At 46.2% G+C, this 144,179-nt stretch overlaps 3 protein-coding genes and 1 long non-coding RNA gene across 8 annotated transcripts; 3 read left to right on the forward strand and 1 right to left on the reverse strand.

Moving 5' to 3' along the window:
- The first annotated feature begins 47,460 nt into the window (after positions 1 to 47,460).
- On the forward strand, positions 47,461 to 76,513 carry coq10b (coenzyme Q10B). Of its 2 annotated transcripts, none has more exons than XM_070875917.1 (5): positions 47,461 to 47,662; positions 56,807 to 56,953; positions 57,042 to 57,234; positions 63,238 to 63,339; positions 75,188 to 76,513. In XM_070875917.1, the coding sequence occupies exons 1-5, from the start codon at positions 47,565 to 47,567 to the stop codon at positions 75,353 to 75,355; spliced, it is 708 nt and encodes a 235-aa protein (XP_070732018.1). In that variant the 5' UTR covers positions 47,461 to 47,564; the 3' UTR covers positions 75,356 to 76,513. The 2 variants fall into 2 exon arrangements, with proteins under 2 accessions (XP_070732018.1, XP_070732019.1); XM_070875918.1 differs by having other exon boundaries at positions 47,467 to 47,657.
- Positions 76,514 to 77,051: 538 nt separating this feature from the next.
- hspd1 (heat shock 60 protein 1) lies at positions 77,052 to 99,589 on the reverse strand. Of its 4 annotated transcripts, none has more exons than XM_070875916.1 (12): positions 99,463 to 99,589; positions 98,647 to 98,823; positions 93,925 to 94,177; positions 89,529 to 89,611; positions 85,322 to 85,417; positions 85,072 to 85,165; positions 83,391 to 83,559; positions 82,943 to 83,042; positions 80,594 to 80,839; positions 80,221 to 80,395; positions 79,400 to 79,578; positions 77,052 to 77,714 (listed from the first exon to the last, which is right to left on the reverse strand). In XM_070875916.1, the coding sequence occupies exons 2-12, from the start codon at positions 98,818 to 98,820 to the stop codon at positions 77,559 to 77,561; spliced, it is 1,725 nt and encodes a 574-aa protein (XP_070732017.1). In that variant the 5' UTR covers positions 98,821 to 98,823; positions 99,463 to 99,589; the 3' UTR covers positions 77,052 to 77,558. The 4 variants fall into 4 exon arrangements, with proteins under 4 accessions (XP_070732017.1, XP_070732014.1, XP_070732015.1 ...); XM_070875913.1 differs by lacking the exon at positions 99,463 to 99,589 and adding an exon at positions 99,291 to 99,378; XM_070875914.1 differs by lacking the exon at positions 99,463 to 99,589 and adding an exon at positions 99,237 to 99,346.
- LOC139259948 (uncharacterized) lies at positions 89,402 to 95,028 on the forward strand. The gene is made up of 2 exons (XR_011592691.1): positions 89,402 to 89,668; positions 94,769 to 95,028. It is a non-coding gene; the product is annotated as an uncharacterized lncRNA (long non-coding RNA).
- A 158-nt stretch (positions 99,590 to 99,747) lies between the features above and the next one.
- On the forward strand, positions 99,748 to 102,880 carry hspe1 (heat shock 10 protein 1). The gene is made up of 4 exons (XM_070875919.1): positions 99,748 to 99,989; positions 101,733 to 101,897; positions 102,534 to 102,623; positions 102,707 to 102,880. The coding sequence occupies exons 1-4, from the start codon at positions 99,987 to 99,989 to the stop codon at positions 102,755 to 102,757; spliced, it is 309 nt and encodes a 102-aa protein (XP_070732020.1). The 5' UTR covers positions 99,748 to 99,986; the 3' UTR covers positions 102,758 to 102,880.
- Positions 102,881 to 144,179: the final 41,299 nt, after the last annotated feature.

Raw genomic sequence — 144,179 nt, forward strand, 5'->3', positions numbered from 1 at the left:
GACGCCATATGACGACGCATCACATGCTAGTACCAAACGCTTACATGAATCATACAACATAAGCAATTTGTTTGAGCGTAACAATTTTCTCGCTTTTACAAAGGCATATTCTTGGCTTTTGCCCAAACCCATTCTCCCCCTTTTCGTAGTAAGCCATGTAGTGGTTCTAGCAGTGTGCTGAGACCCGGTAAGAAGTTACCAAAATAGTTCAAGAGTCCCAGAAACGACCGCAGCTCCGTCACGTTCTGTGGCCTCGGTGCGTTCTCGATTGCCTCCATCTTTGCGTTGGTGGGCCTGATGCCGTCCGCCGCAATCCTCCTTCCCAAGAACTCCACTTCAGGCACCAGAAAAACGCACTTCCAATATTTTAACCTGACCCCCACGCAGTTGAGTCGACGAAGAACCTCCTCCAGGTTCTGCAGGTGCTCGACTGTGTTCCGACCTGTGACCAAGATGTCTTCCTGGAAGACCACGGTGTGCAAGACCGACTTCAATAAACTTTCCATGTTTCTCTGGAATATCGCTGCCGCTGATCGGATTCCAAACAGGCATCTGTTATAAACAAAAAGACCTTTGTGCGTGTTGATGCAGGGTGAGGGCCTTCGATGATTCTTCCAGTTCCTGCGTCATGTAGGCTGAAGTCAGATCCAGCTTCGTGAACGTCTTTCCTCCTGCCAGCGTTGCAAAGAGGTCGTCGGCCTTTGGTAGTGGGTATTGGTCCTGCAGGGAGAAACGATTGATAGTTACTTTGTAATCGCCACAGATTCTGACGGTGCCGTCTCCCTTGAGGACTGGGACAATAGGACTGGCCCACTCGCTGAACTCGATCGGTGAAATGATGCCCTCTCTTTGCAGCCGGTCTAGCTCGATATCTACCCTTTCTCTCATCATGTACAGTACTGCTCTCGCCTTGTGATGGATGGGTCGCGCCCCTGGAATTAGGTGGATCTGCACTTTTGCTCCTTGGAATTTCCCGATGCCTGGTTCGAACAGCGAAGGAAACTTGTTTAAGACCTAGGCACACGAAGTGTCATCAGCGGGCTGTCATGTATTTCACCATCTTGCAATGACAATAGTTATTTAATGTAACTCATGCACACTGTACCTGTACCCTTGAAATGCACACCCTTACCATAGGGGTGAGCTTGCAGGAGACACTCCTCACCTGGGTTTCCAGGTATAAAAGGGGAGGTCCCACCCAAGGTCAGCACTCCTTGGTCCTGGGAATAAAGTGAAGGTCACAGAGTGACCGTGTCTGATATATACATGCCTCGTGTGAGTTTGCAACAAGGTGCAGAGACACTACATTTGGCGACGAGAAACGGGAATCACCGAACCATGAGGATGGCCACCGGTGGCACAGAGGAATGCTCCTGTGTGGGTGAGGACTGGGACGACTTTGTGGAAAGACTCCAGAAGAGACAGCGGCTGACAAGCGGAGGGCGCATCTACTGACCAGCTGCGGTCCACATACGTATGCGCTGATGAAAGACCTGCTTGCACCTCAAAAGCCAGCGGACAAGTCCTTCGAAGAGCTCAGCTAGCTGATCAGTGAGCATCTCAAGCCGGCAAGTAGCGTACACATGGCCCAGCACTGGTTCTACTCTCACCGGCGTCGGGAGGGTCAAAACGTCTCGGACTTCGTGGCGGAACTGCAGCGTTTGGCCAGTCCCTGTAAGTTCTCCAATGCCTGCAGGGGGGAGATGTTAAGGGACTTTTTCATCGAGGGCATTAATCATGCCGGCATTTTCAGGAAGCTCATAAAGACCAAGGACCTGACTTTAGAAGGGGTGGCGTTGATAGCTCAGACCTTTATGGCAGGGGAAGAGGAGACCAAGCTAATTTACGCACGTAGTCCTGGTTTTAACATTGCAATGAACCAGGGAGTTAATGTTGTAAAAGTGATACAGAACCCCGCAGGCAGGCAAGGGCAATTCGACACCGCCCAGGCAGGCAGGCAAGGACAATTCGACACTGCCCAGGCAGCAACAAGCTCCAGGGTGGGCCCGCAACAGGGACAATGGAAAGGGGATCGCCAATTCACGCCATCACGAGGAACAATGCATCCTGTGATGGGACCATTAACACCCCCCATCAGAGTGCTTAGAAACAGCCAAATGGGCCATCAGAGAGGAATGCCTGGGAATAGACCTTTTGTTAACAGCAATCTCAGCTCATGCTGGAGGTGTGGGGGTAGACACACTGCCAAAAGCTGCAGGTTCTAGTTTTATACCTGTAGGATTTGTAATGTCAGTGGACACTTGGCCAGGATATGCAAAAAGGCAGTAGCGAGGCTAGTCTGCGAGACAGAGGAACCAGACGAGGGGCCTGCAATGCAGGATGAGGCCTGGGGAACAACCATGGATGCTGAAGTTCAGAGAGTTTATGTGGCTGACGTCCACAGCTCATGCACTAAAACGCCACCCATGATGATGAAAGTCTTACTGAATGGCATCCCGGTGCACATGGAGCTGGATATGGGAGCTAGCCAGTCACTCATGAGCGCCCAACAATTTGAGAGACTATGGCCACACACAGCTAGCAGGCCCAAACTGGAACGCATTGAGACGCAGCTACGTATGTACACCAAAGAAATCATCCCTGTGCTGGGCAGTGCAAACTTGGTGGTAACGCATAATGGATTACAGAACCGGCTGCCACTCTGGATTGTTCTGGGAAATGGCCCCGTGCTTTTGGGGAGGAGTTGGCTAGCTGAGATGAATTGGAAATGGGGGTATGTGCACGCCATTTCATCCGTGGAGCGAAGTTCATGCTCGCAGGTATTGCAAAAATTCGAGTCACTCTTTCAACCCGGTGTCGGAACGTTCAAGAGTACTAAAGTAGTGATACGCATCACTCCGGACGCCAGACCAGTGCACCACAAAGCCAGAGCGGTGCCATACGTGATGCGTGAGAAAATTGAAAGTGAACTGGACAGGCTGCTCAGAGAGGGCATAACTTTGGCCGATGAATTCAGCGACTGGGCAAGTCCCATTGTTCCCGTCCTCAAAGCAGATGGCTCGGTTAGGATTTGTGGTGACTACAAAGCCACCATCAACCGAGTGTCGCTGCAAGACCAATACCCGCTTCCGAGAGCGGAGGACCTCTTTGCCACGCTGGCAGGTGGAAAGCTGTTCACGAAGCTGGACCTCACTTCGGCCTACATGACTCAGGAACTGGCGGAAGATTCCAAGCTTCTGACCACCGTCATGACGCACAAGGATTATTTGTCTACAACAGGTGCCCGTTTGACATTCGTTCTGCAGCAGCTATCTTTTAGTGAAACATAGAAAGCTTGCTCAAGTCCATCCCTGGAACGGTCGTATTCCAAGATGACATCCTTATAACGGTTCGAGACACCGAAGAACACCTCCGCAACCTGGAGGAGGTGCTACGCCGATTGGATCGGGTAGGCTTGCGGCTGAAAAAGGGCAAGTGCGTGTTTTTGGCCCCAGAAGTCGAGTTCCTGGGCAGGAGGGTTGCCGCAGACGGGATCAGCCGACTGAATCAAAAACTGAGGCAATTCGCCGGGCGCCCAGGCCCGGCAACAAGTCGGAGTTGCGATCATTCCTGGGACTTTTGAACTATTTTGGGAACTTTCTGCCGAACTTAAGCACATTGTTGGAGCCGTTACAAATGCTCCTCCATAAAGGGTGTGTATGGTTTTGAGGGAATTGTCAAGAACGGGCTTTCAATAAGGCGAGGAATCTTCTGTGTTCCAACAAACTGTTGACTTTGTATGACCCGTGTAAAAAACGGGTTTTAACGTGCGATGTGTCATCCTACGGGGTTGGGTGTGTGTTGCAGCAGGGTAACGATGACGGCCGACTCCAACCGGTGGCTTACGCCTCCAGGTCGTTCTCCCAGGCAGAGCATGGATACGGCATGGTTGAGAAGGAGGCACTCGCGTGTGTGTACGGTGTGAAAAAGATGCACCAGTACCTTTTCGGTCGACAGTTCAAGCTAGAGACGGACCACAAGCCGTTAACATCCCTGTTGTCCGACAGCAAGGCTGTCAACGCTAACCCGTCAGCTCGCATACAGCGATGGGCCCTCACGCTGGTTGCATATGACTACACCATACGGCACCGGCCAGGCACCAAAAATTGCGCTGACGCACTCAGCAGGCTCCCACTGGCCACCACCGAGGGAGCGTCGGAGCAGAGCGCCGAGATGGTCATGGCCGTTGAGGCTTTTGACACTGCGGGCTCCCTCATCACAGCTCGACAGATCAAACTCTGGACCAACAGGGACCCCCTCCTATCCATGATGAAGAAATGTGTCCTGACTGGGAATTGGACGCCCGCACACAGGGCGTGCCCCGAGGAAGTCAGGCCGTTTCAGAGACGGATGGATGAATTCTCCATCCAAGCCGACTGCCCGTTATGAGGCAGGCGGGTAGTCATGCCCCAGAAAGGAAGGGAAGCATTCATCAGGGAATTCCACAGCGAACACCCTAGCATCGTGTTAATGAAGGCCATTGCTCCGGTCGCATGTATGGTGGCCGGGGATTGACTCAGACCTGGAACACTGGGTTCGCAGGTGCACGACGTGTGCCCAGCTGGGCAATGCCCCCAGGGAGGCTCCACTCAGCCCGTGGCCCTGGCCCACCAGGCCATGGTCACGCATTCACGTAGACTATGTGGGCCCATTCATGGGAAAATGTTCCTGATCATTGTCGATACATACTCGAAGTGGATCGAGTGCATCATATTGAACTCGTGCACAACATCCATCATTGTGGAGAGTCTGCGTATGGTTTTCGCGACCCACGGCTTGCCAGACATCCTGGTCAGCGACAATGGCCCGTGTTTTACCAGCCATGAATTCCAGGAGTTTATGTCGAGCAATGGGATCAAGCATGTCCAGACAGCGCCGTTCAAGCCGGCTTCCAATGGCCAGGCGGAACGGGCGGTCCAAGTCATAAAGCAGGGCATGCTATGCATCCAAGGACCCTCCCTTCAGTACCGCCTATCGCGCCTCCTGCTGGCCTACAGGTCCCGCCCACACTCGCTCACGGGAGTCCCGCCAGCGGAACTCCTCATGAAACGCACGCTCAAGGCGCAGCTGTCCCTCATTCACCCAGCCCTGGCAGACATTGTTGAGGGCAAGCGCCAGTCCCAAACCGAGCTCCATGACCGAAACTCAAGGGGGAGGTGTATAGAAATAGATGACCCGGTATTTGTTCTTAACCATGCTTTGGGACCCAAGTGGCTTGAGGGCACCGTAATTGGCAAAGAAGGAAATAGAGTCATGGTGGTCCGACTAAACAATGGGCAGATATGCCGCAAACACTTGGACCAAGTAAAGACAAGGATCAGCAGAGACACGGAGGAACCGGAAGAAAAGCATGATGAGATAGCACCCACACCACTGCCAGCTTGCGAGCAACAAAGACAGCCCTCAGCATGCACAGTCCCGGCGACCAGCCAGGACAGGCTGGAATCACCTCAAGTGACAGAAGCGCGTGCTGAGGCTCAGCCACCAGAGCCACAACTGCGGCGCTCCACGAGAGAGCGCCGACCACCCAATAGACTTAACCTCTGAAACTAAAAGACTTAAGGGGGGAGGTGATGTCATGTATTTCACCATCTTGCAATGACAATAGTTATGTAACTGTAACTCATGCACACTGTACCTGTACCCTTGAAATGCACACCCTGACCAAAGGGGGTGAGCTTGCGGGAGACACTCCTCGCCTGGGTTTCCAGGTATAAAAGGGGAGGTCCCACCCAGGGTCAACACTCCTTGGTCCTGGGAATAAAATGAAGGTCACAGAGTGACCGTGTCTGATATATATATGCCTCATGTGAGTTTGTAACAAGGTGCAGAGGCACGACACGGGCGATAGCGCTCGGACATCGTCCCTGTTGCAGCGTATCTTTCCCAGCCAGCTCCTGCCGAGCAGAGTGGGACCATCGCCCGGTACCACCCAGAGGGGTAGCTTGTGCACCGCTCCTTCAGAGGAGATCTTTATGGTAGCACTGCTGTTACAGGAATCAGTTCTTTTGTGTAAGTTCTTAGTTTCGTGTGAACTGGAGTTAAGACTGGCCTTGAGGCCTTGTTGCACCACAACTTTTCGAAAGTCTTTTTGCCCATGATGGACTGGCTCGCGCCCGTGTCCAGCTCCATTGACACTGGGAGTCCATTTAGTTTAGCATTCAGCATTATCGGGGGACAATTCGTGGTGAATGTGTGCACCCCATGTACCTCTGCCTCCTCGATCCGAGACTCTGGTTCGTCAAGATCTTCCGTGGATCTGTCCTCCTCTGCAACATGGTGGTTTGCAGGTTAAACAGGCTTTGCAGCTCACCTGCACACCCGTTGGAGGTGTCCCATTGTTCCACAGCCCTTCCAAACGTACTTTTTGAATCGGCATGAATGGAAACGATGATCACCCCCGCAGCGCCAACAAGGTGTTAATGGCCTTGCATTCATCACCCTTGATGGTGGACTCTGAGTCATCTGCAGACGTGTAGCTGCAGGTATGTGTGACCTGCCCTGTACGTTACAATTTGAAAACAACATCACTTTGTTCACAGTACTTGTAGCAGCACTTGTGTGCTGAGAGATTTGCTTCGTATTGTCACTGGTGGCAATGAACACCTGGGCTATCGCTATGGCCTTACTCAAGGTTGGGTCTCTGCAGACAAAAGTTTGCGAAGTATGGTTTCGTGGCCAATGCCAAGTATGAAAAAGTCTCTGAGCATGTGCTTCAGATGTCCTTCAAATTCGCAATGTCCTGCAAGTCTTAGCTCGGTGTCATAACTTGCCACTTCCTGGCCTTCAGACCTTTTGGAGGTGTAGAACCGGTACCTCGCCATCAGAACGTTTTCCTTCGGGTTCAAATGCTCTCGAACCAGTGTGCACAAATCGTCGTACGATTTCTCTGTGGGTTTCACTGGCGTGAGCAGATTCTTCATGAGGCCACACGTTGGTGCCCCACAGACGATGAGGAGGATTGCCCTTCATTTGGCAGTGCTCTCTTCCCACATCTAGCTCGTTGGCCACGAAGCATTGGTCAAGTCGCTCCACAAAAGTTTCCCAATCATCTCCCTCCGAAAATTTCTCCAGGATGCCCACTGTTCTCTGCATCTTTGGGTTCGCTATCTGTATCTCGTCGCCAGATGTTGTGTATGGAGAAAGAGTCAAACTGAACACTGTAAGCTCAAAGTAAAGTGTGACCTTAGTCTTTTATTGCAGGTCTCTCGAGTGCCTCTCCAACCTGTGAAGCCTCCCTAAATACCTGTGCTCCCAAGGGATTATGGGATCCCTTGAGACTCCAGGGGAAGAGCCCTCTGGTGGCTGTACAGAATAAATACAAGTCTACATATATAACACAGTGAGTCATATTTCTTTTACACATTCACTGGAGGTGGCCCTTGGTGCTGCAGCCTTTTCATACATAGTCTTTAAAACGACACTGGTGAGCCCTGTGATTCCTTCTGTAATGCCAGCATGGTGCTATTTGATTAGCCCCCCTCTGTGGACTATGAGTTGAGGGACTCGGGGGCCTGTTCTCTCTCCCGAGAGAAGATTCACATTCTACAGTCCAGCCTCTAAAAGGCACCACTTTGTGCACAGTACTTGCCAAGTTTGAGTCATGAGGATGAGTCATCCGCCTAGAGCCGCAGGTCGAGGTCATGAATGCCTGGCTCATGGAGATGGCCTTCTGCAGTGTGACTGTGGTATCTGCAGATTGTAGCTTATGAAGAAGGACCCCATGGCCGATTCCGATGACAAAGATATCCAGCAGCGTTTCGGTGAGGTGGTCGCTGAAATCACATGATGCCGCCAGCCTCCTGATGCCGCCAGCCTCCTGAGGTCTGCAGCATGTTTCGCGATCTCCTGGCCTTCAGGCCGTCGGTGGGTATAAAATCGGTGTCTGGCTGCAAAGATGCTCTCTTTGGGCTTGAGTTGTTCTTGGATCAGCGTTACAAGCTTCTCAAACGTATTGGTCGTTGTCTTCGCTGGTGCGAGCAAGTCCCTGACGAGACCATAGACGGTGGGCCCACAACTGGTTAGCAAGATAGCTCTGAGCTTATCAGCCAGTGTGGCCGGATTGTCACCTGCCAGGTCGTTTGCTGTTAAGAAATGGTCGAATCACCATCGGCGAACTGCTGCAACGTACCGAGGTTAGCCATTTTCGCGTGAAGGTCTGTAATCTCATCGGCAATTGTTTTTTCAGATGCTCTAATAATGATTCCACGAGACAGTGTGATGTGCTTGAACTGTAGCGACATTAGTCTATTTAATGTAACTCCAGAGTGAGGATCACACATGGTGGCCTGCCTTTTATACTCGGCCTGGCACACCTGTACAGGTAACTTATAAGTCTCCCACTGCCATGCCGTCTGGTGGCATACCTTGTAATAGTAACATAGAAAAATAGAAACATAAAAAATAGGTGCAGGAGTAGGCCATTCGGCCCTTCGAGCCTGCACCACCATTCAATAAGATCATGGCTGATCATTCACCTCACTACCACGTTCCTGCTTTTTCTCCATATCCCTTGATCTCTTTAGCCGTCAGGGCCACATCTCACTCCCTCTTGAATATATCGAATGAACTGGCATCAACAACTCTCTGCGGTAGGGAATTCCACAGGTTAACAACTCTCTGAGTGAAGAAGTTTCTACTCATCTCAGTCCTAAATGGCTTCCCCCTTATCCTTAGGCTATGTCCCCTGGTTCTGGACATCCCCAAAATCGGGAACATTTTTCCTGCATCTAACCTGTCCAGTCCCATCAGAATTTTATATGTTTCTATGAGATCCACTCTCATCCTTCTAAACTCCAGTGAATACAGGCCCAGTTGATCCAGTCTCTCCTCATATGTCAGTCCAGCCATCCCGGGAATCAGTCTGGTGAACCTTGGCTGCACTCTCTCAATAGCAAGAAAGTCCTTCCTCAGATTAGAAGACCAAAACTGAACACAATATTCCAGGTGAGGCCTCACCAAGGCCCTGTACAACTGCAGCAAGATCTCCCTGCTCCTATACTCAAATCCTATCGCTATGAAGGCCAACATACCATTTGCCTTCTTCACCGCCTGGTGTACCTACATGCCAACTTTCAATGACTGATGTACCATGTCACCCAGGTCTCGTTGCACCTCCCCTTTTCCTAATCTGCCACCATTCAGATAATATTCTGCCTTCGTGTTTTTGCCACTAAAGTGGATAACCTCACATTTATCCACATTATAATGCATCTGCCATGCGCTTGCCCACTCACCTAACCTGTCCAAGTCATCCTGCAGCCTCTTCGTGTCCTCCTCCCAGCTTAGTGTCATCTGCAAACTTGGAGATATTACACTCAATTCCTTCATCTAAATCATTGATGTATATTGTAAATAGCTGGGATCCCAGCACTGAGCCCTGTGGCAGCCCACTAGTCACTGCCTGCCATTCTAGAAACATAGAAACATTGAAAATAGGTGCAGGAGTAGGCCATTCGGCCCTTCGAGCCTGCACCACCATTCAATAAGATCATGGCTGATCATTCCCTCAGTATCCCTTTCCTGCTTTCTCTCCATGCCCCTAGATCCCTTTAGCCGTAAGGGCCATATCTCACTCCCTCTTGAATATATCCAGTGAACTGGCATCAACAACTCTCTGCGGCAGGTAATTCCACAGGTTAACAACTCTCTGAGTGAAGAAGTTTCTCCTCATCTCAGTCCTAAATGGCCTACCCCTTATCCTAAGACTATGTCCCCGGTTCTGGACTTCCCCAACATCAGGAACATTCTTCCCGCATCTAACCTGTCCAGTCCCGTCAGAATCTTATACGTTTCTATGAGATCCCCTCTCATCCTTCTAAACTCCAGTGAATAAAGGCCCAGTTGATCCAGTCCCTCCTCATATGACAGTCCAGCCATCCCTAGAATCAGGCTGGTGAACCTTCGCTGCACTCCTTCAATAGCAAGAACATCCTTTCTCAGATTAGGAGACCAAAACTGAACATAATATTCCAGGTGAGGCCTCACTAAGGCACTGTACAACTGCAGTAAGACCTCCCTGCTCCTATACTCAAATCCCCTAGCTATGAAGGCCAACATACCATTTGCCTTCTTCACCACCTGCTGTACCTGCATGCCAACTTTCAGTGACTGATGAACCATGACACCCAGGTCTCATTGCACCTCCCCTTTTCCTAATCTGTCACCATTCAGATAATATTCTGCCTTCCTGTTTTTGCCCCCAAAATGGATAACCTCACATTTATCCACATTATACTGCATCTGCCATGCATTTGCCCACTCACCTAACATGTCCAAGACACCCTGCAGCCTCTTAGTGTCCTCCTCACAGCTCACACCAGCACCTTGTTTAGTGTCATCTGCAAACTTGGAGATGTTACACTCAATTCCTTCATCTAAATCATTGATGTATATTGTAAATAGCTGGGGTCCCAGCACTGAGCCCTGCTGCACTCCACTAGTCACTCCCTGCCATTCTGAAAATAACCCGTTTATCCCGACTCTCTGGTTCCTGTCTGCCAACCAGTTCTCTATCCATGTTACTACAATACCCCCAATACCATGCGCTTTGATTTTGCACACCACTCTCTTGTGCGGGACCTTGTCAATAGCCTCTTGAAAGTCCAAATACACCACATCCACTAGTTCTCCCTTGTCCACTCTGCTAGTTACATCCTCAAAAAATTTCAGAAGATTCGTCAAGCATGATTTCCCTTTCATAAATCCATGCTGACTTCGACCAATCCTGTCACTGCTTTCCAATTGTGCTGCTATTTCATCTTTAATAATTGATTCCAACATTTTTCCCACTACTGATGTCAGGCTAACCGGTCTATCATTACCCGTTTTCTCCCTCCCTACTGTTTGGTGGTCTGTAACAACTCCCACTAGCGTTTTCTGCCCTTTGGTATTCCGTAACTCCACCCATACTGATTCCACATCATCCAAGCTAATGTCCTTCCTTACTATTGTGTTAATTTCCTCTTTAATCAGCAACGCCAGCCCACCTCCTTTACCTTTCTGTCTATCCTTCCTGAATGTTGAATACCCCTGGATGTTGAGTTCCCAGCTTTGGTCACCCTAGAGCTATGTCTCCGTGATGCCAATTACATCATATCCGTTAACAGCTATCTGCGTAGTAGGATATACGACACCTTGCCCTCACCTTCTACCCCATCAATCTCCACATTCAACGGATAATCGTCGACAATTTTCCAACCTCCAGCACAATGCCACCACCAAGCAAATCACTCCACCTCCCCTCTCTTTCAGCATTCCCAAGGGACCATTCCCTCCGTGACACCCTGGTGCACTGTTCCATCAACTCTACCTCCAATACCTGCTCCCTTTCCCCCAGCACCTTCCCATGCAAGTGCAAGAGATGCAAACTTGCTCTTTCACTTCCTTCCCACCAGGGCCCCAAACAGGGACTTGTATTTCTTCCTACTTGGTACACTGTATTCAATGTTCATGATGTGGATTCCTTCACAGCGGGAACATAAGAACATAATAAGAGCAGGAGTAGGCCATTTGGCCCCTCGAGCCTGCTCCGCCATTTACTAACGTCATAGCTGATCTGATCATGGACTCAGCTCCACTTCGCTGCCCGCTCCCCATAACCCTTTATTCCATTATCGCTCAAAAATCAGTCTATATCCGCCTTAAATATATTCAATGACACAGCCTCCACAGCTGTCTGGGGCTGAGAATTCTACAGATTTACAACCATCAGAAATAAATTCCTCCTCATCTCAGTTTTAAATGGGCAGCCCCTTATTCTGAGACTATGCCCCCTAGTTTTAGTTTCCCCTATGAGTGGAAATATCCTCTCTGCATCTACCTTGTCAAAACCTCTCATTATCTTATATGTTTCGATAAGATCACCTCTCATCCTTTCGAACTCCAAGAAGTACAGGCCCAACCTACTCAACCTATCTTCATAAGTCAACCCCCTTGTTATGTCTCGAATAAAGCAATGTGACTGAGTACTGTAGACTTGTGTAAGTGTGACCTTAGTCTCTTTATTCTGACTCCAGAGTGCCAGCACTGCATGGCAGACCTGCTTATATGCAGTGCTCTAAAGGGATGCTGGGATCCCTTGGGACTCCAACAGATGCGCCCTCTGGTGGCGGTAGAATGCTGGTTACAAGGTGTTGCATACATAACATCACTCCCTGCCCCCCCAAAGTCAACAGTACACTTATTTACTGGGTGAGACGATCTGGGGCTTTCTGCTCCCTAGTCGATTGTTTCGATACAAACACAGGCGCAGTTAGTTGGGCCTTCGCTGGGCTGCTGCGCAGCTGGCCTTGCTGGGCTGCTGGGGATCATGAGTTCAGCTTCGTGGTAAACTGTGATGTCGGTTGCCACTTGTGTGTGTATCGGAGGGTCGAAGTTGGTGGTGTCCTCTTCAGGTTGCTCATGGCTGTCTGTGAATCACAGTTTGGTTTTGTCCAAATGCTTTCTGCAAGTTAGTCCATTTGCGAGGTTGACCTCAAACACTCTTCTTTGGCTACGACAGTGCCAGCAAGCCATTTGGGACCATGTCCATAGTTGAGTACATATACAGTGTCATTGACTTCAATATCGCGTGACAAACTTGCGGCGATCATAGTACACGTTCTGTTGATGCTGCCTGCCCTCGACATAATCATGGAGATCAGAGTGGACTTGAGAGAGTTTTGTTTTGAGTGCCCTTTTCATGAGCAGTTTGGCAGGGGGAACCCGTGAGCAAGTGGGGTCTTGTGCAGTAGCTGAGCAGGACTCGGGACAGGCAGGTCTGCAGGGAGCCTTCTGACACGCGTTTCAAGCTTTGCTTAATGGTTTGGACTGCCCGTTCTGCCTGACTATTAGATGCGGGCTTGAACGGGGCAGATGTGACGTGCTTGATCCTGTTGCGGGTCATGAATTCCTTGAATTCAGCGCTGGTGAAGCATGGCCATTGTCGTTGACAAGTACATCAGGCAAGCCGTGCGTGGCAAACATGGCTCGTAGGTTTTCGATGGTGGAAGTGGACGTGCTTACAGACATTATTATACACTCAATCCATTTTGAATCAGCATCCATAACAATGAAGAACATTTTGCCTAGAAACGGGCCAGCGAAGTCAACGTGGATTCTAGACCACGGTTTGGAGGACCATGACCACAAACTTAGCGGTGCCTCCCTGGGTGCATTGTTCAGTTGAGAGCAAGTGTTGCATTGGTGCACGCAAGACTCCAAATCTGAATCGATGCCGGGCCACCACACGTGCAATCTGGCTATAGCTTTCATCATTACTATGCCTGGGTGGGTACTATTTAGGTTGTGTATAAACGTTTCCCTGCCTTTCTTCGGCAAAACCATGCGATTACCCCACAAAAGACAGTCTGCCTATATGGACGTTTCGTCTTTGCGCCGCTGGAACGGCTTGATCTCTTCGTGCATCTCCACTGGGACACTGGACCAGCTCCCATGGAGGACACAGTTTTTTACCAGGGACAGTAAAGGATCCTGGCTGATCCAGGTCCTGATCTGGCGGGCCGTAACGGGTGACTTTTCATTTTCGAATGCATCCATCACCAAGAGCAAGTCTGCAGGCTGTGCCATTTCCACCTGGTGGTGGGCAATGGTAGCTGACTGAGAACATCAGCGCAGTTCTCTGTGCCTGGCCTGTGGCGAATTACATAGTTATATGCAGACAGCGTGAGTGCCCATCTTTGGATGCGAGCAGAGGCATTGGTATTGATACCTTTGCTCTCTGAGAATAGCGATGTGAGCGGCTTATGGTCAGTTTCTAACTCGAACTTAAGCCCAAACAGATACTGGTGCATTTTTTTCACCCCGTAAACACATGCCAGAACTTCTTTTTCAATCATGCTGTAAGCCCTTTCGGCCTTGGACAAACTCCTGGATGCATAAGCGACCGGTTGCAATGTTCCCGATTTGTTTGCTTGTTGTAACACACATCCGATCCCGTACGAAGATGCATCGCAAACTAGCACTAAACGTTTACATGGGTCATACAAAACAAGCAGTTTGTTGGAACATAACAGATTTCTGGCTTTCTCAAAAGCAGTCTCTTGTGATTTCCCCCATACCCAGTCATCTCCCTTGTGTAGCAACATGTGTAGAAGTTCTAGTAAGGTGCTTAACTCAGGTAGGAAATTACCAAAGTAATTGAGGAGTCCCAGGAACGACCGCAGCTCCGTCACGTTCTGTGGTCTCGGCGCGTTCTTGATGACCTCCGTCTTGGCGTCGGTGAGTGTGATGCCGTCTGCCGCGATTCTTCTCCCTCAGAACTCGATCTCTGGCGCCAGGAAAACACACTTTTAGCATTTCAACCTGAGCCCTGCACGATCTAGCCAACTTAAAACCTCTTCCAGGTTCTGCAAGTGTTCGATGGTGTCCCGACCTGTGATCAATATGTCGTCCGGGAAAACCACAGTGCCCGGAACCGACTTTAGCAGACTGTCCATGTTTCTTTGAAAAATAGCCGCAGCCGATCGAATCCCAAACAGGCATCTATTGTAGATGAACAAACCTTTGTGTGTGTTGATGCAGGTGAGGCCTTTCGAAGATTCCACCAGCTCCTGCGTCATGTAAGCCAAGGTCAGGTCCAACTTGGTGAACGTCTTCCCTCCTGCCAGCGTCGCAAATGCGTCATCTGCCTTGGGTCGCGGGTACTAGTCCTGCAGCGAAAAACGGTTAATCATTACTTTATAGTTCCCCACAAATTCTGACCGTGCCATCGCCCTTGAGAACCGGAACAATCGGACTGGCCCACTCGTTGAACTCAACCGGCGCGATGGTGCCCTCTCGTTGCAGCCTGTCGAGCTCGATCTCCACTTTCTCTTGCATCATGCATGGCACCGCACATGCCTTGTGGTGAATGGGTCATGTACTGGGAACCAAGTGGATCTGCACCTTCGCCCAGAGAAATTTCCAATGCCTGGCTCAAACAACGGCGGGAACTTCCTCAAAACCTGGGTACATGAGGCATCATCAACGGACGAAAGCGCTCGGATGTCGTCCCAGTTCCAGTGGATTTTTCCCAGCCAACTTCTGCCGAACAGTGTGGTGCCATCTCCTACCACAATCCATAGTGGTAATTTGTGCACCGCTCCATCGTAGGAGACTTTTACTGCTGCGCTATCAATTACAAGGATCAGCTCTTTAGTGTAAGTTCTCAGCTTGATATGAATAGGGCTCAGCTTGGGCCTTTGTGCCTTGTTGCACCCCAGCCTCTTGAAGGCCTTTTTGCTCATGATCGACTGACTCACACCCGTGTCCAATTCCATGGATACTGGAATTCCGTTCAGCTCAACTTTTAACATGAACGGTGGACATTTCGTGGTGAAGGTGTGTACCCCGTACACTTCTGCCTCCTCGGTTCGAGTCTCCAGTCCAGTTTGATCCGCCATGGATCGGCCTTCCTCCGCAACGTGGTGGTTTGCAGGGTTTGCAGCTCGTCTGCACTCGCTTTGCACGCATAGTGTTTGAAGCGGCATTGATGTGCTCGATGATCACCTCCGCAGCACCAACAAGGTGTCAATTGCCTCACAGTCACGCTTCATGGCGGACTCTGAGTCATCTGAGGTCATGCAGCTGCAGGCATGTACATTCTGCCATATGCATTCCTGCCTGAAAACGACGTTACTTTGTGTACAGTACTTGCCGAAGCATCTTTATGCTGCAAAATTTGTTTGGTGTTATCACTGGTGGACATAAATGCCTGGGTTATCGTTATGACTTTGCTCAGGTTCGGTGTTTCAACAGTCAATAGTTTGCGAAGGATAACCTCATGGCCAATGCCAAGCACAAAATAGTCTCTTAGCATTTGCTTCAGGAATCCACCGAATTCGCAATGTCCTGCAAGGCGCCTTAGTTCGGTGACGCAGCTCACCACTTCCTGGCCTTCAGACCGTTGACATGTGTAGAATCGATACCTTGCCATCAGAACATTCTCCTTCGGATTTAGGTGCTCCCGCACCTGCGTACACATTTCTTCATACAATTTGGTTGTTGGTTTCACCGGAGCAAGAAGATTCTTCATGAAGCCATAGGTTGTTGCCCCGCAGACGGTGAGAAGGATCGCCCTTCGTTTGGCAGCGTTCACATTCCCTTCCAGCTCGTTGGCCACGAAGTATTGTTCGAGTCGCTCCACGAAGGCTTCCCAATCGTCACCTTCTGAGAATTTCTCCAGGATACCAACAGTTCTCTGCATTTTCACGTACTGGTTCATTATCTCGTCGCCAGTTCCTGACTCCAGAGTGCCAGCACAGCATGTGAGGCCTGCTTACATACAGTGCTCCCAAGGAATGCTGGGATCCCTTGGACTCCAACAGATGTGCTCTCTGGTGGCAGTCGAATTCTGGTTGCAAGGTGTTACATACATAACACCCCTCATCTCTGGAATCAACCTAGTGAACCTTGTCTGAACTGCCTCCAATGCAAGTATATCCTTCCTTAAATATGGAGACCAAAACTGAACGCAGTCATAGGCAGTCCCTCGGGACCGAGGAAGACTTGCTTCCACTCTTAGCATGAGTTCTTAGGTGGCTGTACAGTCCAATACGAGAATCACAGTTTCTGTCACAGGTGGGACAGATAGTCATTGAGGGAAAGGGTGGGCAGGGAGCCTGGTTTGCCGCATGCTCCTTCCGCTGCCTGCGCTTGATTTCTACATGCTCTCGGCGACGATACTCGAGGAGCTCAGCGCCCTCCCGAATGCAGTTCCTCCACTTTGGGCGGTTTGTGGCCAAGGACTCCCAGGTGTCAGTGGGGATGTCGCACTTTATCAGGGAGGCTTTGAGGGTGTCCTTGTAATGTTTCCTCTGCCCGATTTTGGTTCGTTTGCCGTGGACGAGTTCCGAGTAGAGCGCTTGCTTTGGGAGTCTCATGTCTGGCATGCGAACTATGTGACCTGCCCAGCGGAGCTGATCAAGTGTGGTCAGTGCTCGGGATGTTGGCCTGGACGTGGACGCTAATGTTTGTACGTCTGTCCTCCCAGGGGATTTGCAGGATCTTGCAGAGACATCGCTGGTGGTATTTCTCCAACAACTTGAGGTGTCTACTGTACATGGTCCACGTCTCTGAGCCATACAGGAGGGCGGGTATTACTATGGCCCTGTAGACCATGAGCTTGGTGACAGTTTTGAGGAACTGATCTTCAAACACTCTTTTCCTCAGGCGGCCGAAGGCTGCACTGGCACGCTGGAGGCGGTGCTGGATCTCATCATCAATGCCTGCTCTTGTTGATAGGAGGCTCCCGAGATAGGGGAAGTGGTCCACGTTGTCCAAGGCCACTCCGTGGATCTTGATGTTTGGAGAGCAGTGCTGTGCGGCAAGGACCTTTGTCTTACTAATGTTTAGCGTAAGGCCCATGCTTTCATACGCCTCGGTAAATATGACGACTATGTCCTGGAGTTCACCCTCTGTGTGTGCACAGACGCAGGCGTCGTCCGCGTACTGTAGCTCGATGACAGAGATTGGACTGGTCTTGGACCTGGCCTGGAGACGGCGAAGGTTGAACAGCTTCCCACTGGTTCTATAGTTTAGCTCCACTCCAGCAGGAAGCTTATCAACTGTGAGGGGGAGCACGGCAGCTAGGAAGATTGAGAAGAGGGTTGGGGCGATGACACAGCCCTGCTTGACCCCAGTCCGGACATGAATTGGGTCTGTGATGGATCCGTTGGTAAGGATTACAGCGTGCATGTCGTCGTGGAGCAGGCGGAGTATGGTGACGTACTTTTGGGGGCAACCGAAACGGAGGAGGATGCTCCATAGACCCTCGTGGTTGACAGTGTCGAAGACCTTTGTAAGGTCGAACAAGGCCATGTATAACGGCTGGCGCTGTTCCCTGCATTTTTCCTGCAGCTGTCGCGCTGCAAAAATCATGTCCGTTGTGCCCCGGAAGGGACGAAATCCTCACTGCGACTCTGGGAGGAGCTCCTTGGCCACGGGGAGAAGACGATTGAGGAGGACTCTAGCGATGACTTTTCCAGTGGTTGATAGCAGGGAGATTCCTCTGTAGTTTCCGCAGTCGGACTTGTCCCCTTTTTTAAAGATGGTCACGATCACTGCATCTCTAAGATCTCCCGGTATGCTCTCCTCCCTCCAGATGAGAGAGATGAGGTTGTGTATTCGCGCCAGTAGTGCCTCTCCGCCATACTTCAGTGCCTCAGCAGGGATTCCATCCGCTCCCGTAGCCTTGTTGTTTTTTAGCTGTGTCGTGGCCTTTTCTACCTCGTGCAGTGTTGGGGTCTCACTGAGGTGGTGGCGGATAGCATGCTGCGGAATGGAGTCGAGAACACTCGAGTCAAAGGCAGAGTCTCGATTAAGGAGATCTTTGAAGTGTTCCTTCCAGTGGGCCCTGACTGCCTCGGTGTCCTTGATGAGTGTTTCCCTGTTCTTGGCCAGGAGTGGGGTGGGGACTTGGGAGTTTGGTCTGTATGTGGCCTTGACTGTGGTGAAGAATCCTCGCACATCATGGCTGTCGGCCAGCTGCTGTATCTCCTGTGCATTCTCCATCCACCACCTGTTCTTTAGGTCCCTGGTTTTTTTGTTGGACTTTAGCCTTTAGCCGTCTGTAAAGCTGCTTTGCTGCTCCCAAATTGGGTTGTTGTTTAAGGCTCAGAAATGCCCTCTGTTTGCAATCTATTCGTTCTTGAATCTCCTGATCATTCTCATCAAACCAGTCCTGGTGTTTCCTGGTTGAGTGATCGAGTGTCTCCTTGCAGACACTGGTTATGGAGGCCTGGAGGACAGACCAAGCGCTGTGGGCATTCTGCGTCTCGGGGTCATCAAAGCACGCCAGGTTAACGAATTGGCGCTGACTGTAAAGGGCTTTCTTAGCTGGGTCCTTAAGTGCCCCAGCATTGACTTTTTTGCGACGCTGCTTCTGCTGCCCCCTTCACTTTGGAGCTATGTTGATGTCAATGATGGATCTGATTAGGCGGTGGTCCCTCCAGCAGTCGTCAGCTCCTGTCATGGCACGGCTGATGCGCACATCCTTGCAATCCCTGGCTCGGACGATGACATAGTCGAGCAGGTGCCAGTGTTTGGAGCGAGGATGTTGCCACGATGCCTTGTATTTAGCTCTCTGGCGGAACAAGGTGCTGGTGATGACAAGTTCATGCTCTAGACATTTTGTCAGGAGGAGGGTACCGCTGGAGTTGGCTTTCCCTAACCCTCTCTGCCAATCACGCCTCCCCAGAGGTCTATGTCCCTGCCGACCCTGGCGTTGAAGTCGCCGAGGAGGATCAGTTTGTCGCCCGCGGAAAGGCAGGTTCGGGATTTTTCGAGGTTGGAGTAAAAACCCTCTTTGGCCTCATCTGTTGCATCGAGTGTTGGGGTGTAAGCACTGATGACTGTGGTGCACTGGTTCCGGGATAGGGTGAGTCGAAGCGTCATGAGGCGTTCGACTACCACACGGGCTTAGCTGAGCGAGGTCTTGGTCCAGTGGCAATAGGGTCCAGGACGACTGGAGACCAGACACTGCTATATGGGCCTAATTGCCTACGGCAAGGTGTTGGCCGCAGGCTCAGCGCTGGGTAGCGCCCTTGGTGGTAGGTGGTCCAAGGTTTGTTTGGGGGCAGGCATTGGGGGGGCCAGCGGTGCACTAGGGTTCAGAATGGGGGGGCAGGGGAGGGTTCACAGCCATTGTACTCACACAGTTGAACTGCGTTGGGGTAGCAGCTCCCTAGGGAGATCCCCTGCTAAGCAATCTCCCCCCTCCCACTGCCTAAACTTCCCCAAACCCCAGCCCTCATCCTAATAGACCCCAATAGGTGGTCTTAAAGACTTAAGTCCCCACCCTAACCTCAACCCCGTGATTCCCAAAAGTTCGGGCCTACCTCAGGCCTTCCGCCACACCGCACATCGACGTTTCCCGGCTGGACCTCCTGCGGCGGTTGGATGACTCGACGCGACTTGAGCCTCCTGGCTGGACCTCCCAGCTGGACCTTCTGCGGCGACTGGGCAGCTGGACCTGGCTATCGGGCCTCCACCTCCTCCCCGTGGACCTCTCCTGTGATGTATGTAGCACTCAAATCACTCACTCCACACGGTCTGGTGTTGTCGTAACTGCTGTGACCTTCGTCCTTTATTGTGTAACTCCAGAGTGCCTCTCAGGTGTGGTGGGCAGCCTTTTATACTCTGTCTTGCAGGTACTTTCAGGTCTCCCACCACAGTGCTCTCTGTGGCGCACCATTGTACTTATACATTTAATGTACCTGGACAATACATAACATCTCGCTCCCCCCCCAGTTCCAAAAGCCATTGCCGGAAACCTCGGCCTTGTTCGTCCTGGTTGGTTTGTGAGAGTGAGTCTATGACCATCCACTTCCCCCCCATGTATAGATTATGCTTGCAATCCGGTATTTGCAATCCTTACATGGGTGATGAAGTACACGAGTACAACGTCCAACAGAAAGCAGGTATACATAGACAGTACATTTGTATGGTACATGATATGTGGTACAGATGTTATGTCAAAAGGTTGCAGGTGCACTGAACAGTTATTTAATCCCAGCTCCACTGGATGAGGTACGATAGCAGAGTACTGCCCCTTTTCGCCCGAGGTAATGGGCTGCGCTGAGACAGGGTATCGCACTAGTGCGTTGCCTCTGTTCTCACTGGTCACCTTGGTGGCTCATCTGCAGCCGCTGAACCCTTGCATGAATCACGTAAAATCGAAAATCGCATTGGCCCCTTAGGCATGTTAGTCACTGAGCCCTTTTACTTGTACCTCGTGGTATTAACTCTTTATGTAAATCATTCATATCCATCATTTTAAACACAGTAACCATTCAGCATCAAAATATCACTTCTTATCCTAAATCACTTCATCATACAAATCACATTACACATTTAGACTCGCTCTTGCCTTACAAAAGTCTTTTTGTGGGGACCGCCAACGGTGTAAGGCTCCTGGGTGCATTTCCCTTTGAAGATGCCATCTTGTGGTTCCCACGAGGCTTCCCTTGGGCGCTGCCATTTTAGTTGTACTGCTTGCCTTTGTTCTTTGCAGAGCTCTGCTGCCACCATCTTGAGCTCGCTGGCCTGACGTTTTACACTCTGGAATAGAAGGAATAAAGAAGGAAGGAAAACGGGCAAAACAATCCGATCTTGAATCTGGCTCTTTGAATTCGATCCGTCATAATCCCTGTGAGAATGGCCTCCGTGATTGCTGCCGTATCCTCCGCTCTGGCACCTGCGCCCACCCGAGTAGCTGTCGCGTTCTCCCGAGTTGTACCTGCCGCCGCTGTAGCCTCCGCTCCTGCCGCTGTGCCAATAATTTCCGCCTCTCCTGTGGCCTCCGCTCCTGCCCCAGTAACTGCCGCCTCTCCTGCAGCCGCCATAGCCGCCACTGTCCCGGCCTCCACCGTAGCTGTGACCGCCGCCCGACTCTTCCTCCGCATGGGCCCTCCCCCGGACTTACCGGCCATCGATGGACCTCCCGTTCATCGCCCGCAGTGCGTCGCCGGCTCGCACCTCAGCGATCGGCCCGCACTTGAACGCCTGCTCTTTCAGGGTCTGCTCGTCTGTGGAGGCTGAGGCTGCAGGATTGCTTGAGGTCAGGAGTTCTGGGCTGCTGTCATCTGTGTGGGGATTTAGACTGCCGATTAACAGCTTCTTTCTCCTCCAGCTTGGTCGGCGTTGCTCTTTGGGAACCCGGGGAACAGCAGTCTGTGGAGGAATGAAGTCTTTCCAGCTCCCACGGACCTTCCCCATCCACCTACAGCCGAGAAGCGTCGGCCCATCGCCTGCAATAACCCACAAAGGTAAACCGTGCGTCTCGCACCTCCGCTCTGCCAAGAACAGGTATCAGTTCCTTGGTGTAGGTACGCAGCTTTGCCATGAGCGGGACCAGCTTGGGTCGTGCAGCTGGGTTGACCCACAGTTTTTCAAAAGTTTCCTGACTCATCAACGACAGACCCGATCCAGTGTCCACTTCCATACTCACTGGGACTCTGTTAATCTTGACCTCCGTAATCACCGGGGCCGAACCGTCGGTACACATATGCAGTCTAAACAACGCCTCATCTTCTTTTGCCTGCTCCTCGCTGGAAAATGGAGCCTCTATCATCTCCTCAGCCACACGGTGAGTCAGGTGTCTTTTGCACATACGCTGAAGGTGGCCTTTCGTGTGGCAGGTATTGCACATGTACTCCGCAAACCTGCACCGGTGAGCCCCATGGCTTCCTCCGCAGCACCAACATGGTGCTGCTCGATTAGCCCCCCCTCGGCGGACTCTGAGTTCCAGGACCCCGAGATCTGTGCTCTCTGCCCTGGGCAGAGCCACGTTCTGCAGTTTTGTCTGTGGTGGGCGCTATCCTGTGGATAGTACCTGCCGGGTTCGAGACTGTGTGGATTATCTGCTTGGTGCTGCAAGTCAAGGTCATAAACGCCCGGCCGATGGTGATGGCTTGCTTCAGGGTGACTGTAGGTTCAGTGGATAGCAGCCTGTGAAGGAGGCCCTCATGGCCAATCCCCATAACAAAAACATCTCGCAACGCCTCGTCAAGGTGTGTGCCAAAATCACACGGCGCCGCGAATCTCCTGAGATCCACAGCATATTTGGTGACATCCTGGCCCTCAGGTTTCAGTGGTGGTAGAATTTGTGCCTGGCCGTGAGGATGCTCTCCTTCAGTTTAAGTTGGTCACAAATGAGTGCGATCAGCTCCTCATATGACTTGTCCCTGGTGCCAGCAAATCCCTGATGAGACAGTAAACCTCATCGCCACAACTGGAAAACAATATCGCCTTACGCTTCTCTCTCAGTGCGTCCGTGTTCCCCGTCAGGTCGTTTGCTGTGAAGTAGTACTCGAGCCTTTCCGTAAAGGCCTCCCAATTATTTCCCACTGTAAAATCCTTCAACGAGCCCAGAATAGCCATGGTTGCGTGAAGTTCGTCCGTGTCCTTGTCGCCAATGTGATGCATGTAGCACACAAATCACTGACTCCACACGGTCTGGTGTTGTAGTAACTGCTGTGACCTTAGTCCTTTATTGTGTAACTTCAGAGTGCCTCCTATGTGTGGTGGGCAGCCTTTTATACTCTGTCTTGCAGGTACTTTCAGGTCTCCCACCACAGCCTTCTGTGGCACACCATTGTACTTATACATTTAATGTGCCTGGACAATACATAACATCTCCTTCCCCACTGATGGCCTGAACGCAGTACTCCAGGTGTGGCCTCACCAATACCCTGTACAGTTGTTACAGGACTTCTCTGCTTTTATACTCCACCCCCCCCTTGCAATAAAGGCCAACATTCCATTTGCCTTCCTGATGACTTGCTGTACCTGCATACTAACTTTTTGTGTTTCATGCACAAGGACCCCCAGGTCCCTCTGTACTGCAGCACTTTGCAATTTTTCTCCATTTAAATAGTAATTTGCTTTTCTATTTTTTCTGCCAAAGTGGATAAACTCACATTTCCCCACATCATCCTCCATCTGCCAAATTTTTTGCCCACTCACTTAGCCTATCTATATCCCTTTGCAGATTTTTGTGGCCTCTTTACAATTTGCTTTCCCACCCATCTTTGTATCATCAGCAAATTTGGATACATTACACTCGGTCCCTCATCCAAGTCATTAATATAGATTGTAAATAGTTGAGGCCCCAGCACCGATCGTTTTGGCACCCCACTAGTCACTGTTTGCCAACTGGAAAAAGACCCATTTATCCCGACTCTCTGTTTTTAGTTAGTTCGCCAATCCTCTATTCATGTTAATATATTGCCCCCGACCCCGTGAACTTTTATCTTGTGCAGTAATCTTTTATTGGGAGACCAAACTCAGACTGGATGATCGCTTTGCTGAAAAGAAAAGGACTTGCATTTATATGGTTCCTTTCATGACTTCAGGATGTCCCAAAGTGCTTTACAGCCAATGAACACCTCCGTTCAGTCCACAAGTGTGATCCTGAGCTTCAGGTCGCTTGCCACTTTAATTCTCCATCCCTCTCTGACTCTGACCTACCTGTTTTTGGCTTCCTATCCTGTTCCAATGATGTCTAATGCAAACTGGAGGACCAGCAGCTCATTTTTCTATGACACACTTTAAAGCCTTCTGGCCTTAATATTGAATTTAACTACTTTAGATCTTAACCACCGCTCCCATTTTCTTCGACAGCAAATGGAAGATAGCTGCACCAGAGCTACTGGGAGTGGAGGAGGTGTGGGTTGGTGCTTGGGGTGGAGATCCCCGATTAGTACACGGCTGATAGGGTGGTCCGCACCCCTGGGGTCTGCCCACCGCTCTTCTCCAAATACCCAAGCGATAGGAGTCTTCCTCTTTGCCACATTTTCCATGCTTCCCTTCCCCTGTGCTATTCTGCTGCAACCATTTGACTGTGTCTTTGACTCGAGTGTCCTCGACTCCATCCCGTAGCATGCTACCCGTCACCATCTCAGCAAAATCCCAGCCCTGCACGAGGTAGAAAAGGCCATCCGCCAGCTTAAGAACAAGGCAACGGGAGCGGACGGTATCCCCGCTGAGGCACTAAAGTATGGCAGAGAGACACTATTGGCATGAATGCATGACCTCATCTCTCTCATCTGGAAGGAGGAGAGCATGCCGGGAGATCTCAGAGATGCAGTAATCGTGACCATATTTAAAAAAGGGGACAAGTCCGACTCGGCAACGACAGAGGAATCTTCCTGTTATCAGCCACTGGGAAAGTCGTCGTTAGACTCCCCCTCAACCGTCTTCTCCCTGTGGCTGAGGAGCTCCTCCCGGAGACACAGTGCGGTTTTCGTCCTCTGCAGAGTACAACGGACATAATTTTTACAGCGCAACAGCTGCAAGAAAAATATAGGGAACAGCACCAACCCTTGTACATGGCCTTCTTTGACCTTACAAAGGCCTTTGACACTGTCAACCGCGGGGGACTATGGAGCGTCCTCCTCCGTTTCGGCTGCCCCCAAAAGTTCGTCACCATCCTCCACCTGCTCCACGATGACATGCAAGCGGTGATCCTGACCAACAGATCCATTACACACACAATTCACGTCCGGACCAGGGTCAAACAGGTCAAACATCATCGCGCCAACCCTCTTCTCAATCTTCCTCGCTGCGATGCTCCACCTCACACTCAACAAGCTCCCCGCTGGAGTGGAACTAAACTACAGATCCAGTGGGAACCTGTTCAACCTTCGTCGTCTCAAGGCCAGATCCAAGACCGTCCCAACCTCTGCCATCGAGCTACAGTACGCGGATGACGCCTGCGTCTGCGCACATTCAGAGACTGAACTCCAAGTCACAGTCAACATCTTCACTGAGGCGTACGAAAGCATGGGCCTTACACTAAACATCTGTAAGACAAAGGTCCTCTACCAGCCTGACCCCACCACACAGCACTACCCCACAGTCATCAAGATCTACGGCATGGCCCTGGACAACGTGGACCATTTCCCATACCTCAGGAGACCCTTATCAACAAGAGCAAACATCGACGACGAGATTCAACACCGCCTCCAGTGCGCCAGCACAGCCTTCGGCCACCTGAGGAAAAGAATGTTCGAAGATCAAGCCCACAAATCTGCTACCAAGCTCATGGTCTACAGGGCTGTAGTGATACCCGCCCTCCTGTATGGCTCAGAGACGTGGACCATATACAATAGACACCTCAAGTCGCTGGAGAAATACCACCAACGATGTCTCCGCAAGATCCTGCAAATCCCCTGGGAGGACAGACGCACCAACGTTAGGGTCCTCAACCAGGCCAACATCCCCAGCATCGAAGCACTGACCACACTCGATCAGCTCCGCTGGGCGGGCCACATTGTTCACATGCCTGGCGCAAGACTCCCAAAGCAAGCGCTCTATTTGGAACTCCTACACGGCAAGCGAGCCCAAGGTAGGCAGAGGATACATTTCAAGGACACCCTAAAAGCCTCCTTGATAAAATGCAACATCCCCACCGACACATAGGAGTCCCTAGCCAAAGACCGCCCTAAGCGGAGGACTTGCATCCGGGAGGGCGCTGAGCACCCCGAGTCTCATCACCGAGAGCATGCAGAAACCAAGCGCAGGTAGCAGAAGGAGCAAGCGGCAAACCAGTCCCACCCACCTTCAACGACTATCTGTCCCACCTGTGACAGAGACTGCAATTCCCATATTGCACTGTTCAGTCACCTAAGAACTCATTTTTAAAGTGGAAGCAAGCCTTCCTCGATTTCGAGGGACTACCTATGATGATGATTTACACCTCCTCTGCGTCATGTATGTAACCACAATGTAACACCACTGTATTACTGTATACACTCAACCTAGATGCACACCTTGACCACAAGGGGTGAACTTGTGGGAGACACTCCTTACCTGATCACACAGGTATAAAAAGGGAGGTCCCACACAGGATCATCGTCTTTGGAGTCCTGTAAATAAAGAGAGCAGGTCACAGAGTGACCTTGTCCCCAGAATGTGCCTTGTGTGGTTTCATGCTGTGGAGTAAGGACTTTACATTGGCGACGAGAAACGGGAATTCACGGCCCACGAGAATGGCCACCGGTAGCACAGAGGAACGGTTCTGTGTTGGGGAAGACTGGGACGATTTTGTCGAGAGGCTTCAGCAAAGTTTTGTTACGAAAGAATGGCTGGGGGATGCAGCGGCCGACAAGCGAAGGGCTCATCTTTTGACCAGCTACAGACCAAAGACTTACGCGCTCATGAAGGACTTACTAGCACCCGAAAAGCTGTCGGACAAAACCTTTGAAGAACTTACCAAATTGATTGGGGAGCACCTCAAACCGGCGAGTAGCATACATATGGCCCGACACAGATTCTACATCCACCGACGTCGTGAAGGACAGAGCATACCGGACTTCGTAGCGGACCTCCGGCGTTTGGCCAGTCTCTGTAAGTTCACAGATGCCTGCAGGGGGGAGATGCTAAGGGACTTCTTTATCGAGGGCATCGGTCATGCGGGAATTTTCCGCAAATTAATTGAGAACAAGGACTTGACCTTGGAAGCGGCGACGTTGATGGCTCAAACTTTCATGGCGGGGGAGGAAGAGACGAAAATAATATACGCGCGCAATTCTGCCTCTAACGCGGCGATGGATCAGGGAGTCAACATCATCAATGTGACTCAGAGCCCTGCAGGCAGGCAGGGGCAGTCCGACATTCCCCAGGCAGCAATAGACCCCAGAGTAGGACTGCAACAGAGACAATGACAGGCTGAATGGACATTCATGCCATCACAGTGGACAATGCGGCCCAGGATTGTGCCATTGATATCCACTAATAGGGTACTTAAGAGCAGTCAAAGGGATAGTCAGCGCGGAATGCCTGGCCGTAGTCCCTTTGTTCCCAACAATGGAAACTTTAACTCATGCTGGAGGTGTGGGGGAAAACACTCAGCTAGATCTTGCAGATTTCAACAGTTTGTCTGCTGGAACTGCAATCACAGTGGCCATTTAGCTCGAATGTGCAGGAAGCCTGTAACCAGACTAATATATGAGGTGGGTGGACCAGGAGAGGGTTCTTTGAGGCAGGATGACTTTTGGAGCAAATCGATGGACGCCGAGGTTCAGCGGGTCCATGTGGCGAATATTCACAGTTCATACACCAGAACGCCATCAATGATGATGAGGGTTTTATTAAACGGCATCCCTGTACGCATGGAACTGGACATTGGGGCCAGCGAGTCACTCATAGGAGTTCAGCAATTTGAGAAGCTATGGCCACTTAAAGCCAGTAGACCCAAATTAGCACGTATCGAGACACAATTACAGACTTACACCAAAGAAATCATTCCGGTGCTAGGCAGTGCAATGTTGGCTGTCACACACAATGGGATAGTGAATCGGCTGCCGCTCTGGATTGTCCCGGGCAATGGTCCCACACTGTTGGGGAGGAGCTGGTTAGCCGAGATGAACTGGAAATGGGGGGATGTTCACGCAATGTTATCTGTGGAGCGAAGTTCGTGCTCACAAGTCCTACAACAATTCGATTCACTATTCCAACCTGGCGTCGGGACTTTCAAAGGCACTAAAGTAGTGATACACATCACCCCGGACGCCAGGCCAGTGCACCATAAAGCCAGAACGGTGCGTATGTGATGCGGGAAAAGATCGAGAGCGAATTGGGCCGGCTGTTGAGAGAGGGCATCATCTCGCCTGTTGAATTCAGCGACTGGGCGAGCCCCATCGTTCCCATCCTAAAAGAGGATGGCTCTGTCAGGATCTGTGGCAACAACAAGGCCACCATCAATCGGGTGTCCCTACAAGATCAATACCCGCTCCCGAGAGTGGAGGACCTCTTCACCACACTGGCAGGCGGCAAGCTGTTCACCAAGTTGGACCTCATTTCAGCCTATATGACCCAGGAACTGGCCGACGAATCTAAACTACTGACCACCATCACCACGCACAAGGGACTGTTCGTTTATAACAGGTGCCTATTTGGCATTCGATCAGCGGCCGCAATTTTTCAACGCAACATGGAAAGCCTGCTTAAATCCATTCCTGGAACGATCGTATTCCAGGACGACATCCTCATCACGGGTCGAGACACCGAGGAACACCTCCACAACCTGGAGGAGGTGCTACGCCGACTGGACCGGGTAGACCTGCGACTCAAGAAGTCTAAATGTGTGTTTTTAGCTCCTGAGGTTGTGTTTCTGGGCAGGAGGGTTGCTGCAGATGGGATTCGGCCCACCGAATGCAAAACAGAGGCGATTCGACGAGCACCCAGGCCCTGCAACACATCGGAGTTGCGTTTATTCCTGGGACTGTTGAACTATTTCGGGAACTTTCTGCCGAATTTGAGCACATTGTTGGAGCCGCTACGCGTGCTCCTGCATAAGGGTTGCGATTGGTTTTGGGGGGACTGTCAGGAATGGGCTTTTGATCGGGCGCGAAACCTACTTTGTTCAAACAAGTTGTTGACCCTGTATGACCCTTGTAAAAAAATTGGTTCTGACATGTGATGCATCGTCCTATGGGGTTGGGTGCATGTTGCAGCAGGGCAATGCTGAGGGTCAACTACAACCTGTGGCTTATGCCTCCAGGTCTCAAGCAGAACAGGGATATGGGATGGTTGAGAAAGAAGCGCTTGCATGTGTCTATGGTGTAAAAAAAATGCATCAGTACCTCTTTGGTAGGAAGTTTGAATTAGAGACGGACCACAAGCCATTAACATCCCTGTTGTCTGACCAGCAAGGCCATCAATGCCAATGCATCAGCTCGCAGACAGCGATGGGCTCTCACGCTGGCTGCCTATGACTACTCCATCCGGCACCGGCCCGGCACTGAAAATTGCGCTGACGCGTTCAGCAGGCTTCCAGTGGCCACCACTGAGGGGGCAGCGGAGCAAAGCGCCGAGATGGTCATGGCTGTCGATACCTTTGACAGCGCAGGCTCCCCCATCGCAGCCTGCCAGATCAAAATCTAGACGAACAGAGATCCCCTCCTATTCCTGATTAAGAAATGTGTCCTGACTGGGGATTGGGCACCCGCACACAGAGCATGCCCTGAGGTCAGACTGTTCCACAGACGGATGGATGAGCTCTCCATCCAAGCCGACTGCCTACTATGGGGTAGCCGGGTAGTTATGCCCCAGAAGGGCAGGGAGGCATTCATCAGGGAACTCCACAGCGAGCACCCAGGCATCGTGCTGATGAAGGCCATTGCCCGGTCACACGTTTGGTGGCCTGGAATTGATTTGGACCTGGAACACTGTGTTCGCAGGTGCACGACGTGTGCCCAGCTGGGCAATGCCCCCAGGGCGACCCCGCTCAGCCCGTGGCCCTGGCCCACCAGGCCATGGTCACGCATTCATGTTGACTACACGGGCCCGTTCATGGGTAAGATGTTCCTTATTGTGGTAGATGCATTCTCGAAATGGATCGAGTGCATCATTCTGAATTCACGCACATCATCCACCACCGTGGAAAGCCGACGTGCGAACTTTGCAACGCATGGCTTGCCGGACATCCTGGTTAGTGATAACGGCCCATGCTTCACAAGCTACGAATTCCGAGAGTTTATGTCGGGCAATGGCATCAACCATGCCAGGACTGCACCGTTCAAGCCAGCCTCCAATGGCCAGGCGGAACGTGCGGTCCAAATCATTAAGCAAGGGTTGCTCAGGATTCAAGGACCCTCCCTACAATGCCGCCTGTCGCGCCTCCTGCTGGCCTACAGATCCCAACCGCACTCGCTCACGGGGGTACCGCCCCCGGAGCTACTAATGAAACGGACACTCAAAACTTGGTTGTCCCTCATTCACCCAATCCTGACTGGCATAGTTGAGGGCAAGTGCAAGTCATAAAACGAGTACCATGACCGTAATTCAAGGGGGAGGGTTATTGAAATAAATGATCCTGTATTCGTCCTCAATCACGCCATGGGGCCCAAATGGCTTGAGGGAACTGTAATTGACAAAGAGGGGAATTGGGTCATCGTGGTAAAACTCAACAATGGTCAGATACGCCGTAAGCATCTGGACCAAGTAAAAAAATGGTTCAGCACCAACACGGAGGAACCTGAAGAAGACCATGAGATGGAGCTCACAACACCGCCAGTGAATGAGCAACAAGAGCAATCAGAAGAATGCACAGTCCCTGCGGTCAGCCCGGACAGGCCGGAATCACCACAGGTGACAGACACTCACGTCAGTGTCCAACAACCAGAGCCCCAACTGCGGCGCTCCACGAGGGAGCGTAGACCACCTGAAAGACTAAACCTATGATCCCAATAAGACTTTGGAGGGGGGAAGGTTATGTCATGTATGTCCCACAATGTAACACCACTGTATTACTGTATACACTCAACCTAGATGCATACCTTGACCACAAGGGGTGAACTTGTGGGAGACACTCCTTACCCGATCACACAGGTATAAAAAGGGAGATCCCACACAGGGTCATCGTCTTTGGAGTCCTGTAAATAAAGAGAGCAGGTCACAGAGTGACCTTGTCCCCAGTATGTGCCTCATGTGGTTTCATGCTGTAGAGTAAGGACTTTACGTAGTCTTCCTCGATTTCGAGGGACTGCCTATGATAATGATTTACACCTCCTCTGGACACTATAATTCCATTTGTAATTTAACCACTGCTGTCCTCTACCTTATTTCAGACTTCCCCTTTGTTCTTTCCTCTCTCCATCATCTCGAGAGGTATATAAGACAGCAAATAAAAGGTAAATCTGAAATATTGCTTCAAATTAAATTACGGAGTAGGACAAGGGGACTGAGATAGGTTAAAACTAGTAAAAGGTAACTTTAGGACTGATATCAGCAAGTTTTTCACACAAAGAATGATCAACATTTGGAATCAGGGGCTGATTATCCCATGGAAGGATGCGTCCCTTGCCCAAGACCCTAGCCAAATATGGGGCCACCGCTAATGCTCACCATAAGGCAGAATAACTGCATACAATTGTTGGATCAAAATAATCGAGCATTTACAATTACTGTCAGAAGGGTATGAGGCAGAGTTTCTGTTTTATTGGATCAGGAGGAGAGAGTATTGTGCAGGGGATGCAGAGGGACCCCAAATGTTCTCCGTGCAGAGGGGTCCAAGAACCAAGAATTCTTCACCTGGCTCTGCTTGGAATGAACTTCCGGTAGAGTGCTGAAGGCGAAAACCATGGATGCATTTAAGAAACAATTGGAAGCTGCAATGGAGCGACTGCAGGTTGCTTCTGGGTGGATCTATTAACATTGGTCGAATGGTCTTCCTCATTTGTAATTATCTTGTGATTACATATCCTTGAAACTTCAGTCAGGAATTCTACTGAAACCTGGTTTTGGTGATGGCAGAAAATAATGACTCTCGTTGTGGAGAGGTTTTTGCCCCATTACAACAGTAACAAAAACTTCCATTTATATAGCGCCTTTAATGTAGTAACACGTCCCAAAGCACTTCAGCACTTCACAGGCGTGTTATCAAACAAAATTTGACGAGCTACATAAGGCGCTATTAGGACAGATTGGTCAAAGAATTACATTTTAAGGAGCGTCTTAATTCTTATGTCCACATTTATAATGGAAATTGCCAATACAGACTTGTAATTGTGTAAATATTCCTGGTAGTGGTAGCGCTGTAGCACTTCAGGTTTGCATTTCCCAGTTCCTCAGCCTGTACTGCAATCTCCTGTGTTCAAAAAAACCTCTACTTCACTGTTTTCTAAGTTGTCATCAGTTTTGTTATATGACAGGATATAGTCGATGTATTCACCGAGGCATATGAAAGCATGGGCCTTACGCTTAACACCCATAATACAAAGGTCCTCCACCAGCCTGTCCTCGCCGCACAGCACTGCCCCCCAGTCATCAAGACTCACGGCGTGGCCCTCGACAACGTGGACCATTTCCCATACCTCAGGAGCCTCTTGTCAACAAAAGCAGACATTGATGCGAAGATTCAACACCGCCTCCAGTGCGCCAGTGCAGCCTTCGGCCGCCTGAGGAAAAGAGTGTTCGAAGACCAGGCCCTCAAATCTACCACCAAGCTCACGATCGACAGGGCTGTAGTAATACCCACCCTCCTGTATGGATCAAAGGCATGGACAATGTACAGAAGACACCACAAGTCGCTGGAGATATATCACCAATGATGTCTCCGCAACATCCTGCAAATCCCCTGGGAAGACAGTGGCACCAACATTAGTGTCATCGTCCAGGCTAACATCCCCAGCATTGAAGCACTGACCACACTCGATCATATTCGCTGGGCAGGCCACATAGTTCGCATAGAAACATAGAAACGTAGAAAATAGGTGCAGGAGTAGGCCATTCGGCCCTTCAAGCCTGCACCACCATTCAATAAGATTATGGCTGATCATTCCCTCATAACCCTTTCCTGCTTTCTCTTGATCCCCTAAGCCGTAAGGGCCATATCTAACTCCATCTTGAATATATCCAATTAACTGGCATCAACAACTCTCTGCGGCAGGGAATTCCACAGGTTAACAACTCTCTGAGTGAAGAAGTTTCTCCTTATCTCAGTCCTAAATGGCCTACCCCTTATCCTATGACTGTGTCCCCTGGTTCTGGACTTCCCCAACATCGGGAACATTCTACCTGCATCTAATCTGTCCCGTCCCGTCAGAATCTTGTATGTTTCTATGAGATCCCCTCTCATCCTTCTAAACTCCAGTGAATAAAGGCCCAGTTGATCCAGTCTCTCCTCATATGTCAGTCCAGCCATCCCGGGAATCAGTCTGGTGAAACCTTGGCTGCACTCCCTCAATAGCACGAACATCCTTCCTCAGATTAAGAGACCAAAACTGAACACAGTATTCCAGGTGAGGCCTCACTAAGGCCCTGTACAACTGCAGTAAGACCTCCCTGCTCCTATACTCAAATCCCCTAGCTATGAAGGCCAACATACCATTTGCCTTCTTCACCGTCTGCTGTACCTGCATGCCAACTTTCAATGACTGATGAACCATGACATCCAGGTCTCGTTACACCTCCCCTTTTCCGAATCTGCCGCCATTCAGATAATATTCTGTCTTCGCGTTTTTGCCCCCAAAGTGGATAACCTCACATTTATCCACATTATACTGCATCTGCCATGCATTTGTCCGCTCACCTAACATGTCCAAGTCACCCCGCAGCCTCTTAGCGTCCCCCTTACAGCTCACACTGCCACCCAGTTTAGTGTCATCTGCAATCTTGGAGATATTACACTCAATTCCTTCATCTAAACCATTGATGTATATTGTAAAAAGCTGGGGTCCCAGCACTGAGCCCTGCGGCACTCCACTAGTCACTGCCTGCTATTCTGAAAAGGACCCATTTATCCCGACGCTCTGCTTCCTGTCTGCCAACCAGTTCTTGATCCACATTAGTATATTACCCCCAATATCAGGTGCTTTGATTTTGCACACCAATCTCTTGTGTGGGACCTTGTCAAAAGCCTTTTGAAAGTCCAAATATACCACATCCACTGGTACTCCCTTGTCCACTCTACCAGTTACATCCTCAAAAAATTCCAGAAGATTTGTCAAACATGATTTCCCCTTCCTAAATCCATGCTGACTTGGACTGATCTTGTCACTGCTTTCCAAATGCGCAGCTATTTCATCCTTAATAATTGATTCCAACATTTTCCCCACAACTGATGTCAGGCTAACCGGTCTATAATTACCCGCTTTCTCTCTCCCTCTCTTTTTAAAAAGTGATGTTACATTAGCTACCCTCCAATCGATAGAAACTGATCCAGAGTTGATAGACTGTTGGAAAATGATCACCAATGCATCCACTATTTCTAGGGCTACTTCCTTAAGTACTCTGGGATGCAGACTATCAGGCCCCGGGGATTTATCGGCCTTCAATCCCATCAATTTCCCTAACACAATTTCCTGCCTAATAAGGATATCCTTCAGTTCCTCCTTCTCACCAGACCCTCGGTCCCCTAGTATTTCCAGAAGGTTATTTGTGTCTTCCTTCGTGAAGACAGAACCAAAGTATTTGTTCAATTGATCTGCCATTTCTTTGTTCCCCATTATAATTTCACCTGAATCCAACTGCAAGGGACCTACGTTTGTCTTCACTAATCTTTTTCTCTTCACATATCTATAGAAGCTTTTGCAGTCAGTTTTTATGTTCACGGCAAGCTTCTTCTCGTACTCTATTTTCCTCCTCTTACTAAAACTCTTTGTCCTCCTCTGCTGAATTACAAATTTCTCCCAGTCCTCAGGTTTGCTGCTTTTTCTGGCCCTTTTATATGCCTCTTCCTTGGATTTAACACGATCCTTAATTTCCCTTCTTAGTCACGGTTGAGCCACCTTCCCAGTTTTATTTTTACTCCAGACAGGGATGTACAATTGCTGAAGTTCATCCATGTGATCTTTAAATGTTTGCCATTGCATCTCCACCGTCAACCCTTTAAGTATCATTTGCCAGTCTATCCTAGCCAATTCACACCTCAAACCATCGAAGTTACCTTTCCTTAAATTCAGGACCCTAGTTTTTGAATTAACTGTGTCACTCTCCATCTTAATAAAGAATTCTACCATGTAATGGTCACTCTTCCCCAAGGGGTCTCGCACAACAAGATTGCTAATTAGTCCTTTCTCATTACACATCAACCAATCTAGAATGGCCAGCTCCCTAGTTGGTTCCTCGGCATATTGGTCTAGAAAACCATCCCGAATACACTCCAGGAAATTCTATTCCACTGCATTGCTACCAGTTTGGTTAGCCCAATCAATATGTAGATTAAAGTCACCCATGATAACTGCTGTACCTTTATTGCATGCATCCCTAATTTCTTGTTTGATGCTGTCCCCAACCTTGCTACTACTGTTTGGTGGTCTGTACACAACTCCCACTAGCGTTTTCTGCCCCTTGGTATTCTGTAGCTCCACCCATACCGATTCCACATCATCCAAGCTAATGTCCTTTCTTACTATTGCATTTGTCATGTATCTTACATTATTATATATAACTGTATCCTAACATGTCATACATGACTGTAATAAGATATGACCTGTAACCACCAGCATACCTTACCACCAGGGGTGCACTTGCAAGAGACAGGTATATAAGGACAGGTCTCAGGCAAGTGCAGCATTCCAGAGCTGTGAAATAAAGGTGCAGGTCCAGAGTGACCTTGCCTTCACTACATGCCTTATGTGAATCTGTACTGAGGGGACAGGACTTTACGCATTAATTTCCTCTTTAACCAGCAATGCCACCCCGCCTCCTTTTCCTTTCTGTTTATCCTTCCCAAATGTTGAATACCCCTGGATGTTGAGTTCCCAGCCTTGATCACCCTGGAGCCATGTCTCCGTGATGCCAATTACATCATATCCGTTAACTGCTGTCTACGCAGTTAATTCGTCCACCTTATTCCGAATACTCCTTGCATTGAGGCACAGAGCCTTCAGGCTTGTCTTTCTAACACACTTTGCCCCTTTAGAATTTTGCTGTAATGTGGCCCTCTTTGCTTTTTGCCTTAGGTTTCTCTGCCCTCCACTTTTACTTTTCTTCTTTCTATCTTTTGCTTCTGCCGCCATTCTACTTCCCTCTGTCTCCCTGCATAGGTTCCCATCCCACTGCCATGTTAGTTTAACTCCTCCCCAACAGCACTAGCAAACACTCCCCCTCAGACATTGGTTCTGGTCCTGCCCAGGTGCAGACCGTCCGGTTTGTACTGGTCCCACCTCCCCCAGAACCGGTTCCAATGTCCCAGGAATTTGAATCCCCTCCCCTCTGCACCACTCCTCAAACCACATATTCATCTGAGCTATCCTGCGATTCCTACTCTGACTAGCACGTGACACTGGTAGCAATCCTGAGATTACTACTTTTGAGGTCCTACTTTTTAATTTAGCTCCTCGCTCCCTAAATTCGTCTTGTAGGACCTCATCCCGTTTTTTACCTATATCGTTGGTACCTATATGCACCACGACAACTGGCTGTTTACTCTCCCTTTTCAGAATGCCCTGCACCCGCTCTGAGACATCCTTGACCCTTGCACCAGGAAGGCAACATACCATCCTGGAGTCTCGGTTGCGGCCGTAGAAACGTCTATCTATTCCCCTTACAATTGAATCCCCTATCACTATAGCTCTCCCACTCTTTTTCCTGCCCTTCTGTGCAACAGAGCCACCCACGATGCCATGAACTTGGCTGCTGCTGCCCTCCCCTGATGAGTCATCCTCCCCAACAGTACCCAAAGCGGTGTATCTGTTTTGCAGGGGGATGACCGCAGGGGATCCCTGCACTACCTTCCTTGCACTGCCCTTCCTGTTGGTCACCCATTCCCTATCTGGCTGTGTACCCTTTTCCTGCGGTAAGACCAACTCACTAAACGTGCTATTCACGTCATTCTCAGCATCATGCATGCTCCAGAGTTCATCCAGCCGCAGCTCCAGTGCCGCAATGCAGTCCGTCAGGAGCTGCAGGCGGATGCACTTCCCGCACATGTAGTCGTCAGGGACACCGGAAGCACCCTGACTTCCCACATAGTACAGGAGGAGCGTAACATGTGTCCGAGCTCTCCTGCCATAACTTAACCTTTAGATTAACTTAATTTGGCAACAACAATGCTAAAGGTTACTTATTGATGAAGAAAAAAAGAAAAAAGAAAAACTACTTACCAAGCACCAGCCAATCACTTACCCCCTTGGCTGTGACATCACATTTCGATTTCTTTCTACTTCTTTTTTGCCTTCTCTCCCTGCAGCTGCACCAGCTGGGCCTCTCCGAACTCCCCAGATTGCTAGTCTTGCTGGCCTTTCATAGGCCTCTCCGAACTGCCGCCCGAACTTCCGCCTCTCCGAACTCCCCAGACTGCTGGTCTCGCTGGCCTTTTATAGGCCTCTCCAAACTCCCCGGACTGCTGGTCTCGCTGGCCTTTTATAGGCATCTCCGAATTGCTGCCCGAACTCCCGCCTCTCTGAACTCCAGACACAAGACTCTTAAAGCAAATGCTCAAGGCGGAGCTCCTTCACGGCACATGAGCCAAAAGTGGGCAGCAGAAACGTTACAAGGACACCCTTAAAGCCTCCCTGGTAAAGTGTGACATCACCTGGGAGTCCCTGGCCGAAGACCGCCCAAGGTGGAGAAAGTGCATCTGGGAGGGCGTCGAACTCTTCGAATCTCAACGCCAAGAGCGTGAAGAGGTCACGCGCGGGCAGCAGAAGGAGCGCGCGGCAAACCAGTCCCACCCAACCCTTCCCTCGGCGAATGTCTGTCCCACCTGTGACAGAGTTTGTGGCTCTCGTATTGGACTGTTCAGCCACCAAAGAACTCACTTCAGGAGTGGAAGCAAGTCTTCCTCGATTCCGAGGGACTGCCTGTGATGATGATGATGATGATGTACTATAAATATCAAATCAAAATATTATTTAAAAATTAGGATAGAATGCATGACTTTAAAATGAGGACTGAAATACAATTGCGCACCTGGTCCAATTATCCCCCACCCTTTAAACCTACTTCTCCTGAAGATGACATGTGCAGCATTCTGGGAGAAGGGGATGCAAGAACAGAGATCTGGGGGTGCACGTACACAAATCTTTGAAGGTAGCAGGACAAGTTGAAAAGGCTTTTAAAAGAAGCATATGGGGTCCTTTGTTTTATAAACAGAGGTATAGAGTATAAAAGCATGGAAGTTATGCTAAATATTTCTAAATCACTGGTTAGATCCCAATTGGAGTATTGCATCCAATTCTCGGCACTCCACTTTAGGAAGGATGTCAAGGCCTTACAGAGGGTGTAGAGGAGATTTACGAGAATGGTACCAGAAATCCTGGACTTCAGTTACATGGACAGACTAGAGAAGCTGGTTTTGTTCTCCTTAGAGCGCAGAAGGTTAAGGAGAGATTTAATGGAGATGTTCAAAGTCATGAAGCATTTTGATAGAGTAAATAAGGAGAAACTGTTTCCATTGTAGAAGGGTCCGTAACCACAGGGCACAGATTCAAAGTAACTGGCAAAAGAACCAGAGGAATATTGGAAGAAAATATTTTATGCAGCGAGTTGTTATGATTTGGAATGCATTGCTGGAAAGGATGGTGTAAGCAGATTAAATAATAACTTTCAAAATGGAATTGGATAAACACTTGATTTGGAGGGCTATGGTGAACGGGCAGGGAAGTGGGACTAATTGGATAGCTCTTTCAAAGAGCCGGCACAGGCACGATGGCCTCATTCATGCTGTCCTCTTTATTTGGAGGAGTCCAGCCCATTATTCTACATATTCCTTGTTCAACTGGCCTGAAGGGGTTCGAACCTCCGCCAGTAGACTCTTCTTTACTCTGCTGAATGAGAGGCATTTTCGCTCCTTAAAGGAAGTCCAAATGTAAATATTGGTCAGTTCTGTGATTTAAATTAAGATGAGTCCAACAATATCATGTAGTTATTGTCATGTATCCTATGTGGTTACTGTGTGCACTATTACAAGGTGTGCCACCAAAGGGCACAGCAGTGGGAGACTTGCAGGTTACCTGTACAGGTGTGCCTGGCCTAGTATCAAAGGCAGGCCACCATGTGTGATTCTCACTCTGGACTTAACAAAGGACTAAGGTCACTACAGTTCATAGTACAACACATTGCCGCATGGAGTCATTATCAGAGCATCTAAAGATACAACAATTGGCGACGAGATTACGGACCTTCACGCGAAAATGGCTACCCTTGGTATGTTGCAGCAGTTCCCCGATGGTGATGATTGGGACGCCTTTGTGGAGAGGCTCGACCATTTCTTCACAGCAAACGACCTGGCAGGCGACAACCTGGCCACACTGGCTGATAAGCGCAGAGCTATCCTGCTAACCAGTTGTGGGCCCACTGTCTATGGCCTCGTCAGGGACTTGCTGACACCAGCAAAGACAACGACCAAGATGTACGAGGAGCTCGTAACACTGATCCAAGAGCAACACAAGCCCAAGGAGAGCATCCTCACAGCCAGACACCGGTTCTACACTCAACGATGGCCCGAAGGCTAGGAAATCCCGAAATATGTTGCAGACCTCAGGAGGCTGGCGGCACCGTGTGATTTCGGCAACCACCTCACCGAAGCGCTGCGGGATATTTTTGTAATTGGAATCGGCCATGAGGGCCTTCTTCATAAGCTACTATCTGCAGATACCACAATCATACTGCAGAAGGTCATTTCTGTGAGCCAGGCATTCATGACCTCGACCTGCGGCTCTAGGCAGAGGACTCATCCTCAGGACACAAACCCGGCAAGTACTGTACACAGACTGGCGCCTTTTAGAGGCTGGACTGTAGAACGTGAACCTTCTCAGGGAAGAGAGAACAGGCCCCCGAGTCCCTTAACTCAGAGTCCGCCGAGGGGAGCTAATCGAGTAGTTCCATGCTGGTGTTGTGGAGGGAATCACAGGGCTCACCAGTGCTGTTTTAAAGACTATGTGTGTAAAGGCTGCAGCACAAAGGGCCACCTCCAGCGAATATGTAAGAGAAATGTGACTCACTGTGTTGATGTAGAGTCTGCAGATTATGAAACGATAGGCAGAGAGGCAGCTCAGCCTTATGATGAGGTATATAGCATGTTTACCTGCACCACCGAGTGTTCCCCGTTGAGGATGGAAGTGAAGATAGATGGCATTCCAGTCTTCATGGAAGTGGACACGGGGGCGAGCCAGTCAGTAATGAATGAAGAAACCTTTGAGAGACTCTGGGACAATCAAGCTGAACGACCCAAGTTAGTCTCGGTTCAGGCAAAGCTGCGCACCTACACCGATGAACTTATCCCAGTCGTTGGTAGTGCGGATGTAAAGGTACTCCATGATGGCGTGGTGCACAAGTTACCTCTGTGGATTGTTGCAGGTGATAGACCAATGCTACTCGGAAGAAGGTGGATGGAGAAGATCTATTGGCAGTGGGAAGACTTCACCCCTCCAGCGATCGATGTCCTCTGCGCTTGGAGGCAAAACAAGCCCTCACTTGAGGGTGGACCTGGCACCAGAGAGCAGACCAGCACAGCACCCGAGGCACAGACCGCTCAGCATGACTGTGTGGAGATGATCCGCTGAGATGACCCAAACGCACCCTCCAGGCTCCAGTGGCAGGACTCTGGAGGAAGAAAATCGGATCCAAAGGCGACTTCTTAGCTTCTGTGGCAGAACCCGGGGAGAAGAGGATCACCGCAGTCGATATCGTGGATGGAGGAAAGATGGCGCCCAAACCACAAGGTGAGGCGCTGAAGAAAAAGATGGCGACGGCCAGACCACGTGTTGATGGAGCAACACGTGGCACCAAACGGAGAAGAGGATTGGGGTAAAGAAAGCAAGGCTCTCTTAAAGGAGGCCTGCAACCCATCACACTTAAAGGGACAGTTCCACATTTTCAAACAATGTAAGAGCAACTGGGAGTTAGATGTAAAATGTGCAACTGATGATCAGAGTTGTGTACAGGCAATAAGAATAAAAAGTCGCGCGATCGCAATCGGAGTTACAGGGTAGTTACAATTGTTAAGTCCTATTTCGGGTGGTCAGCTGCATTCGACAACAATCGAGTCAGATACCTTCAATCTTTACATCTTTATTGAAGCAGCTTCGGACCTGTTACCAAACTGCCAGCACAGAGTCTACAGATTCCGAGGCAGGCAGACAAAAGGTCTGCCTATCCTTACAGACGCATCCTTTTTATTCTTACAAACTAGAGGAGGTATGGCCCGCTTCATCAATCACAGTGTGTTACTAGGGCTTCATGAATTAACAGCCTGTTTATCTTTAGAACACTTTGTGCTTTTACGAGCGGAATAGCCCAGCTTAATCACACGAAGCAAATGTGCACCTTATCAAGTCATGGCCATAAACCCTTGTTTATCAGTGATGGTCACATAAGCTACTTTATCCCCTACTTTCTCACGGGAAATCAATTCTGTCTTTTCTTATTTTCTTATTGATTCGTAGAACCATTTTATTAACCCTTTCATGATTCTTCCACCTACATTCACACAATGAGTAATGAAACGATGTGCGATGTAGGACTTCAACTCCATTCAGTCAATACAGCAGGCAGACACCCATCGGGAGCACACAGGTCCAGCGAGCTACCCAATGTAGTAGCCTGCGTCCCTTGGACCAGAGTTATGCACCAAGGAGTGTGGCCACAAGCATCCAATACATATGAGCCGCAGAGCAAGCGATCTCAGGAGGGCAACGGCACCGGTATAGATACCCTGCCCCTGATCGGCTCCACCTCTCAGGCACCCGATGGCACCAACCGCCACAAGCCTGAAAGAGCAAACTGTGCTAAGGTGCAGCCCCCAGACCCCATCGCCACCAAGGCCATACCCGGGAACGAAGGATCACCCACAACAGTTCTTCCAAAGGGGACCGGGACCAGCCAGGATCCCAAGTCAAACAACGTCCAGGCCAGCGAGTCAGCAGTTCCCTGTGCACTGCTAAACAACAGCTCCTCAGGGAGCAGCAGCGACCCAGGGCGCAAAGAAAGGACAGGGAGGTCACAGGCATCTGTGAACCTGCCCGACGCTAGGAGCTACAGCAACAGCCCCAAGAGCAGGCAACTTGAACCAACTGGGTTCCCACTGCCAGCACAGCACCGTGCCGCCACCAGACTGCCTGGACACCATCCAGCAGTTCTGCAACTAGCTTGTCCTTACGCACCGGTTACCGATCCCTTGTACGAATCAAGAATGTATCTCACCAATCGAATGTACTTGCTTCACAATTGAACCACAAATGTAATGCTGTTAATGCAAACTTTTTTTCCTGGACTTGAATGTATATGTATGTAATGAACCTCCGGCAATCTATATGTGGGGGTGGGTCGTGGGTACAGAATGGAGTGGTCATGGACACACAAACAGAAACCACCAGCACTCTACTGCCAACGAAACACCAACCACTCACACAAGATAGAAACGACCCGCCAAGGGTGAACCAGATAGAGCTAAGCCCAGAGCACAGTCAATGCAAAGGCGATTTGCACTAAAAGCTTGGGGGAGAGTAATGTCATGTATCCTACATGGTTACTGTGTGCACTATCACAAGGTGTGCCACCAGAGGGCACAGCAGTGGGAGACTTGCAGGTTACCTGTACAGGGATGTCTGGCCTAGTATAAAAGACAGGCCACCATGATTGATCCTCACTCTGGAGTTATCAATAAAGGACTAAGGTCACTACAATTCAAGTACAACACATTGCCTTGTGGAGTCATTATCAGAGCATCTAAAGATACAACAGTTATTGACTACATTACAGCAATGACTACACATTGCTACATCATCATCATCATCATTAACATCGGCAGTCCCTCAGAATTGAAGACTTGCTTCCACTCTTAGCATGAGTTCTTAGGTGGCTGCACAGTCCAATACGAGAACCACAATCTCTATCACAGGTGGGACAGACACTGGTTGAAGGGAAGGGTGGGCAGGGAGCCTGGTTTGCCGCATGCTCCTTCCGCTGCCTGAGCTTGATTTCTGCATGATCTCGGCGATGATACTCGAGGAGCTCAGCGCCCTCCCGGATGCACTTCCTCCACTTAGGGCGGTCTTTGGCCAGGGACTCCCAGGTGTCAGTGGGGATGTTGCACTTTATCAGGGAGGCTTTGAGGGTGTCCTTGTAACATTTCCGCTGCCCATCTTTGGCTCGTTTGCCGTGGACGACTTCCGAGTAGAGCGCTTGCTTTGAAAGTCTCGTGTCCGGCATGCGAACTATGTGGCCTGCCCAGCGGAGCTGATCAAGTGTGGTCAGTGCTTCAATGCTGGGGATGTTGGCCTGGATGAGGACGCTAATGTTAGTGCGTCTGTCCTCCCAAGGGATTTGTAGAATCTTGCGAAGACATCATTGGTGGTATTTCTCCAGCAACTTGATGTGTCTACTGTACATGGTCCACGTCTCTGAGCCATACAGCAGGGCGGGTATTACTGCGGCCCTGTAGACCATGAGCTTGGTGACAGTTTTGAGGGCATGGTCTTCAAACACTCTTTTCCGAAGGAGGCCGAAGGCTGCACTGGCGCACTGGAGGTAGTGTTGGATCTCGTCGTCAATGCCAGCTCTTGTTGATAGGAGGCTCCCGAGATAAGGGAAATGGTCCATGTTGTCCAGGGCCGCGCCGTGGATCTTGATGTCTGGGGCTAAGTGCTGAGCGGCGAGGACAAGCTGATGGAGTACCTTTGTCTTACTGATGTTTAGTGTAAGGCCCATGCTTTCATATGCCTCGGTAAATACGTCGACTATATCCTGGAGTTCACCGTCTGTGTGTGCACAGACGCAGGCGTCGTCCACGTACTGTAGCTCAACGACAGAGGTTGGAGTGGTCTTGGACCTGGCCTGGAGACGGTGAAGGTTGAACAGCTTCCCACTGGTTCTGTAGTTTAGTTCCACTCCGGCGGGGAGCTTGTCAACTGTGAGGTGGAGCATGGCAGCGAGAAAGATTAAGAAGGTTGGGGCGATGACGCAGCCCTGCTTGACCCTGGTCCGGACGTGGATTGGGTCTATGATGGATCCGTTGGTAAGGATCATCGCCTGCATGTCATCGTGGAGGATGGTGATGTACTTTTGGGGGTATCCAAAATGGAGGAGGACACTCCATAGACACCTCGCGGTTGACAGGGTCAAAGGTCTTTGTAAGGTCGAAGAAGGCCATATATAAGGACTTGTCCCCTTTTTTAAAGATGGTCACGATCACTGCATCTCTAAGATCTCCCGGCATGCTCTCCTCCTTCCAGATGAGAGAGATGAGGTCATGTATTCGCAGCAGCAGTGCCTCTCCGCCATACTTCAGTGCCTCAGCAGGGATTCCATCCGCTCCCGTAGGTGGAGGTTACACCTTATTCTGGAAAGGTAAACCAGAGGCAGAACGCCATCTCCACGGAGTCGGCTTCGCCATCAAAAACGAGCTGGTCGACCGCCTCAAAGACTCCCCCTGCGGGGCTAGCGAACACCTCATGACGCTTTGACTCACCCTATCCCGAACCAGTGCACCACTGTCATCATTGCATACGCACCAATACTCGATGCAGCAGTTGAGGCCAAAGAGGGTTTTTACTCCAACCTCGAAAAATCCCTTAGCTGTGTCCCCACGAGTGACAAACTGATCCTCCTCAGCGACTTCAACGCGAGGGTCGGCAAGGACACAGACCTCTGGGGAGGAGTCATTGGCAGAGAGGGGTAGGGAAAGCCAACTCCAGCGGTACCCTACCCCTGACAAAATGTCTAGAGCATGGACTTGTCATCACCAACACCTTGTTCTGCCAGAGGGACAAATACAAGGCATGGTGGCAACACCCTTGCTCCAAACACTGGCACCTGCTCCACTATGTCATCATCCGAGCCAGGGACAGCAAGGATTTGCGCATCAGCCGTGCTAGGACAGGAGCTGATGACTACTGGACAGTCCATCTCTTAATCCGATCCATCATTGACATCAACATAGCCCCAAAGTGAAGGGGGCAGCAGAAGCAGTGTCGCAACAAAGTCAATGCCGGGGCACTTAAGGACCCAGCTAAGAGAGCCTTTTACAGTCAGCGCCTCACGGCTAACCTGGCGTGCCTTGATGACCCCGAGATGCAGAATGCCCACAGCGCTTGGTCTGCCCTTCAGGCCTCCATAACCATTGTCTGCAAATAGACACTCGTTCACTCAACCAGGAAACACCAGGACTGGTTTGGTGAGAATGATCTAGAGATTCAAGAGCTAATAGATTGCAAGCACAGGGCATTTCTGAGCCTTAACCAACTCTGGAGCAGCAAAGCAGCATGACAGACGGCCAAAGGCTAGGGTCCAACAAAAATCCCAGGATGTAAAGAACAAGTGGTGGATGGAGAAAGCACAGGAGTTACAGCAGCTGGTCGACAGCCATGATGTGTGAGGATTCTTCATCACAGTCAAGGCCACCTACGGCCCAAACACCCAAGGCCCCACCCCGCTGCTGGACAAGAACGGAGAAACACTCATCAAGGACACCGAGGCAGTCAGGGCCCGCTGGAAGGAGCACTTCGAAGATCTCCCCAATCGAGACTCTGCCTTTGACTTGAGTGTTCTCGATTCCATTCCGCAACATGCTAACCGCCACCACCTCAGTGAGACCCCAACACTGCACGAGGTAGAAAAAGCCATAAGACAGCTAAAAAACAACATCCTAACAGTACAACAATGATTACACTTCAAAAATACTTCATCGGCTGTAAAGCGCTTTTGGATATCCTGAGGTCATGAAAGGTAACATAAGAACATTAAAAAAAGGAGCAGGAGTAGGCCATTTGGCCCCTCGAGCCTGCTCCACCATTTACTAAGATCATGGCTGATCTGATCTTGGCCTCATCTCCACTTCCCTGCGCGCTCCCCATAACCCTTGACTCCCTTAGATGTTAGATAAATGCAAGTCTTTCTTGTACACAATGATTTCTAAGTACCTTTTCTCGGTCTGCTTAATAATATTAGCAGTATATAAGGCCACTATTTATAAAACACAATGGGGCACTGATATTATAATGTTATATTAATTAATCTTGGCTGGTAATTAACATTGGATCAGACAACGTTTCTTTCTATGTGTTATGATTTTGATTATCCTGATAGCAAATGAGAGAATGATTTATGCATGAGATGTTCAGAATGTTATTTAATTAGGGGAAACAAATTGGAAATGTAGATGAAACTGTGGGTAGCTAAAATGAAACTAATCAGAAGTAGAATATTCGATTTTATTGAGTAAAGGCAAGTAAGCTTTGTGAATTGTAGAAGTGGAAGACTCCAGTTAATGGTACAAGTTATTCTTTCAAACCTTTTGACTTTTCAAATCCCTTTTAAATTTATAAGCCTAAAAGGATAGGAATTTGAGATTTCCTTTAACAACCATTAAACCTGCATTATGTTTTAAATATGTCAATATATAAGGACTGTCAAATCGATGTGGTTGGAACTGGCCTGAGAGTGGATCATATCTGTTTTTCAGGTCATCCCATAATATAAATTATGTCACGTACATCTGAGTGCTCTATGACAAACTATTGATTTGTCCAACATGTCAGGGACACCTACACAACTCACCTAAGCCTGATGGTGCTTTAGAAAGTCAATTACTAGTCTCTCCTTAGCTATTGTTGCATGTCTCCTGGTAGCCAGCCAAGAGTGTTGTGGCAGTGGTTAGGAGCAGACACAAGCTTTACTTCTTGAATGAAGGGTAGATGTCGACTGCTGAGGGCCAACACAGGGTGTAATATAAGGAAGAATAAGTAGGTGCATTCCCTCACTGATGCGCCTAGAAATCGGGTTTGCTTTGGACTCGCGTGAGAAAGACCATGGCACATTGTGTTGTGGTTTCAAAGTATGTACGGAATCCTATTTTTTTAAACTCTCACATGATGTGAAAGCATTCAATAATACTCTAATTGTGATGCCAGCGGTAAGAATAAATTGCAGGGAGTAATCTAAAACGATGGACTGTTTTACACCTTTAAACATCTGTAAAACACAGCTTCCTATTAGCATCCTTGAGCCTAACCACAAACCCAACAAAATATCTTGGGTTCCAATTATACTCTTCCTGTCGAGACTTGTTTCGCAAATCGTAGATTTGGGGCACGTACAATTCGCGTACTTCGACAGAACTGAACACACATCTGTTTTCCCAACTTGCCATTTTCACAATTTTATTGCTTTCGATAAAAGTGCTGCATTTTAATTGTTTAGAATGTTAGTTCATTTCCTGATTATTAAATATATTTTTCAGTTGTTTTTTCCTCTTGGGGAATTGTATAGGGGCATTTTACCGCCAAACTTTATATTATGTGTAAGGCAATAGTTTAATTCCGGCTGTCTGAACGCGTATTGAACATAAATGTTGGTCATATTTGGAGGGTATTTTTAAAAGCAGTTACCATATATGTCTAAGGCATGTTTGTCTCGAGGTGATCGGAACCCTGGCAGCGCCGCCGAATCCCGTGACAAACCTTTACACAACCTTCCAGTGGAAACATTGTGATGTCACTGGATTGACGTCCCGCGTAGCTCAGCAACCCAGCCCCATCCCCCACAGGACATGGCGGCCCAGCCAATCGGGCGGCAGGGCTGTGGCGGAGAAGGCAGGGCCAGAGGGCGGCTGGGTCAGGTGGCGGCGCTGCGAGTTCGAACGGCCGTTTGACGTCAGGGAGCGGGCGGGCAGACAGCCGGCCTTCACAAAGGGGGAAATGGCGAGGAGCGGCAGGCCTCTGAGGAAGGCGCTGTGCGATGTGTTCGAGTTTCCCGTCTACTTTGCCCGGGAGAGGCAGGTCAAGCACACCGTAAGGTAGCCTTTCTGGCAGCGTTTATCCGTTTTCCGGCGTTAGCACGCCACCCTCTCCCGGGCCGCCGACCTTGGGAAGTTTGAGGATCGCTTTCGGTTTTTGATTCTAAAGGTCGGATGGCTTTTTCAGTTCGGGGCCGTTGGCTGCGAGCGGATATTCGCTCCGGCCAGCCGGGTGCATGGGAAAGGAAGGGAGTCCCATGAAGCATAACAGGAGCTGCAGCTGAAAGACTGGGCCACAATTGTCATTTATTTGAGGGGGGTGGAGGTCAGAGCGCGACTTTTAAACTGCAGCAATTGGTCAGCTTCACGCAATTGGCAATCATCTGGTTACACCCTGGCGCATCAGCTCATTTATTGTTTCAAGATCCTATTAGAAAGATCTGTTTAAAATTATATATATATTCATCATTGCAGTGCTTAAATAGAACAACGATCGTTTTTGTAGCAGCGTCCACTACAAATGAAATTATTTAAAATGATTCAAATAATGGGGTGGAAACAGCAATCGACCACTATTTTCTTCGTAAAAGTGGGTGACTAAGTTCTGTTATGGGTAAAATAATTGTCTTTCGTTGTGTGGTGTAAGATTTTATAAATACACAATTTTGAAACCGATCTCAATAATACCAAGCGCTAACCAATATGTTTTATATCATAAATTGATAAGCGAGAATAGAAAGGTAATTAACAATCAAGGGCCCAAATTAAAACTACACTGCTGCCTTAGATGCTTTAAAAGCTTCTATGACATGTGTATCTTGTGGAAGTGTCTTTTTTCACCCTGGTCCGTTCTTCCTGAAATATCTGTTTAAAAAAATGTTCCTACCTCAAGTTCTTTTTTTGAAGTATTTCTGTCCCTTTTGTGAATTTGTGGTTTAAATGTATTTATATAACTGAGTGCTGCAATGGTGATGCCCAGACTTCCAAGCTGAAGAACGGAGCCTTGCAATTGTTTCTGGGGTGGGGCAGAACTACAACCTGATTCAATTATATGAATTGAGGGTGGAGGGTGGGGGTGGGGGATGACAAACTGATGCATTTATAAGAATTGAGGGTGGGGGGAGGAACTACAACCTGATGCAATTATATGAATTAAGCAATAAGTACTAGATAATATGTGGAACTGGCAATTATGTGGGGAAAAAAATTAAGAGTGCAGATAGAATCATTAAACTACTGTCCTCCGTTGCGATATTTAGATTGCGTTTAGTAAAGGTGCAGTATTATTTAAATTGTATTACAAGCATTGCTTTTTTTCTTCCATTTTGCTCAACTTTGATTTTAAGCAGCATGCTGATGGCATTATTGGTGCCCCTATCTTGAAAGAACTGAAATTACAACAAAAATATTCTATAACTGTTCTGATAAATGAAGACATTTCAGAGCACTTTACAGGGTGGTGGACACTGAACAGGATGGAGAAAGAGAAGAAATGGTCAAGGGATGAAATAGGAGAGGAGGGTTATCATCATAGGCAGTTCCTCGGAATCGAGGAAAACTTGCTTCCATTCTGAAAATGAGTCCTTAGGTCCAATATGAGAACCACAGTCCCTGTCACAGGTGGGACAGATAGTCGTTGAGGGAAAGGGTGGGTGGGACAGGTTTGCCGCATGCTCTTTGCGCTGCCTGCGCTTGATTTCTGCCTGCGCTTGATTTCTGCATGCTCAGGATGTAAGCACAGTTAGAAAAAAAAAGTATTTAAAGCTATTAAAATCAAAATATAAAATTATATTGGGGGGATGGGGATGTTGAAGGAGGAAGTTCTAGAGAGCAGATATGTAATGTTTTGTAGGTGGAGTTTTACTGTGCATCTTGGCTGTGTTATACCTGACCTGTGCTAGGTGCCTCAATTGGAAAATGTTCCATATTCCAGCACTAACATTCCTCACCTTGATGAGCAAACAAGAGGAAAAAACACTGGGGATAATTCAGCATTAACTTGTTTAAATTCAGTTTCCTCTATGTTTGGACTCTGTCTTCAGTATCCATTAGGTCATCGGTACTATGAGTTATAACTATATCTCCTTTGGGTTACACCCATCTTGTGCACTATTCTCATACCAGGAGGCAGGTAGGCAACCAGGTTGCTGTGCTTTTGAGCTGATTGCTTGGAGTGCCAGATAGTAGCATGTGGTGACTTCCCCATTGTAATCTTCTATTCCTGTGGTCATGTGTGCAGATGGTTCGGGTGAGATAGGAACTTAATACATGGGAACTCATCAGCAGGAGTCTGTATCTTCAGCAAAGCATCTTGCTGCTAGTTATATTTGAACATTTTACCTTTTGCTTCTCTTTGGTAGTGGTATAAATTGGGAGCATCAAAAACACTATCTGTAATACTGCTAAAACCTTTCTTTGGTATTCAAATGTAGAATTGGTCAGCATTAATAAACTCAGTATTTCACCATGCAGCCTGAGAGTCTGTGATCAATATTTGTGTGAATGTCCTTAACTAATTGTGAATGAACACATGGGTATACATAATTTTTGACTGAGACAGTAGCCTGCAAAAATGGTGGCATAGAATTGAAAGTTACAGTAAAACCAAGAATCCTGTCTGTCCCCACCCTCAAAAAAAAAGTGTAAGTAAGCACTATTCACAAGCTTCAACAATAACAACTTGAATTTATATAATGTAATAAAATATCCCAAGGTGCTTCACAGAAATGTAATGAGACAAAAATTGACAGAGCCAAAGAAGGAAACATTAGGACAGGTTGATCAATGAGGTTAGTTTTAAGGAACATTGCCAAGGAGGAGAGAGAGAGGTTTAAGGAGGGAATTCCACAGTTTAGGGCCTAGAAGGAAGACGGTACAGCCACCAATGATGGAGTGAAGGAAGTCAGGGATGCAAAAGGGGCCAGAGTTGATGCAATGCAGAGAACTCGGGCAGGAGGAGGTCAGAGATAAGGAGGGACAAGGTGTGAGAGATTTGAACATGGGGATCATCATTTTAAATTGAGGCATTGGTGAACCAGGAGCCAATGTAGGTCAGTGAACACAGGATTGATGGGTAAACGGGACTTGGTGCAAGTTAGGATAAAGCCAGCTCCGTTTTGGATGAACTTAAGTTTACGGAAGTGTCGGTAGCTCAATGTCACACAGGACCCCGAGGTTGCTAACAATCTGGTTCAGCCTGAGACAGCGGCTCGGGAGGAGAATGGAATAGGTGGCTAGGGATCAAAGCTTGTCGCGTGGTCTGAAGACTTTGATCTTCCCAATAGGAAGAAATTTCTGCTTGTCCGGGCCTGGACAATACAGGCAGTGGAGGGGTCGAGAGGTGGTGGTGAGGTAGAGTTGGGTGTCTGCAGAGTATGGAACCTGATGTGTTTTCGATGAGGTTTTTTCTTATGCTGGCTATTTTTCACAATGATACCTAAAAGAATCTGCATTGGGGATAATATTGCTAGCAAGCTTTGGTCACTCTTAACTAGAGAAGAAAAATTACATTTGCTTATATTTATTGTCTTAATTCTCTCCACACCTTAAATTGAAATCTTCATGACTCCTTGGAACTTCAGTCTAATTTTAACTTGCAAAACATTATTTACCTTGTACAGTTCCAATAATATCACATTGCTTTACATATAATAGCGCCCTTCTGTTCTATTAAAGAACTAGCTCCTTTTGTTTGTCCTGGATTGTATTCCTGTATTACAAAGTACCATAGACGTCAGAGAGTGAGAGATATCTGATTTTATGTAGTGGCAATGTTGTGCAATGTGACCAGTTGGTAACTCAATAGTGACACAAAAGTTTGCTTAAACCTTAATGCATGTTTTACTTGGCATACAAATGTAAAATTGACATTGCTTTGGTTTAACACTTTACGTTTGCATCATAGTTTGTAGCATAAACTTGTAGAATTAGGGTTTTGTCCAGATAGAACATGTGATGTACTGTAAAGGGTATTGAGTACCTCATTACAAGTTTTCTTGTTTTTATTTTTAATTAAGTAGTTGCTGCTCAGGAAAATGGTCGATTTGAGAACCACCTTCAGTCTTAATTGTAATTGGAGCTTGTCATACAGTCTGTATAAATGTTTGAAAAGTTGTTTTGACAGTTTTAAAAAATAAAAGTAATTAAACTCTTCTAACCCACAGTTTTATATTGTTTAAAAGTTGCAAGGGCAGAGCAGTGCATGAAGCAGTCAGGCTGCACCCAGACCACTTGCATTGTGTTGCGGAGCTGGCCAAAAGGAGGTCAATAAGAACTGTCAATGGTGACTTGACTACTTCCCCTCTCCTCCTCCTCCCCCTCCTCCACCCTCCCCCTGCCAACCACGATTTGTTCTCCTCTGAGCAGCATCTGGCCTCCTTTCCTCTGTCTCCCTTCCTGTCCCTCAATCAGGATCAGCAGCGTGCCATATGCTTGTGCCATTAGAGCACCATCTTAAATACAGTAAAGCACTAGTTTTACATTCAAGTCTTGGAGTGATGTGCCTACTTTACTCTCATATTCTGGTAAAACCAACTACGCTGAATGCTGGGTTTGCTGTTCCTGGGAATGGGATGATGGAGGATGAGACTGCAAGAGATGATTGAATAGCCAAAAGTTTTTCCAAGTGTAAGATCCTACCTTGAAATGTTAAGAGCTTTTTAAAAAATGTGTTCATGGTATGTGGGTGTTGCTGGCAAGGCCACCAACTATTGCCCACCCCTAATTGCCCTTGAGAAGGTGGTTGTGAACTGCCACTTTGAACCACTGCAGTCTGCATGGTGAAGGTACTCCCATAGTGCTGTGAAGTAGGGAGTTCTAGAATTTTGACCCAGCGACAATGAAGCAACTGCGAAGTGCCTGCTGCCCTTGTCCTAAGTGATAGAGGTCATGGGTTTGGGAGGTGCTGTCGGAGAAGCCTTGGTGAGTTGCTACAGTGTATCTTGTAGATAATATACACTGCAGCCACGGTGCACCAGTGGTGGTGGATGGGGTGCCAATCAAGCGGGCTGCTTTGTCTTGGATGGCGTCAAGCTTCTTGAGTGTTGTTGAAGCTGCACTCATCCAGGCAAGTGGAGAGTATTCCCTTGTGCTTCTGACTTACGCCTTGTAGATGGTAGAAAAGCTTTGGGGAGTCACAAAGTGAGTCACTTGCTGCAGAATACCCAGCCTTTGACCTGCTCTTGTAGCTGCAGTATTTATGTGGCTGGTCCAGTTAAGTTTCTGGTCAATGGTGACCTCCAGGATGTTGATGCTGGGAGATTTGGTGATTGTAATGCCGTTGAATGTCATGGGGTGGTTGTTAGACTCTTGCTTGTTAGAAATGGTCAAGCCTGAACGTCACCCAGGTCTTGCTGCATGTGGGCACGGACTGCTCCATTATCTCAGGAGTTGCAAATGCAACTGAACACTGCTTCAACAAACATCCCACTTCTGACATGATGGGGGGTAAGGTCATTGATGCAACAGCTAAAGATAGTTAGGCTGAGGACCTTGTGCAGTGATGTCCTGGGGCTCCAACAACCACAGCCATTTTCCTCTGTCTCCAGCCAGTGGATTGTGTTGAGATTTTGACATCTGAAATTTTTCTTCTCCCTCTTTCCCTTCCTCCCCCAATGTCCTGTACAGTTGAAAGGGTGCTTGTACCTTACCAAAGTATGAACTGAGACATGGCAAGCTATTTTGTAATAGAAGCCATCACTGAGGAGCTGAAACTTGTCCACATTGGATAATATGCTTTCATAGGTATCAATCAGGAATGTTCAATTTTTCCTTCCTCCTTTTGAGAGGGGGATTGAACTTGGGACCTTGCTGGTCTTTATGGCTTAGTGCCACACTATTTGATACAATGGCTTAACATTTTAATCTCTCCTCGGTAACACTGACTTTCCTCTGTACCTTTTTATCCTTCAGTAGATTTTCTGCACGTCAATTCAACTTAGTGAAGAGATCCATTTTTAGCTGGCTGTTGGCTGAACTGTTGAACACTGAAGACAACTGGTGCCCTATTCATGTCTTAGTCCTGTCAGCATGCCACTGTCAGCTGAATCATGTTAGATGCATTGGCATTGGAAAAGGGGTTGAACAGGAGTCCACAATTCATTCATCTAAGAAGGGCTGCATAGAATCAAATTGAGTTTCTTTTCAGAGAAATGGTCAAGGTTAGATTTTGTTCAATTTCAAACTATTCTTGAGTCTTAATGGACCTAGAATGAAATGGGGTAAAATGGTTGAGTGTGGAGTAAGGAATTTGAACTGCGTCAAGTTAACTTTTTGTTCCAGTTACAGTGTAACTTAAACTGTGTGCCTCAATGCGAGGAGTATTCGTAATAAGGTGGATGAATTAACTGCGCAGGCAGCTATTAACAATTGATATAATTGGCATTGAGGAGACATGGCTCCAGGGTGACCAAGGCTGGGAATTCAACATTCAGGAAGGATAGACTGAAAGGAAAAGGAGATGGGGTAGCATTGCTGGTTAAAGATGAAATTATTGCAATAATAAGAAAGGACATTAACTTGGATGATGTGGAATCTATGGGTAGAGCTGTGGAATACCAAAGGGCAGAAAACGCTAGTGGGAGTTGTGTACAGACCACCAAACAGTAATAGTGAGGTTGGGAATGGCATCAAACCAGAAATTAGGGATGCGTGCAATAAAGGTACAGCGGTTATCATGGGCGATTTTAATCGACATATAGATTGGGCTAACCAAGCTGGTAGCAATGTGGTGGAGGAGGATTTCCTGGAGTGTATTAGGGATGGCTTTCTAGACCAATATAGCAAAGAATCAACTAGAGAGCTGGCCATCCTATACTGGGTGTTGCGGAATGAGAGGACTAATTAGCAATCTTGTGCGAGGCCCCCTGGGGAAGAGTGACCACAATGTGGTAGAATTCTTTATTAAGATGGAGAGTGACCGTGTTAATTCAGAAACTAGGGTCCTGAACTTAAGGAAAGGTAACTTTGATCTTATGAGACGTGAATTGGCTAGGATAGACTGGCAAATGATACGTAAAGGGTTGACAGTGGATAGGCAATGGTAGACATTTATTGATTACATGGATGAACTTCAACAATTGTACATCACTGTCTGAGTAAAAATAAAGGGGAAGGTAGCTCAACTGTGGCTAACAAGGGAAATTAGGGATAGTGTTAAATCCAAGGAAGAGGCATATAAATTGGCCAGAAAAAGCAGCAAACCTGAGGACTGGGAGAAATTTAGAATTCAGCAGAGGAGGACAAAGAGTCTAATTAGGAGGGGGGAAATAGAGTATGAGGAGAAGTTTGCCGGGAACATAAAAACTGACTGCAAAAGCTTCTATAGATATGTGAAGAGAAAAAGATTAGTGAAGGCAAACATAGGTCCTTTGCAGTCAGATTCAGGTGAATTTATAATGGCGAACAAAGAAATGGCAGACCAGTTGCACGAATACTTTGGTTCTGTCTTCACGAAGGAAGACATAAATAACATTCCGGAAATACTAGGGGACCGAGGGTCTAGTGAGAAGGAGGAACTGAAGGAAATCCTTATTGGGTGGGAAATTGATGGAATTGAAGGCTGATAAATTCCCGGGGCCTGATAGTCTGCATCCCAGAGTACTTAAGGAAATGGCCCTAGAAATAGTGGATGCATTGGTGATCATTTTCCAACAGACTATCGACTGTGGATCAGTTCCTATGGACTGGGGGGTAGCTAATGTAACACCACTTTTTTTTTTAAAAAAGGAGGGAGAGCGAAAACAGGTTAGCCTGACGTCAGTAGTGGGGAAAATGTTGGAATCAATTATCAAAGATGAAATAGCAGCGCATTTGGAAAGCAGTGACAGGTTCGGTCCAAGTGAGCATGGATTTATGAAAGGGAAATCATGCTTGACAAATCTTCTAGAATCTTTTGAGGATGTAACTAGTAGAGTGGCAAGGGAGAACCAATGGATGTGGTGTATTTGGACTTTCAAAAGGCTTTTGACAAGGTCCCACACAAGAGATTAGTGTGCAAAATTAAAGCACATGGTATTGGAGGTAATGTATTGACATGGATAGAGAACTGGTTGGCAGACAGGAAGCGCAGAGTCGGGATAAACGGGTCCTTTTCAGAATGGCTGGCAGTGACCAGTGGGGTGCTGCAGGGTTCAGTGCTGGGACCCCAGCTATTTACAATGTACATCAATGATTTAGATGAAGGAATTGAGTGTAATATCTCCAAGTTTGCAGATGACACTAAACTGGGTGGCAGTGTGAGCTGTGAGGAGGATGCCAAGAGGCTGCAGGGTGACTTGGACAGGTTAGGTGAGTGGGCTAATGCATGGCAGATGCAGTATAATGTGGATAAATGAGGTTATCCACTTTGGTGGCAAAAACAGGAAGGCAGAAAATTATCTGAATGGTGACAGATTAGGAAAAGGGGAGGTGCAACGGGATCTGGGTGTTATGGTACATCAGTCATTGAAGTTTGGCATGCAGGTACAGCAGTCGGTGAAGAAGGCAAATGGCACGTTGGCCTTCCTAGCTAGAGGATTTGAGTATAGGAGCAGGGAGGTTTTACTGCAGTTGTACAGGGCCTTGGTGAGGCCACACCTGGAATATTGTGTTCAGTTTTGGTTGTCTAATCTGAGGAAGGATGTTCTTGCTATTGAAGGAGTACAGCGAAGGTTTACCAGATTGATTCCTGGGATGGCAGGACTGACATATGAGGAGAGACTGGATCAACTGGGCTTGTATCCACTGGAGTTTAGAAGAATGAGAGGGGATCTCATAGAAACATATAAAATTCTGACGGGATTGGACAGGTTAGAGGCAGGAAGAATGTTCCCGTTGCTGGGGAGTTCCAGAACCAGGGGTCACAGTTTAAGAATAAGGGGTAAGCCATTTCGGACCGAGATGAGGAGAAACTTCTTCACTCAGAGTGGTTAATCTGTGGAATTCTCTACCGCAGAAAGTTGTTGAGGCCAGTTCGTTCGATATATTCAAAAGGGAGTTAGATATGGCCCTTACGGCCAAAGGGATCAAGGGATATGGAGAGAAAGCAGGAAATGGGTACCGAGGTGATGATCAGCCATGAACTTATTGAATGGTGGTGCAAGCTCGAAGGGCCGAATGGTCTGCTCCTGCACCTAATTTCTATGTTTCTAACTCAACTTTTTTTTTGTGCAACAGAATGCAGCCTTATATTGTCATGTTTAATAACCACAATATTTCCAATAACAGGTATCTGTCATCTTGTGGCATTTTAATGAACAGAACTCCTGTACTCAAGACACCAAGACATTGCCTTACACAACAAAGACATTTTTTCAACCTTGCTGGGCCACTAATAAACAAGAAAAAAGAGTATTCTGAGAGACGAGTAATGGGGTTTGTAGCTTAAATGTGTAAATTTCATTCATATATTTTTTGTGCATCAGTTTTGATGGTAAACCTGAATTTAATTTCTTCCTTTTAGGTTTTCCATGCTGGAAATGTACAATGTAGTCTCTGGTGTTGCTGACTACAAGCATTTTGTTCCATGGTGCAAGAAATCCGAAGTCATATCTAAACGCTCAGGGTATGCTAAAGCTCAACTAGAAATAGGATTTCCACCAATAGTTGAACGGTACACTTCGGTTGTGACCCTGGTACGACCACATTTAGTTAAGGTAACCGTTGAATGTTAAAATATACTCTTAAATATTTATAATGAGATTTATGGTTGGGAGTTTTTTCTTTAAAAGGGTTTTTCTTCCCAACTTTCTCCTTCCGCTTCTCTCCTGAAGGTGTTGACTCCTCATTGAGACAGGAACTGGTCAGCCTCCAGTACCTGGGCCAAATGGCCATTATTCACATGAGCCGTGACAGTGAGACTTGGAGTTATTGCAGTCATCGGCAGCACTGCTAAAGCCAATAGCCTGGATTTTGCGGTCAGTGGCGACGGGACAGCGCTCACCGCTGACCTCGAAGAAAGATGTCCACAAAGATTTAGCGGCTCTATGGTTTCGAATTCCTCTATTACGTTGTCAATTTCATTCTGGTGCCATCTATAGGGGATCTCTGGCGTCCAGGAACAGTGAAGTCATCAAGCAGGCTGAGCAGCATATCGGATTGAGGAATTCTCAGACAGCAAACCAGGAAGTAAAAAGCACTGATTATCATTCACTTTTTAATCATTTTACAGAGAGCAAAATAAAGATTGGGGCATGCACATGGGATTAAGGTCTAAGCTGAAATAACAAACTTAAAAATTTTTTAAATTTTAAAACCCACAAAAACACAAAGGCAGAATATTATCTGAATGGCGGCAGATTAGGAAAAGGGGAGGTGCAGCGAGACATGGGTGTCATGATTCATCAGTCATTGAAGGTTGGCATGCAGGTACAGCAAGCGGTGAAGAAGACAAATGGTATGTTGGCCTTCATAGCAAGGGAATTTGAGTATAGGAGCAGGGAAGTCTTACTGCAGTTGTACAGGGCCTTGGTGAGGCCCCACCTGGAATATTGTGTTCAGTTTTGGTCTCCTAATCTGAGGAAGGACATTCTTGCTATTGAGGGAGAGCAGAGAAAGTTCACCAGACTGATTCCTGGGATGGCAGGACTGACATATGAGGAAAGACTGGATCGACTGGGCCTGTATTCACTGGAGTTTAGAAGGATGAGAGGGGATCTCATAGAAACATATAAAATTCTGACGGGACTGGACAGGTTAGATGCTGGAAGAATGTTCCCGATGTTGGGGAAGTCCAGAACCAGAGGACACAGTCTTAGGATAAGGGGTAAGCCATTTAGGACTGAGATGAGGAGGAACTTCTTCACTCAGAGTTGTTAAACTATGGAATTCCCTGCCGCAGAGAGTTGTTGATGCCAGTTCATTGGATATATTCAAGAGGGAGTTAGATATGGCCCTTGCGGCTAAAGGGATCAAGGGGTATGGAGAGAAAGCAGGAACGGGCTACTGAAGGAATGATCAGCAATGATCTTATTGAATGGTGGTGCAGGCTTGAAGGGCCGAATGGCCTTCTCCTGCACCTATTTTCTATGTTTCTAATAGTCTATGAAATTTATATCTTGGAATGGAGAGAATAACACTGCAGAATGAGTAATTAAATTTTCAGGGCCAGAGCGGTTGTTCAGCAGTAATTATGATTTAGTATGCTGTTCAAAGCTCAGTTACACCTTATTCAACATGGATTAATGTTTTCAATGGTTTTTACAGTGGGAATTGTGCATTAAAAGTTGAAGTTCATATCAAATCACTGATTCTGTGCAGATTTCATCAGCGAAGACTGCAACAGCACCCCCTGTGGAGGAGCAGCATATCACTGACAGTAAAGTCAGATTTCCATGATTAGCTGTGCCTGTGCGCATTCCATAAATTGCTGTCAGTTATACACAGAAATGAATGTGAGCCTGACAGTTTTGCTCTTTTTACAACCACAAATTCCGGGCCAATGTCTGCAATTGCACACTTCCATTAAGATTGGCTGGATGTGGATCAGGAGCTATGGTTGAAGTTCCCCCAGCTCCGCCTTCCTGACCATGGGGCACTGAGGTCAATTGTTGTGTTTCTGTCACCTGTCCCAGCTGACTTAGCACAGATGAGTGATCAAATCTGAAACACTCCTGGTTTGTGTCATTCAGCTACTGACGTGATAAAGCCACTGAGCCATCAGGGAGTCTTATTACCTATTCTATTATATATAAATTAAAGAACACTGAACTGAAGTACCAGTGTTTTTAGCCAAGAAAACGTGAATATGTACAGTGTGATCATGTTTGTTTTCTGCATTAAAAATTACCTAAATTCTCCCAATTTTTCTTTTTAAAATTGGTGACTTTAATTGCAGTAAACAAGAGATAGTTGAATGAAGTGTAAGCTAATGCAGTGATCAGAAACCTTCGATTGAGTTACAGGCTGCAATGCACTGCCACCTTTTTAAAATTTAGATTTGTTAGATTTCCCTCATCCCCATCCCAATGTTCTCCTTCCCTCAAAGTTTCGACTTTTGCCAGAAGTATTTTTACACTCCATTCACACTCTAGTACCATACCAAAGTGCCCATTCTTCTTGTGTGACAGTGAGTGTTGGCTGTAAATTCAAGAACAGAGTGCATTAAAACAAATTCAGATGGTTGTGGTGGTTTAAGGTCAGTCATCACAGCCCCAGGACATCGCTGCAGGAGTTCCTCAGGGCTGTGTCCTAGGCCTAACCATCTTCAGCTGCTTCATCAATAACCTTCCCTCCATAAGGTCAGAAGTGGGGATGTTCTCAGATGACTGAATAGTGTTCTGTGCCATTCGCAACTCCTCAGATAATGAAGCAGTCCATGCCTGCATGCAGCACAACCTGGACGACATTCTGGTTGATCTGATAAGTGGCAAGTAACATTCACCCCAAACAAGTGCCAGGCAATGACCTCGCCAACAAGTGAGAGTCTAACCATTGCCTGTTGACATTCAATGGCATTGCCATCGGTGAATCCCCACCATCAACATCTCAAGGGTCACTGTTGACCAGAAACTTAACTGGACCAGCCACATAAATACTGTGGCAACAAGAGCCAGTCAGAGGCTGGGTATTCTGCGACGACTGTCTCTCCTGACTCCCTAAAGCCTCCCCACCATCTATAAGGCACAAGTCAGGAGTGTGATGGAATACTCTCTGCTTGCCCAAATGAGTGCAGCTCCAACAACACAAGAATCTTGACTTCATCCAGAATAAAGCAGCCCCCTTGATTGGCACCCCATCCACCACCGGCACACCATGGCTGCAGTTTGTTCCATCTATAAGGTGCACTGCAGCAACTCGCCAAGGCTTCTTTGGCAGCACCTCCCAAACCTGTGACCTCTACCACCTAGAAGGACCAGGGCAGCAAGTGCATGGGAACACCACCACCTCCAAGTCACACACCATCCTGACTTCAAAGTATATCACCATTCCTTCATTGTCACTGGGTCAAAATCCTGGAACTCCCTCCTTCACAGCAATGTAGGAGTACCTTCACCACAAGGACTGCAGCAGTTCAAGGTGACTCATCACCACCTTCTCAAGGGCAATTAGGGATGGGCAATAAATGCTGGCTTTGCCAGCAGCATCCACATCCCATTAACCAAAAAAAACTTGATGCTATCTACACCTAGCTCTCAGAAAAATGCACTTTTTAACAAAAGTCATTAGATCGTCATCAGGAATAGGAAACCTTAGATAGTGTTTCCCTCTCTAACCCAAGAGTACTGAAGCCAATTGTACCATTCCAACTCCTGGGCCTGATTTAAAATCAGCTAAGTCAGTATAGTCAGAAATCAAAACTGAAACCTCTGGTCTGTACAGCTCAGCGACTCATTCCCTTTACCAACTGAGTCATTGGGGGAGTTCTCATTTTTTCTTCTGTCCCCTCTCAAATTTAAGCACTTGAATTTAAAATTGTATGTTCGAGCTTAATTGTTTTTGTGACGTGTACCAGAAAGAAAAATCTAAATTTCCACCCTTATTTATTTTACCTTCCCCACCCTCTCTCATTTCCACCACACATGTTCCCTGACAGCAGTGTTGGCTTGTGACCTGCTCGTAGGTTTCTGCCAACTCCACTTAGAAAACAGCTGCCAGAGGAGCACAAGAGATATGTGGGGTGACTTGCCTACTTTTTATTTTCTTTCCCCCATCCCCCTTGTCTCCTTATGAAGAACCCCAGCTTTAGACCTGTTCTTCTTTGGTGACACAACTGGAACGTCTCTAATGGTGAAATCACAGCTGTGAACTTCTGGTTCTCTCACTTCTCCTCCCCCCCCCCCCCCCCCTCTTTTCTCTCTCTTCTCCCCCGCCCCCCCCCAAAGCCCAACCCAGCCCAACCTCTCACTTTCTTGCGTCCATGTAGTTTAGTCATTAGGCAGGAATCAATGATTGTTTTTGCAGGATATTCTGTATCCTTCCTACATATTTTTGAAGTAAACTTGGCAGAAAGACTAGCAATGTAGGTTGATGTACTTTGGACCTCTTAAGTTGAGAAGATCCCGGGTTTGACCTGCAAATGTAAATTGTGAAATTTAAATTCTGGTATTTTGTGGGTTGGTTCCCCCTACCTTGTATACATGTGACTCCAGTACGCAGTAGTTGGTTGGTCTGTCATTGGGAAAATGCTGGAGTCCATTATTAAGGAAGTAGCAGCAGGACATTTACAAAATCATAACCCAATCAAGCAGCGTCAACATAGTTTTATGAAAGGGAAATCCTGTTTGACAAATTTGCTAGGGTTCTTTGAGGATGTAACGAGCAGGGTGGATAAAGGGGAACCAGGAAGATGTAGTGTATTTGGATTTCCAGAAGACATTCGATAAGGTGCCACATAAGAGGTTACTGCACAAGATAAAAGTTCATGGGGTTGGGGGTAATATATTAGCATGGCTAGAGGATTGGCTAACTTACAGAAAAGTGTCAGGATAAATGTCATTTTCAGGTTGGCAAACTGTAACACAGGGATCCGTGCTGGGGCCTCAACTATTTACAATCTATATTAATGACTTGGATGAAGGGACTGAGTGTAAGTGCTGACACAAAGATAGGTGGGAAAGCAAGTTGTGAGGAGGACGCAAAGAATCTACAAAGGAAAACAGGCTATGGGAGTGGGCAAAAATTTGGTAGATGGAGTATAATGTGGGAAAATGTGAGGTAATCCACTTTGTTAGGAAAAATAAAAAAACAAATTATTATTTAAATGGGGAGAGATTACAAAATGCTGAGGTACAGAGGGATCTGGGGGTTCTTGTACATGAAACACAAAAAGTTAGCATGCAGGTACAGCAAGTAATTAGGAAGGCAAATAGAATGATGGACTTTATTGCAAGGGGGATGGAGTATAAAGTAGGGAAGTCCTGTTACAACTGTACAGGGTGTTGATGAGACGGCACCTGGAGCATTGTGTACAGTTTTGGTCTCATTTCAGGAGGGATATACTTGCATTGGAGGCAGTTCAGAGAAGGTACACCAGGTTGATTCCTGAGATGAAGGGCTTGGCTTCTGAAAAAAAGTTGTGCCTATACTCATTGGAGTTTAGAAGATGTGATCTTAATGAAATGTATAAGATTTTGAGGGGGCTTGACAGGGTAGATGCAGAGGATGTTTTCCCTTGGGGAATCTAGAATTAGGGGGCATAGTTTCAGAATAGGGGGTCACCCATCTAAAACACAAATGAGGAATTTCTTCTGAGTTGTGAATCTTTGGAATTCTCTACCCCAGAGAGCTATGGAGGCTGGGTCATTGAATATATTTAAGGTGGAGAGGGACAGATTTTTGAAGGATAAGGTTATGGGGAGCAGGCAGGGAAGTGGAGTTGAGGCCAAGATCAGTTCAGCCATGAGATTATTGAGTGGCGGAGCAGGCTCGAGGGGTCAAATGCCTACTCCTGCTCCTATTTCTTGTTATGTTCTTTTGTTGCCCTGCATACCCACCGCCACATGTGGTCAACTATAGATGTGTATAAAAAAAAAAGTGTTTCTCAGGGGAACAAAGGATAAATGCGGCTTTGACAACATTGTCTACATCGAACAATTTGAGAAAAAATGATGTGCTGACTTTTTAAATGAAAACCTGTTTATCAATTAGTGAAAAATCTATTCAATTATAGTGCTTATTTTTGAATACAGCTAACATTCTTACTAAAACATTCATTGTAGGCCTCTTGTACAGATGGGAGACTATTTAATCATTTGGAGACAGATTGGCGATTCAGCCCTGGAGTTCCTGGATATCCAAGGACCTGCACTGTTGACTTTTCGGTAGGCCACGTGAGACTTGCTTCAAAGTGTTTTAATTTTAGATTAACACTAACTTTTCCTAACTAAAATAACTGTCTATTCTTCTTGGAAGTCCAGAACAATTGATTTAACTCTACCTGTGTGTAACACCTTCTAATATGTCCTGTGCTGTCCAGATTTAATCAGGGGAATATTTGTTCTTCCTCATTTGTTTGTCCTTTTACATTAATGTAAGCAAGTTGTTTGACTTGGTAATTCAAAAGGGCAGCTTAATGTATGAATTTGTGAGAACAATAAGAAAAGACCTATCAAGCCAAAGGTGCAACTCCGCACACCATTCAGGCATTTCCTGATCACGTTATCATTTTAGAGAGGCAAAACCCAGATAGAAAAAACATTGAGAAATTCCTTTCTGACACTTAAGGCAATAAAGCAAGTTCCAGCAGCTTGTGTCTCTTCACAATCAGAACTAAAAAAAAAACACTCCCTGCTCTCTTTCTACCACTCCACCCCCCCCCCCCCCCCCCACCCCCAAATAACCGGAGATGCACTTTTCTCTCGGGAATATGTCCCTTTAAAGGACTGATGTGACTCTATGCATATCTTGACAGTCTGTTCCCGAGGACAATGACTGTGAAAATAAATACTTTGTGGCATCAAAATCTGTGCCTATGGATTTTATATGCATGACATTCATCGTATGATCCATATCCATTTCAAAAAACACATTTAACCAGACTGTATCAAAACTTCAGTTATATCTCCTGTAAGCATCTTTCTCCAAAGTAAATAACCTTAATGTCAAAGCTTATAGAACATAAGAAATGGGAGCAGGAGTAGGCCATTTGGCCCCTTGAGCTTGCTCCGCCATTCAGTAAAGATCATGGCTGATCTGATCTTGGGCCTCAACTCCACTTTAGTGCCCGCTCCCCATAACCCTTGACTCTCCTATCATTCAAAAATCTGTCTGAATGTATTTAAGGTAGCGAGACAATGACCTAGCCTCAACAGTGCTCTGGGGTAGAGAATTCCAAAGATTCATGACCCTCTGAGAAGAAATTCCTCTTCATCTCCATTTTAAATGTGCGACCCCTTATTCTGAAACTGCCCCCTAGTTCTAGATTCCTCCACAAGGGGAAACATTCTGCATCTACCCTGTCAAGCCCCCTCAGAATCTTGTGTTTCAATAAGATCACACCTCATTCTTCTAAAGGCTAGTGGGTATAGGCCCAACCTGCTCAACCTTTTTTCATAAGACAACCCCTTTGTCTCAGGAATCAACCTTGTGAACCTTCTCCGAACTGCCTCCAATGCAAGTATTTCCCTCCTCTTAAATGAGACCAAAACTGTACGCAATACTCCAGTTGTGGTCTCACCAACAGTTGTAGCAAGATTGCCCTACTTTTATAATCCATCCCCTTGCAATAAAGGCCAACATTCCATTTGCCTTCCTAATTACTCGCTAACTTTGTTTCGTGTTCAATGGCCCCCCAGATCACTCTGTACCACACATTTTGTAGTCTTCCCTCCATTTAAATAATTTGCTTTTTTTTATTCTTCCTACCAAAGTGGATAACCTCACATTTTCCCACATTATACTCCATCTGCCAAATTTTTGCCCACTCACCTAGACTGACTAGATTATTTGTGTCCTTTTCACAACTTGCTTTCTCATCTATCTTTGTATCATCAGCAAATTTGGCTATATTACAACTCGGTCCCTTCATCCAAGTCATTAATATAGGTTGTAATTAGTTGAGGCCCCAGCATTGATTGCTGTGGCACACCACTAGTTACAGTTTGCCAACCTAAAATGGACCCATTTATCCCAACTCTGTTTTCTGCTAGCATGGCTTGAGGATTGGCTAACTAATATATTACCCCGACCCCGTGAGCTCTTATCTTGTGCAGAAACCTTTTATGTGGCACCTTATCAAATGCCATTTGGAAATCCAAATGCACTACATCTACTGGTTCCCCTCTCCACCCTGCTCGTTACATCCTCAAAGAACTCTAGCAAATTTGACAAACATGATTTCCCTTTCATAAAACTATGCTGAAACTGCTTGATTGTGTTATGATTTTGTAACTGTCCTGCTGCTACTTCCTTAATAATGGGCTCCAGCATTTTCCCAATGACAGATGTTAGGCTAACTGGTCTATAGTTTCCTGCTTTCTGTGTCCCTCCTATTTTAAATAGGGTCATTACATTTGAGGTTTTCCAATCCGCTGGGACCTCTCCAGAATCCAGGGAATTTTGGTAGATTACAACCAATGCATCCACTACCTTTGCCCTAGGATACAGGCCATCAGGTCCAGGGTACTTGTCCACCTTTAGTCCCATTAGTTTGCCTAGTACTTTTTCCTCTAGTGATAGTGATTGTTTTAAGTTTTCCCCCTCCCTATAGTTCCTTGGTTATCTACTATTATTGGGATATCATTATTATTATTATTATTTATCATTATTATTATTATGGTTATTCTCATAAAGCTCTAAGATCACTTTGGTTACCCCTCTCTGCACCCTCCCCAGATTGATGAAATCTTTTAGCATTTGAGCATGTACCAGACATAGTTTTCCACAGTGGTCTAAGTGGTACAGGTTGAGTGTCCGAACCCCGGAGTTCCGAAATTTGGAATGCTCCGGAATGTGAACACTGGGCCGATCTGTGGCGGGGTCGTCTGGAATCTGGAAAATGTTCTGAAATCCGGATTTTAAAAAAAACGATTACTGCTGCGAGTTGGGCCTAGGGAGGGGGAGAAACACCCCCTAAAAATTCCAGAAAACGAAAAATAATTCACAACTTTAACAAAACCCTTACCTACTAAATCGCTGCAAGAATGAAAAAATAAAAACTTTAACTTCCTTTTGTTTGCAGGTCTTCAATGCAGGTTTTTCCCGGGCTCCTTCACTCCACTCCACCGCCCAGTCCCAGGCGTTTCCAGATTTGGGACATCGGAAAGACGTTCCGAAATCTGGAACGACCTAGGTCCCAAGGTTTCCATATTTCGGACGCTCTACCTGTACAACCAAAAATCCTATTTGCCACCTCATGCTCTTTTCACATGTTTCACAAGTGATCAACACCTACTTCCCGGTCATTCTCTTGATCTGTTACTGTTAACAGGTACCCCTGCACAAATAAAAATGCCTGGAGTTAATAACTTCAAATGCGTGACAATGTGCTTGTCCACATTAAGTGATATCTGCCACACACTGTCCCACTGATCTAAATTGAACTGCAATTTTCTTTTGAAAGGCCATCAACGTGAAACGTTACAAAAGCAAAATACTGCAGATGCTGGAAATCTGAAATAGAAACAGAAAATGCTGGAAATAATAGGTCAGGCAGTATCTGAGAAACAGAGTTAACATATCAGGTCGATGACCTTTCATCAGAACTGGATGAAGTTAGAGATGTAATAGATTTTAAGCAGAGGCAGGGAAAGTGGGGGAGGGGTGAAATAACAAAATGGATGGTCTGTGATCAACAGAAAAGATTAAATGACAAAAGGTATGGTGCAAAGCAAAAGGAGATGGTAAGGGGACAAGTAAAGAAACAAAAGATGAGTCAAGAAGAGGTGTAAATGGCAGAATCAACAGCTGCCATGTGAAAAAATAGGGGCAGAGGTGTGAAATTGTTGAACTCCGTATTCAGTCCAGAAGGCTGTGAAGTGCCTAAACAAAATGAGGCGCTGTTCCTTGAGCTTACGTTGAGCTTCGTTATAACAGTGTAAGAGACCGAGGTGTCTCCACCTGGGACCCCCAGCTCTTTACAATATACATTAACGATTTAAATGAAAGAATTGAGTGTAATATCTCCAAGTTTGTGGATGACACTAAACTGGGTGGCGGTGTGAGCTGTGAGGAGGACGCTAAGAGGCTGCAGGGTGATTTGGACAGGTTAGGTGAGTGGGCAAATGCATGGCAGATGCAGTATAATGTGGAAAAATGTGAGGTTCTACATTTTGGGGCAAAAACACAAAGGCAGAATATTATCTGAATGGCGGCAGATTAGGAAAAGGGGAGGTGCAACGAGACTTGGGTGTCATGGTTCATCAGTCACTGAAAGTAGGCATGCAGGTACAGCAGGCGGTGAAAAAGGCAAATGGTATGTTGGCCTTCATAGCTAGGGGATTTGAATATAGGAGCAGGGAGGTCTTACTGCAGTTGTACAGAGCCTTAGTGAGGCTTCACCTGGAATACTGTGTTCAGTTTTGGTCTCCTAATCTGAGGAAGGACGTTCTTGCTATTGAGGGAGTGCAGCGAAGGTTCACCAGACTGATTCCAGGGATGCCTGGACTGTCATATGAGGAGAGACTGGATCAACTGGGCCTTTATTCACTGGAGTTTAGAAGGATAAGAGGGGATCTCATAGAAACATATAAGATTCTGACGGGACTGGACAGGTTAGATGCGGGAAGAATGTTCCCGATGTTGGGGAAGTCCAGCACCAGGGGATATAGTCTTAGGATAAGGGGTAGACCATTTAGGACTGAGATGAGGAGAAACTTCTTCACACAGAGTTGTTAACCTGTGGAATTCCCTGCCGCAGAGAGTTGTTGATGCCAGTTCATTGGATATATTCAAGAGGGAGTTAGATATGGCCCTTGCGGCTAAGGGGTATGGAGAGAAAGCAGGAATGATCAGCAATGATCTTATTGAATGGCGCTGCAGGCTCGAAGGGCTGAATGGCCTACTCCTGCACCTATTTTCTATGTTTCTATGTCTGAGGTGGAGTGGAATGGAGAATTAAAGTGACCGGCGACCGGAAGCTCGGGGTCACGCTTACGGACTGAAATGGAGGTGTTTCACAAAGCGGTTACCCAATCTGCGTTTAGTCTCCCCAATGTACAACAACAACAACTTTTATTTAGATGGTGCCTTTAACGTAGTAAAACGTCCCAAGGTGCTTCACAGCAGTGTTACAAGACAAGACAAATAAATTTGATGCCGAGCCCCACAAGAAGAAATTACAGCAGGTGACCAAAAGCTTGGTCAAAGAGGTAGGTTTTAAGGAGTGTCTTAAAGGAGGAAAGCAAGGTAGAGAGGTGGAGAGGTTTATGGAGGGAGTTCCAGAGCTTGGGACTCGGCCAGCTGAAGGCATGGCCACTGATGGTTGAGCAGTTATAATCGGATGCTCCAAAGGGCAGAATTTGAGAGAAACAGACATCTTGTGGGATTGTGAGGCTGAAAGAGATTAGAGATCGGGAGGGGTGAGGCCATGGAGGGAGTAGTAAATGAGGATGAGAATTTTGAAATCGAAGCGTTGCTTAACCGGGAACCAATGTAGGTCAGTGAGCACAGGGGTGATGGGTGATCGGGACTTGGTGCGAGTTAGGACATGGGCTGCCGAGTTTTGGATGACCCAGTTTACGTAGGGTAGAATGTGGGAGGCCAGCCAGGAGTGCGTTAAGTCTAGAGGTAAGAAAGGCATGGATGAGGGTTTCAGGTGCAGATGAGCTGAGGCCAATGGTAGGGGCGGGCAATGTTATGGAGGTGGAAATAGGCGGTTTCAGTTATGCTGCGGAAATGTGGCTGGAAGCTAATTTCAGGGTCAAGTATGACGCCTCACAGATGCTCGGGAGAGAAGACTGCATCGTGAACAGTGAATACAGTATACTAAATTGCAAGAAGTACAAGTAAATCTTTCACCTGGAAGGAGTATTTGGGGACCTGGACAGTGGGAAGGGAGTATGTAAAAGGGCAGGTATTGCATTTCCTGCGCTTACACGGGAAGGTACCATGGGATCAAATAGAACACCGAGATGGCAGACATTCTGGTTCAGCCTAAGAATAGCTGGAGTGGGGATGCAATTGGTGGTAAGAGGGTTAAAAGAGGATTAAAGACAGTATGAGGTGTGAATTGGCTAGAATAGCCTGGCAAAAGATACTTAAAGGGTTGATGGTGGATAAGCAATGGCAAACATTTAAAGATCACATGGATGAACTTCAGCAATTGTACATCCCTTTCTGGAGTAAAAATTAAACGGGGAAGGTGGCTCAACCATGGCTAACAAGGGAAGTTAAGGATAGTGTTAAAGCCAAGGAAGAGGCATGTAAATTGGCTAGAAATAGCAACAAACCTGAGGACTGGGAGAAATTTAGAATTCAACAGAGGAGGACTAAGGGTTTAATTAAGAGGGGGGAAAATAGAGTACAAGAGGAAGCTTGCAGGGAACATAAAAACTGACTGCAAAAACTTCTATAAATATGTGAAGTGAAAAAGATTAGTGAAGACAAACTTAGGTCCCTTGCAGTTGGATTCAGGTGAATTTATAATGGGGAACAAAGAAATGGCAGACCAACTGAACAAATACTTTGGTTCTGTTTTCACAAAGGAAGACACAAATAACCTTCCAGAAATACTAGGGGACCGAGAGTCTAGTGAGAAGGAGGAACTGAAGGATATCCTTTAGGCAGGAAATTGTGTTAGGGAAATTGATGGGATTGCAGGCTGATAAATCCCTGGGGCCTGAGTCTGCATCCCAGAGTACTTAAGGAAGTGGCCCTAGAAAGTGGCATTGGTGATCATTTTCCAACAGTCTATCGACTCTGGATCAGTCCCTATGGACTGGAGGGTAGCTAATGTGGCACCACTTTTTTAAAAAAGGAGGGAGAGAAAACGGGTAATTATAGACCGATTAGCCTGACATCAGTAGTGGGGAAAATGTTAGAATCAATCATTAAGGATGAAATAGCAGCGCATTTGGAAAGCAGTGACAGGATCGGACCAAGTCAGCATGGATTTATGAAAGGGAAATCATGCTTGATGAATCTTCTGGAATTTTTTGAGGATGTAACTAGCAGAGTGGACAAGGAAGAACCAGTGGATGTGGTGTATTTGGACTTTCAAAAGGCTTTTGACAAGGTTCCGCACAAGAGATTGGTGTGCAAAATCAAAGTGCATGGTATTGGGGGTAATGTACTGACGTGGATAGAGAACTGGTTGCAGACAGGAAGCAGAGAGTCGGGATAAACGAGTCCTTTTCAGAATGGCAGGCAGTGACTAGTGGAGTGCTGCAGGGCTCAGTGCTGGGACCCCAGCTCTTTACAATATATATTAATGATTTAGATGAAGGAACTGAGTAAAATATCTAAGTTTGCGGATGACACTAAACTGGGTGGCGGTGTGAGCTGTGAGGAGGACGCTAAGAGGCTGCAGGGTGACTTGGACAGGTTAGGTGAGTGGGCAAATGCATGGCGGATGCAGTATAATGTGAATAAATGTGAGGTTATACATTTTGGGAGTAAAAACACAAAGGCAGAATATTATCTGAATGGTGGCAGATTAGGAAAAGGGGAGGTGCAACGAGACCGGAGTGTGTCATGGTTCATCAGTCATTGAAAGTTGGCATACAGCAGGCGGTGAAGAAGGCAAATGGTATGTTGGCCTTCATAGCTAGGGGATTTGAGTATATTAGCAGGGTATCTTACTGCAGTTGTACAGGGCCTTAGTGAGGCCTCACCTGGAATATTGTGTTCAGTTTTGGTCTCCTAATCTGAGGAAGGATGTTCTTGCTATTGAGGGAGTGCAGCGAAGGTTCACCAGACTGATTCCAGGGATGGCTGGACTGTCATATGAGGAGAGACTGGATCAACTGGGCTTCTATTCACTGGAGTTTAGAAGGATGAGAGGGGATCTCATAGAAACGTATAAGATTCTGACGGGACTGGACAGGTTAGATGCGGAAAGAATGTTCCTGATGTTGGGGAAGTCCAGAACCAGGGGACATCGTCTTAGGATAAGAGGTAGGCCATTTAGGACTGAGATGAGGAGAAACTTCTTCACTGAGTTAAACTATGGAATTCCCTGCCGCAGAGAGTTGTTGATGCCAGTTCATTGGATATATTCAAGAAGGAGTTAGATATGGCCCTCACGGCTCAGGGAATCGAGGGGTATGGAAAGCAAGCAGGAAAGGGGTACTGAGGGAATGATCAGCCATGATCTTATTGAATGGCGGTGCAGGCTCGATGGGCCGAATGGCCTATTCCTGCACCTATTTTCTATGTTTCTAAAGATGATGGTTTAAGTTTCCCCACAGTTTAACTGAAAGAAAATTACAGCTCATCCACCACTAGATATAAGAACATAAGAAATAGAAGTAGGAGTCGGCCATATGGCCCCCTCACGCCTGCTCCGCCATTCAATATGACCATGGCTGATCCGATCACGAACTCTGGTCCACTTCCCTGCCCGCTCCCCACAACCCCGGGCAAACAAACTGACAACACAGGCAATTGAGGGGTCGTGCGAGGTTGTGGGGAGGTCGCTGGGTATTGTCAGCGTAAATATGGAGGCTGACCCCATAATCTGCCGATGTCGCCAAGTGACAGAATCTAGATGGGGAAGAGGATCGGGCCAATGATCCTTGGGGGAATCCAGAGGTAACTGATGAAGAGAACCATTGCTCTGGATCACATTGGATAAATTAGAGTATCACCAAGTGATGGTAATCCTATTGAGCTGGACAATGAGACAAGGCATTGAAGGAGGATGGTGTGAAAGGCTGCAGGGATGATGAGGAGAGATGCTCCACACTTGCCATCAAAGACAATGTAATTTGTGACTGGTTTGGTGCTATGACGGACAGAGATTTAAACATGGAGTTGCAAGAAAGAGGTATGGATTTGGGAGTCAAGAATATTAAAGATGGAAGAGAAATTAGAGATTGGGTGATAGTTTGAACGAATACATGGTTCGAGGGATAGATTTTGTTGTAAGTGAAAAATCTGAAGAATGTTCCTGCTGCTGATGTGAATGAAATAGATTCTAAAAAAACACTTCCATCAAAGTCCAGTAACTGAATTAATTAAGTCAAGATCAGACACCAGGAGCAGTGATGCTTGTGTTCTCAAATTTCAAAGTACTAGTCTGGCAGTTAGTAATGCTACCAGTATTCTAAGTAGATAAATGTACTATCTAATGTGGTTTTAACTATATAGAATCAAGGTCCAAGGTTGGATTGGTGGGACTTGACTTGGCAAACATGGGCCCAACAAATGCCCTCAATTACCAGGCTATGGAGGGGAAAAGGCAATCAAGAGTTTGTCCTGAAACCTAGCCAGTCATCGCTGCCCTTTTTTCAATCGGAAATTCTGCAGATGTCATTGAATCACCTGCCAACACGCATTCCTGAACTCTCATGAAGAATGACCAAAATGCTAGAAGATTGCCTTAGAACCACACCCTAGCATGAATCACCACATTCAGTAAAGAGGGGGAAAGTATTTGAGGGGGAATGTTGGATCTCCCAATATATTCAAAATAGGATTTTCTAGGATCTAAATGCAAATCACCTATTCCATGAATTTGTGAACTAACCCCAGAAGAGCACAGCAGATGCACGTTCTCCAATTAACATTTTCAACTTTATCTTAAAAGGAACTGATACCATTATTTTCATTCTGCTCCTCTTGATTAACTTGGAGACTGGCATTACATGCAACCTTTGTCATTTGTTTCCATCTGTTAGAAGCAACATCTGTGTTCACATCAATGGTGCCTTTGAGGCACTGGAGATATTTCCATATGAGAAAATCCAAAAATGCACCCATCCCTATTTTTTTGTTTCAGGAATCATCCAAACTCATTGGACTGTTTTAGTTTCAGTTAAATCAGCTGCCCCCTTAAGTTATTCCAGCTTTCTGCTGTAAATAAATTAAAATTTCCAATTTAAAGATAGATCTCCAATGTTGCAAATGTCTCCACTATCCAGACCCTCCAAAACAAAAGCTCATAAAGATGATACTATTACAGATGGTCAAATCAAAATGTGCAGTGGAGAATTCCTTTAAAATTCTAAGCACAGCCCAAAAGTTTATTTTTGAATGTTAATTGATTAGGGGTTTTGAAATTCTTTAAGTATACTAAAAAGATCTATCTCCAATACTTTCTCAGTTTACCAGTCCTGAAACTGGCTATGATTAATTTAGAAGATTTCAGAGCTGCAAAATCCAGTGGTATTTCTTTACATGTGAAAGGCCAAAGCTGTTAGCATACAATCATCATTATACACTACAGTAAATCAGGATAATATGCCTAGCTTACAGGCCAATATTTTAGTTCTTACAATCTATTTTGAATAAATATAGGTCTATACTGCTACATAATAATTGGTCTTTTACAGAATAAATCTTATTAAACACAGTATTTCTGTTAAGTCATTCCATTACAATCTGATTAAAATCTCTCAATGGGAACTTCTTTAAATTCAGAAAATCTAACTGATTTTTAACAAGGATTTACAAAAATGAACAGTCACGATGATGGGCGAACCACCCCCTAAAATAAATGTTCCAACTTTTTTTTAAAAAAAAAAGGCTTTAGTTCTTGTATTTCCAACTTTACATTTATGACCTCTACTTTAGCATTATGAACACTGGAATGAATGTTGGTCATCACATTGCTGTTTGTAAAACATTGTAGCACAAATATGCAGCATAACAAGTCACTGCATTCCAAAAAATAATTAATTGTGCAGCACTCTGAAACATTTCAACGCTATAAGGAACTACTCGTATGCAAGTCATATTTTGATCGTGGAAGTTTTTTTTTAATGTTTGTTTTTCACACACCAAACATAAACCTGGCTTTCTATGTTTTAAGTTTTCTGCATGAATTGTGAACATGATAAACTTATGAGGGTGGGTACTGTTGAACTGTTTATTTTCCTAAATTTTAGCAGGTATAGTAATACTCGCCTTCAGGTTCAGATTTCTCCAGCTCCTAGCTCCAGCAACTCTAGGAAGGTGAATCTTCTCTCATAAGCTTACATCCTGAATTTTATAACTAAATATTCTTTGGAAATGAGGGAGGTCAAGCAACATGCTTGTGGGAGTGTTGAAAAATCTCTTGCACAAGTAATCAGAAGCTCACTAGTAGCTGCTAGCTTCTGCAAGTAGCAAATCACCCTCAGCTGTTGCTTATTCGTTAGGGAAAGTTTCCCTATTTTGTAACGTGCAACTCCATTGCCATCCAGTAGTTTATCTTTCTTGAGATTGTCGTGCCTAAGTTTTTCCCTGCTGCTCTACCCCAGAAGTTGAATGTAAGCTGTAGTAGAGACGGTTATTTTTTTTTTTAAAGAGGTCTGATATTCCACCAATAGAACTACAGATTTGCATAAATCTACTTTTAACAAATCTTGCAAAATTGGTTGTGAAAAAGATGAGGAAGAACAATAATATACAGCCAACACTGAGTATAAGTGTCAGCTGTGGCACAGTGTTGGCTCTTTTGTCTGAGTCAGAAGGCTGTGAAATCAAGTTCATTCCAGAAGCTTGAGCACAAAATCTAGTGATTATCTGTAACTTTTTTGTGTCCTCTGTGCATAACCGCCCTGGACTTTGCCCGCCCCTTTTGCGCAAGCGCACATTGTAGCCTGCCGTGCACACGCAGACTCCTCTAAACCGGAAGTGTGGCCTGCCGCGGTGTTGCTGCCGGCCGACCATATTGCTTTGCTTTGCATTCTGAGGAGCTCGGAGGGAGGACGTGAGAGACCGGGGGGGGGGGGTGTCGGAGAGAGGGGAGACTCCGAGAGGGGGATCAGAGGGCGAGGCGGGGAATAGAAGAGAGGCCAGGAACTTGGGGGAGAATAAAAAGTACAGTGGGAATGGTGGAACAAAGTGATCCTGGTCTAAAGGGTGGTTTTTGGGTGGGGGCACAGAGATGTCATGAATAGTGCTATATAGATGGAAATCGTTCTTTCAATAAAGTTGAAACTGGAGTTGCAATTTATTTCAAATTGCTACTGAATGTCTGCCTTTTAGGTTCTGCATTTGTATGAAGTTAAATGTGTTCATTTTATTCTGTACACTCCACCTACCCGGTGTGAAAGATAGCTGAATTTAATGTTTTCTTACCTGCAGATTTCTTTTGAATTCCGTTCTTTGCTGCACTCTCAGCTTGCCACTGTTTTTTTTGATGAAGTTGTTAAGCAGATGGTAGCAGCATTTGAAAGAAGAGCAAAAAAAATGTATGGTCCAGAAACCAACATCCCACGGGAGCTTCTGCTTCATGAGGTGCATCACACGTAAATAAAGGTTGAAAGGAACTGTTGTAGGTCCCCTTCTTAAAAGTTGTATAGATTTATTTATTAGTGGTGCATTTCCACTTCTGCAATGGTGGGAGTGACTTTCTTTACCTACATGTATCACTTGATTTTATAATACAGCACTAACTTTATTGGAAAGGCTTTCTGGCAAAGTGTTACATACAGAAAATGCATTATATATAGCTGCAAGTATACATGTATATAAAGTGCAAATATTTCAGCTGTAACTAAATGTAATTTTTCCACATGTGGTGCATTATTAAGCTGGACTGGCTGCCATAAACTTGTTTTAGCCTGTGCAGATAGAGAGAAGGCAGCCAAGTCAATTTATAAAGATGTATTCTGGGCTCTTCAGGTAACATTAGTGTGTGATTTTATCAAACACCAATACATTTTAAAGGCTGACATGTGGAGATATTTTCATAAATAATTTTTTTTAGCTATATGCCTTGAACTATTTTCTTAGTTCACATCCCCCCCCAGCCAGCTATGAGATAGATGGGGGCCACCTGCCATTTCAAGAGCTAACATGTTAATTTATGGAAATAAAATTCTTGATTAGTCTCCATTTTAGTGCTTCTGTAAAGCACAAATAAGAGTAACCTAGTATAAATGAAGATACCATTGGCAATTTCAGCCTTTCTTCTCTTCTGTGTACCCCAAAAAAGGCAGCTTGACATTCTCCAGTCCTTGCCAATGATTTTCCCAGCAGCTCAACTGTAGACAGTTGGAGAGATCAGAGTTGTTTCTTATGCCTCTCTGGGGTAGAGAAGGAATGAACAGTCTACTGTGGTACAATATTTTTCTAAACTTTAAAAGGAGCCTTTTGTACTACACTTGATATCTCTGACTAAGTTGTCCTGCCTTTATACATAACCTACAATATACCATAAGAGTCTCTTGCACAAGTTGTAAAACCTTTTATACTAGTTACCCATGAGCATGGCAGTGACTGTTGAATCAGACCAGTACTCAATTCAATAATGGATGACAAGAACTGTGAAGTTAAGTATTAAGTTCTCCTTAGCCAGTAATATAAACTGCTACCTATAATATCTTCCATAGAGTTTAGCTCCAGTTTGTGCAACTGGCTAATACAATGATGCTGTATTTATGATTTAAGTAAAAATTCTCACCTACTGATGTGCCTCAAGTGATTCCTTTTCTCTCCCCAACTTCTTAATTATTTCTGATAGATAGAAATATTATAGACTGCTAAGTAGTAGATTAACACTTTATTTTGTAAAACCAGTCAAAATATTCACATCCTAAATTTTCATTAAGACCACATGAAATGGCTTCATGGCAAAGTACTTCAAAAATCAGGATTCTCTTCCTGAATGACAGCTTTTCTCCCAGACCTAGTCTGCTATTGGAAACAGGAGGAGATTTATATTTTGCGTGGTCACTTTTGGTAAAGCCACTTTCAAAAGCTTTTTTAAAAAAAGACTTGTGATTTCAAAGGGCACAAATTAATATTCTAATCTTGTATACAAGGTTTCAATCTTTTTAAAATCTTAAACAAAATTCTGCAGTGATAGTCTTTAAAATATTGCATACAATTCTTTCCTGAACAACTGGGGAAATTGTGGTATTCGTGCATCACTGGTACAGTGCGTTACTAAACTGTTGGAGAATTTAAACCATAAAATTACCCCACAGAAGTCACAAAACAGGCCTGATAACCATCTGCTTTTATTTAAAGGTAATGTTACATGATATGATGTTGTACTGCGCTGGATGGGTGTACAGATCTCACTCATCAGTCTTGTTTTTCACAGAAAACCTGGCGTGATCATTTAACTTGTTACCTATACCTTTTTTTTAAAATAAAAAATCAGCAGTATGTCAGCACAGTACTGTTACAATAAAAACCAATGAGTTTTTAAGCATATGCTCCACACATCCAGTACTTCAAGGAATGTACAAATGTTGATTTTATTCAGAATATAAAATAAATTACAATTCTTAGCACTGACAAGGGTAGTAAACAAGTTGCTCATCTGAGATCCAGCAGTCCAACTGAGCTCCACTAACTTAATTACAAGTATTTCAATGATGGAGAGTCACTTTCCATAAAGCCTGGTTCATAGTCATTCATCCTGTAGTCTTCAGTATCGAAGCAGCCATTTAATGGAGACCATAATAACATATGCATGTCACCTCCATTCATTGGGGCAAAGGAATTAAAACATATCACCACCCATACCTGCACCACCCATGCCACCCATACCCCCCATTCCTTGTGCCTTGTCATCCTTTGGGAGTTCTACAACTACAGTTTCTGCTGTTGCGAGGAGAGAGGCAACTCCAGCTGCATCCATCAACGCAGTCCTCACAACCTGCAAGTAAAAATATTTCTATTTAAATTTACAAGCAACTTGACGACTTACTGCCCTGTAGTGAAGTGGGGAATTAACCAGAGCAGAGAAGAAAAAGTAGAACACCTAGGCAGTAGTGACTAATATATTAGGCTTTATAATTAAGGATACCAGTATAACAGATTGGCGAAAAGCTGGTTTTAAGGGGCTGAGAATAGAACTTGGCAAAATGAACAATAGTATTGGCAAACAATGACTCAGAACAGCAATGGGAAACATCTCAAACGGTGTTCAACAGACGCCAGGAAAAATATATTCTAACATACAAGCAGCTATCACATGGATTAATAAAGTCATAAGGGAAAAATTGAGGGCAAGGAAAGAGGCACAGATTAAATACACAGACAGAAGGGGAGTGCATGATGAGGAAGAATACAAAGAGATTAGGAGAGAAGTTTTAAAAAAAAGGCAAAGAGGAACTATGAAATGTAATTATCAAGAAACAAAATAGTTAAATATTTCACAGGCACATCAATTAAAAAAAGGCCAGGATGGGAATAGGGTCACTAAGGGATGGACAGGATAATGCCACGGGTAGTGAGCGATGGCAGAAATATTAATTACTTTGCCTCAGTATTTACTAGGAATATAGAACAGATGGACATGACATTAGATCATGAGATTAGTAATGAAATAACCATTTAAAATAAGATATTAAATATACTAATCAAACTCAGGTAACAAACCCTGGTCTGGATGGATTACATCCACACATTTTAAAATAATTTAGGGAAGAGATAGCTGAGGCATTACTGCACATATTTAATAATTCATTAGAAAAAGGTGTAGTGCCAGAGGACTGGTGGATAGCTAACGTAATACCAGTTGAATCTCCCTTATCTGGAGTACTGCATACAGTTCTGGTTGGCATATTATTAAAAATAGATAAGAGGCACTGAGATGCAGAGAAGATTTACAAGGATGATACCAGAAATGCAAGGGTATACCTATCAGGAAAGGATGAACAGGCTGGATCTCTGTTTGAAACAAAGGCTGAGGGGTGAATTAATTGAGATCTTTAAAATTGAGAGGTTGTAATAGAGTGGATACAGAGTTTCCACTTATGAGGAAGAGCATAACTAGAGGCCATCTATATAAGATAGTCACTAAGAAATCAAATAGGGAATTCAGAAGAAACTTCTTTACCCAGAGAGTGATGAGAATGCAGAACTCGCTACCACAGGGAATAGGTGAGGCAAATAGTATAGATGCATTTAAGGGGAGGCTAGATCAGCATATGATGGAGATGGTAATAGAGGTTTATGCAGACAGAATTAGATGAAGAAAAACAGGAGGAGGCTTGAGTGGAGCATAAATGCCAGCATGGACTGGTTGGGATGAATGGCCCCTATGTAAAGTTGCAGAGACTAAAACATTTTAAGGATTTCTGAACTCCTGAGGCTGGCTTAGAGGGAGGAGACTACTCAAATAGCACCCAAAATACATGTGCAATATGCACTTGGAAGTTAATATTTGGGTCCATTGTATCAGAGTGATCAGAGTCTATATGTATAATCTGTAACTAAAACAAGCAACCCTTAATTAGGCCATAGAATAAAATGCAGTAAGCAATCGTGGCTTGGTCCATTAAAGTAATCTAGAGAATATTATAGGAAAACATATACGAAGTCATAAACTGACAGTACCTTTGTAGGATCAATAATTCCTTTTTCCACCATCTTAACAAACTCCCCAGCCATTGCATCATAGCCAATCTCTGATGGACTCTGCAAGATCTTCTCCACAATTAGGCTTCCTTCAACTCCAGCATTTTTGGCAATGGTCATCGCAGGTATTTTCAAAGCTTTAGTAACAATTTCAATTCCTGTTGAAATACACAAACATCAGCATGTAAAAATGACCAATAATTTACCATGACCCCCCCACGTAAATGTGCAAGTCATAGTTAGACCATGAAAAGCACCAATTACACAGCTCCAGGGTGTAAAAGACTTTATTTGAACTTACGGGGCAGTGCCAAATGTAGGCCGGTGGTTTTACAAATGCCTGTCCAGAAGCAAAATGCTCCCACACAACTAAAAGCTATTGGTGACAGTAGTTATGGCCACATCTCCATTTACTGACCAGGCCCCCAGACGAGACTTACTTGGGCTGTGCACATTTTCAGGCTGGCTGCTTGAAATAAATTCAGATTAGTAGGGTCAGAGTTGTGTGAAGAAATCCAATTATTCCAAAGTAACTTGAATCAAAACAGTGTTGTATAGTATTTTGTACAATGTTGTACAAGTTATATACAACTGAAAAAGAAAACCTGAAAGCATCAGGTTTGTTGCACATTAGGTAAAACCACAACCTGCAGCTGTAAAACAAAAATGCAATGAAGTGTATGAAAGAATATTCCAGACAAGTCGCACACCAATCGGGGGAAAAAAAGTCACATTTTCTATAGCTGAAAATGAAATGAACTAACTATAAAAAAAACAAACAGTACTTCTGAATCACTTACCAACTTTTTGGTCTTCATTGACTGGTTGGAGAGCATCCAACGCTGGGATGCACCGCAGTAGAGCACATCCACCACCAAGAACAATACCCTCCTCCACAGCAGCTCGAGTAGCATTAAGCGCATCAGTTACTCTGTCTTTCTTCTCATTCACCTCTACATCACTGGTACCGCCAATCTATATCCACAAATGAACAGTTGAAATTCCCATCCTTTTTGGTATTAGTTCCACAGAGATGAGCATTAAGCTCACTTGAAGTCAATCCAAATATATATATTTGTATGACAATTATATTAACGAATACACACAATCTAACAACACTGTGCACTACTGGTGTACACAAATAGCATATCCTCAAGACTACAAATTCTTTACCTTCAATACTGCCACACCATCCGATAGTTTAGCTAGCCTTTCATTTAGCTTTTCCTTCTCGTATTCACTGGTTGTAACTTCTAACATTTCCACGATTTCCTGAACACGCTTTTCAATCGCAGTCTTGTCACCCTTGCCTTTCAACAGCATGGTATCATCTTTGGTGACTACAATTTCACCAACTTTACCAAAGTCGTGTGCCTGGATATCATCCACATTCAAGCCGATTGCCTCATCCCCAAATACCTACAAAAGTCCACAATCAGTCATTTGGTTGTACGAAAAGCTGAGATCCATTCGTGAAAAGTTTGCTATATTCTACTTGCTTTTGAATTGCACAAAAGCTTTTGCAATTCAAATAAATCTCTTACTCAATTCTTACAGCTGACAAGTTTCACTGAAATCCGGTCTTCAAAAATACTGAATTTAAATTAATATTGCTTTCCTCAATTCAGTAGACAGTTCGATTGGATGTGCTGAGTTGAAGTGAGTGCATCAAGCAGACACCAGTTTGTCTGACTCCTCCCTCCCTACATCAGCCCAGGGCAAAGATGTTCTGAAATCCGGAAATTCCTGGAATCCAAAATGGCCTTGGTCCCGAGGTTTCCGAATTTTGGACGTCACACCTGTACTACAAAAAAACCCGGCAATATATTCCCCCACAGACAAGTTTCTCCCAAAGGCACTGGGTAATGCTAGGGCAAGGCACCAGCTGCACTTCAATAGTGGCCTCGTGGCCATTCTTTACACGTTAGTCTAGATAGAGATCATTAGATATTAACCCATAGAGGACATCACAACAAAATTCAACCCAGTCTTTACAAAAACGCTCACTTTCCAGCAAGAGCCAGTGGATCACGAGCGGGAACCGTGGCTGACATTAGTTAGCTCAGTACAGATCAGGGATCAAGCCACACGATGCATTTACCCACTAACTTATCAGGGAGCATGTCAATATTTTAAGCGAAAAAGTATTTTATTTAAGTAAAATGTGCTATTTAGACCTTTACAGTAGCGATGTAGTGAATGCACTATATTTAAATTGATGATAGGCCCAGTGCCAGGGAAATGGGAAACATTCTTTACTATGGATTATGATCCTCCCTCACCTTGCCACTTTAAATCCTAGAATATACCCTGATATTTCTTCCCTCCTCAACTCTTCATGGTTGCATAACCTGGTAGAAAATGATGGTATGTAAAATGGGGCTGTTTTGTTTAGAACAGGAGATTATGGGTTTGGTTTGATAGAGGTACTTCGAAGTATTTAAATTATGAATGGAAGGGTCAGGATAAAAATAGACTGTTTCTAAGTAAGTGAGGGGTCTAAATTAAAGATTAAATGTAATAAATTTAGGACAGAGGAAAAACATTTCTTTTAAAAAAAAACGCGTTGAGGGTGTGGCGTCCACTACTATAATTAGTAATTGAAGCACAGGGGTGTAGGTAGGATGAGGACTACTGCTCAAATAAACACAGACTGTTTAGGCCAAGAGGCCTGTTTGCATGTTGTAATTTCTACGTAATTCTATAACCACTGCCCCCCGACCCGATACCAAACTACAATTCAAAAGGAGGGCTGATGCACAACCTTATCACCCGTACTCAAATTTGAATCTTCAGTTTGCAGAAGTCTCGGAATCATTACCTTATCGTTACTTATGATTTAATACTAAACATATACTGTGAAAAAACCTAGAGTTTCAAAAATACTTGAAATCAGAAATAAACACTTTAGCTCCCAAGATGCTAATTAAGAATTTCCATTTTAACGTAAGTTATGAAACTACCCTCTGGAACCAACCTCGAAGATTCAACTTCATAGTATCCTCAACAGCCTGAACTGAGCAAACAGTGAATCCCAAACAATGGCAGCAAGTCGTTTACTCATGGTTGAATATAGTAATTGGCATGCTTGGTCTGTATTCAACTGCGGTCACTGTACTTTGGATGATGCCACAGCATCATAAGCACAGGAGTCAGCCTGCACCTGGAGCTGAGTGAACCAGGGGCCAAAATGCAGTTGAGTTGTCAAAATCATTGCATTTTTACATCAGGAGGTTTGTCAGTAAAATTTGTCTAAAGATTTATACTTGCATACAACACAATCCCCCCTCAACGTTGAACCGACTAACAGTAATAAGTCACATCTCATATGCAGTATTATTATTGCAGTTTGTATGTTCAAATTTCAATTTCACTATCAATAAGAGGACAAGTTAAGTTCTTCCACATTTAAGTTTATTTGTGCAAAGTAGCCCCAAAGCAATGGCTCCTGAAGTAACGTATTGTATTTCCTCTATACAAGTTTTTTTTTTAAATAAAAAAAAAATATTTGATTCTACTCACTGTACCACCAGTAGCGATGGCCATGTCCTTCAGTTGATTCTTCCTGTTGTCGCCAAATCCAGGCGCTTTTACGGCCACAACTTGCAAGCCAACCTTCAATCTGACGATTCGAGATGAAGAAATTTTAAATATACATAAAAGGTTTGATTTTTTAAAAACTAATAGTACTAATTGTATTTCAATTAATACAAATGGGATAGAACAGTAACAGAATTTAAGTTCTTTCAGGAACAGAAAAAATGTAATGATTTTGACAATATTTAGCATTCTGTTAATGGTACTGAGCTTGAAAGCACATACTTAATTCATCCCATACTGTTAATCATTCTACACAAACACATCAATTTTGATCTTTAACCCAAACATAATGTGAGCTCATAAGACTTACAAAAGTAAGTTTAAATTTTAGTTTTTAGGTCTCTAGTTGAATGATGGCAGGAAAACTAACCTATTCAAAACCAATGTGCTGAGTGCTTCTCCATCGATATCTTCAGCAACAATAACCAGAGGTTTACGGTGTGCATTGGCAATCTCCAAGGCTGGCACAATGGACTGTACGTTTGAGATTTTCTTTTCACTAAGCAGAAGGTACGCATCTTGGAATTCACATTTCTGGCCTGTTAAAAATAAACTAGGATTTAAGTAATGTTCTTTATTAAAAACATATTATAGTTAGATATTTTGCCAATCCAGCAGTTGGGAATACTCAAATGTTCAAATTCCAATCTGAAAGGTTGAGAGTTCAAATACTAGCTAGAACTCATGTGGGAACAAAGAAGTTGGAAAAAGGCAGCCAAGGATCAACCTGTCAAACCAATCCAAAAGGTTGGTACGAATGGATTCATGCAAACAAGTGCATTAGATATTTTCTTTACATTTTGAATTAAACAACATATTCCTAAATACCTAGCTAAGTCAATAATGTCCAGTTTAAAGCAACTGTCCATGACAGTATTGGTAGGAGTGACCACCTTGTGGAGATGAAGTCCCATCTTCACACTGAGGACACTCTCCATAGTGGTGTGTGGCACTAACACCATGCTAAATGGGATAGATTCAGAACAGAACAGATCTAGCACCTCAACTGGGCTTCCATGAGGCGCTGTGGGCCATCAGCAACAGCAGAGTTGTATTCCACCACAATCTGCAACCTCATGGGCCGGCATATCTCTCACTCTACCATTACCATCAAGCCAGGGGATCAACTCTGGTTCAATAAGAGAATGTCAGGAGCAGCACCAGGCGTACCTAAAAATGAGGTGCAAACCTTGCAACACAGGACTACATGCATGATAAAACAGAGCTAAGCGATCTCACAACCAACAGGAGATCAAAGCTCTGCAGCCCTGCTACATCCAGTTGTAAATGATGGTGGACAATTAAACAACTAATGGGAAGAGGAGGCTCCATCAACATATCCATCCCCAATGATGGCCAAGCCCAGCAGGAGAGTGCAAAATACAAGTCTGAAGCATTTGCACCCATCTTCAGCCAGAAGTGCAGAGTGGATGATCCATCTCGGCCTCCTCCAGAGGTCTTCACCATCACGGAAGCCAGTCTTCAGCCAATTCGATTCACTCCACATGTTATCAAGAAACTGCTAAGCGTACTGGATACAGCAGAGGCTATATCCAGTCCTGACAACATCCCTGTTGTAGTGCAGAAGACTTGTGCTCCAGAACTAGCCGTGCCTCTAGTCAAACTGTTCCAGTACTACAACACTGGCATCTACCCGACAATGTGGAAAACTGCCCAGGTATGTCCTATCTACAAAAAGTAGGACAAACCCAATCCAGACAATTACCGCCCCATCAGTCTACTCTCAATCATCAGCGAAGTGATGGAAGGCATTGCTATGAAGCGACACTTCTCGCCATTAACAGACAATGATTATCTCCAACAAGAGAGACTAGCAAGCTCTTCTTGACATTCAACAGCATTACCCCATTAACAACATCACTGGACCAGCCACATAAATACTGTGGCTACAAGTGCGGGCCAGAGGCTGGTTATTCTGCAGCAAGTTTGTGTGTGGTATTTTCCTGAGTACTTTTTAAATAAACCTAGAAAGATACAAGTAGGAATCAGCTGTAAGTTGTATCAGAGAGCTTGAAGGAGGAATTGCACACCTTTAGCTGTATTGATGAAGTAAGGCGAGATGTAACCTCGATCAAATTTCATTCCTTCAATGATCTCAAGCTCATCGTGGAGTGTTTTGCCATCCTGTTTAAACAATATGTAACAAAGAAACCATCAGAATACAATATACCCTTAAAAAAAAGATAACAGTATAGTAGCACAGATATTGAACTTTTCGGTCAATGGCGGATGTATTAAAAGTTAGTCAACATTATAATACCTTGAACTAATTGTACTTGCCTTGACAGTGATGACACCCTTGCGCCCAACTTTCTTCATTGCATCCGAGATAAGGTCACCAATTTCCTTATCTCCATTGGCTGAAAGACTTGCTACCTGTAACAAAAAAAAGGGAGAAAGTCAGTTTTCCTGAGTACACTGGGTAACAATAGTTAAGGAGATAGTTATGCTGTATTGCAGTCATCATCGGCTACAAGTTTATATAATAGTGTTACTTTGACAGGTTAAAATAAAGTTGTTATGCAATCTACCACTATAAAACAAATCTCTTAACGACAGCCGACTGATTTGGCCTGCATAACATGAAAGTTGAACACAATCATCAGTAACTAGTGGGGTGTCGCAGGGATCAGTGCTGCGACCCCAACTATTTACAATCTATATTAACGACTTGGAAGAAGGGACTGAGTGTAGCGTAGCCAAGATGGGAGGAAAAGCAAGGAGGACACAAAAAATCTGCAAAAGGACATAGACAGGCTAAGTGAGTAGGCAAAAATTTGGTAGATGGGAGTATAACGTTGGAAAGTGTGAGGTCATGCACTTGGGCAGAAAATAAATCAAAGAGCAAGTTATTATTTAAATGGAGAAAGATTGCAAAGTGCCGCAGTACAGCGGGATCGGAGGGTACTTGTGCATGAAACACAAAAGGATAGTATGCAGGTACAGCAAGTGATCAGGAAGGCCTATGGTATCTTGGCCTTTATTGCAAAGGAGATGGAGTATAAAAGCAGTGATGTCTTGCTACAACTATACAGGGTATTGGTGAAGCCACACCTGGAATACTGCGTGCAGTTTTGGTTTCCATATTTATGAAAGGATATACTTGCTTTGGAGGCAGTTCAGAGAAGGTTCACTAGGTTGATTCCGGGGATGAGGGGTTGACTTATGAGGAAAAGTTGAGTAGGTTGGGCCTCTACTCATTGGAATTCAGAAGAATGAGAGGCAATCTTATCAAACCGTACAAGATTATGAGGGGGCTTGACAAGATGGATGCAGAGAGGATGTTTCCACTGATGGGAGAGACTAGAACTAAAGGGCATGATCTTAGAATAAAGGGCCGCCCATTTAAAACAGAGATGAGGAGAAATTTCTTCTCTCAGCGGGTTGTAAATCTGGAATTTGCTGCCTCAGAGAGCTATGGAAGCTGGGATATTGAATAAATTTAAGACAGAAATAGACAGTTTCTTGAACGATAAGGGGTTATGGACAGCGGGCAGGGAAGTGGAGCCGAGTCCATGATCAGATCAGCTATTATCTTACTGAATGGCGGAGCAAGCTCGAGGGGCCGTATGGCCTACTCCTGTTCCTATTTCTTATGTTCTTATCCCCTACTAAAAAGTAAATAGGAGAGATAGCGAAGGTCCACATTTAATAAAGTTAATGGGCCAGAATTTACTTGTAGCTGCTCCCGCTCTCCCGCCATAACTTCACGAAAGCCCTGTTTATGCATGCAAGAATTGTTATCTGCAGTGCTTTGTGCTCTGCACAATGGGTGGTCAGTGCTTCGATGCTGGGGATGTTGACCTGATCGAGGACGCTAACATTGGTACGCTTGTCCTCCCAGGGGATTTGCAGGATCTTTGATGGGATTTCTCCAGCGTTGAAGCACTGACCACACTCGACCAGCTCTGTTGGGCGGGCCACATTGTTCGCATGCCCGACACAAGACTCCCAAAGCAAGCGCTCTACTCGGAACTCCAGGTGGGTAGAGGAAACATTTCATGGACAACCTCAAAGCCTCCTTGATAAAATGCAACATCCACACCGACAGCTGGGAGTCCGTGGCCAAAGACTACCCTAGGTGGAAGAGGAGCATCCGGGAGGGCGCCGAGCACCCAGAGTCTCGTCGCCGAGAGCATGCAGAAAAAAAGCGCAGGCAGCGGAAGGAGCGGCGGCAGACCAGGGCCCCACCCACCCTTTCTTTCAACGACTATCTGTCCCAGGAACTGTAATTCCTGTATTGGACTATTCAGTCACCTAAGAACTCACTGAGTGGAAGCAAGTCTTCCTCGATTTCAAGGGACTGCCTATGATGATGACAGACAATGGGTGTGGGTTAAACAAATGACACAACCGCTGCAGTTTCAAAGCAAATTGTTATGGGAAGGGCAGCTGGAAGTAGAAATAACAAAAAGACTTGGATTTATATAGCGCCTTTCATGACCGCTGGATATCTCAAAGCGCTTTACAGCCAATGAGGTACTTTTGGAGTGTAGGAACTGTTGTAATGTGGGAAATGCAGCAGCCAATTTGCGCACAGCAAGCTCCTACAAACAGCAATGTGATAATGACCAGATAAACTGTTTTTGTTAAGTTGAGTGAAGGATAAATATTGGCCAGGTCTCTGGGGATAACACCCTGCTCTTCTTTGAAATAGTGCCATGGGATCTTTTACGTCCACCCAAGAAAGCAGATTGGGCCTCCGTTTAACATCTCACCTGAAAGACGACACACTCGACAGTGCAGCACTCCCTCAGCACAGCACTGGAGTGTCAGCCTAGATTTATGTGCTCAAATCCCTGGAGTGGGATTTGAACCCACAACATTCTGACTCAGAGGCAAGTGTGCTACCAACTAAGCCACAGCTGACACAGTCTCCCCAGAAAGGGAGTGGGGGGGTGGGGGGGAAGATATACACGGTGGTAGAATTATACTGCAAATGGTGGAGCTAGTGGAAGATTGTCTGGCAAATAGTGAGGCTGGCAAAATGGAAAGCAAGATCCAAGGAGTCTTGTTGTTCAGAAGGAGCAGAACGATGAAAGGACATTCAGAAGCTGCAGGCAAAAGGCAGTATCAGAGCAGAAACAGAGTGACGGATCTATAAAAAAGCAAGATTAGAAGGAGCATACACAGGGCGAGGAGAAGACAGAGCGAGCGATGGGGGTGGGGGAGAAGATGGTGCAAGAGCAAGTCCAGGATGGATGAGTTGAAGACACAAGGCAAGACTGAGGGGCAGTGGTGGGGGAGAGGAGAAAACACAGGGCGAGAGAGGACAAAGGGGGCGAGGGGGAAGGGAGAAAGGGGGCGAGGGTGAGGGGGAAGAGAGAGATGGGGGGCAAAGGAGAGAAGGGGGTGCAAGAAGAGCGGGGGGAGCGAGAGAGAGAAGAGTGCGGGAAGTGGGGAGGGGCAGAGAGCGGGAGGGGGAAAAATGCCGGCAAGCATGGTTTATTTTTTCAGTATGAAAGCAAACCTACACTTTTACAGAAAACTATGGAAAATATTGCCCTTTAATGCTGATTTCCAAGTCATAGCCAGGGCCACTATTTTACCATTTTGAATTCCCTTATTACCTGGGATTTTTTTAAATCAGTTTTGAAATTATGTTCCACAATTACTTCCATTTTTATGTGAAAACCACAAATCAGTGATGTAGGTTATTAGTTCCCATACTATATATAAGCCTTGGTTTACTATGTTATCTTTTCTTCATCATCAGCTTCATCAGAAACCTGTACCTTGCTCTGAACCCACAAGTGCAACAGGTAAAAATATAAAAGTCCCAGAAACACAACCCGATCATTCAAAATCAGTCGTTCTCTCCAAACTGTGCCAGGAAAATTTCAAGGTTACGAATAAAATATATCCCACAAACAACAAAGTCTTGGTAAAGGACACAAATGCAGCCACACGGGAGCAATTTCACTTTAGTGTCGTCACTTACACCCCGCATAGAGATGGGTAGCCTACTTTTTCATAAACATGTGCACGTGCAGTTATTTTGCACCAGCTAAAGAATTTGCATTGCAGCATTATAGCCATGTAGTTAAAGTCAAGTCTATCTGCAAGCCCTCTGAAATTTTTCCCAAGGGTAAATATGCTCTCTCTTTTGGAATCAATGAATTGTAGACAAATCAGCTAAACCTCATGATGGGTTGAAAGATACCACGGTCAATTATTAGTGCTCACTAAAGCCAAGTGGGGAGAGAATGGGATTTTGATCCAGAATGTGCCGCTGGAAGTCATTCTTTGAGTGTAGAAAATCTCACATCATCCAGCTGAATGTTTTCTTCGCATCTTGGATCAATATCAGGGTGGGTGGGCTATTTGAACTTGGCAATATATTAAATAGTTATCTGAACACCTAAATTTAATGTTCAGATGGTAAAGATACGATATGGTCAGTTTATGGAAAAAGACACAAAATGATAGCAATGTAAATTCTCACGCACAGCACTTTTCAGTTATATGTTACTTGAAACACAAGTACCTGAGCAATTTCTTCTGGGGTTGTAACTGGTTTGGACATCTTTTTCAGCTCATCAATTACAGTTTCTACAGCCAGCATGACCCCTACAAGAGAAAAAGTTAAAATTAGCAGGCACATCAAAATATCTAGATCACAAGTAGGTAAATTTATAAAATTACATTTTCATGTTTAAAAGTCTATCAGCTGAATTGTGTAAAAAAAAGTACAAGTCTGCAAAAAGTCAAATGCATATACAATGTTACAGATTTGCAGTCTTGTGAATCTTTGCCTCGGACTTGACATTAATAGGCAACTTTCCCATAGCAGTCCTTTTGTGTCAGTTGTAAGCAACATAGTCAGAACATTGGTAACTGGTGCAGGATCAGCATGCAATCAAAGCCACTGATCCAACTTTCCCAATTCCTTGCTTTTGTAGATTGCTGACCAATTGCACCAAAAAATAAAATGCAATAGAATTTTATTGAGACTCAGGATATTGAATTTTTTGGGATCTCACAACACATGAAAGTCTCAATTTTGCCACTATGGCTCTCTGGACGCACGTTTGTTTATTAGGCATCGCACCATGTCGCAGGCCCAGTCTTTACATATTTTCGAAACACAACACACTGCCATCACTTTCTGTCATCAGGTCATTTGACTGCAAACAACTAGTGCTGATTTTTGCAGCAAGACACTTCTAAAACCACTTGCCTTTCTGAAATGCGGTTATGGAAAAGGTTCGGTTCACTTTGGCTTCACAGTTGTGTTTATTTTCTTAGTAATTTTGCTCAATTTTCATTTGTTTTGTTATTTACGTCCAGTATACTCTTAATTTATTTTTAAACTTAAAATTCACCACTTGACTTATTTATGGAGCTTAATTCAAATTACTGAATAATTCATTTTTGTTAAGTGCAATAAACATTCATAGAATCATAGAAGTTTACAGCACGGAAAGAGGCCATTTCCGCCTATCGTGTCCACGCTGGCCAATAAGAGGCTATCCAGCCTAATCCCACTTTCCAGCTCTAGGTCCGTAACCCTGCAGGTCACGGCACTTCAAGTGCACATCCAAGTACTTTTTAAATGTGGTGAGGGTTTCTGCCTCTACCACCCATTCAGGCAGTGAGTTCCAGACCCCCACAACCCTCTGCATGAAGAAATTTCCCCTCAAAACCTTTTACCAATTACTTTACATTTATGCCCCCTGGTTGTTGACCCCTCTGCTAAGGGAAACAGGCCCTTTGTATCCACTATATCTAGGCCCCTCATAATGTTATAGACCTCAATGAGGTTTCCCCTCAGCCACCTCTGTTCCAAGAAAAACAAATCCAGCCTATCCAATCTGTCCTCATAGCCAAGATTCTCCACTCCTGGCACCATCCTCGTAAATCTCCTCTGTATCTTCTCCAGTGCAATCATGTCCTTCCTGTAATGCGGTGACCAGAACTGCACGCAGTACTCCAGCTGTGGCCTAACCAGTATTTTATACAGTTCAAGCATAACCCACCTGCTCTTATATTCTATGCCCCAGCTAATAAAGGCAAGCATTCCATATGCCTTCTTAACCACCTTATCTACCTGGCCTGCTACCTTCAGGGATCTGTGAACATGCACTCCCAGATCCCTTTGTTCCTCTATACTTCTCAATGTCCTACCATTTAATGTGTATTCCGTTTCCTTGTTGCATTACCTCACACTTCTCTGGATTAAATTCCATTTGCCACTGTTCTGCCCACCTGACCAGTTGATTGATGTCTTCCTGCAGTCCGCAGCTTTCTTCTTCATTATCAACCACGCAGCCTATTTTTGTATCATCTGCAAACTTCTTAATCATACCCCCTATATTCAAGTCTAGATAATTGATGTATACCACAAAAAGCAAGGGACCTAGTACTAAGCCTTGCAGAAACCCATTGGAAACATCCTTCCAGTCACAAAAACACCCATCAACCATCAAACAAAACATTGTTTGTACAGAATCCGGAAATAAATCACAGGGAAAGATTTTCAACCAAAATATAAAATGTATTTTCCCCCATTGGTCATTATAAAAAGGTTCCATGTAGTGCCCATTCTGATCACCTGATGGTGCAGCACATAAAAATATTTCTACCACAGCACCACTCAGTGGCCAGAATTCCTGCTTCAATCCTCAGTTAGAAATTGCTGATTAGTTGAAAAGCACCTCAAAACAGCAGGTTTGTGACTGATGCAAGATTTAACAGGGAAATGTAACATGTATCCTGCCCATTATTTAGCTCAGTTGAAGGAGAATTTTATGCTGGGTGTGGAAAATACTCACATTTGACAGCTGAACATAATAAATTTATATATGAGGAAGTTTTAAACAGTTGCAAATAAGCCACAAAAGACCATGGATGAGGTCTGAGAGTTGCCACAAGAGGAATCTAAAACAATTGTATTAATAGGCCTTTCAAAATGCACTACAGAAATTTAAACGAGAAATTATGATAGCTTTAGCAAAGAGTTCATATTTTACTAAAATTAATGTAGTATTAGTTCATATAAAACTACTACTACATTAATCATTTCTCTACATCCCCTTCTGGGGTACAGTTTGATGGGCACTACAACCCGCTGTAACTCAAAATCAAGAAAGGGTGCTAATGAAGCTGAAAGCTCTCTGAATTTGTGGTAAAATCTGGACATGAATAAGGAATTGGAAGGAGGAAAGAAAGTGGCAGGTAATGGTTAGGGAGTGACGTCAGGGTGGGTGGGGGAGGGAAGCATACTAAGTGGAGCCACCCAGAATTAAATGCTGTGGCCCCTTACTGTTCCTAATTTACAATAAGTTAGATATATAAACCTAATGCAAATTAATCAGGTCCGCAGATTGATACTCAACAAGGCAGTTTCCAAGATGGACAACGCAGCCAATGACCTACAAAAGGAGCTTGATAAATTGGGAATTGGACAAATCAATGGCAGATGGAATTCAATATTGTCAAGTCCAAGGTACTGCACGCTAGCAGGAAAAATGTCGCAAGCATTCTATGAATGGTGCAGATCAGTTTAGAAGGGATCTAATGCAATAATAGTTTCAGCACCGAACACCAAATCATGTGAAGCAGCAATAAATAAAATTAAATAAAGTTCAGTTATATTGCAAGATCAAATGAGTAATGAATCAATCAGGAGATGCCATGCTAAAAGTACCCTGCTGAGTGAACCTCAAGTGCTTTGTCCAATTTTGGTCACCAAGACAAAGGAAAACATTCAAGCTATTGAGGTGGTGCAAAGAGCCTCGAGGCCGATATGATGTCAAGGATCGAGTTACTAAAGAAAAAAACCCTGAAGAATTTGGGTCTTAACCTAAAGTGCTACTCATCAACGGCTACAATTGTCTTCCAGGTAGGCAGCGCAAGGAAGTACTGAAAGGCTTGTTCTAGAGTCAGTTAAATGTTTCAGGGTTGGAGAAGCAAAATGTAGCTATTTTATCCTGGACAGATGAGCCAAGATCTTCTAAATCTGTACCGTTCTTGTAAAGTGGCCATTCGTCATGTACGGGCTCAGTAAAACAGTGCCATAGCCAAGTGGATCCTGTCCTCACCCCACATACATCCATCCACAAACCTTCCAGCAGGAGTCACTGTACAGCAGTAAGGAACAGAATCCTAGATGGTTTCACTCCCACCACATCTCTCAAACACGAGAGTGTACAGGTCAATTGTAGCACCCTCATCACCACCCTGGTTGAGCTCAAGTCTTTTAGATTCAGTCTTTTAGATATTCCTTTGTAATAATCAGAATGGACTTGCGAGTAATTATTTCGGTATCTAAAAATATAGGTGAATGGATACCTTCAATATGATCAACACCAGTAAGCGCTTCTTACTCACAATATGATATTGAATGCAATACTAAATACCATTGGACCAATCAACATCACACAGCAGCCTACCTGGACAGGGATAACTTGAAATCAGACGCATGAAACAATATTAATTTTTAGTTCATATTGGTTTATCTCCCGTGGTATTGCACACAAGTCAAGATTAAATGCATTATTCAGGGTAAAAGGCTGGGGAGGAGGGGAGAGAGTGCACATCACATGGAAGAAAGGGACACCGAGCAAGGAAAGAGCACGAACGAGCGAGAAGTGCCACCAGGCAGCGACAGTGAAAGTTGGAGATTCAAAGGTACTGTTCAAAGAGCAGGGACCAAAGACAAATTATTCATTTCTCTGCAATTTGTGGCACATTGCTGTGCTTATTTCAACATTTTAAAGATTCTCAAATACTCATGTTACACATGCAACATTTTATATTGAAATGTGGATGGATTATGGTATTCAGGCTGGAAAAATACATATTTTATGTTATGCTAAAAATTATACTATTTAAGATTAGAAGTATTTGGTCATCAATACAAAAACTGATCGAACACTAACCTCGTCTAATTTCCACTGGATTGGCTCCTTTACTGATTTTTTCAAATCCTTCTTTAGCAATGGATCTTGCAAGAACTGTTGCTGTGGTGGTTCCATCACCTGCCTCTTCATTTGTGTTGTTGGCAACATCTTGTACAAGCTTAGCACCAATGTTTTGGTACTTGTCTTTTAAATCTATTGCTTTAGCTACTGTCACTCCATCTTTTGTTACTTTAGGACTTCCCCAACTCTGTTCTATAATGACTGTTCGACCCTAGATTTAAAAAAAAACAGTAAACATATTGGACCACTGTTAGTTATACATGTACTGGGATCAGTTTTTCAATATTTTGTTTCCCCAATACCCTGAAGGCACCAACTCTTGCAGTGGAATGGTTTGGTTCCAGACAACTGCAGCCTTCTGGCACCTTGCAAAAATGGTTCATCTTAATGTGCAATTCTTGACTAAAGTCACTTTGAAATGGCCAATTCCTAATGACCAGGTCATAAACTGGTTGAAAACAACACCGAACAAAAAAAGGTACACATTCATTCTGGGAAAATGGTCTTAAGTGACTACACTGGGACCAACAGGTCAGCGAATGCACTAGTTTGCAAGTAATGGAACGTTTTCAGTTAAGCATGGTCCCAAAACCCCTGGCCACAGTTTGGGAGTCTTTGCCCATTTTTCAACAGAAAGGGCTTGAAATTGTAGTTTAACTGAAGACTTGCCTAAAAAGGGGTGAACTCAAGACATTGCCATGGATTCTGATCAGATAAGAAGTGATTAGAATGAGAGATGGCAAGTTGTTTATTTCAGAGCCCAAAACAAACTGACAATTTGCTGCTGTGCCTGGTTTTTCAGACAGATATTTCACACCTTGGTGTTGGGCACTAAGAGAGGCTTCGAAAGATCGGAACACAGATATCAGAAAGACATCTATTCTGCATGGGTACCAAAAGATTGTTCTTGGAGGTTGAGCAAGATAACCCACCGACTAGCCCTAATGTGTTTTGTTATAGTAACAATGCACAAACAGAAGTAGTACAGATTGTACCAAGCGACTCTCATCATACCCATTTTTCATCTTCTGTGGAATAAAGTGGCTTATGCTTGAAACTAAACTTTGCATCACCTACTGTTAACACAGTCTGCCTTTGGAGAGATTCAGAGATCCAGTCCAGATCACAAAGGAATTTTTTAGTTAATACTTCTGGACCCCAATCTCACCACCACATATGTACTTAGGACAACAGTGGCCAACTTCCATTAAGAGATTGATGCTTAGAGAGAGCAACTGAATTCATGGAAGTATCTATGATAGGCCGAAATTCTGGAAAATGCTGGAATCCATCATCACGGAAGTAGTAACAGGGCACTTAAAAAATCATCATACGATTGGGCAGAGTCAACATGGTTTTATAAATGGGAAATTGTATTTAACAAATTTATTAGTGTTTGAGGATGCAACTAGCAGGGTAGATAAAGAGTAACCAGTGGATGTAGTATATTTGGATTTCCAAAAGCAATTCACATAAAAAAGGTGGCTACACAAGAAAAGGGTTCATGGGAATATATCAGCATGGATAGAGGATTGGTTAATGGACAGAAAACAGAGAGTAGGGATAAATGGGGCACTGGCAGGCTGTAACTGGTGGGGTTCTGCAAGGATCTATGCTCGGGCCTCAGTTATTTATAATCTATCTTCAATTAATATTAAAGTTTGCTGACGATACAAAGCTAGGTGGGAAAGTAAGCTGTGAGGACACAAATAGCCTGCAAAGGGATATAGACAGGTTAAGTGAGTGGGCAATAAGGTGGCAGATGAAGTATAATGTGGGGAAATGTGAGGTTATTCACTTCGGTAGGAAGGATTTAAAAACAGAATATTTTTTTAAATGGAGAGATTTGTGTCCTAGTACAAGAAACAGAAAGTTAGCATGCATGTACAGCAAGCAATTAAGAAGGCAAATTACATGTTGGTCTTTATTCCAAGGGGGTTAGAGTACAAGACTAAGTTTTACTTCAATTGTACAGGGCTTTGGTGAGACCACACCTGAAGTATTATGCACAGTTTTAGTCTCCTTATCTGAGGAAGAATATACTTGCCTTGCAGTGCAACGAAGGTTCATTAAATTGCTCCCTGGGATGAGAGGGTTGTCCTACGAGGAGAAATTGAGTAGATTGGGCCTATACTCCAGAATCTGGAGTTTACAAGAGTGAGTAGCGATCTCACTGAAACATCCAAGATTGACAGGGTAGATGCTAAGAGGTTGTTTGCCCTGGCTAGGGAGTCTAGAACTAGGGGGCATTGTCTCAGGATAAGGGGTCAGCCATTAAGACTGAAATGAGGAGCAATTTCTTCACTCAGAGGGTTGTGAATCTTTGGAATTCTCTACCCCAAAGGGCTGTGGATGTGGAGTCATTGAGTATATTCAAGGCTGAACTAGATTGATTTTTTGACTCTAGGGGGAATCAAGGGATTTGGGGATCAGACAGAAAAGTGGAGCTGAGGTCGAAGGTCTTATTGTATGGCCTACTCCCGCTCCCAAATCTTAAGTTCATAACACCCCCCACTTCCTCAGGGTGGGCAAGCCGCACTGTTTCCAGATAGGGCAAGCTCTTCGAGTGGCACATAGCTGTAACTGGGTCAAAGATGAAGGATGTTATCACGGAAGTTCCTCAAGGGGCATCCTGTTGAGCAATTCTGCATAAATACCATTTATTGCCATTGCTTCGCCTTGGGACTTTGAACTATATAGTCTCAAATTTTTATTTTGGAAGGGATGCCATAAGCTTAAAGATAGCCACAAAAAGGATATTGCTGACCCAAAGCCTGGGATCAGGTCTGTATAACTGCCAATAGGGCAGACTCAACTGCACATGAGATGGTCATTAATTGTCTTGCTTCTACAGCTGAAGTAAAATAGAAGATTCCTGCCAGTCACTCATATCTCCTGCAAAGATAACTATGAAGGAAAAGCCATTTGGCATTAAAAAAAGATGCATCATTGATAGTTCAATTTCACAAAGATGATCCTAAATCACTTTTCCACTGCCCAAGTTTTGCGGTCAAACATGTTTGAAAGGATTACTGTAGGTTAGTGCCAATGAATGACTGTTCCGGTGCTCTTCAATAATCCTGTGAGGACATTCTTACAACCTGGAGAGCATATTATAATGAACTCGCACTCAAACTAATGGCCATAGCAGAATGCCCATTTTAATGCAAAAGCCAGGAGTTGAAGAAAGACTTGATGCACACCTTTCATGACCACCGGACAAAGCGCTTTACAGCTAATGAAGTACTTTTGAAGTGTAGTCACTTGTAATGTGGGAAACGTGGCAGCCAATTTGTGCACAGCAAGCCCCCACAAACAGCAATGTGATAATGACCAGATGAGCTGTGTTTTTTCTAGTTATGTTGATTGAGGGATAAATATTGGCCAGGACACTGGGGATAACTCCCCTGCTCTTCTTTGGAATAGTGTCATGGGATCTTTTACGTCCATCTGAAAGACTGCACTGGAGTGCCAGCCTAGATTTTTGTGCTCAAGACCCTGAAATGGTCTTGAGCACAAAACCTTTTGACTCAAAGGCAAGTGTACTACCCACTGAGCCACAGCTGACGCTGAAAGCCCCAACTAAGCATCACCTTAAACATTCACTCCTTCCATTATCGGCGCAAGGAGATTGATGAAAAAATGCTATTGGTCTTGAGATCAGTGCCAAGCAACCCCAAACTCATGTTGCAACTGCCCTTCAGAAGCTGAGGAATTGGTGTTCCAGAGTGCAGCTCCAATTTTTATCCAAAAAGAGAACTCTAAGTAAGGCAAAGATCTTGTGGCTATCAGTGACTCTATTATAATGAGAGGTCAACATGGCATGTATAATCAAATGTGTCGGGAGTACCGTGGTGTAAATGAAAAGGATACCCTAGATTTCATTCTTCTAAGGGAGGATGAGGCAGGTCATGGCTATTCAGGACTGCATAACATTTAACGCTCGAGAAACCCACCGACATTGATTTCATCAAATTTTTGTCAGGCTGTCAACCTATTGTCTCATGAAGCTGCAGCAAGCTATTGGGGTATATGCCAAATCTTGGATTTTATCTAGAATGAAAACTTTAGCTGCAAGATCATGGTAGATAAGAGCTACTTTTTCTTTAAAAAGTGAGGCACACTTGTCCATCTTTACTCATTTTATTTGATGTCTTCATTAACAATGCATTGAATGGCACAGAAACTCTATTCATGTGGACTTCTCAGTAACTTGGTTTAGACAATTAAAAACATGGGTTTTGATGCATCCAACATTCAGCGGACCAAAAAAAAGCTAATTGTATCAAGGTCCAGTTGTAGTATGTCTAACGTGATTGAACCTTGGACCTTCTGATCAGTATAGTTCAGTACCCACTTGTGATGGGGAACTTATGTTAATTTTAACATATTGAAGATTATAACAATGTTGCAGCTTCAAACTGTGGCTAAAAAACTTGAAGGTTCTTAAATGACCGAATTTACCTCAACAGTTCCAACAAAGAATCTACATCTGAAATGTTGACCTTTATTACAACAAAAAAAATCTCATGTCCAAAACAATTCTGCACAAACATTAGTATTAACGTTGGTATTATGCAACAATTATACAACCTAGCTTATAATCAGCATGAATGTGCTTATAATTTGCTTACAATAAAATATTACTATAGTAGCAAATATATCAGAACGCTGACCTACCTTTGGCCCCATGGTAACAGCTACAGCATCGGCAAGAAGATCGACACCTTTCAGCATCAGAGCCCGGGCTTCGGCTCCGAATTTCACGTCCTTGGCGTAGGCTCGGGTAAGATGAGGTGCAAGTAGCCGAGACACAGGTCTCACTTGGCGCAAAACGGTTGGTAGACGGAGCATTGTCTGCAACAATAAAACGAGACGGTAAGATGGCAAACTTAAAAAAAAATTAAAGCAGACGTTAATGTGGAAGAGGCCGAGATCTGGAGTCAGTGGCGCGGGCCTCCCCACATGTCGTGAGGGGACGCACGTCACAAGGTCAAATCAAAGTGGAGCAACATTTTGTAAAATGAAAAAAATGCAAAAAAAAAGTCGGTAGCTAATAAGAATCCGACTCAAATCATATAAGAAAACATCCACGTTTGCAGATAAGACGTACAATTGCCGGCCAGACAGAAAGGAGATATGCAGCAATGAATCCTGGTTACTGCAGTTCATTCATTGCCTCATTTCATTAGCACGGAAAGTGATGCGCGTATTTTGCAAAATGTTTCAAAAATTATTTACCAAACCTATTTCCAAACGATCGCACTTACTGATTTATGTTTTTTTTTGAAGAAAAAAAACTGATGAGACAGTAACAGCCCTACCGTGAGAGCGGTTCAGCAAATGTGCGCACACTGCCCGATCGCCAGTCTTGAGTGTGAACCTCCCTCCACCGCTCTCCCCACCTCAGCACGTGGCTTTCCAGCCCGGCCTCACTGCCGCCCCTCACCCTGTATAGCCCACGATCACCATTCCGTGCAATGCATGACTACTCACAGTCCCTCGCCGGCAAATACCCGCCGGCTCACTGCAATCGGCGGATTTTTAGAGTTCGGGAAGGGGGCAATGCACCCGTGCGATTCAGAATTCAGCCTGGCACGAAACCGGGACTAGCCGCTATGCTGCTTCAGGGGTTCGAGTTCCAGAAACTTCCAGACGCTCGGCGTCGGCGGGGGTCAAAGTGCACGTTACCTAATTTTGCGGCTGTTGCGCAATAATTTTATTTGTGCGTTTGCTGCCTAAAAAATTGCAATAAAAAAAACAACAACCGTGTTTCTGTGGGTATAACACATGATCAGGCGCTGCTGCTTGCTGTCCTTGTGTGGATGGAAGGCGCACGGCGCGGCTCCGGGTGGCGCGCGGCCTGATGGAATGTAACATTCTCCCCACGTTCCAGGGAACGTCGCTGGGTTCGAAGGCTACTTCCTCACGTGGAGAGGCTGCCATAGTGGGTGCTGAACACAGAGAGACTTGCAGAGAAGCGGCTTCATCTCCAGCACTTTCTATAACCCACAACAGCAATGGTAAGTTTGGATATTCCATTTCGGTCATCTTTACATGCTAAACGGGAGGAATTAACCACTCGTGTGCCATTCTTGATAAGTAAAATGAGTTTTTTGGTGCTTTTTTAAAAAATCATTGTGATTTTCAATACATATAAGTGTCTGTCGGATACAGAATGATTTATTGAGTTCTGTATGTTTTTTTATCGAGGTACAAGAAAATTCTCATTAAAACCCTTGAACTATTTCCTTCTCGAAAGGAAAGCGATTCGCCACGCCACTGCTGGTTACAATGGCAATGAATAGGCATTGTGCTCACGATCCACGTTTATGTTGGTATCAGAAACCAGTTTGTAACAAAAGTGTTGTCGATTGAAGCACTTGACACAAATATTTGTTACTCTGTATCCTGCACGGATCTTTGGATGGAAATTAATAACTAATATCACTAACGTGCATTTGTGTAACGACCTTGCATGAGGATCGGCGGCGGGGTCTACAAGGTCAAATGAGCCTTTCCAATTAGGGGAGAAATCGCCCGTTTTAAGACCAAAGAATGCGTTCGACATTTTAAACCCGTTTTAAAAAAAAAAATGAAAAATACCATTACAATATTGCCCTTCATAACGGTTTTAGGCGAATTCTTTTTCGAAACGTTTTACATAGAAACATACAAAATAGGTGCAGGAGTAGGCCATTCGGTCCTTCGATCCTGAGCCGCCATTCAATGAGTTCATGGCTGAACTAGCAACTTCAGTACCCCATTTCTGCTTTCTCGCCATACCCCTTGATCCCCCTAGTAATAAGGACTACATCTAACTCCTTTTTGAATATATTTAGTGAATTGGCCTGAACAACTTTCTGTGGTTCACCACTCCCTGGGTGAAGAAGTTTCTCCTCATCTCGGTCCTAAATGGCTTACCCCTTATCCTTAGTCTGTGACCCCTGGCTCTGGACTTCCCCAACATTGGGAACATTCTTCCTGCATCTAACCTGTCTAAACCTGTCAGAATTTTAAACGTTTCTATGAGATCCCTTCTCATTCTTCTGAACTCCAGTGAATACAAGCCAAGTTGATTCAGTCTTTCTTGATATGTAAGGCCCGCCATCCCGGGAATCAGTCTGGTGAACCTTTGCTGCACTCCCTCAATAGCAAGAATGTCCTTCCTCAAGTTAGCAGACCAAAACTGTACACAATACTCCAGGTGTAGCCTCACCAAGGTCCTGTACAACTGTAGCAACACCTCCCTGCCCCTGAACTCAAATCCTCTCGCTATGAAGGCCAACATGCCATTTGCTTTCTTAACCACCTGCTGTTACCTGCATGCTAACCTTCAATCACTGATGTACCATGACACCCAGATCTCGTTGCACCTCCCCTTTTCCTAATCTGTCACCATTCAGATAATAGTATAATATTCAGATAACAATACTACCGGTTCAATTTGTCTAAAAATGTATTCTGAACATTTCGATCACACTTTATAATTTTAAATGATAGTCACTTCCATTTTGCTTAGATTTACTGATCACATTTAGAAACCAACTGTACAACAATGCGACATATTAAAATAAACTAACGGTGTGGCAACAGTTTATCTAATTCTTTAGTGTAACCCAACAATTCCAGATTTCCCCATTCCTCTTTTATATTTATTCATCTTGACCATTATTTATAAAGGTGAAACTATTAAGGAACATTGCTGGGTTTAAGGCTGTATGTGATTTATAACTTGTTAAGTTATTGAATGTGTTTTTGATTAGGCAGGTCAAGCGTTCAAAAAGTTTCTGCCCCTCTTCGATCGTGTTTTGGTGGAAAGGGTTGCAGCAGAAACTATGACAAAAGGCGGCATCATGCTTCCAGAAAAATCCCAGGGCAAAGTGCTTCAAGCAACTGTGGTAGCGATTGGACCCGGCAACCGAGTAAAGGTCAGTTCTCTTATAAAATGAAGAATCATTAATCTACATTCTTGTGATCTTAAATTATCAAAATCTGACCTGATGGATCATAGTTCTACATTGTTTTGAAAAGTGGTAAGATGCCTTGCTATTAAATTATATACACTTGAAAAGTTAAGCGAGGTTGCCTGGTGGATGGGGAGGACACACTGTCCATTCAAAGTTTTGGTGGAGATTGAGAAATATTATCTTGCACCTCCTGTTGGGGAGTGGGAGTTCTAAGATAACATATGGAAAGTCTCTTTCTCAAAAATCATGTTGCAGTAGTAACACCAAGCATAACTATCACTGCAGAGACAAGATCTTTTCTTTTTATTCTCAATGAGCTTTTGATTCTCATATGGAGGAACACTCCTTTTATAAGTAGGTGGAGGATCAGCCATGATCTTGTTGAATGGCGGAGCAGGCTTGAAGGGCCAAATAGCCCACTCCAGCTCCTATTTCTTTTGTTCTTATAAGGACAGCTATCACTTTTGTCATTTTTAACTCCCATGTGTTCTGTGAGTTATCTATAAAAAAACATTACTTGCTATAAAATGGAGTGCTGATGTTTGCAAAACATTAAAGAATGTTTTAATATCTGCTTCATTTGCATTTTTGTTTCAGAGTGGTGACATCCACCCAGTTAATGTAAAAGTTGGTGAAACAGTTCTACTGCCAGAGTATGGGGGGACTAAAGTTGTCTTGGACGATAAGGTTAGTACTATTATCCAGTACTTTTGAATACAGTTAGGTGTTTTTGTTTCTCTTGATAATCTGTATATTTTTCTTTCCCTCAGGATTACTATTTGTTTAGAGATGGAGATATTCTTGGAAAATACACAGCATAAGCTTTGGATGCGGCTCTGTGTCATGAAACTGACCATTCTATGAAGTACCTGTCTTTTTGTTCCAGTCTGTAAATACAATTTTATTTTTGACCTTTGGTACAATAAAATCAATACTGAACCCGCTATTTTGTTTCTCTGTCTTACTGCAACAGCTTACAAGCTTTGGAATTGGTGAAACATGTGATGACAAATCTTTTTAGTACACTTGAATCTTTGTATTAAATCTATAAATACAAACTTGTGAATCTAAACTATTGAACTTGGCACAGAAGTCGCTCAATCACTTTTATAATTCTATTTTTTTTTAAAAAGCCTTGCAATAAAATGTCTGTTGGTAACTGTGCCTCTGACATTGGGACAATGCTACTGAGATGGTAACTGTGACAAATGCAAGTAGGGGAGGAAACGTAATTTGCAGCAGTATCTGTTTATTTTTGCATGAAATATAGATTTGAATATACTTTAATATAGTGCCTCTTCCATGTTAATTTTTACCACAAATTTTTGAAGAATAATTTTGGAGCTTTACTGGACCATCAGAACCATATATATCTTGTTTTAATTGTGGATCAACAAACAACCCAATTCCACTTACTGAAGCATGAGACTGGCACCATAAGGATTTAAACACTGCAACAGTCAGCTCAGCACAGTAGGATAATACAAGTCCTCTACTGAAGTGGTCTTGTATGCAAGGCTAGCTTACGTATAGGATAAATCTCAGAGATATCCTTATTCCTTTCCTCCCTCAGCCTCTACACTGAGTAACTTCTCATCCTTGGTGATTTCAATCTCCCCCTCAACTCTCCTTGCCCTCTCCCATCTGAGTTCACTCTCTTCCCTTAACCTCTCCCTCCATGTAAACTCTTCAACCCATATTCATGAGCACTGCCTCGATGTTGTCACCTTATCTGCCCTCTCTATTTCCATCGTCTCATATAGACAAGGCCATCTCCGATCACTTCCTTGTATCCCTCACCACTCGCATCCCTCTTCCATCCCCACTTCCTCTGCGTCCGCCTGGAAGAGACTCCCCCAGTTCACTTAAAAACACTACTTTCAAATGTCTAGTCTTTGGCTCTCCTTTTGCCATGATGCTTCGGCATCTGTCGATCTGCAATCACTCCCTTTGATGTTCTTGTCTCGAGTAAAACACTCCCATCCTGGTTGTTCGGCCCCCATCTTCGCTCCCTTAAGTCCAAAGTTGCAGACCTTGGTGTTAATGGTGCACAACTGGCTGGAACACATCAAGCACTATTGGACCTTGCTCCCTTCTGCCAAAATTGTTCCCTACTCCAGGATCATCCTGGAATACAAAAACCCGATTCTTCATTACCAACCTTAAAACCTTTTCACCTGCCATTTCCACCTTCACTTCCAACAACAAGTGCAAGGAGTTCATGGACTAAGATTGAGATGATCTGTTCAACTGTTCCTGCCGTATCCCCCTTCCCTTGCCCACCAAGCCAAGATTACCCCTGCCTTTGTTCTGAATCAGCTTCTTTCTCTAGTTTCTCCTATCTCCCCATATGCCCTGTCTGAGCTCACCTTGTCCATAATACCTGCCTCCTGCCCTCTTGACTCTATTCCCACTAAACTGCTGACTACACAACTTCCCTTCCAGGCCCGCATCTAGCTGACATTGTAAATTGCCCCCTCTCTGCAAGTACTGTTTTCCCCCTTCCAAATCTGCTGTCATCAACACCTCGGGATGGCGGGACTGACCTATCAAGAAAGACTGGATCAACTGGGCTTGTATTCACTGGAGTTCAGAAGAATGAGAGGGGACCTCATAGAAACATATAAAATTCTGACGGGGTTAGACAGGTTAGATGCAGGAAGAATGTTCCCAATGTTGGGGAAGTCCAGAACCAGGGGTCACAGTCTAAGGATAAGGGGTAAGCCATTTAGGACCGAGATGCGGAGGAACTTCTTCACCCAGAGAGTGGTGAACCTGTGGAATTCTCTACCACAGAAAGTTGTTGAGGCCAATTCACTAAATATATTCAAAAAGGAGTTAGATGAGGTCCTTACTGCTAGGGGGATCAAGGGGTATGGCGAGAAAGCAGGAATGGGGTACTGAAGTTGAATGTTCAGCCATGAACTCATTGAATGGCGGTGCAGGCTAGAAGGGCCGAATGGCCTACTCCTGCACCTATTTTCTATGTTTCTATGTAAAACAATGACTCTTGAACCCTCTACAAATTATTGCTCTATCTCCAACCTCCCTCTCTAAAGTTCCTGAGTATATTGTTGCTTCCCAAATGTGACCATCTTTCCTGCAATTCCATGTTTGGATGTGTCAGCTGTAGCTCACTTGTAGCACTCTGGCCTCTGAGTGAGGAGGCTGTGGGTTCAAGACCCACTCCACAAACTTGAGCCAAAATCTAGGCCGACATTCCCGTGCGGTACTGAAGGAGTGCTGCACTGCTAGAGGTGCTGTCTTTCAGTTGAGATGTTATTTTGAAGGAAGAGTAGGGGAGTCCTCCCCAGGGTCCTGGTCAATATTTATCCCTCAACCAACATCAGTAAAACAGATTATCTGGTCATCACATTTCTGATTGTGCGGCTTTTGTGTGTGCAAATTGGTTGCTGCATTTCCTATATTACAACAGTGACTACACTTCAAAAGTAGTTAGTTGGCTGTAAAATGCTTTGGGACATTCTGTGGTTGTGAAAGGTGCCACATTACTGCAAGTCTTTGGGCTAAAATGTGGCTGCCATGAGAGTTGCCGGTATCACTGCGGCCTCGGGTTAATAGCCGCTGAAAATGGACAAAGCGCTACAAAAGAAAAATTTGTGTTGGGAGCTAAAGATTTTTAGCCCAGCACAAACCTACCATGTAACACCCTCCTGGTGGCGTGAGTACAGGCATGGGAGTTAAAGTTACCATCCTGAAGCAGCGTTCCAGCTTCCAACAGCCCCTGGAAGTGAAGCAATAGAGTTTGCTAGGCATTGTGGGATATTAAAAGGGCAATGCATTAAAAGGACAATGACTTCTGAACTAATTAAAAATAGAAATGAAGTGAAAAAAATGCAGTTTTCAGCCTTACTGCCTTTTTAAAAAAAATTAACATTATAAAGAAGTTCCAATTGGGAGTTTTCAGCTCTGAAAGCTGAATTCCCTTCCGAACCTCAAAAATTGGGAAATGTGCTTCAGCACTAACACAAATGGCTCAAAAGCCAGGGAAGGAGCACCCAAGATCTCGTAGATGTGCGGGGGGTCAACACTGCAAGAGAGGTCCTCTACCCACAGGGGCCAGGGGACCTCCAGAAATAACGATGGGGGACCAGATCATCAAGGCTGTCACTGCCAGCAGTGTTGCCCCCACCACCTAGCTCCTGTGCCCAAAGAAGCTTCATGACCTCAGACCACTGACCAAGGTCAGTGAATGCTTCTTCAAAAGTTGTCTCCTACCAACTGCACCACTAACCTCACACACTGCTCAATGCACAACTCCCCCCTCCCCTCCCAATCACTCGCCTACCAACAATCTACCAATCACTTTCCATTCGTAACCTTACCTCACCCCTTGGAGGAAACGTGCAGGCCATTCTTGGCAGAGGCATGGTTGAGCGCTTGACCATCAGCAAGACAGAAAGGATGCAAGATCTCATAGAAAGGATCTCATAGAAACATAAAATTCTGACGGGATTGGACAGGTTAGATGCAGGAAGAATGTTCCCAATGTTGGGGAAGTCCAGAACCAGGGGGTCACAGTCTAAGGATAAGGGGTAAGCCATTTAGTACCGAGATGAGGAGAAACTTCTTCACTCAGAGAATTGTGAACCTGTGGAATTCTCTCCCGCAGAAAGTTGTTGAGGCCAGTTCGTTAGATATATTCAAAAGGGAGTTAGATGTGGCCCTTGCGACTGAAGGGATCGAGGGGTATGGAGAGAAGGCAGGAATGGGGTACTGAAGTTGCATGATCAGCCATGATCATATTGAATGGTGGTGCAGGCTCGAAGGGCCCAATGGCCTACTCCTGCACCTATTTTCTATGTTTCTATGTTTTTATGTTTCTGGTATCCTCATACGTTATCCTCCTTCTCGCATGTACCTCTTGTTTTCTCGCCCTCCCCTCACCACAACTCCACTCTTGTGCCTCCCTCATTTCACATATCCAAGAAATGCAGCCTTCCCAGCCAGTGGTTGACCAAGAAGATGAAACGTTGTCAGCACAGAAGGGAAGGAATATAGATTAATCCTGGACACCCGCCACCAGCTCCTCAGGGTTGACCAGCAAGGCAATTTGCAGTGTCCCCCACTAAAAGTCAGCAGCCTTCCACCAGCCATGCTGCAGCCACTGGGGTAGCACTTGGTGACATCAGTAGGATAGGCAAAGGCACACACAAGACAGTCACTAAGAGAATGCATAAGGGTGGAGTTGATTTCTTGATGTCGTATTGGATGAATAGATGTATAAAGTTGGATTTAAGCTTGGTGCCAGATTTGAAGACCTGATCTTCGAACACTCTCTTTCTCAGGCGGCCGAAGGCTGCGAGGGCGCACTGGAGGTGGTGTTAAACCTCGTCGTCAATGTCTGCCCTTGCTGATAATAGGGTCCCGAGGTATGGAAAGTGGTCCACATTGTCCAAGGCTGCGCCATGGATCTTGATGACTGGGGGGCAGTGCTGTGTGGCGGGGTCAGGTTGGTGGAGGACCTTTGTCTTACGGATGTTTACTGTGAGGCCCATGCTTTCGTACGCCTCTGTGAAGATGTTGACAATGGCTTGGAGTTCAGCCTCTGAATGTGCGCAAATGCAAGCGTCGTCCGTGTACTGTAGTTCGACGACAGAGGATGGGATGGTCTTGGATCTAACCTGGAGGTGACGAAGGTTGAACAAGTTCCCACTGGTTCTATAGTTTAGTTCCACTCCAACGGGGAGCTTGCTGACTGTGAGGTGGAGCATTGCAGCGAGGAAGATCGAGAAGAGGGTTGGCGTGATGATGCAGCCCTGTTTGACCCCGGTCTGAACGTGGATTGGGTCTGTGGTAGGATCATGGCTTGCACGTCGTCGTGGAGCAGATGGAGGATGGCTTTTGGACAAACTTTTGGGGGCAGCCGAAATGGAGGAGGACGCTCCATTGTCCTTCGCAGTTAACAGTGTAAAAGGCCTTTGTAAGGTCAAAGAGGGCCATGTAGAAGGGTTGGTGCTGTTCTCTGCATTTCTTTTGCAGTTGTTGTGCCATAAAGATCATGTCCGTTGTACCCCGTAGTGGACAGAATCTGCACTGTGAGTCCGGAAGGAGTACCTCAGCCTCAGGGAGAAGACGGTTGAGGAGGATTCTAGCAATGACTTTCCCACTGGCTGACAACAGGGTGATTCCTCTGTAGTTGCCACAGTTGGACTTGTCCCCTTTTTTAAAGATGGTCACGATTACTGCATCTCTGAGATCTCCCGGCATGCTCTCCTCCTTCCAGATGAGAGAGATGAGGTCATGCATTCGTGCCAATAGTGCCTCTCCGCGGGGATTCCATCTGCTCCCAATGCCTTGTTGTTCCTTGAGCTGATGGATGGCCTTTCTAGCTGGGGTTTTGCTGAGATGGTGGTGGGTAGCATGCTGCGGGATGGAATTGAGGACACTTGTGTCAAAGGCAGAGTCTCGATTAAGGAGATCTTCGAAGAGCTCCTTCCAGCGAGTCCTGACTGCCTCGGTGTCCTTGATGAGTGTCTCCCCGTTCTTGGCCAGCAATGGGGTTGGACCTTGGGTGCTTGGGCTGCAGGTGGACTTGACTGCAATGAAGAATCCTCGCACATCATGGCTGTTGGCCAGCTGCTGAATCTCCTGTGCTTTCTCCACCTACCATCTATTCTTTAGGTCATGGGTTTTTTGTTGAACTCGGCCTTAAGCCATCTGTAAAGCTGCTTTGCTGCTCCCGAGTTGGGTTGTTGCTTTAGGTTCAGAAATGCCCTGCGCTTGCAATTTATTAGCGCTTGAATCTCCTGGTCATTCTCATCAAACCAGTCCTGGTTGAGTGACCGAGTGTCTCTTCGCAGGCACTGGTTATGGTGGCTTGGAGGGCAGACCAAGTGCTGTGGGCACTCTGTGTCTCGGGGTCATCAAGGGTCGCCAGGTTAGCAGTGAGGTGCTGGCTGTATAGGGCTCTCTTAGCTGGGTCTTTGAGTGCCCCGGCGATTTTTCTGCGGCACTGCTTCTGTTGCCGTCGTCGCTTTGGGGCTATATTGATGTTGATGACGGGATTAGGCGGTGGTCCGTCCAGCAGTCGTCGGCTCCTGTCAGGGCGCAGGTGATGCGCACGTCCTTGCGGTCCCTTGCTCGAACGATGACATAGTCAAGCAGATGCCAATTCTTGGAGCGAAGGTGTTGCCATGATGCCTTGTACTTGTCCCTCTGGCGGAACAAGGTGTTGGTGATGACAAGGTCGTGTTCTAGACATTTTGTCAGGAGCAGGGTACCGCTGGAGTTGGTTTTCCCTACCACCTCTCTGCCGATCACGCCTCCCCAGAGGTCTGTGTCCTTACCAACCCTGGCGTTGAAGTCGCCGAGGAGGATCGGTTTGTCGTCCGTAGAGACGCGGGACAGGGATTGTTCGAGGCTGGAGTAAAAACCCTCTTTGGCCTCATCTGTTGCATCGAGTGTTGGGGCATACGCACTGATAACTGTGGCGCACTGGTTCCGGGATAGGGTGAGTCAGAGAGTCATGAGACGTTCGCTAATCTCGCAGGGGGAGTCTCTGAGGCGGTCGACCAGCTCATTCTTGATAGCGAAACCGATTCTGTGGAGGCGGCGTTCTTCCTCTGGTTTGCCTTTCCAGAAGAAGGTGTAACCTCCACCTTGTTCTTTGAGCTGGCCTTCCCCTGCCCACCGGGTCTCGCTCAGGGCGGCGATGTGAATATCGAAGCGTCTAAGTTCCCGGGCAATGATGGTGTTGCGGCGTTCCAGTCTGTCGCTGTTGAAGTTGTCCATGAGGGTCCTGACGTTCCAGGTCCCAAACTTCATTTTTAAGGGTGGAAGATGCCTTGTGCGTGAGTTCTTTTAACGTGGGGTGTCTGTTGCACACCGGCTACCACACGGGCTTAGCAGAGCAAGGTCTTGGTCCAGTGGCAAAGGGGTCCAAGATGACTGGAGACCAGACACTGCTGTATGATCCTAGTTGCCTACGGCAGGATGCGAGCCATAAGCTCGGTGCTGAGCAGCGCCCTACGGTGAGGGCAGGCATTGGGATGGTCAGAGGTCCACTTTGTGGAAGGAGGAGTGGTCAAATAGGTCAGAGTGACCTCAGCCATTGTGCACACCACGTGCTCGACAGAAGCTCCGCCGTTGAGTGGGGCAAGCAGCCGGGAGGATGCCAGAACGTCGTTGGAGGGATGAAGGCCGGAATGCCGCCAGTATATGTGACAGTATAGTGGGGACGAAGGAAGATGAACTTCTGTTCTCATCAAGATGAAGAATGTTAGTACTGGGGAAAGGAACATTTTCAGCACCCAGCGTCATAACCAAGTATGCCCATGTTGGGATTACTCAATTGTATGTTTGATTTATTTAAATGATATTGGCCTCACAATGCATGATAGTAACTGAACTGTACCAAGAGTGATGAGTAAAATAGTACAGACAAGATAAAAAGAGATTTTTCCCTGGCCTTGGTGACCAGATAACACTATGTATTTGAACCCTTGAGCTGACTTTATCTGGAATACTACGCAGATCTGCTAAAATTCCAAATAAGAAGAACACAAGTGAGGAATTTACACAGATAAAAGTAGCTGGATATTTACACATTTTCTAACTTATGTAGCTTTAATTGGATAGTTTAAATATCATGAAAGATTTTGACTATGGCTAGATTGTCTTCTCTCAAACCCTGGGCTGCCTCCATGCTGCCTCCAGGCTTTAGTTCTAGGACCACTGCTGTTTTTGATATATTAATGACTTGGACTTGGGGGTACAGGGCATCATTTTGAAATTTGCAGATGTCAAGAAACTTGGAAGTGTAGTAGACAGTGAGGAAGATAGTCATAGACCTCAAGAGGACAGAGAGAGGCTAGTCGATTGGGCAGACAAATGGCAAATGAAATTCAATGCAGAAAAACGCAAGTTGATACACTGGTAAGAAGATTGAGGAAAGACAATACAAGCTAAATGGTACAATTTTAAAGGGGACGCAAGAAAACAGAGACATGATGGTATTTGTGCACAAATCTTTGAAGGTTAACAAAGTAGTTAATAAAACATATGGCAACCTGAGGTATAGGCCCCGAACTTGGAGGGAGCTAAGTTCCGTCCCACAGCCACTCAAAGGACTGCTGAAATACCTGACGGTATTTTGGGTGGGAAATTCGTGGAAAAGTCCGGGAAAGACATGAATCTGGGCGGTAGCAGGCGGGACCTCCCAATATCAGCACCAAGTGCAAACCTCAGCAAAGTACCACCGAAGATTGAGTCGGGGCCCAGGGAGGGGAGAACATATAAAATTAAAAATTTTCCAAAAAAAAACTGTTATATATGTAAACTTGTATTTACTCTGTACAGCCACCAGAGGGCTCATCCCCTGGAGTCCCAAGGGATCCCACAGGTTGGAGAGGCACTCTGGAGACCTGCAATAAAAGACTAAGGTCACACTGTAGGGGGTGGTGGGTCTGTCAGCTTGCCTTCCTAGTATTATGTGTGCACCCCGGCTCCGGCACCCGGAGAGGTCCGTACCTGTCATAGCGTGCTCCCACTTTATGACATAAGGTGGGACCACTGTGAAATGAACATGTGCACCCCCTTGAATGACCCCAATGTTCTCCACCCTGTATACCGGTGCGGGTTGGGCTGTCCCACCCATGACCGGCATCCTCACTACTATTCCCATGATAGTGTGCTTGGAACGCCCGCAATCCACTGGGACAGGGTAGGCTTCAGAAGCTAGACAGAGCTGACACGGGCTTAGCGAATTACTAAACGGGTGGAGGGCTGCGAGGTGCTTGCTGCTGATCCAGGAAGGGGACTAAACCTTGTTTTAAATCCTCCAGGTTGTTATGGGCCTCGCCCAACAACTATGCCCCGTACAGCACACACCCCATTCCTTGCAGCCTGGTCCGAGGCATTCCTGTCCTCCCGTATAAGTGCTGTTTGTGCATGCCTTTCCAGCTCAGCAATAATCTCCTTTGTAAATGAACCGTCATAGCCTGGTCCTTGAATAGCTCTGAGCCTACCACTGTGTTCTCTTCCCTTAGGATCTTCCATAGTTGGTTTTTTAGACCATTTATTTGCATTTGCAGTTCCATATTGTCCATGCTATTTATCACAGAAGATCCTGTATTATATGCAGTGAAAATGTCATTCCAGGTTCCCCTCCTTTGTCTCCCCGTGCCCATAGTGTTCCCAGTGTATAGTGTGTATAAATCTGCTTTGTCTCCTTCGGGCACCATGCAGGTAAGTGTACTTCTGTAAGGTTTCCTCGATGTCACCTCTGTGACCCGTACTTGCCCCCATTAGGGCGATCAGGAGCAAGACCCCTCTCATCATTTGGTTCCTTCCCTGTAGGGTCACAAAATAGATAGCCTTGCCCTCGAGAAAACAGTTCTCTGGCTTGGTAAAGATGGTCCAGTTCTAAACTTAAACTTACTTCGTAAAATTTCTAAATCCTAAACTTAAACTCCCAAAAATGTTAAAACACCCCAAAATCATACAGTAACGCTATGTACATCCACCACCCGTCTCCAGGTGGCTAGGCTAATTCCTGTTCTGCTCCCTCCTTTTGCGGCCTCTGGGCAGCTTGTATGCCTGGATGTAAGGTGGCCTGTACCACAGGACCCAGAGAATTCTCCTGAATGTAACTGGGGGTTTCTCTGAGTCTCAGATGATTGGGGGAATGGCCCCTCCTGTACTGCAGCACATTACCCCCTTCTGTGTAGCTGCTGAGTCTATATCCTGCCCTGAGGGTTCCGCACAACCGGAGGCTGCTGGCTGCGGACCCCCATTTGGTGGCTGGTCCATCACTACCTCTCCTGTGAGTCCCTCGCCGTTGAAGGCTGCAGGCTGGGGATCTCTATCCCTAGAATGATCCTTGACCTTGGGCATTCTTTTATGGGTTGCAATCCTCCCGGGGCTGAACCACTGAAACTGGGGTGCTGGTGACCACGGTGTCTTTGGCCATGGTGTACGGGGAGTCCTTCTTAGGGCTCCAGCTACTGTGGGTGCGTCTGAGTCCCAAACAATTGCGGGGATAGCCCTCCAGTAATACAATTCACCCCCCCCATCTGTACGGTCTGTGAGTCTGCTACATCCCCTGTGGGCCTTCCACAGTCGGATGCTGCTGGCTGAGGATCCCTGTCCTGAGGACGGTTCACTGCCCGCAATGGTAGCGGGATGGAGAACGACCCAGCCTGTTCGTTCCCTGTGAAACCCACTCGACTGTACGGGACCCCGTTAGATAGAGGTGCGGTGGCTGGGTTATCTGCGTACACAATGGTGCTTGATGCTCCAGTATCTAGCAGATAGGTCCCTGTCACCTTCTCCACCTCCATCTTAACGCATGGTCTCTCATATTCTAGGGGACACAGGTACACAGACGGCGCCAGTTCTAGTCATGGGTCGGGAATTGGCAGGGTGGATGGGGTTTTCCTCCCGATGGCCGTAGCTACCTTCCCTGGGCCATCCAATATGGACCGGAGCGCGGCCACGAACTCCTCAAAGGAAGAGGGAGAGATCTGCGTTCCGGTTCCAGGTCCGGCCTTTTGGGCAGGTGCTGGGGGTTCCTTAGCTACATTATCCTTCCAAGGGTTCCTACAATCCTTTCTCCAATGCCCACTTTTCCCGCACCCAAAGCAGTTATGCTTGGTGTCGGAAGTGATACTCCCTTCCTGGTGCCATTCCCTCTTTGCTTGGTGGGGCCTTAACTCATGTACCTTCCCCTTGGGTGGGTTCTCCTCCGTCTCTCGGCCGCTCCTAAAAGCCAGGGTTAGTTGTCTAACCACTGACTCCTCGGTGATGTTGGGATCCCTAGGATCGAACCATAGCTTGGCTTTGGCCTTCACCCGTGGCAAACTGTTTGCCACCAGGCTCCGGAACCAGTGGGCCCTCTCATCCCGGGTCCAGTGATCCCGGTTGAGGGTCCCACTGCAGGCACTCTCGTAGATGGGCCACAGCCTGTCTGCGAAAGCTTGTGGGGTTTCCCCTGCCTGTTACATCGTCTTCTCCACTCGGGAGAAGGGACTCCCGTCATTTAGACCCATGACCTCCAAGACTTCTTCCTTGACTGTAGCCTATGTATTCTGCCCTCTCTTGCTTTCCACGGAGAAATACTAGTATACTCTACTGTCTAGGGAGAATAGGAGCAATTTTGCCGTTTCAGAGTCGTCGCACCCATTGATTCCTGCCGCTTGGTCTACTTCCATAAAGTGAACAGAAGGATCCCCTTTATGGGTGAGCTTGTCCAGGTGGGCTACCATGGTTCTAAGCTGCTGGGTGCTGTGGGGGACCACAAAGTTACTTTCGAGGGGCCCTGCTGCCCCACCGAGAGTGGGCGCACCGTACTTCTGCTGCCGTACTGGGCACATCGGCCCCGGTCCCGGCCTTTGTCATACTGGTGTCGCTCCCACCTCTCCCTGCTGCCAAGCCGAGTTACAACCCGACACTACAGGTGGTGTGCACTGTCCCCGTCTGCAAACTGTTCGCCCCTCCTGCTGCCAAACCGGGCTACGCCCCGGTGCCACAGGTACTGGGTGAATGTCCCTCTCCATTCGCCCCTCCTGCTGCCAGACCAGGCTAAGCCCCGGTGCCACAGGTACTGGGTGAATGTTCTTCTCCATTCGCCCCTCCTGCTGCCAGACCGGGCTAAGCCCTGGTGCCACAGGTACTGGGTGAATGTCCCTCTCCATTCGCCCCTCCTGCTGCCAGACCGGGCTAAGCCCCGGTGCCACAGGTACTGGGTGAATGTTCCTCTCCATTCGCCCCTCCTGCTGCCAGACCGGGCTAAGCCCCGGTGCCACAGGTATTGGCCGAACGGTTTCCCCCCTTGCTCTTCCAGGTCTGCCCGAGTCCTACTCAGGTTTATTAGGCAGAACATACCTTTGGCCTTGGAAAGAGCAAGGTTCAGACTCTCAGTTTGCTTTTGGCAGGGACCGTGGTCTCCAGTCTTGGACCCTCTGCTGCTTGCTATCCTATAAGCGGCCTGTACATCTCTTAACTTCTCCTCCTGCTCTTTAATTATCCTGGTGAGGCAGGCGTTTTCCTCCCGCAACACCAGTTCTTGACTCTTCGCTTCGGTGACCTGGCACTGAAGGTAATCCTGCCGGTTTCTATGTGTTTCCACTAACCGTAGTTTCCCTTGCTTTTCCTTACCTAACTCCTCAAATAATCCCTCCCCCATGATAGCTCTGACACTCGAGTGTTCCTCGGACTCCCTGAGGTCTGCCACCAGCGACTCGACTTTCTTGTCCAACTGCTGGACCTGTCGGTGTAGGCAGACTAACCATATTGCTTTCTCCACAGAGTGCTTATGGTCCTTACTCTCAGTCCATTTGGCTGCAGCGTCCACAGGACGCTCAGCGTGCAATAGGTTCAGTACCCATTTCTTTGTTATATTGACTTTCTTGAATATGTAAGAGGAAATCCTTTCTTTCATTTTGCTTCTTTCCTCAAAAACAGTGTCTACTGCATCACACCCTTTTGACCAAGCTCCTACCTGGCTCGCCATTCTGTAGGGGGTGGTGGGTCTGTCAGTTTGCCTTCCTGACCAGAGCGGTTGCAAGTCGCTCCCACTCCCTGGTTCTCAAGCTTGGATTTATTATCAGGGTGTGATAACGTGCAACAGACAACTGTTTTGTACAAAGAAGGTATGGCTTTTATTCAAGAAAGCAAATAACACAAATACACTCCAATAAAACTGTAAAATCTTACAAAACGGTTCTAAACAATGGGGAATACTTTATTACAGGTAATAAACACAACAGAAATACCTCCCATCTCCCACTTACTCTCTAACTAGGTTAAACTCCAGGGCTCCAGGGATTCATGCTCACCAGATCTTTTCCTTTGACAGCTAGGGCTGTTTCGCGGTTTTGGGGTTCTATGGTTTGCCTTGCCGTACCCCAGACGTGGTAGATGACCTCTGCTGCGTATTGAAGCCAGTTGGTATTGATGTTCCACTGATTGGTTTTTGAAGTTCTTTTCTCCGATGTCGCGATGTTTCTTCCTGCGTTTTCTCGCCATGTGCTCTCGACCTTGTTGTTCCGAAGTGCTTTGTCAGAATACAGATAGTTCTCTTGGTACGATAGGCCCTTAATTATACTCTGAGGGGCTGCTTAATCTTTGCTCCAAATCTAACGTTTCTTTTGTTTAAGTTTTGCTGCTGAGCTAACTGAAACTTGATTAAGTGTTTTTAATCTGGCGTTGATAGACTTTTCTGAGCTGACGAGCTCTTGTTAATTGTTGAAATTATCCTTTGGTTTTGAGTCGTAATTGTTAAAGTTAGTTTCTAGTTTCGAGTTGTCTGTCTGGGTCCGAGCTTTCTATGCAGGCCGGAAAGGTGATTAGCATTATGCATGTGTTGGATGGGTTCTGTGCTTGGCAGATTGTTGAAATGTAAATGTCTTCTAGGGGGCAGGTTTGAGGGTAAACAGTTCCCCAGACAGCTTGATTAGCTCCAATATCCAAACTGGCTTTTCAGAGGTTGAACCCATCCCTGGTCTTGCAGCCCTTTTCTCACAGACCCAACATGCACCTTTTTAAAATCCCAAACTTGGTTAAAACTCATAGATTTCTTCCATATGCATTTTAGGATCCCAAACTTTCTGCTTAATAGTCCCAACTCGAATTTCCTTTTCAGTGAGTCCAAACACTGGGGGGTTTCCATGAATTTTGGAATTTTACAACACTTTGCTTTGAGCTCACAGTGATCAGTCTGACTCCTTCTCCATACATAACAACTGGCGACGAGATACAGATAGCGAACCCAAAGATGCAGGGAATAGTGGGCATCCTGGAGAAATTCTCGGAGGGAGATGATTGGGAAACTTTTGTGGAGCAACTCGACCAATACTTCGTGGCCAACGAGCTAGATTGATAAGAGATGCGCTGCCAAACGAAGGGCGATCCTCCTCACCATCTGTGGGGCACCAAAGTATGGCCTCATGAAGAACCTGCACACTCCAGCGAAACCCACTGAGAAATTGTATGATGATTTGTGCACACTGATCCGAGAACATTTGAACCCGAAGAAACATAGAAACATAGAAAATAGGTGCAGGAGCAGGCCATTCAGCCCTTCTAGCCTGCATCGCCATTCAATGAGTTCATGGCTGAACATGAAACTTCAGCACCCCCTTCCTGAGAAGGAAAGCATTCTGATGGCGAGGTACCGGTTCTACACCTACCAAAGGTTTGAAGGCCAGGGACTAGCGAGTTATGTCGCAGAGCTAAGACGCCTTGCAGAACTTTGCGAATTTGACACTTTGTTGGCGCTGCGGGGGTGATCATCGTTTCCATTCATGCCGATTCAAAGGGTATATTTGCAAGGGCTGTGGAACAATGGGACACCTCCAACGTATGTGCAGGCGAGCTGCTAATCCTGTTAAACCTGAAACCACCATGTTGCAGAAGAGGACAGATCCACGGAGGATCACGATGAACCAGAGCCTCAGACCAAGGAGGCAGAGATACATGGGGTGCACACATTCACCATGAATTGTCCCCCGATAATGCTGAATGTTGAACTAAATGGACTCCCGGTGTCAATGGAACTGGACATGGGCGTGAGCCAGTCTATCATGGGCAAAAAGACTTTCGCAAGACTGTGGTGCAACAAGGCATCAAGGCCAGTCTTAATTCCAATTTGTACGAAACTAAGAGCTTACACGAAAAAACTGATTCCCGTAATTGGCAGTGCTACCGTAAAGGTCTCTTATGATGGAGCGGTGCACAAGCTACCATTCTGGGTGGTACTGGGCGATGGTCCCACGCTGTTCGGCAGGAGCTGGCTGGGAAAGATACGCTGGAACTGGGACGACGTCTGAGTGCTATCCCTGCTGACGATACTTCGTGTGCCCAGGTCTTAAACAAGTTCCCTTCGCTGTTCAAACCAAGCATTGGGAAATTCCAAGGAGCAGAAGTGAAGATCCACCTAATTCCGGGGGCGTGACCCATCCATCACAAGGCGAGAGCAGTACCGTACATGATGAGAGAAAGGGTAGAGATCGAGCTAGACCGGTTGCAATGAGAGGGCATCATTTCACCGATCGAGTTCAACGAGTGGGCCAGCCCAATCGTTCCTGTCCTCAAGGGAGATGGCACCATCAGAATCTGTGGCGATTACAAAGTAACTATCAATCGTTTCTCCCTGCAGGACCAATACCCATTACCAAAGGCCGACAACCTCTTTGCAACGCTGGCGGGAGGAAAGACATTCACGAAGCTGGATCTGACTTCAGCCTACATGACACAGGAACTGGAGGAATTATCGAAGGGCCTCACCTGCATCAATATGTACAAAAGTCTTTTTATTTATAACAGATGCCCGTTTGGAATTCGATCAGCGGCGGCGATATTCCAGAGAAACATGGAAAGCTTACTGAAGTCAGTCCCGTACACCGTGGTCTTCCAGGACGACATCTTGGTCACAGGTTGGAACACAGCTGAGCATCTGCAGAACCTGGAGGAGGTTCTTAGTTGACTCAACCGCATAGGGCTCAGTTTAAAACGCTTGAAGTGCGTTTTCCTGGTGCCTGAAGTGGAGTTCCTGGGAAGGAGGATTGCGGTGGATGGCATCAGGCCCACCAATGCGAAGATGGAGGCAATCGAGAACGCACCAAGGCCACAGAACGTGACGGAGCTGCGGTTGTTTCTGGGACTCCTGTCTATTTTGGTAACTACTTACCGGGTCTCAGCACACTGCTTCAACCACTGCATGTCTTACTATGAAAAGGGACGAATGGGTTTGGGGCAAAAGCCAAGAAAATGTCTTTGTAAAAGCGAGAAAATTGTTATGCTCAAACAAATTGCTTGTGTTATATGATCCATGTAAGCGTTTGCTACTAGCATGTAATGCGTCATCATATGGCGTCGAGTGTGTATTGCAACAAGCTAATCATTTCGGGAAACTGTAACCGGTTGTTTATGCATCCAGGAGTCTGTCTAAGGCTGAGAGAGCCTACAGCATGATTGAGAAAGAAGCGTTAGCATGTATCTATGGGGTAAAGAAAATGCATCAATACCTGTTTGGGCTAAAATTCGAATTGGAAACTGACTATAAGCCACTCCTATCCCTGTTTTCCGAGAGTAAAGGGATAAACACCAACGCATCTGTTATGTATGTAACCACAATGTAACACCACTGTATTACTGTAAGCACTCAACCTAGATGCACACCTTGACCACAAGGGGTGAACTTGTGGGAGACACTCCTTACTTGATCACACAGGTGTAAAAAGGGAGGTCCCACGCAGGGTGATCGTCTTCGGAGTCCTGTGAATAAAGAGTTAAGGTCACAGAGTGACCTTGTCCCCAGAATGTGCCTCATGTGGTTTCGTACTGTAGAATAAGGACTTTACATTGGCAATGAGAAACGGGGATTCACGACCCACGAGAATGGCCACCGGTAGCACAGAGGAACGGTACTGTGTTGGGGAAGACTGGGGACGATTTTGTCGAGAGGTTTCAGCAAAGCTTCATTACGAAAGAATGGCCGGGGGATGCAGCGGCCGACAAGCGAAGGGCTCATCTTTTGACCAGCTGCGGACCAAAGACTTACGCGCTCATGAAGGACTTACTAGCACCCGAAAAACCGTCGGACAAAACCTTTGAAGGGCTTAGCAAATTAATCGGGGAGCACCTCAAACTGGCGAGCAGCATACACATGGCCTGACACAGATTCTACACCCACCGACGTCGTGAAGGACAGAGCATACCAGACGTCGTAGCGGACCTCCGGCGTTTGGCCAGTCTCTGTAAGTTCACAGACGCCTGCAGGGGGGAGATGCTAAGGGACTTCTTTATCGAGGGCATCGGTCATGCGGGAATTTTCCACAAATTAATTGAGAACAAGGATTTGACCTTTGAAGCAGTGGCGTTGATAGCTCAAACTTTCATGGCGGGGGAGGAAGAGATGAAAATAATATACGCGCGCAATTCTGCCTCTAACGCGGCGATGGATCAGGGAGTCAACATCATCAATGCAACTCAGAGCCCTGCAGGCAGGCAGGGGCAGTCCGACACTCACTGGCAGCAATAGACCCCAGAGTGGGACTTCAACAGAGACAATGGCAGGCTGAACGGACATTCACGCCATCACAGTGGACAATGCGGCCTGGGATGGGGCCATTGACACCCACTAATAGGGTACTTAAGAGCAGTCAAAGGGACAGTCAGCGCGGAATGCCTGGCCATAGTCCCTTTGTTCCCAACAATGGAAACTTTAACCCATGCTGGAGGTGTGGGGGAAAACGCTCAGCTAGATCTTGCAGATTTCAACACTTTGTCTGCAGAAACTGCAATCTCAGTGGCCACTTAGCTCGAATGTGCAGGAAGTCTGTAACCAGACTAATATATGAGGCGGATGGACCAGAAGAGGGTTCTTTGAGGCAAGATGACTTTTGGGGCAAATCGATGGACGTCGAGGTTCAGCGGGTCCATGTGGCGAATATTCACAGTTCATACACCAGAACGCTACCAATGATGATGAGGGTTTTATTAAACAGCATCCCTGTATGCATGGAGCTGGACACTGGGGCCAGCCAGTCACTCGTGGGAGTTCAGCAATTTGAGAAGCTATGGCCACTTAAAGCCAGTAGACCCAAATTAGCACGTATCGAGACACAATTACGGACTTACACCAAAGAAATCATTCCGGTGCTAGACAGTGCAATGTTGGCTGTCACACACAATGGGTTAGTGAATCGGCTGCCGCTCTGGATTGTCCTGGGCAATGGTCTCGCACTGTTGGGGAGGAGCTGGTTAGCCGTGATGAACTGGAAATGGGCGGATGTTCACGCAATGTCATCTGTGGAGCGATGTTCGTGCTCACAAGTCCTACAACAATTCGATTCACTATTCCAACCGGGCGTCGGGACTTTCAAAGGCACTAAAGTAGTGATACACATCACCCCGGACGCCAGGCCCGTGCACCACAAAGCCAGAGCGGTGCCATATGTGATGCGGGAAAAGATTGAGAGCGAATTGGACCGACTGTTGAGAGAGGGCATTATCTCGCCTGTTGAATTCAGTGACCGGGTGAGCCCCATCGTTCCCGTCCTAAAAGTAGATGGCTCTGTCAGGATCTGTGGCGACTACAAGGCCACCATCAATCGGGTGTCCCTACAAGATCAATACCCGCGGGGGACCTCTTCGCCACGCTGGCAGGTGGCAAGCTGTTTACCAAGTTGTACCTCACTTCAGCCTATATGACCCAGGAACTGGCCGACGAATCTAAACTACTGACCACCATCACCACGCACAAGGGACTGTTCGTTTATAACAGGTGCCCGTTTGGCATTCGATCAGCAGCCGCGATTTTTCAAAGAAACATGGAAAGCCTGCTTAAATCCATTCCTGGAACGATCGTATTCCAGGATGACATCCTCATCACGGGTCGAGACACCGAGGAACACCTCCACAGCCTGGAGGAGGTGCTACGCTACCTGGACCGGGTAGGCCTGCGACTGAAGAAGTCTAAATGTGTGTTCTTAGCTCCTGAGGTTGAGTTTCTGGGCAGGAGGGTTGCTGCAGATGGGATTCGGCCCACCGAATCCAAAACAGAGGCAATTCGACGAGCACCCAGACCCTGCAACACATCGGAGTTGCGTTCATTCCTGGGACTGTTGAACGATTTCAGGAACTTTCTGCTGAACTTGAGCACGTTGTTGGAGCCGCTACATGTCCTCCTGCGATTGGTTTTGGGGGGACTGTCAGGAACGGGCTTTTGATCGGGCGCGAAACCTACTTTGTTCAAACAAGATGTACGACCCCTGTAAAAAATTGGTTCCAACATGTGATGTATCGTCCTATGGGGTTGGGTGCGTGTTGCAGCAGGGCAATGCTGAGGGTCAACTACAACCTGTGGCTTATGCCTCCAGGTCGCTCTCTCAAGCAGAACAGGGATATGGGATGGTCGAGAAGGAAGCGCTTGCATGTTCTATGGTGTAAAAAAAATGCATCAGCCCCTCTTTGGAAGGAAGTTTGAATTAGAGACGGACCACAAGCCATTAACATCCCTGTTGTCAGACAGCAAGGCTATCAATGCCAACGCATCAGCTCGCAGACAGCGATGGGCTCTCACGCTGGCTGCTTATGACTACTCCATCCGGCACCAGCCTGGCACTGAAAATTGCACTGACGCGTTCAGCAGGCTTCCACTGGCCACCACTGAGGGGGCAGCGGAGCAAAGTGCCGAGATGGTCATGGCTGTCGATGCCTTTGACACCGCAGGCTCCCCCATTACAGCATGCCAAATCAAAATCTGGACAAACAGAGATCCCCTCCTATCCCTGATTAAGAAATGTGTCCTGACTGGGGATTGGACGCCTGCACACAGAGCATGCCCTGAGGAGGTCAGGCTGTTCCACAGGCGGATGGATGAGCTCTCCATCCAAGCCGACTGCCTACTATGGGACAGCCAAGTAATTATGCCCCAGAAGGGCAGGGAGGCATTCATCAGGGAACTCCACAGCGAGCACCCAGGCATTGTGCTGATGGAGGCCATTGCCCGGTCACACGTTTGGTGGCCTGAAATTGATTCAGACCTGGAACACTGTGTTCGCAGGTGCACAATGTGTGCCCAGCTCTGTAATGCCCCCAGGGAGACCCCGCTCAACCCGTGCCCCTGGCCCACCAAGCCAAAGTCACGCATTTATGTTGACTACGTGGGCCCGTTCATGGGAAAGATGTTCCTTATTGTGGTAGATGCATACTTGAAATGGATCGAGTGCATCATTCTGAATTCATACACATCATCCACCACCGTGGAAAGCCTACGTGCGATCTTTGCAACCCATGGCTTGCCGGACATCCTGGTTAGTGATAACGGCCCATGTTTCACAAGCTACGAATTCCGAGAGTTTATGTCGGGCAATGGCATCAACTATGTCAGGACCACGTCGTTCAAGCCGGCCTCCAATGGCCAGGCGGAACGTGCGGTCCAAATCATTAAGCAAGGTATGCTCAGGATTCAAGGACCCTCCCTACAATGCCGCCTATCACGTCTCCTGCTGGCCTATAGATCCCGATCGCACTCGCTCACGGGGGTACCGCCCGCAGAGCTGCTAATGAAACGAACACTCAAAACTCGGTTGTCCATCATTCACCCAGTCCTGACCGACATAGTTGAGGGCAAGCGCAAGTCACAAAACGAGTACCATGACCGTAACTCGAAGGGGAGATGTATAGAAATAAATGATCCTGTATTCGTTCTCAGTCATGCCATGGGGCCCAAATGGCTTGAGGGCACTGTAATTGACAAAGAGGGGAATAGGGTCATCATGGTAAAACTCAACAATGGCCAGATATGCTGTAACCATCTGGACCAAGTAAAAAAAAGGTTTAGCATCGACACGGAAGAACCTGAAGAAGACCGTGAGATGGAGCTTACAACACCGCCAGTGAACGAGCAACAAGAGCAATCAGAAGAATGCACAGTCCCTGCGGTCAGCCTGGACAGGCTGGAATCACCACAGGTGACAGACACTCACGTCAGTGTCCAACAACCAGAGCCCCAATTGCGGCGCTCCACGAGGGAGCGTAGATCACCAGAAAGACTGAACCTATGATCCCAATAAGACTTTGGGGGCGGGAGTGGGGGGCGGGGGGGGGGGGGAGAGGTGATGTCATGTATGTAACCACAATGTAACACCACTGTATTACTGTATACACTCAACCTAGATGCATACCTTGACCACAAGGGGTGAACTTGTGGGAGACACTCCTTACCTGATCACACAGGTATAAAAAGGGAGGTCCAATGCAGCGTCATCGTCTTTGGGGTCCTGTGAATAAAGAGTTAAGGTCACAGAGTGACCTTGTCCCCAGAATGTGCCTCGTGTGGTTTCATACTGTAGAGTAAGGACTTTACGGCATCGGCCCGCATCCAGAGATGGCGCTCACATTGTCCACATACAACTACGCCATCCATCACAGGCCAGGCACAGAAAAATGTGCCGATGCTATCAGTGGGCTTTCATTGCCCACCACGGAGGTGGAAATGGCGCAACCCGCAGATTTAGCCATGGTTATGGAAGCATTTGAGAGTGAGCAATCACCTGTCACTGTCCGGCAGATCAAAACCTGGACAAGCCAGGACCCTTTATTATCCCTAGTCAAAAGCTGTGTGCTTCATGGGAGCTGGTCCAGTGTCCCAGTGGAAATGCAGGAAGAGATAAAGCCGTTCCAGAGGCGCAAAGATGAAATGTCTATACAGACAGACAGCCTTCTGTGGGACAATCGTGTAGTGGTTCCCAAGAAGGGCAGAGACACCTTCATCAATGATCTCCACAGTACCCACCCAGGCATCGTAATGATGAAAGCGATAGCCAGATCCCACTTGTGGTGGCCGGGTATCAATGCGGACTTAGTCCTGCGTTCACAGTTGTAATACATGCTCACAGTTAAGCAATGTACCCAGGGAGTCCCCGCTAAGTTAATGGTCTTGGCCCTCCAAACCGTGGTCTGAGGTATACGTCAACTATGCAGGCCCGTTCTTGGGTAAAATGTCCTTTGTGGTTTTAGATGCGTACTCCAAAATGGATTGAATGTGAGATAATGTCGGCTAGCAAGTCCGCTGCCACTACTGAAAGCCTGCAGGCCATGTTTGCCATACGCGGCCTACCCGATGTCCTGGTGAGCGACAACGGGCCAAGTTTTACCAGTGCTGAGTTCAAAGAATTCATGACCCGTAACGGGATCAAACATGTCACATCTGCCCCGTTTCAACCAGTGTCCAATGGTCAGGCAGAGAGAGCAGTGCAAACCATCAAGCAAGGCTTGAAGAGGGTAACTGAAGGCTCACTGCAGACTCACCTATCCCGAGTCCTGCTCAGCTACCACACGAGACCACACTCGCTCACTGGGAATCCATCTGCTGAACTGCTGATGAAAAGAGCACTTCAGACAAGGCTCTCGCTGGTTCACCCTGATCTACATGAACAGGTAGAGAGCAGGCGGCTTCAACAAAGTACATACCATGATAAAGCAAATGTGTCACGCGAGATTGAAATCAATGATCCTGTATTTGTAGTGAATTATGGACAAGGTCCCAAGTGGCTTTCCGGGACTGTTGTGGCCAAAGAGGGGAGCAGGGTGTTTCAGGTCAAACTTTCAAATGGACTCATTCACCGGAAACATTTGGACCAAATCAAACTCAGATTCACGGACTACCTGAGCAACCCACCTTGAACCCTACCTTTTTTGATCCCCCAACATACACACCAGTGGCAACCGGCACCACGGTTGACCACGAAGCAGGACCCATCATCCACAGTAGCCCAGCAGGACCCAACACACCAGGCAGCCCAGCAAGGCCAGCTGCACAAATGATTCAACATCACCAGCTTTCACACCGAGACGATCAACCAGGGCAAGAAGGGCCCCAGATCGACTCACATTGTAAATAGTTACACTATTGGCTTTGGGAGGGAGTGTTGTTATATATGTAAACTTGTATTTACTCTGTACAGCCACCAGGGGGCTCATCCCCTGGAGTCCCAAGGGATTCCACAATCCCTTGGGAGTACAGGTATATAAGGAGGCATCACAGGTTGGAGAGGCACTCTGGAGACCGGCAATAAAAGACTACGGTCACACTTTGCTTTGAGCTCACAGTGTTCAGTCTGACTCTTTCTACATACACAACAAAAACCACTGCAAAACTTTCAGGGGACCACATCCACCTGAAGTGCTGGAAAAAAAAGTAAGAAAGGAAGTTTACTAACCTTTTTTTGCAGGTCTTCTTACTTACCGTTGAGGTTAGACCTGCCTCCTCGTGGCAGTCCTTCCCCCTGCTGCAGCGGACTTCCGCCCGGATCAAAGTGTCAGCTCAGCGGGCGGGAGGACACTTATGTGAGTTGCGCGCCAGCGGACATCAGCGGGCGATTCCCAGCGGTCTTCCCTTCCCGCCGATGGGAGGCCTCCTCCAAACTTGTTCCGAGGGGAGACCGCCCAAAAAACTCGGTGGCAGTTGGTGGCAGCGGGCAGTGAGTGCACCAATTTCAGCCCCATAGATTACAAAATCCAGGAAGTTATGCCAAACCTATATAAAACACTAGTTCAGAGTATTGTGTCCGATTCTGGGCACCATGCTTTAGGAAGGACGTGAAGGCTTTGGATGGGATACAGAAGAGATTTCCTAGAATGGTTCCAGGGATGAGGGATTACAGTTACGTGGATAGACTGGAGAAGCTGGGGTTGTTTTCCTTAGAGCAGAGAAGGCGGAGAGGAGATTTGATCGAGGTGTTTAAAATGAGGAAGGGTTTAGTTAGAGTAAATAAGGAAAAACTGTTTCCAATGGCTAAAGGGCCGATAACTAAAGGGCACAGATTTAAGATGATTGGCAAAAGAACCAGAGGCGACATGAGGAAAAACATTTTTACACAGCGAGTGGTTAGAATTTGGAATGCACTGCCTGATAGTGTGGCGGATACAGATTCAATAGTAGCCTTCAAAAGGGAATTAGATAGATATGAAGGAGAAACAATTGCAGGGATGTGGGGGAATGAGACTAACTGGATTTCTCTTCGAAAGAGCTGGCAGACTCGATGGGCCGAATGGCCTCCTTCTGCACTGTACTATTCTATGATTCCATGATTCTATTCTGTCATACAGTTTGTCTGACATCAAGACTGGATAAGTCTTGACTTCCTCCAGCACAACATCAGGGAGATCAAAGTCATTGCCTTCAGCCAGTCACAAACTCTGCTTCCTTGCTAATGACTCCAACCCAATCCCCGGCCACTTTCCCAGGCTAAACTAGACTATTTGCAATCTTGGCACCCTGTTCAACCCCGAGCTGAGTTTTAAATCCCATATCACCAAGACAGCACACTTCCATTTCCTAACATTATCTGCCTCCGCCCCTGCACCAGCCCCATCGTCACTAAAATGCTTCTACATGCATTTTGTCATGACCAGACCTGTCCACTCCAACACCCTCCTTGCCGGCCTTCGACCCTCCAAAATCTCCAACTTGTCCAAAATTCTGCCACATGCATCCTATCTCGTACTAAATCCTACTCCACACTAAGTCCCATCCTTACTGATCTGCACTGGGTCTTCATCCCCCAGTGCATTCAATTCAAAATATTTGTTCTTCCAGTACATTGCGCCACACTATTGTCTCCTCCAGTGCTATGTTCCCTCCCAAATGCTCCATTCCTTCTGTGCGTCCCCCCCTCTCTTGACAGGGTAGATGCTGAGAGGTTGTTTCCTCTGGCTGGAGAGTCTAGAACTAGGGGGCATGGTCTCAGGATAAGGGGGTCATCCATTTAAGTCAGATGAGGAGAAATTTCTTCACTCAGAGGATTGTGAAAATTTGGTATTCTCTACCTCAAAGAATGCTGAATTGTTGAGTATATTCAAATCTGAGATAGATAAATTTTTGAACTCTAGGGAAATCAAGAGATATGGAGATCGGGCAGGAAATTGGAGTTGAGGTAGAAGATCAGCCATGATGTTATTGAATGGCGGAGCAGGCTCAAAGGTCCATATGGCGTACTCCTGCTCCTAATTCTTATGTTCTTATCTTCTTATCCCGGCACAGTATTCACCCTCCTCAGTCCTACTCTTCAAATTCCCTCCCTAAACATCTCCGCCTCTCTCCATCTTTAACAATCTCCTCCAAACCCATCACTTGGACAAATCTTTCAGTCATCAGATCTAATCTGTCTCTTCCTGGCATGGCATCCATTTTTCTAATGCCAGTTTGTGAAATGTTTTGGTATGTTTCATTACATTAAAGGCTCTACAGAAATGCCAGTTGTTGTTGTTACATAAGAACATAAAAAAATAGGAGCAGGAGTAGGCCATTTGGCCCCTCGAGCCTGCTCCGCCATTCAATAAGATCATGGTTGATCTGATCTTGTCCTCAACTCCACTTTCCTGCCCGCTCCCCATAACCATTGACTCCCCTATAGTTAAAAAATCTGTCTATATTCAATGACCCAGCCTCCACAGCTCTCTGGGACAGAGAATTCCAAAGATTCACGACCCTCTGAGAGGAGAAATTCCTCCTCATCTGAAACTATGACCCCTAGTTCTAGATTCTCCCATGAGTGGAAACATCCTCTCTGCATCTACCCTGTCAAGCCCCCTCAGAATCTTATACGTTTCAATAAGATCACCTTTCTTTCTTCTAAACTCCAATGAGTATAGGCCCAACCTGCTCAACCTTTCTTCATAAGTCAACCACCTCATCTCAGGAATCAACCTCGTGAACATTCAGGAAAGATAGAATAAAAGGAAAAGGAGGTGGGGTAGCATTGCTGGTTAAGGAGCAAATTAAGGCAATAGTTCGGAAGGACATTAGCTTGGATGATGTGGAATCTATATGGGTAGAGCTGCAGAATACCAAAGGGCAAAAAACGTTAGTGGGAGTTGTGTACAGACCTCCAAACAGTAGTAGTGATGTTGGGGAGGGCATCAAACATGAAATTAGGGGTGCGTGCAATAAAGGTGCAGCAGTTATAATGGGTGACTTTAATATGCACATAGATTGGGTTAACCAAACTGGAAGCAATACGGTGGAGGAGGATTTCCTGGAGTGCATAAGGGATGTTTTTTTAGACCAATATGTCGAGGAACCAACTAGGGGGGAGGCCATCTTAGACTGGGTGTTGTGTAATGAGAGAGGATTAATTAGCAATCTCGTTGTGCGAGGCCTCTTGGGGAAGAGTGACCATAATATGGTGGAATTCTGCATTAGGATGGAGAATGAAACAGTTAATTCAGAGACCATGGTCCAGAACTTAAAGAAGGGTAACTTTGAAGGTATGAGGCGTGAATTAGCTAGGATAGATTGGCGAATGATACTGAAGGGGTTGACTGTGGATGGGCAATGGCAGACATTTAGAGACTACATGGATGAACTACAACAATTGTACATTTCTGTCTGGCGTAAAAATAAAAAAGGGAAGGTGGCTCAACCGTGGCTATCAAGGGAAATCAGGGATAGCATTAAAGCCAAGGAAGTGGCATACAAATTGACCAGAAATAGCAGCGAACCCGGGGACTGGGAGAAATTTAGAACTCAGCAGAGGAGGACAAAGGGTTTGATTAGGGCAGGGAAAATGGAGTACGAGAAGAAGCTTTCAGGGAACATTAAGACGGATTGCAAAAGTTTCTATAGATATGTAAAGAGAAAAAGGTTAGTAAAGACAAACATAGGTCCCCTGCAGTCAGAATCAGGGGAAGTCATAACGGGGAACAAAGAAATGGCGGACCAATTGAACAAGTACTTTGGTTCGGTATTCACTGAGGAGGACACAAACAACCTTCCGGATATAAAAGGGGTCGGAGCGTCTAGTAAGGAGGAGGAACTGAGGGAAATCCTTATTAGTCAGGAAATTGTGTTGGGGAAATTGATGGGATTGAAGGCCGATAAATCCCCAGGGCCTGATGGACTGCATCCCAGAGTACTTAAGGAGGTGGCCTTGGAAATAGTGGATGCATTGACAGTCATTTTCCAACATTCCATTGACTCTGGATCAGTTCCTATGGAGTGGAGGGTAGCCAATGTAACCCCACTTTTTAAAGAAGGAGGGAGAGAGAAAACAGGGAATTATAGACCGGTCAGCCTGACATCGGTAGTGGGTAAAATGATGGAATCAATTATTAAGGATGTCATAGCAGTGCATTTGGAAAGAGGTAATATGATAGGTCCAAGTCAGCATGGATTTGTGAAAGGAAAATCATGCTTGACAAATCTTCTGGAATTTTTTGAGGATGTTTCCAGTAGAGTGGACAAGGGAGAACCAGTTGATGTGGTATATTTGGACTTTCAGAAAGCTTTCGACAAGGTCCCACACAAGAGATTAATGTGCAAAGTTAAAGCACATGGGATTGGGGGTAGTGTGCTGACATGGATTGAGAACTGGTTGTCAGACAGGAAGCAAAGAGTAGGAGTAAATGGGGACTTTTCAGAATGGCAGGCAGTGACTAGTGGGGTACCGCAAGGTTCTGTGCTGGGGCCCCAGCTGTTTACACTGTACATTAATGATTTAGACGAGGGGATTAAATGTAGTATCTCCAAATTTGCGGATGACACTAAGTTGGGTGGCAGTGTGAGCTGCGAGGAGGATGCTATGAGGCTGCAGAGCGACTTGGATAGGTTAGGTGAGTGGGCAAATGCATGGCAGATGAAGTATAATGTGGATAAATGTGAGGTTATCCACTTTGGTGGTAAAAACAGAGAGACAGACTATTATCTGAATGGTGACAGATTAGGAAAAGGGGAGGTGCAAAGAGACCTGGGTGTCATGATACATCAGTCATTGAAGGTTGGCATGCAGGTACAGCAGGCGGTTAGGAAAGCAAATGGCATGTTGGCCTTCATAGCGAGGGGATTTGAGTACAGGGGCAGGGAGGTGTTGCTACAATTGTACAGGGCCTTGGTGAGGCCACACCTGGAGTATTGTGTACAGTTTTGGTCTCCTAACCTGAGGAAGGACATTCTTGCTATTGAGGGAGTGCAGCGAAGGTTCACCAGACTGATTCCCGGGATGGCGGGACTGACCTATCAAGAAAGACTGGATCAACTGGGCTTGTATTCACTGGAGTTCAGAAGAATGAGAGGGGACCTCATAGAAACGTTTAAAATTCTGACGGGGTTAGACAGGTTAGATGCAGGAAGAATGTTCCCAATGTTGGGGAAGTTCAGAACCAGGGGACACAGTCTAAGGATAAGGGGGAAGCCATTTAGGACCGAGATGAGGAGGAATTTCTTCACCCAGAGAGTGGTGAACCTGTGGAATTCTCTACCACAGAAAGTTGTTGAGGCCAATTCACTAAATATATTCAAAAAGGAGTTAGATGAAGTCCTTACTACTAGGGGAATCAAGGGGTATGGTGAGAAAGCAGGAATGGGGTACTGAAGTTGCATGTTCAGCCATGAACTCATTGAATGGCGGTGCAGGCTAGAAGAGCCGAATGGCCTACTCCTGCACCTATTTTCTATGTTTCTATGAACCTTCTTTGAACTGCCTCCAATGCAAGTATATCTTTCCTTAAATAGCAAGACCAAAACACCAATGCCCTGTACAGTTGTAGCAGGATTTCCCTACTTTTATACTCCATCCCCCTTGCAATAAAGGCCAACATTCCATTTGCTTTCCTAACTACTTGCTGTACCTGCATACTAACTTTTTGTGTTTCATGTATGAGGACCCCTCTGTACCGCCACATTTTGTAGTCTCTCCATTTAAATAATAATTTGCTTTTTTATTCTTCCTACCAAAGTGGATAACCTCACATTTACCCACATTATACTCCATCTGCCAAATTTTTGCCTACTCACTTAACCTATCTATACCCCTTTTTTTAGATTCTTTGTGTCCTCACAACTTGCTTTCCCACGTATCTTTGTATCATCAGCAAATTTGGCTACAGTACGCTCGGTCCCTTCATCCAAGTCAATAATATAGATTGTAAATAGTTGAGGCCCCAGCACTGACCCCTATAGCACCCCACCAATTACAATTTGCCAACCTGAAAATGACCCATTTATGCTGGCTCTCCGTTTTCTGTTAGTTAGTCAATCCTCTATCCATGCTAATATATTACCCCCAACACCATGAGCTCTTACCTTGTGCAGTAATCTTTTATGTGGCACCTTATCGAATGCCTTCTGGAAATCCAAATACACTACATCTACTGGTTCCCGTTTATCCGCCCTACTTGTATAGGGTGTTCACTTTCCAATCTACTTTGATTCATAGACCTTGGGAATTTCAGGAAGAACTCCACGTAATGCAAAGTTTAGGCTTAAACCCAAACTGTCAGTTTATTACATAAAAATCAACTCAAAATTACAGAACAAGGCATCTTAGAGATTGATCGAAAACATACAATCACCCATCCAGCTAGTTGCTGCTGTTGTCAATTGTAGGCTCGTGGAGATAGGGAAGATGTTGGGTCCCAGCTGCTTGCTTCGTAATCATTGTTCCTTTGACCTACTGTTCCAAGGTGTTTCTTCAACCTGTTCCCCTGAGCTGTTGTTTTCCAGCTCTTCTGGTTGTTCTGAGCTCTTGTTCTCAGCTCTTACATATATATCCATTTGATTATATGCATCTCCTATTGGGCTGCTTTCAGTTAATGTTTCTAGATGAGTCTCGATGGCTGTGATGACAGGTCTGGATCTGTTTGGATGGCCACAATTCACACCTTCTTCGGTGCACGGAATCGACAGGACAAAAGATAACTCCTTGGGCTAGATTTTCCATTATTTTTGCATGCATAATGTCCACTTAATGTCCATATTACCGCTGAATTGAGGTATACCGCCCAGATATCGCCCATTTAGCCATAAAATGGAAACTGACGCCCATTTTTCGGACACTTATAGCTTTCCCTTAAATACATCTACACTATTTTCCTCAACTACTCATGGTAGCGCATACCACATTCTTACCGTTCTGGATAAAGAAATTTCTCCTAAATTTCCTATTGGATTTATTAGAGATATAGGGCTAGATTTTCCACTTTTTTTGCATGCATAACGCCCACTTAACGTCCATTTTACCGCTGAAATGATGTATAACAGCCAGATATCACCCATTTAGCCATAAAATGGAAACTGATGCCCATTTTTCGGACACTTATTGCTGAGCATTATTTTTGCCAGGAAAAAAATAATACCGCTCGCCCACTTTTTTTGGGTGGAATCATCAGAATGAACTAAACCAATGCCAATAATATCGGCCAGTGTTACGTTCTGCACATAATTAATGCCGAGATTCAATAATACCAACCGCCCACGTTATTTTGTCGTAAAGATCACATTTGTCGAAACTGACGCCCAGATCGCCCAGCGCCACTTTCATCACCTCGCACACATCTCGCCCACAATATCGTTCGCCCAAAACACCGCTCTGAAAATGTGGAACTGTTCTGAACGAATCACAGCGGTGTGGGCGCAATTTTTCAAATCGCAGGTCGCTTCATTGAAAAGGCTGCTTCAACTTCGGGGGAGTTTGGATTGACTCTGGAGTACTTCTCAGGTGGAGTGACCATCTCAACAGACATCTTTTCAGACACCGGACGATTGGGGTTTACTGTAGGTGCCTTTTAGTGTGGAAATTATTGCTTCTGATCAATCGCTATTGTACATTCATTCGAACAGGGCCATCCATTTCTCAGCCTGCATTGATTAATACGCAGATGCTGCAGAGTGCAAATGGCACAACGTCTCATGCACATCATTATGTGCCAGAATGAGGAGGAGGTCCAGACCATACACACCCCGCACTTACAGAGAGAAGAAGTCTTACCTCGATGTGTCCGAGCACACCTGCCTTCGGAGACTACGCTTCCACAAGGTGGTGATCATTGAAATATGTGAGCTTGTCAGGCCAGATATGCAGCCTGCCATCAGCACATCAGTGTCGGTCAAGGTCAAGGTCACTAGGGTACTGTCTTTCTACGCGTCCTGTTTCTTTCGGGCCTCCACGGTCGAGATTTCCCCTGTGTCTCACCATGCCACACATCGCTGCATTAGACAGGTCACGGAGGCCCAGTACGCACGTAGGATGGACTTTATCAGCTTCCCCATGACCACTGAGGCGCAGACTGACAGGGCTGGAGCATTCTACCTCATTGCTAAGTTCCCCAGGGTGCAGGGAGCAATACAATGCACTCACATCGCCATGCAGGCACCAGGACCCAGAGCTTTTTCATAACAGAAAAGTGTTATGTATGTAAACATTGTAACTGTGTAAGACTTGCCACCAGAGGGTGCAACTATTAGGCCCAAGGGTCACCTGCACACCTCGTGCAAGGGAGTATAAAAGGTTGTCTGCCATGCTGCTTAGACACTCTGGAGTTGTATTAAAGAGACTAAGGTCACATCAGTTTTAGCTCACAGTACTCAGTCTTGTGGAGTTCTTCCATATCTAACAAAAAGGATTTCACTCCCTGAAGGTCCAACTAGTTGTCGACCACAACCTGATCATAATGGCAGTGAATGCCAAATGTCCGGGCAGCTTCGATGAGGTTCACATCCTGCATGAGAGCACTGTCTCTGACACGTTTAAGAGTCAGCCACAAGGACAATGCTGCTTGCTTGGTGACAACCGATATGGCCTAGCCACCTGGCTGATGACCCCACTGCGTGACACCCACACCGAGGCCGAGAAGCGATACAACCAGAGCCACAGAGACACACGCAATGTGGTCCAGAATACAATAACTGTACTTAAGCAGTGCTTTATATGTCCGGAGCACTCACAAGGAGAGCTACAATACAACCCTGAGCAAGTTGGGGTCGTGTGCTCCATGCTGCACAGCCTGGTTATCAGGAGGGGACAAGAATTGCCAGAAGGGACCTCAGGAGAGAGAGGAAGAGGAGGACGAGCTCGGGCCAGACAATCAGGCTGACTATGCAACCATGCCCACGCCCCCCTCGAGACCACAGGAAAGGGCCCGTGGTGGCTACATAGCTGCAAGACTCTTACGTCAGGAGCTCATAACTGAACGATTTGTTTGAAAGAACGTTGCTGTGATTGACAACGCTGACACACAGTTATGTGTGTGCAACTCAGACATCAATGGTGGGCATCACCTTGGTGCCAGTTAAAGCATAAGTTGATTCAAGTTAAGTTTTATTTAACCCTTTCATGTTAAGGAATCACCAGTGTGTAATGGTCTGCTATCTGAGACAATGCACAACAAGCTTATGTTGAATAAAAAATATTTTATACGACCATTGGTCTGAAATCATAAGTATAATGGGCAAAAACACCCCGCTCCCACCCCACTTTTTCGAACATTGACATCAAATAAAATGGTCAACATGTCCAGCAACACAGAACACAAATGCAAAGCAGGAGGTGGCCCCCTCCCCCCATACATTACAACAAATTGCATACACCGAGATGGAGATATAACACAGCTATCACCTGCGGACATGCACCTCACTTTCCTTCTCCCCTCTCCTTCTTCTCCCCACCTTTACACCTTCCCCTCCTCACTCCATGCCGCCTGGCTGAAGAGCTCCTCAGGCGGTGCCTCATTGGGGGGGATGAAGGCAGAGGCGGTGGTTGCATGGGTACGGGAGCAGGGGGTGCCGAGGTGGGAACATTCTCTGATCCAGAAGCAGGATCTTGGTCCTTCCTCTCATCTGTCGTTGGCAGTGGTGGTACGGAATCTCGGGGTGGAGCAGCGCGTTCCAGGATCACTGGGAGGCCTGTGCCAGCAGTGTTCCTAGCTGTCGCCTCCAGGGCCTCCACCATCCGCGGAACGTACTCAGTCATGGTGCCGGAGATGGTAGCCAGCTGTCGGGATATGCCCCCCAATGCATTGAGGATCTGCTCACCAATGTCTACAGTCCTCCTGGACAACTGTACCATCTCTCCGCTCTCATGTGGTGCTTGTGGACCAGACCTGCCACGTCCATGAAACCTCCGCAGGGTCGGTGCCGTCCTGGGGCCTGTGGCGAGGTGCTTGGGGCCCGATACCTCCAAAGTGGAGGCGGGAATGGCCGGAAAAGCACTAAATGGCCTTGGGGTGGAATGGCTTCTGGAGCGTGGCGATGCAGGTTCCTTGAAGTCTGCGCTTTCATCCGTAGAGAACAGACCCAGCGGATTGACGGGCGAGTATTGGACCTCCTCAGCATCAGATGTAAGATCGTCTGATGAGTCTGGCCCTGCGTCCCCAACTTCTGGCCTCTGTGGTCTTGCCTGGGGCCGCGCTGCTGGCTGAGCTGCAAAACATAAATGAGGTTATTAGAGGAGAAGAGGGTGCTAGGGTCACAAGGTGATTCCAGCACTACACACAGCACCACCGCTATCAAAATCATCGCAGACATTACATTTCATAACCATCAACACATTCTGCATTGCAATGATTTTCATTAGGCCAACATTATTTATAGGACAATTTTAGAACTCATCTATCATATATTATTGTTCGGATATGGCATCTATTGACTTTACTCACGTGGCATCACTTCAGGGTCTGCAGCTCCCTGCGTGGCCGTCAGGGGGTGCTTCCCCACGAATGCGAACACCCGCTCCTCCATCTCAGTGATGTCGCTGGTGACAGGTGGCCCCCCACCCGTTCGCTTCTGCATGGACCTCATTGTTGATAGCTTCTTCTGTAAAAGGTAACAGGACGACATGGCATGAGATCATTGCGTGATATCATTGCTAGGTACTGTCACAGATACTAATAACACATAACCGACAGATGTAATCATGATTATTATGATAATTATCATTCTTTAGTTAAAGACGTACACCGTGACCGCAGGCTTTGAGTACAACATTCCCGGTAAAAGTGAAAGACCTCACATCTGATGATAGGTACTCATGACACTTACAAATCAAATTATATAAATACATAAGTATATGTAAATAAATGTAATACTTACTCTTGCGGATCTGACAAGGTCGTTCCATCGCTTGTGGCATTGGTCTCTCTTGTGCTCCTCGTTGGTCGCCGACGAGACCATCTCTGCTATCTTGGCCCATATCTTCTGGTAGGCCTTTGGGGTGGGCTACCCATACCCTCCCTGTGTCAAATCACCCCAGCATGACTTGACCTCCTGCAGGAGTGAGGCATTTGCCCCGTCTGAGAACCTCCTCGCTCTTTTGCGCCCTCCAATGTGCTCCTCTCCCAACTCATTGCTGTCGCCAGTGTCAGTCTCTACAGCATGATGTGTCGCCTCCTCCTCTCCCTCCATTATAGGCACCAAATTCAGGCAAATATCTGGCTGGTAACAACTAATTTTTTCCCCCCAATTTGCTCTAAAGCTCTAAACTCTCCCTTCTTCCTCCCAAAGCAGCCACACCACAACCACACATGCCTTCACTCCCTCTCAGCTCCCTCTCTCTCTGCCTCCTCTTCTGCGCATGTCATGATGACCCTTGACCCTCTGAATCGCGGGAATCGAGCATTGCCATGCCGTTGCTAAGGACGGCGACACTTTACGGCAGAAGGTCAGAGAGATTTAACGCTACCGCCCATTTCATATCGCTCGCGGTAACACCCATTTTCAAAAATGGAGACTAGGGGCTTTGAGAATGGGCGATAAGCCAGCAATCTGAAAACCCTTTTTTACCACCCACGCCAGAAATAACGTCCATTTTTGAGCGATCTGCACAAAAGTGTAAAATCTAGCCCCTTATCTTTTGTGTCCCGTTATCCAAAAATGCACGCCTTGTGGGATCCTTTGTTGTCCTGGGGTTTCACAGACTTTTAGTCTCCATAGGGAACTGGTTTTTCCCCTCTGGCCAATTAATCCATGGGCTCCTCTGCTTGATAGTATCAAAACCTTTTGTCTCAATGTTAATCGGGTCTCACTCCTGACCGAAGAAATTGCATTAATCAATTATGAGTCACCACCTGCCCCAGGCTGGTACTCTTTTTCCCTCTCAACAGTCTCACAGGTTTTCTTTAAACCATTTTAGCCTGTGACCTCTTATAAAAACATAAGAATTAGGAACAGGAGTAGGTCATCTAGCCCCTCGAGCCTGCTCCGCCATTTAAAAAGATTATGACTGATCTGGCTGTGGACTCATCTCCATTTACAAGCCCGCTCCCCATAACCCTTAATTTCCTTATTGGTTAAAAATCTATCTATCTGTGATTTGAATACATTCAATGAGCTAGCCTCAACTGTTTCCTTGGGCAGAGAATTCCACAGATTCACAACCCTCTGGGAGAAGAAATTCCTTCTCAACTCGGTTTTCAATTGGCTCCCCCGTATTTTGAGGCTGTGCCCCCTAGTTCTAGTCTCCCCAACCAGTGGAAACAACCTCTCCACCTCTATCTTGTCTATCCCTTTCATTATTTTAAATGTTTCTATAAGATCACCCCTCATCCTTCTGAACTCCAACGAGTAAAGACCCAGTCTACTTAATCTATCATCATAAGGTAGCCCCCTCATCTCTGGAATCAGCCGAGTGAATCGTCTCTGTACCCCCTCCAAAGCCAGTATATCCTTCCTTAAGTAAGGTGACCAAAAATGCACGCAGTACTCCAGGTGCGGCCTCACCAATACCCTGTACAGTTGCAGCAGGACCTCCCTGCTTTTGTACTCCATCCCTCTCGCAATGAAGGCCAACATTCCATTCGCCTTCCTGATTACCTGCTGCACCTGCAAACTAACTTTTTGGGATTCATGCACAAGGACCCCCCAGGTCCCTCTGCACTGCAACATGTTGTAATTTCTCCCCATTCAAATAATATTCCCTTTTACTGATTTTTTTCCTAGGTGGATGACTTCACATTTTCCGACATTGTATTCCATCTGCCAAACCTTAGCCCATTCGCTTAACCTATCTAAATCTCTTTGCAGCCTCTCTGTGTCCTCCACACAACCCGCTTTCCCACTAATCTTTGTGTCATCTGCAAATTTTGTTACACTACACTCTGTCCCCTCTTCCAGGTCATCTATGTATATTGTAAACAGTTGTGGTCCCAGCACTGATCCCTGTGGCACACCACTAACCACCGATTTCCAACCCGAAAAGGACCCATTTATCCCGACTCTCTGCTTTCTGTTATCCAGTCAATTCTCGATCCACGCTAATACATTTCCTCTGACTCCGCGTACCTTTATCTTCTGCAGTAACCTTTTATGTGGCACCTTATCGAATGCCTTTTGGAAATCTAAATACACCACATCCATCGGTACACCTCTATCCACCATGCTCGTTATATCCTCAAAGAATTCCAGTAAATTAGTTAAACATGATTTCCCCTTCATGAATCCATGTTGCGTCTGCTTGATTGCACTATTCCTATCTCGATATCTTCCTTAATGATAGCTTCAAGCATTTTCCCCACTACAGATATTAAACTAACCGGCCTATAGTTACCTGCCTTTTGTCTGCCCCCTTTTTATTTTATTTTTTTTAAACAGAGGCGTTACATTAGCTGCTTTCCAATCCAATGGTACCTCCCCAGAGTCCAGAGAATTTTGGTAGATTATAACGAATGCATCTGCTATAACTTCCGCCATCTCTTTTAATACCCTGGGATGCATTTCATCAGGACCAGAGGACTTGTCTACCTTGAGTCCCATTAGCCTGTCCAGCACTACCCCCCTCGTGATAGTAATTGTCTCAAGGTCCTCCCTTCCCACATTCCTGTGACCAGCAATTTCTGGCATGGTTTTTGTGTCTTCCACTGTGAAGACCGAAGCAAAATAATTGTTTAAGGTCTCAGCCATTTCCACATTTCCCATTATTAAATCCCCCTTCTCATCTTCTAAGGGACCAACATTTACTTTAGTCACTCTTTTCCGTTTTATATATCTGTAAAAGCTTTTACTATCCGTTTTTATGTTTTGCGCAAGTTTACCTTCGTAATCTATCTTTCCCTTTCCTTATTGCTTTCTTAGTCATTCTTTGCTGTCGTTTAAAATTTTCCCAATCTTCTATTTTCCCACTAACCTTGGCCACCTTATACGCATTGGTTTTTAATTTGATACTCTCCTTTATTTCCTTGGTTATCTACGGCTGGTTATCCCTTCTCTTACCGCCCTTCTTTTTCACTGGAATATTTTTTTTTGAGCACTATGAAAGAGCTCCTTAAAAGTCCTCCACTGTTCCTCAATTGTGCCACCGTTTAGTCTGTGTTCCCAGACTACTTTAGCCAACTCTGCCCTCATCCCACTGTTGTCCCCTTTGTTTAAGCATAGTACGCTCATTTGAGACACTATTTCCTCACCCTCAATCTGTATTACAAATTCAACCATACTGTGATCACTCATTCCGAGAGGATCTTTTACTAGGAGATCGTTTATTATTCCTATCTCATTACACAGGACCAGATCTAAGATAGCTTGCTCCCTTGTAGGTTCTGTAACATATTGTTCTAAGAAACAATTCCGTATGCATTCTATGAATTCCTCCTCCAGGCTACCCCGTGCGATTTGATTTGACAAATCGATATGTAGGTTAAAATCCCCCATGATTACTGCCGTTCTTTTTTCACATGCCTCCATTATTCCCTTGATTATTGTCCGCCCCACCGTGAAGTTATTATTTGGGGGCCTATAAACTACGCCCACCAGTGACTTTTTCTTCTTACTATCTCTAATCTCCACCCACAATGATTCAACATTTTGTTCATTAGAGCCAATATCATCTCTCACATCTGCCCTGATATCATCCTTTATTAACAGGGCTACCCCACCTCCTTTCCCTTCTTGTCTATCCTTCCGAATTGTCAGATACCCCTGTATGTTTAATTCCCAGTCTTGGTCACACTGCAACTACGTTTCTGTAATGGCCACCAAATCATACCCATTTGTAATGATTTGTGCCGTCAACTCATTTACTTTATTTCGAATGCTGCGTGCGTTTAGGTAGAGTGTTTTAATACTAGTTTTTAAACCATGATTTTTAGTTTTGACCCCTCCTGCAGCCCCCTTATATTCATACATATTGTCCCTTCCTATCACCTTGTGGTTTACCCTTACCCCAGTGCTACTCTGCTCTGTTGCCTCCTGCCTTTTGCATTCTTTCTTGGGGTCCTGTTCATCTGAGCTCTCACCCACTCTAACTAGCTCAGAGCCCTCTCCTGAGTTCCGAATACTCCTCGCATTGAGGCACAGAGCTTTCAGGCTTGCCTTTTTATTACACTTTGACCCTTTAGAATTTTGCTGTACAGTGGCCCTATTTGTTTTTTGCCTTGGGTTTCTCTGCCTTCCACTTTTCCTCATCTCCTTTCTGTCTTTTGCCTTTGTCTCCATTTTGTTTTTCTCTGTCTCCCTGCATTGGTTCCCATCCCCCTGCCATATTAGTTTAACTCCTCCCCAACAGCACTAGCAAACACTCCCCCTCAGACATTGGTTCCGGTCCTGCCCAGGTGCAGACCGTCCGGTTTGTACTGGTCCCACTGGGTGTATTGCAGTCTTCAGTCAAATCTCCATATTACATACTTTTTATAACAAAGCAATGTTTGGCCTTAATCCATTTGACTTCAGTTTATACTTTTACAAACACGTTGGCCTTGGTTCATTTTACTAACCCTTCAAGATTGCCTTCTCTCATTTTTTAACATAGAAACATAGAAAATAGGTGCAGGAGTAGGCCATTCGGCCCTTCTAGCCTGCACCGCCATTCAATGAGTTCATGGCTGAACATGTAACTTTAGTACCCCATTCCTGCTTCCTCACCATACCCCTTGATCCCCCTAGTAGTAAGGACTTCATCTAACTCCTTTTTGAATATATTTAGTGAATTGACCTCAACAACTTTCTGTGGTAGAGAATTCCACAGGTTCACCACTCTCTGGGTGAAGAAATTCCTCCTCATCTCGGTCCTAAATGGCTTACCCCTTATCCTTAGACTGTGTCCCCTGGTTCTGGACTTCCCCAACATTGGGAACATTCTTCCTGCATCTAACTTGTCTAACCCCGTCAGAATTTTAAACGTTTCTATGAGGTCCCCTCTCATTCTTCTGAACTCCAGTGAATACAAGCCCAGTTGATCCAGTCTTTCTTGATAGGTCAGTCCCGCCATCCCGGGAATCAGTCTGGTGAACCTTTGCTTCAATTTACAGGGCAAGATGAATAGATACAACACTATTACCAACTATACAATTACTAACAATTGTGACACGATTCGAATCGGGGGGGATCTCAATATTGAGTCCCACATCCCACCGTGGAGGGGCAATCATTTACTCGATTTCCTCCCTTACTTTTTTGTTCTTTTGGTGTAACATGCAATAATGTTTGTGGGACAGCTCGATGTTCTTTAATAGTTCAGTCAAATGTTCGGGTAACGGCGGGATATCGTATCCAAAATGCGATATGTATCCCTGGAGGTTCGGTAAAATATCGTTGACTGTAATATTGATATGTTTGTGGTCTGAGATAGGAATTATCCTTTCTTGTGCTACTTGTGCCTCTACCTGGGGTTTGAAGTAAAAGGTAGAATCTTTCACTGGGCACCAAGTGTCATGATGTACTCTAGACCGACTTTCGCTGGTGATGACACAGTATATCCCGTTCCCCTTGTACGCAACCTGGAGTGGGACATGGTTGTGAGCCATCACTTCCATGATACAGCTTATAGTTTGCCCGTCCCCATACTTGAACCCATATACCAGCCAGTCAAAAGGATTCAGATGATAGGGACATAATACCACATGTGTACCTCCTCTCTGACAAATATTTTAAGTTGAAACCATAAATCAAGTGCCCCCTTTAATAAGAGGGCACTAAAACCGACAAGTAAACAAATTAACTTTTAACTGTAAACTTCATTCAAATTAAAATTTGGTTGCCGGAGATGATGATGCACTCCAGTCCCTCCGCCGCCCATCTTTCGCGGAAGGCCGCCAGCGTACCGGTGGACACCATGTGCTCCATCTCCAGGGACACCCTGGCTCGAATGTAACCGCGGAAGAGAGACAGGCAGTCGGGCTGAACAATCCCCTCGACCGCCTGCTGCCTGGACTGGTTGATGGCCTCCTCTCTGACATCCCTCCAGACCGGTCATTGAGTCTCCCAATTTCACCACATACTGTGGGGTTTTATGATGTTTCACATGTACCCAGTTTCGAGTTATCCCAATGGTTTCCACCCAGTATACCGGTACGGGTCGTTGTGACTGATCCATCACCGGTATTCTAAGTACTATCCCCATTATAGACTCTTTACTCTGACCACAGTTGACCGGGACTGGGTACGGTTCGGAGGCTGACCGTAGCTGGCACGAATGCAGGAGGTTATTGTAGACACTCAAAGTTTTTAGGTGCTTGTTACTGACCCACGGTGGTATGTGGTCTTGTTTTAACTCCTCTAAATTACTGCATCCTTCATTTAACAACCATGCCCCGTACATGACACACATGTCATTGTGAGCAGCTTGATCTGACCCATTTCTATTCTCCTTTATTAAAGCATTGATGGTCTGAGTGTGTGTCTCTACCTCAGCTATCATCTCCTTCAAATGGATTATCATTACCTGGTCTTCCTGTAGTTCGTGACCTTCTATGTCACTACCCTCCCCTGGAGCAGTCAGTCGAGGAGGCGGGAGCTCGGAGCAGCGCGAGTCCGGGGTCGGCGAGAGGCCTATAAAGGCCAGTGGGAGTCGAGCAGTTTGAGCAGTCAGTCGAGGAGGCGGGAGCTCGGAGCAGCGTGAGTCCGGGGTCGGCGAGAGGCCTATAAAGGCCAGCGGGAGTCGAGCAGTTCGAGCAGTCAGTCGAGGAGGCGGGAGCTCAGAGCAGTGCGAGTCAGGGGTCGGCGAGAGGCTTATAAAGGCCAGCGGGAGTCGAGCAGTTTGAGCAGTCAGTAGAGGAGGCCGGAGCTCGGAGCAGCGCGAGTCCGGGGTCGGCGAGAGGCTTATAAAGGCCAGCGGGAGTCGAGCAGTTCGAGCAGTCAGTCGAGGAGGCGGGAGCTCGGAGCAGCGCGAGTCCGGGGTCGGCGAGAGGCCTAGAAAGGCCAGCGGGAGTCGAGCAGTTCGAGCAGTCAGTCGAGGAGGCGGGAGCTCGGAGCAGCGCGAGTCCGGGGTCGGCGAGAGGCCTAGAAAGGCCAGCGGGAGTCGAGCAGTTCGAGCAGTCAGTCGAGGAGGCGGGAGCTCGGAGCAGTGCGAGTCCGGGGTTGGCGAGAGGCGTGCTTGTGCAGCTACAGGGAGAAGGCAAAAAAGTAGAAAGAAACAGAAAGGTGACGTCACAGCCAAGGGTGTAAGTGATTGGCTGGATTGGTGAGTAGTTTTTCTTTTTTCTCTTCTATAACAGTCAGTAACTTTTAACATTGTTGTTGCCAATTTAAGGATATCTAAGGGTTAAGTCATGGCAGGGCAGCTCGGTCACGTGGTATGCTCCTCCTGTACCATGTGGGAACTCAGGGACGCTTCCGGTGTCCCTGACGATTACGTGTGTGGGAAGTGTATCCGCCTCCAGCTCCTGACGGACCGCGTTGTGGAATTGGAGCTGAGGGTGGATTCACTCTGGAGCATCCACGATGCTGAGAACGACGTGAGTAGCATGTGTAGCGAGTTGGTCTTACCGCAGGTGAAGGGTCCACAGCCAGATAGGGAATGGAAGACCAGCAGGAAGAGTAGTGCAAGGAAGGTAGTGCAGGGGTCCCCTGCGGTCATCCCCCTGCAAAACAGATACACTGCTTTGAGTGCTGTTGGGGGGGATGACTCATCAGGGGAGGGCAGCAGCAGCCAAGTTCATGGCACCATGGCTGGCTCTGTTGCACCGGATGGCAGGAAAAAGAGTGGGAGGGCGATAGTGATAGGGGATTCAATTGTGAGGGAAATAGATAGGCGTTTCTGCGGCCGCAACCGAGACTCCAGGATGGTATGTTGCCTC

The sequence above is a fragment of the Pristiophorus japonicus genome, chromosome 3 (genome assembly GCF_044704955.1).
Source record: "Pristiophorus japonicus isolate sPriJap1 chromosome 3, sPriJap1.hap1, whole genome shotgun sequence".
In the NCBI taxonomy this organism is placed as follows: Eukaryota; Metazoa; Chordata; class Chondrichthyes; family Pristiophoridae; genus Pristiophorus; species Pristiophorus japonicus.

Excerpts from the sequence above, each read along its gene's own strand:
- hspe1 (XM_070875919.1), top strand. Across the intron at positions 101,898-102,533 it reads GACCCGGCAACCGAGTAAAG|AGTGGTGACATCCACCCAGT; the intron begins GTCAGTTCTCTT and ends TTTTTGTTTCAG. Across the intron at positions 102,624-102,706 it reads AAGTTGTCTTGGACGATAAG|GATTACTATTTGTTTAGAGA; the intron begins GTTAGTACTATT and ends TCTTTCCCTCAG.
- coq10b (XM_070875917.1), top strand. The coding sequence starts at position 47,565 with ATGGCGAGGAGCGGCAGGCCTCTGAGGAAGGCGCTGTGCGATGTGTTC. Across the intron at positions 47,663-56,806 it reads CAGGTCAAGCACACCGTAAG|GTATCTGTCATCTTGTGGCA; the intron begins GTAGCCTTTCTG and ends TTCCAATAACAG. Across the intron at positions 57,235-63,237 it reads TACGACCACATTTAGTTAAG|GCCTCTTGTACAGATGGGAG; the intron begins GTAACCGTTGAA and ends CATTCATTGTAG.
- hspd1 (XM_070875916.1), bottom strand. The coding sequence starts at position 98,820 with ATGCTCCGTCTACCAACCGTTTTGCGCCAAGTGAGACCTGTGTCTCGG. Across the intron at positions 85,418-89,528 it reads CCCCAGAAGAAATTGCTCAG|GTAGCAAGTCTTTCAGCCAA; the intron begins GTACTTGTGTTT and ends TTTTTGTTACAG. Across the intron at positions 83,560-85,071 it reads CTTCATCAATACAGCTAAAG|GCCAGAAATGTGAATTCCAA; the intron begins GTGTGCAATTCC and ends TATTTTTAACAG.